This window comes from Camelus dromedarius, chromosome 12 (genome assembly GCF_036321535.1).
Source record: "Camelus dromedarius isolate mCamDro1 chromosome 12, mCamDro1.pat, whole genome shotgun sequence".
Lineage (NCBI taxonomy): Eukaryota > Metazoa > Chordata > Mammalia > Artiodactyla > Camelidae > Camelus > Camelus dromedarius.
This window is the reverse complement of record NC_087447.1, coordinates 64,975,585-65,086,814: the sequence shown is the minus strand read 5'-3', so window position 1 is coordinate 65,086,814 and position 111,230 is coordinate 64,975,585. Positions and strand designations below refer to the sequence as shown.

The 111,230-nt window shown below is 37.6% G+C and overlaps 1 protein-coding gene and 1 long non-coding RNA gene across 7 annotated transcripts; one reads left to right on the top strand and one right to left on the bottom strand.

Moving 5' to 3' along the window:
• The first annotated feature begins 18,866 nt into the window (after nt 1-18,866).
• Nucleotides 18,867-105,765, top strand: MTMR2 (myotubularin related protein 2). Of its 6 annotated transcripts, XM_031460610.2 has the most exons (17): nt 18,867-19,099; nt 27,934-28,004; nt 54,096-54,201; nt 57,539-57,724; nt 71,889-71,964; nt 77,509-77,603; nt 77,759-77,869; nt 79,872-79,973; nt 81,059-81,142; nt 85,499-85,648; nt 86,396-86,584; nt 91,088-91,273; nt 94,176-94,382; nt 98,451-98,543; nt 101,588-101,701; nt 103,515-103,691; nt 104,384-105,765. In XM_031460610.2, the coding sequence occupies exons 4-17, from the start codon at nt 57,668-57,670 to the stop codon at nt 104,543-104,545; spliced, it is 1,803 nt and encodes a 600-aa protein (XP_031316470.1). In that variant the 5' UTR covers nt 18,867-19,099; nt 27,934-28,004; nt 54,096-54,201; nt 57,539-57,667; the 3' UTR covers nt 104,546-105,765. The 6 variants fall into 6 exon arrangements, with proteins under 6 accessions (XP_031316470.1, XP_031316473.1, XP_010976110.1 ...); XM_031460613.2 differs by lacking the exon at nt 57,539-57,724; XM_064492834.1 differs by lacking the exon at nt 18,867-19,099 and having other exon boundaries at nt 27,922-28,004.
• On the bottom strand, nt 93,278-103,560 carry LOC135322694 (uncharacterized). The gene is made up of 2 exons (XR_010383482.1): nt 101,887-103,560; nt 93,278-95,443 (listed from the first exon to the last, which is right to left on the bottom strand). It is a non-coding gene; the product is annotated as an uncharacterized LOC135322694 (long non-coding RNA).
• Nucleotides 105,766-111,230: the final 5,465 nt, after the last annotated feature.

The following is a 111,230-nucleotide window of genomic DNA, read 5'->3' as shown; positions in this document are numbered from 1 at the left end:
TGTCATCAAATGAAATGCTAGGCTGCAGTAGAAGGGACTTGGCTAAACACATCACCATAATGTTGAGGGTAAGAGGCATGTCAGAAAAATACTTACAGTTCTATTCCATTGATTTAGTATCTTAAAAGGCAAAACTAAAAATATAATTTAAAGATACATACAGGGCAGCAAATTTGGAAAGAAAGGCCAGAGAATGATTATCGTGAGTCTAACAACTGCCTCTGGGATGTGGGACAGAAAGGGCTTTTAAAAAGGCACTGGTAATATTCTATTTCTTAACCTGCTTATGTTACACAAGTGATGGTGATATTCTTATTCCTTAGATTATACATATGTATTTTCTTTATGCTTTGTGTATTTGATATATTTTATAATGAACAATTTTCAAAAGCTGTCAAATTAGGTACGTGAAAGACGGAAGGAGGATTGCAATCAATCAACCAGTTGGTCACTAAGGACAAGGATTTTGCACTCGGAGCGCTTTGCAACTCTCTTAAGTTTTCGTTCCATTTTAATGAAATCAGAACTGGAAATCATAGAAGGTGCATTACGTATGAGATTCATGCAAGAAAGACTTTAGAGACCTCCCATTAGCAAAACCACACCAAAAAGAAAGGCCTTGGTCCTAACATCAAAAGATTTATATATAAAGGCACTTTATCAGCTGTACAGTAAAATATTTAAAATTTATGCTTCAAGTTAAAACATTTATGTATATGTGTATATATATATATAGTGTTTGTATACATATACATAATTCTTAAATCCAATTTTATTTTCTTTTTCAAATTAACTGACCAACTAGCAGTTCTGTTCCTGTCATATAAGAAGACATCTACTCTATTAAACATTAAAGAAATGAACTAAAAATTTTAATCTGTGTAGGGCTTTGTTTGAGAACTAATGAGAGGTGAGGATAGAATAGTACAGTTTATGTATGTTTGAAAAATAAGCTTGATCCTTAACATTTATTCCTAAGAAAATATGAAACTTAAATATTAAGAAAGATTATCTCCGATATGAATGAATGAATCTAACATAAATAATCTTCAAAGTAGCTTTTCCTCATTACTCATTCATATACTAACATGAAAGCAACATGTCACTTTTCAAAGCGCTGAATAAAAAGTTAAATATATCTAAAGAGAGATAAATATATAAACCTCATTTATATGTGTATTTCCATTTGTATCATTCTGCCTTTCAACACTTACTGGAAAAATAGAAGATTGTTCTACAACTGGTCTTTTGGTTAAAGTTAGCAGGGAATTTTTATTCATCTTTGGAGTGATCAGAAGTTTTGAAGGATGTCTTAATCCTGCTCTGAGTATGTCAAAGTCGATGTCTTTGTTCATTTCACAAAACCAAATAAGAGTGGTGGTGTGCGGATTAGATTTTGACAATTCAATCCAGATGACTTCTTTATTATGGAAAAATATTCTCCATCCTTTATCTAATCCAGAAAGTATATTCATAGAGAAGTCACTATAGCTGCATATAATACAGTTGCAAACATTAAAATTAAAGGTTATAAGAAGAAAACACAGCTGTTAAAGGGCAGTGACTGAATGAATTCATTTTAGTGTTGCATATATATGATGATGTGGATTATTCAAGATTTTCTCCAAAACTCATTTCGAAGGCTCTCACTTTAGCATTTCAAAGGTAGTGGATAACATCAGGGGGAAAAAAGTTTCACTTCTTTCAAATACAATAATAACAGAATTTGAAAGCTAAATATGCAAAGGCTTATAAAATAATGTGTACCAGGGAGATCTGAATGTCAATTGTGTGCACAGATGTCTCAGTTAGAGCATGAAATACTGGCATGTTTCATAGTAGTTTCTTTCTTGAGGAAGTCTTTTGCACTTGTGCAGTGACATGAGATCTCTTTATGACATAGAGAAAAGCTAATAATCTCACAAAAATGGGTAAAACTTGTGTCTCCCAATTTAACTGACCCTGGATGTGAATTATTAACAATGAAGTTTTGTTTAAACAAATAAAACATTGCATATGTGTATTTATTTGCTTTTATTTAAAAATTTTAAAACACGTTCAAGCATATTTCACCTTAGAGAAATATGTTCAAACTATTTTAAGTTTTAAAGTTAAAGCATGAAGTGCTCCATCCACAAAGTCAGAACTTTTTAGAAGTTCATTTAACTCTATCATTTTCCCAAAGATCTTGTGCTTCTTTTCCCACTGCAATATAGTCAGAAACGACTTTGTATTTCCTATTAGTCCTTTAATCATTCAATTGGCTTCAAAGATTGTAGAGCCTTGGTTAGAGAGCTCAATTTCCCACCTGTCTGTGTAGTTCTTTCTCTTGAAACCGTGCTTCCCCGAGTATATTTCATGAACTACTAGTTTGGGGTTTTGCGACAGACAAACACAGGGCTTCCACTGTCGAAATAGGTTGGAAAGGATGAGAATGCATTAGGTCTTTATAAGAGATACAGGTGTTTTCAGATTTTTTTTCTCTAACAAACAAAACTGTTTATCTTATTTTTAAAACCAGCATTTCCTAAATTTACTTGACCTTTTTCACATAACCCCAACTGATATCCTATGGTATGGTTAAGCAAATGCTGTCCTACATAATTTAACCTAAGAGTGTATTCTGGTAGGCCTTTAAAAGAATATTTCTACAAAATGCAAACATTGATATATTTTTAATTGCAATGAAAAAATACTTTGTTCATGTTAGTTAATAAAAAGCCTAGCATTTGGATAAACAGCAAGGTCCTACTGTGTTCAGAGGGAACTATAGTCAATATCTTGTAATAATCTATGATGAAAAAGATTATGAATAAGAATATAGATATATATGTATACACACACACATACATATAACTGAATCACTTTGCTGTACACCAGAAATGAACACAACATAGTAAATCAACTATACTTCAATTTTTTTAAAAAAGCCTAACATTTTACTGATTTCTCTTCAAGATCAGGACCAGTTTTTTTCAGAGATTATACTTGTTTGTTTGCTCTGAACAGGTACTATAGAAGTTTCAAGAGCACTGCCTCATACAACATGGGATACTTTCCAGATAATGATGATATCGAAAAACTAAAATTTTCAAATGAGAGAGAGCCAGAATGAGGGAAATCACCTGACTTTTATTGTTTTTGAAGGAAGAATTAGGAGCTGTATGCATTGATAACTGTAGTTTAAAAGGCAACAATTGCGGCTTAAGGCATGAAACAGTCAGGGAATACCGGTCTGTGTTCTGAGGGTATTAGCCTAAGGAATGTTTGAGGAAAACTTGAGAGGATAAGAGTAGGTGAGATTTTCTAGATCTACTTTCATTTGAAACCTCCTATTACTGAATGCATCTAGTTTCAGTAAAGGATGAATTTACTCAACATGAAATTATATTCCAAGGATTTAATTAAGTAGATTTTGGTCTCGCACAACTCCTCCTGAAAGCAATACTTCATAATTAACCTCCTTCCAAGTTGTTTGCACTCATCGCTTTTTCCCCTCAACCTCCCTATGCAAGTTTCCTTGTAAAACTTGCTGACCTGCGAACACATATATGGATTCTCCATATTTTGAAACTGAGGCCCTGAAATGCAGGGGGTGGGGCTGGGGATTTGCTGGTGTGTCTTCTCTGCCATTAAATTACTCCCAGGCATGTCACTGGTTTGGGGGGGATTTGTTTATTTTTTGCAATTTCCTATTAGTTTCTTCTCAATTAAAAAAATCAGTATTTAATTTGCTTTAAGTCCTTTAGAGTGTATGCATAACATTGATCAACATAGCAGGGTAATGACAGAATTCAAGCTTTGAAATTTGGAACCAGAGATCCAAAGATCTCTTTTATATACAGACCCAAAGATCTCCATTTTGGTAACACAAAGAATCGTTCTCATCCTTGTCGTACTGCCCAGATGTTATATCTTGAACTCTATAGATACTATAAATCCTGAGTAATGTGAAAGCATTACAAAGAAATGAGCTTGCCTTTTAGAACTAAACCTAATGAAGGACAGATTGCCTAGAAGGGGAAAGAATATAAACATATTCTGTCAAGAGAACATTTTCTTCAGGAAGTCATTGCTCACCCAAAACATTGTTGGCCATGGGTACCATTTTCTCTTGTGATTAGGTGGTGTTCTCATGAGAACTATCAAATCAGAGTAAGAATTCTGTTGGAAGCACCTATGAGACATATACATTCATTCATTCAAATATATATTTATTGAATGCCCACTTTTTACCAAACACTCTTCTAGATGCTTGGGACACATCAGTGGGCAAAATCAACAAGGAAGCTGGAAGCAACAGATAATAACAGTAGAATAATAAGTAAACATACGACTGGCAGGTGATAAATGGCATGAAAAAACTAGATGAGGCTAAGGGAGATATAAGTGCAGGGGCATATGTAAAATTTATGTGAAATGTCTTGAGAAGGAGACATCTGAGCAGAGATTTGAAGATGGTGTAAGAACATTAATATTAGGATGAAAAGTTGTTAGCAAAGATATGTCAAAATCATCAGGCGATGACAAGAGAGAAAGAAGCAAGAAATACCTCCAAGTCTTTCTGACTCAACTCATCTTCAACTCTGAATGCTTCAAAGTGATTGCAGCCCTAAGTGCAGACAAGTAGGTTTTTGATTAGTTTCCAGCCCCAAACGCTAACTTCATTTAAGGTCAAGGAAAGGTGGTTGTCTCATACACCTCCCTTAGTTATCATGAGCTAGAGCAAAGATGCAGTACATGACCTTGAAAGTATGAGCAACTCACACCACATAAATGTGACATACATTAGATATCCAACATTAGATGCTAAAAACAGGTACCAAAGCTTGACAGTTCATACAACACTTTCCAGGAGATTCAATAACAATACATCAAGATGTAATCTCCTCCAGGACAAATTCATCCTTCCCAAGATGCCAGAAATCTTTTATCTGCTTCCCAATGCCTGAAGTAATATATCAAAGAGTCATGAAAATGCCATGAATGTGAAAGTAATTTTAATGAATCAAAGAGGGAAGGCAACATGTCCACAGATGTGCAGTTTAGGAACTGTGATTAAGCCGAGACAATTTAACTTACTCAAGTGTAGAAATGACAGTTGACAGATTAATCACAATTATAGAAATCATATTATCTGAAAATATGAGATTAATGGATCCAAACACAGGTTTTTTTCAATGTATTTCAGGTAGTTCGATCTGTTGGTGGTGGTTAACATGTCCCCAAGGTCACTAGGACAAAGTGGATGCTGGGGTTTTTGATTACTGCCAACATTTCAGCAATGTTCAGTCGTCTGTTCTTCTTTGGTCTGATTGACACTGTATGTCTCTTTATGCTTTTAGTGAACTAGATACAGAGCTACCACTTGTGGAACATGGATAACGTGTCAGGCACCATACCAGATGCTTCTACACGTAGCATCTCGCTTGAGCCTCACATTCTGCTATTTAAGTGTGTGGTTACGTGAACATGATGTAGGAAGCTGCGGGGAGGAAGGACAGGAATCCTACATTTTTCAGGAGCTCGGAGAGGTCAGCTGACTGCTCTAAATTCACACATGTAGGAAGTATTAAAGCCAGGACTCCACTCAGGATTTCCAGCTCTCTTAAGCTGTCCGCTACTCCATAGAGATCATCATAATAATGACTGTTTCCATGGTATATTATTGTTTATAAAGTACATTCGTATTTTTGATAATATCATGATCCTAAGATCATTCTAGTTAATCTTGGTTTTCTTCAAAATTATGAAAATGCACTAAAGCCACATGCCTATCTTTTGAATATAAACTTTCATCAACTACAGTTAATAAGACAAACTCATTACATTCGCCTCCATCTCACGATGAGGAAAGAGACTGCATTTTCAGTAAGTACAATAATACAGAGTATGGCACATTACTTAACTTCTCCAAGAATGTTTCCTCAACTATAAAATGAGGATAATAATATCTACCTACCTACCTACCTCACAGAATTATTGTAAAGGCAAAGTGTGATAATGCTGTGTATATAAAAGAGCTTTGAAAATTATAATAATGTATTACATTATTTAGTGATTATTATTAAAGACCATTTCTAGGTACTTTTATAATAAATTTATTCATGATTTTCTTTGGTTTTCAACTTGAAAGCTTTTCAACTATTCTTGATACTAAAAGTTTGTAAGATATCAAAATATAGAGAGTAGAAAGTTAAAACTCCATTTTATACATCTTTCTGAATCCAATTAATTTCCTTTTCAAAAGGTGATAATGATTACTAGTGTGACACTTGTTTGGCACATTTAAAAATACTCATTTATATTCATTAATTTAAATGTATTAATTTTTTCTAAATACTTATCAATTAAATATATTTTACTTGACAATTTCTTGTTTATTTTTGTGAACATGTCCTGGAGCTCCTAAACTGTTATGTAGTAGAGTAGTACTTCATAATGGATAATTAAGCTATTTCTATTTCATATGTGTGTGTGTCTATAATTAACACCTTTTAACATATGTATATCTTCATGTACAAGTAAGCACATTTTACTAAGCTAAGCTATAGGTGAAATGTCTGAATCAAAGAGTACATTATTAATTTTAATAGTTACAACGCCCCCTCACCAAGTAATGCTGTGCCAAACGATACACGCTCTAACAGTATACGAGCATTTTCTTTGGACATTTGAAAACATTGCTTATCATCAGTAAGTCCATTTTGCCTATCTATGCATGAAAAATACGTCATTGCTATTTTCATTGTCATCGCTTCTATCACCAGTGAGGTGTGTATATTTTAATGTGTATATTATTGGCCAATTGCATTTTTTTCATGAGATATGTTTTTGTGTTCTCTGTCCATTTTCTTGCTGAATTGTTGCCTTTCCCATGATTTATAGACACTCTCTATATTACGGTCATATTTTTCTTTTTTATTATATATGTAGCAAAGATCTTCTTCCAGTCTGTCACGTTTATTTTTGTTTATGGTATCGCTCACCAGAAAGAAGTTTCATAGGCTTTTGTAGTTAAATCTGTTAGTCTTTCCCTTTTTGGTTTCTGGTTTTCTGTCTTGCTTTAAGAAGGGACAGCCTATCAAAGATTATCAACACAGTCTCCTGTATTTTCTTCTAGTACTATTGCTTTTACCATTCATTGAGAGAAATATAGTCAGTTTTCTACCTCAAGTCATATACTAAAAGACACTTCTGATTGATTAAAGATCTGTGTGTCTATCATCTATCTGGCATCTCTCTCTTTAATATTTCCCACAATGGATCACCAATTGCGTTAGCACCATTTTTTTTAGGAGTCCATGCTTTCTCCATTGATTTGAAATCACTTCTACCTTATAATTAATCTTCATCTGTATGTAAGTTTGTTTTTGGATGACTCTGTTCTTCATTTTGCCTTGTAATATTTTCTCATCTAGTTCTAATCCATATGACTGTACATATTATGTAATTTTAATAAATGGGTATTTATATTCTTTCATGCAATACCCTAGACATATTTTCACTTTTCTATATAGTTTTTCCTAATTATTATTTGAATAGATATCATCTGTCATTTAGATGTACTGTATATTTTCCCCCTATTCTTGAACATTTCTATTGTTTGTTTCTAAAAATAATGCTGCAGTTAACATCTTCATTCTCTCTCTCATTTTATGGCATTTCCTTAATAGCAGAAGTACTGCATAAATTGCTATGAATATCTTTATGGATTTTGCCATGTCTTGCCATATTACTAACAGGATTGCTTCAGTTTTCAGTGTTCTCAGTAATAAATTAATATACTTATTTCCCTGTAATCTTATCAGTATTCAGTGTTATTTCACAAAGATATTTAATAAGTTAGTAAAATATTACCTCATGGTTCCCTGATAATCCTATATGAAGCTGGTCATCTGTCCCATTGTTCTGAATGCATCTTGATTATTCTGTATCACAGCTATATAATAATTGCTTATTAAATAATTTTAAAGCATAATCTGTATTCCAAGTTTGAAAATGACACATAATCTTTGATAGCTTCATGCTTCTATCTGTTACATCTCCATAACAGACAACACATTGTGAACTACAGGATAATTGAGTGCCATTCCATTAAAGTCCAACTTTAGACATTTACTTTTCTGATTATCTGTGGCTGTGTAAAAAAAAAAAAATCTCCCCCCCCCCAATTTAATGACATAGAACAACCTTCTGTTATGCTCGCATATTTTCAACACGGCACAGAATGTAACTTTTCTCTGCTCCACTATAACTGGATACGTCAAAGGCTAAGGGTGACTCAAGGGCTGGGGGCTAGGATCATTTGAATGCTTATTCACTCATGTGTCTTGTGGTTGGAAGAGGTTGGCTAGAACCTTAGCTATCGATGTTGGCTGTCAGCTGGAACATCTCCATATGACTTCTCCAAGTGGCTGGGTTCCAAGGGCAAGTATCCTGAGAGAGAAAGTCAGGTGGAAACCATACCTTTTCAGGACCTAGCCTCAGAACTCACAAAATGTCACTTCTTTTGGTAGTCATAATCTCACCCAGTTTTAGAAGGATAACCTGTCATATTTTGTGCTGTATTTCAAATTTTTGCTCTTCTATTCTGGCTGATTTTGCAAAATATTTACATTCACAGATCCACTTGTCTTGAAATACAAAGATTCACATTCTACATTTGCCCTGCAGTTTTGTTTACCATTTATGGTGTTTTTCTAAGCTAGTCTTTTACTCTTTGCTCAAAATAACATTTAACAACATCCAGATGTTCCTGTAGTTCCTGCTCTGTTGTAGTAAGATCTCTTGGCATTCACTTAGCTTTTAAGGAGACACAGTTTTATTTCAACTATGGTTAGTGCCAAACTGGCCAAATGTTCAAGAAAGGGGAAGGAATCAGACTGGAGGATTGGTGACAAGGAAACTTAAGAAAGTAATTTCAGATTGACATCTTGGAATGGGCCCAGAGTGTGAACATTTTTATACCATATAAATGCATAACAAAAAGTATCCAGCAGGGAAGAGGCCCTAATAATCTGATGGAAAGATGACCTATTTTGTGGGTATCAGTGAGAGCTTCTTTTCCCAACAAACCCTAGTACTGGCTCAGTGAGCTTATAAACAAACATGGTAGGAATCTAAGCTAAAGATGGACTGAAACAATATGGACTTTTTTTGAACAAAGCTGATTTGGCGACTCCATTGCTGAATGCCTAATCTGCCAATAGCAAAGATCAATGCTGAATTTTCAATAAGGTATCATACCAGGGAAGGAAAAGCTGGTCACCTGGTATAAACTGATTACATTGATCACTGCCAATATGAAGTGGCAATGATTTTTCCTCAGAGGAATAGACATTTAGTTTGCTTAGTCTGGATGCATGAGCTCCATCATCCAGAAGAAGCTGGGTTATTATTGCAGAATAGTGAACATATATTGAAGACTCAGTTATGACACTGTCCAGGGGACCATATCTTATAAGGCTGATGTCCTTTCTTATAGAATACAACACATCCTCTGAGACAGCTTCCAGTGTATGGTGCGCTTTCCCTCACAGACGTACAGGGGTCCGTAACTCAAGGTGTAGAAGTGAGAGGGGTTTCACTCACTATTATACCTACCTATGTGAATCATGTTTGTTTCCATCTCTCATTTGTGCTTTGCTGGCCTACAGGTATTAACAGCCAAGGGATGAACAATTTCACTACGGGACAACTGTGGTCTCACCAAAGGGGAAGTCAAGACTGCCATCAGACAATTTTGAGGTCCTGGAGTTACTGAATTAACAGGTAAGAAGGTGAGTTACTGCCCCAATAGGTGATTGATCCTGTTTATCAAATGGAAATGGGAGTTGCTGCCACATTGCAAAGGCAAAGAAATATATTTAGAATCTAGGACACCTTCCAGAAGTGCCTTTTTAAATTGCTATATCTAATGAGAAAAGATAGTAAAGACCGTTAACAACACAATCCGGGTGGGAATTCCATGTATTCGTATCTCTCAGTAACTAAGATTTGAATCCCCTAAAAAGACAAAGAATGCCAACTAGCTGAAGTGCTGAATGAGGACAAAGGAAAAATGGAGGAAGTGCTGGAAGAAAGAATTTTAAATACTAATCAAAAGTTTTGCGGTAAATTGTGGAAATTAAGATTACGCTAGCTACACATATTTTCTTCCTTGCTCTGCCGTGTCTTTATTTTCATTACTCATTCATCTCCGTTTCCCCTACTACTTTATATAGTGTGAGTGGTTAATTTTATTGCTCCATCCTTGGATTACAGGATATTGCGTTGGGGGTGTGATTTAAGTAGAAAAGGAATAAACATCACTCAGAAATAGATACAGAGACTGACGAGACTGGGTTTCCTCTTTTGGGAGTAAGTGTGTTTTCTTCTGTATAAAGGCCAGTTTCATCATGGCTGGAAGCATGCTGTTGTTGTAATTGTTATTTGGGAGTTTGTCTCAACAGAGTGGTGTTTATGAAGGGAGACGAGTCAAAGGTATGAATTGTAGTGGATACAGTGGACCGAACACCCAGAGTGAGTACCTTCCGGGATGGCAGAAGCTGCAAAGTTACAAAATGCATTTTTCAGACTTCCTTGTATAAAGGATTCTGTAAATGAAATCAGTTCTGTCCATTAAATGCATTCACAAAAAAACTTGAAAAATGAAGGTGAGGGCAGAGGCCATTTATTTTCTGTTTTGGCTGATGGCTAGCCTTGAAGGTACCTGTCTCCTGATCTCTAGATTTTAGGTAGTAATCAGTTCCACTGGCGATGTCCCAGTTCCGCACTTTCCTCATTTCAGTACACTGCTAATGCCTGTTCTCTAGGCAAGCCTGTTCTCTAGGCAAGCCTGTTCAGCCACTTCATTTTGAGAATCATACCTGAAGGCCCTGCCTAGAGGCTACTCCGTTAACCCTGTCAGGATTGCATGGGCATCTAATTCTGTTTACGATGTTCTGCTGTTAAAATAGCCAGCAAAGCACAGAGACTAGTAACGAGAACACAAACTTCTCAGGTGTTAAACTGTTCTAGTAGAAATTTGGGGATGTGGTTTATATACAGAGAACTGACCACACACGTAAACTTGAAGCCTAAGTTTGAGGGAATTATATTGGCAAAGAAGTCCATGCCTCTTCTACAAGCCTATGATTATTTGACTGCAAAATCAGCCTGAAGGTCGCCCAACATGCATTGGGAAGATGGCTGCAAAAGTTGTGAAACACTCTTCGCTTTCACCCCAAGTTAAGTCTCTCCAATACCCACTTAGAATGTGTCATAGAGAATAATGGGCAAAGAAAAAACTTCCTAGAAGGCAAAGCTAAGGTCCATGGAGGTTAAAAAACAAAGATACTCTTCCAAGAATAGAGAAATATGGGATGTCAAATGTGCTCAGCTCTATTGCTAACATGGGAGTTCCTTATAATTTCTGCCCAGCAGGGTTTCATGAATTCTATAGCTCTGTGACCATTTCCCATCCTTTCCTTTTCTGAATGAATTTTTTTTATAGTTATCCTATTCCTGCTCCACCATCATATAATGCGGAGATGTATGTGTGAGTGGAGAGGAGCGTGTAATCTTTTTAAAAAAATGTTACAGGACCTAAGATCCCAGGAAGCAGTATCGGGAAATGTTGAAGAGGACTGCATTTCACCCACAAGTACAGGACCTGGAGCTGTACGGAGTTACTAAAGAGATTTGTGGTTTTTACCTTTGGGAAAATAAACATGTTCTGTGTGTTATTAAAAGAGGGTACAGAGGTTTTGGCGTTACCCGAAGGGGGGATTGTATTAGAGACTATTAGTTGTCCCCAGTATCCATTCCCTGCTTCTACAATAAAAAAAAAAAAATTGAGTTGGACAAATGGGCATTAAAGTAGACAGCATTCTAAGACTCCCCACAAGATTCTTTACACTGATGTACATACCCTCTGTAGCCTCTTCCCCAAGGATGGCAGGACCTGTGAATGTGATAGGATTTCACTCCTGTGATGAGACTGCATTACCTGGCAAAGGTGCCGGTGTTCTGCAACCACCTGAATTAGTCTGGAAGCAGATTGTTCCAGTTAAACCTCCAGGTGAGAAAAGAGCCTGGCCAATACCTTGATTTCCATCTGGTGAGATTCTGAGCAGAGGATCCAGTGAATTCTTGCCAGGACTCCTCATCCACAAAAACTGTGAGATAATAAACATGTGAAGGATTAGGCTACTAAATTTGTGTTTTTTTGTTTTTACACAACAGTAGAAGATGATTATAGGCGTATACCTAAACATTGTGTCTCTAAGCGTCTTGCAGTAGGTGTGGTCTGTGACTAAGTTCTGGCCCATGAGATAAGAGCTGAATTCAAGTGTACAACTTCTGCTCTATTATCACAAAGGTAATGGTCATACTTCTAATTCTTTTGGATATATACCCAGAAGTGGACTTGCTGAATCATGTGGTAGGTCTATTTTCATTTATCTTTTTGTGGTTAAAAAATACATAACATAAAATTTACTGTCTTAATCACTTTAAGTATACAGTACAGTAGTGTTAACTAACTGTATGCACCTTGTTGTGCAACAGATGTCTAGAAATTTTTTCATCTTACAAAACTGGAACTCAGTACCCATTGAACAATGACTCCCTCTTCTTTCGGTCCCAGCCCCTGGCAATCACCATTCTACTTCCTGCTTCTGACAGTTACCTCATATAAGTGGAATGATACAGTATTTGTCTTTTTATGGTTGGCTCATTTCATTTAGCACAGTGTCCTCAAGGGTCATCCATGTGGTAGCGTATGGCAGGCTTCTCTTTCTTTTTAAAATCTAAAATAATATTCCTTTGAATATATATATACATCACATTTGTTTATCCACTCATCTATTGATGGACATTTGGGTTGCTTCCACCTCTTGGCTATTGTGACTATTGCTGGTATGAACATAAGTGTACAAATATTTCTTTGAGACCCTGTTTTACATTCTTTTGCATACATAACTAGAAGTGGGATGCTGGATCATATGGTAGTTCTATATTTAATTTTTTGAAGAACCTCCAATACCATTTTCCACAGTGGTTGCACCACTTCACAACCCCACCAGCATTGCACAGGATTCCAATTTCTCCATATCCTCTCCAGTACTTGAAAGATATTTTTGTGATATATAGATATATATGTGATACATATATGCTATTTTGACTTTTTAAAAATATACTCTAAAGATGTTGCTGTAGGGTTTTCTATCATCCTATAATATTTCATGAGAAATCTGTGACCCTTAGAATTGTGGTTTCCTATATGTAATGTGTAATTTTTCTCTGCTGCTTTTAAGATTTTTTTGGTTTTTGGCAGTTTAATTATGATGTGTCTAGGCATGGTTTTCTTTGAATTTATCCTGCTTTGTGTTTTCTGAGCATCTTGAACCTATAAATTTATGTTGTCAGCCAAAATATGGTAAGTTTTTGGCTATAGTTTCCTTTTTTAAAAAAAAGTTTTTGTCGGGGAGGTAATTAGGTTTGTTTATTATTTATTTTTAGAGGCGGTCCTGGGGATTGAACCCAGGACCTTGTGTATGCTAAGCATGCGCTCTACCACTTGAGCTATACCTTCCCCTCACTGGCTATAGTTTCCTAAAATAGTTTTCTCTGTCTAATTTTTTTCTACTTCTGGGACTCCAATTATCTGTATATTAGACTTTTTGATATTGTCCCACATGTCTCTTGGGCTCTGTTATTTTTTTCAATCTTTTTCCTCTTGCTTTTTTATTGGATAATTTCTATTGATATAGTCAAGTTTCTGACATTTTTCTCTGTTAAATCTACTCTATTAGGCTGATCCAGTGAATCTTTTTATTTCAGGTATTCTATTTTTCCTAAAATTTCCATTTGAATCTTTTTTTTTTTTAATATATTTGATTCCTGTGCTGAGTTTTACTATCTTTTCCTTGATTGCAGTGTATTTTCACTGAACGTAGTTCAATCTTTGCTGCTTTAAAGTAATTGATAATTCCAACATCTTTGTTATCTGGAATTTAGCCCTATTTATTATCTTTTCCTTTGAAACTGGGTCTCATTTTCTTGGTACTTTTAACGTCAAGTAATTCTGAATTGTGTCTTTGGCATTTATGAACATTGTTTTGAAGTCCCAGGATTCTGTTCTATTCCTCTGCAAAGTATTGATGCTTTTGTTTAGCAAGAAATTAAGTTAGTTTCAAACAAACTGAAAATTGTCTTGCCTATAGTTGGTAAGGACTCAAATCTTGCTTCAGTTCTTTTAACTGAAGAGTAGTAGGATATTCTATTTTTGGTTCTTGTATCTGAGCTGCTTGCAGTTTGCCTTTATGGTATTCAAATTAAAATCAGGTTTTTGTTTTTTTAATTTTTTTTATTGAATGAGTCTTTAAATTCTATAGCACTCTACAATTTTCAAGCATATATTAATTTTATATAATCCCATAATAGCCCCCTTTTTACTGCCCCACCGCTATATTCCCCTTTTGCCATTCCCTCTCCCCACTGGTAACCAACCACTACTTTGTTCTCTGTATCTGTGAGTTGGCTTCCTTCGTTGTTTTATTCACTAGTTTGTTGTATTTTTTAGATTCCACATATCAGGGATATCATACAGTATTTGTCTTTTTCTGTCTGACTTATTTCACTTAGCATAATGCCCTCCAAATCCATCCATGTTGCTGCAAATGGCAAAATTTCTTTCTTTTTATGGCTGTGTAGTATTCCATTTCATATACATACTACGTCTTCTTTACCCATTCATATGTTGATATACACATACGTTGCTTCCATATTTTGGCAGTTTAAAAAATGCTGCTATAAACACTGGGGTGCATGTATCTTTTTGAATTAGTATTTTTGTTTCTTTTGGATACATATCCAGGAATGGAATTACATATATCTGAGTTTGTATACAGAGTTTATATAGTTTCCCTCTCTGGTTTTCTGTTTTAGAATTCCGGCTTCATTCTCTAGCTGCCCTGGGTTTCTCAGGCCAGAAAGTTAGTGGTCTGTCTTTGATAGTTTTTGCCATCCTGAACTGTACCAGAGATTTGGTCTATTCATAGCTCAAAGCCACCAAAAATGGAAACTCGCTCTGTGTTGGTCACTTCCTCCATGTTTTGCCTCTGCTTGCTTCTGTTTACTCTCTTGATCTCTCAGGTAGTTGTTTTGTTTTGTTTTTGATGTTTGTTTTGTTTTGTTGTTGTTTTATTTTGTCTAGTTCATAGCTGTTACCCATGGCAAGCTCAGTCTGTTAGGAGCTTACACCTCCATACCAGAAGTGGAACTCTCCAAGCCAAATTAATCAAAAAACTAAATTTTTAGATAAAAATAACTAATCATAAGGTTTATGCATACTCGATCTTTCCAAGGATTATGTTTTTAGCAAATGTGTTTTAAGAGAAGCAGAAGTATCCTTTACTTGTCCACTCATAACCTGCCATTTTACTATCTCAAGAGAAGTTTCTTCATTACGATTCAAGCTGATAGGCAACAAACCTACAGATCCAAATCAGTGCTATTCAGATTGTTGTCTGCCAGCTAGTGCCTGTACGTGAACTATTCATTGCTGGTCCACGATGGGGACAGAATTGAGCTGTATTTAGAAACTTTCAAACAACTTTTACAGAGTAATTTTTATACTTGTTAAAAAAACAAGCAAAAAAATCAGCCTTGTATTTTGCATACCTTTGGTTTTTCTTAAACTTCATTTTTATAATAATTAATTTTTCTTATATTTTATGAAAGTATTGTTGGTGATGGTTTGGAAATTAAAAGCGAAATACTCGTTATTCCCACAGATAATTTGAAAAACACTGTCCCAGATTTCAAATGAGAAAATAACCTTTGGGAAGTTCTCATATTAACCATGTAATAGGAAAGATGAGCTTAGACTGTAAAAGATTATAGTGATACAGTTCTTAAATGACCTGGGATAGGCTAAAACGTTCTTTTCAAAGACGAGAAAACTGAGGTGCAGAAAGTCCTAACTAAGTTGACTTTTTGAGGATATATGACATAGCAACTTACATGTCAGAAAAAGAACCCAGCACTAATTTTACTTTCAGTTGAGAATATAGTATCCTTTGCTTGTTTTTCACACTGAGAAAATACTGTTTTACTATTTAGGTTAGAAATAAAGCAGTAAGCTCAGAGGAAGAACAAATAATAATGACAGCAACAGACCCATTTAGTGAACCTACTGTGTAACCAGCTTTGTGTAAAGAAAAACAACCCATCATGTGAGTATTTTTATTCCCATTTTAGAAATGAGAAAACTGAGTCTCGGCGAGCCAACTTGATCAAAAATCATGGAGCAAGTAAGTGACAGAATCAAGATTCTAATTCACATTTGTCTGATTCCAAAGTCTCCATACTTAACACTACTGTTCTTTATTAATCACTAAATAGACGCATACACAAATTATTCCATCATCAGGCAGGTGGTTTCAAATGCTCTACTAACACTGCTAAAAATGAACTGGGGAGTAGACAGTACATGGTTCTCCCAATCAAGCATTCATCAGTTTTGACCAAACTTTGCTTGGAAAATCTATGTCAGTGTATCAGCTGACAGTGAGTCAGCATTTTGGAAAGCATTTAGGGAAGGAGAAGCAATAAGCAAGTTTTTTAATGAATCATTGTAGATGTTTATTCTTGTTAAGTGTTTCTGACTACCTGTTATTTTTGCCCATCAGAGGAATCAGTTGCCACCCTGCAACTGCCAAGCTGAAGGGAACAGGAAGGCCAAGACGTTTTGTGTAAACATACGTTCATTAATTGTAATAAGTACCCTAGCTTATGCTGAACACAAGGAGGCTAGTTGTTCTTCTGGGGAATGTCCTTGCAAGTTAGTATTTCACTGGCCCTATGCTTTTAAGATTTTCTTAAAAACATCACTTGTCTGTATAAATTAAATCTAGTTTAAATCGACATAATTCTATTTGTCCTATCAAGGAAGTGATTTTTTTTTAATTGTTCATTGTCTACTTTTTTACAGAAATAATCTTTGCATAGTTTTAAACCACATACATGAGGTGATGGGGATTCAGTCTCAATCAGAAAAATTCCTTTATGGTATCCTTTCTATGTCCTTCCTTTGTCCTCTGTAACAAAGTTGCCAGCAGAAGCATTTCCCCTTCACCCAGTTCCTGTTTTCTTATCACAATTCTATTCCTTTACCCTCCCTTCCTGCCCTGGCGGGGAATTTGAGAGGGCAGGGAAAGATTGCTAAAACTCTGCCCTCTATCCTACACCACTGCATCCAACAGTATATATGACTATTTTATTTTATTTTACTTTTTGCTTATTTATCAGTTCCCTCCCCATTTCCTCTTCCACACCTCTGTGTGGACAATGGATTAATGCCAAAATGTTTTTCCCCCACAGACACTTCCAGCACACACAGACTTCAATCCAAGTTACAGCAGGACTGAAAGTTTCAACTTCTTTTCTAGTGTCCTTTCTACAATGCGGGGCCAGGTGTGCAATGGAAACTGACAAGCATTAATTTTTTTCCTACCTGTCCTATACTTTCCCCCTTATCCTTCCCATACTCATCACTTCCTACTTCTCAGTGCCCTTCCTATCCCCTCCTACAGCTACCATTTATTGACGTTGTGTTTATATACATTAGCCCACTCCATCCTGTGACAACCCTTATGACGTCGGTAGTAATGTTAGGTAGTTTAGATAGAAATGAGCACTGGGCAGGGGGAAAGGAGCAACCAAGAAAATAACAGTATGTCTGCACTCAGAATAAGGGATTCCAGAAACTTTTACTTTCTCTAAATGAGGGCCAGCAAAAGAAGCCCGTTAAAATCAAAACGCTGCAGCTGCGCATAAGAGAAGGCCATGGGGTAACTTGACCCAATGAACCTGCCTAAAAGGGGTTGGGCATGCCAGAGCACAAGGAACCTGAGTTGTCAATCATCCTGAGCACAAGGAACCTGAGTTGTCAATCAGCATGATCACTCAAAGAACCTGAGCTGTTAATCAATCAATCAGTCAGTCAATCAATCAATCAATCTCACAAAAACGCCCCTAAGCCAGGGTGTAAGACACAAGAGCAAAGGAGCAGCACTATTTTTCATCTTTTGGACTGGCCAGCTCCCAATTCTTGGGAGTGTACTACCTTTTACTACTTTTTTACTTTACTAATAAAAATCTTGCTTATATCACGCTGTCTCTCATTAAAAATTCTTTTTTTTTCGGGTGACTAAGAACCGAGGTAATTCTTATTTCCGTTTTCCCAGTAACAGTAATACTGATAACATCTGAGCGCTTACTTTGTACTAAGCATTGTTCTCAGCATTTAACATGTACTAAGTCATCTAGTCTGTGAAGCTATTATTATTACTATTCCTATTCTTCAGTGGCAGGATTTGAATCCCTGTCGGACTGACTGTAAAGCAGCCTTTAATCATTATTTAATTAATCGTTATTTAATCATTTTGTCAGCCTCTGACCTGAACATTCTGCCATCTCATCTCCCACATCCTCATCCTTTCCTCGCCTCTACGTTCTCGTCCTCCCTTCCTGACCCCCACGTCCCTTCTGCCTCCTCAGCCAACTGCCCATTCCTTGATTCCTTTAGTCCCCTTTTCCCCCGACCGCCACATTCTGTCACAGTCTTCCCCGTCCTCCAGATCCTTGTCTCTTACTTCTCGTGAGACCCTGGGCCCTAGTATTCCTTTACTCCTCTTATTTTTAAAATGTCCATTCCTTCCGCAGGGCCTGGTCCCTCCAGCCGGCCGGGACCCTCACCCGCCGCGCGCGGCCGCCGCCGTCCCGGGAGAGGGACGCGGCGGGCGCGGGGCGGAGCAGCGGGCGGCCGCGGGGCGGCGCGGGGTCCTCCGGCTGCCCGGCAGCCCCCGCGCGCGGTGCAGACTGGGGGAACATGGCCGCTTCCGGTCTCCCTCCCGGGCCGGCGCGGGCCTGACCGCGGCCTCTGCCCGACGCACTCCGCCCTCTGCTCCTCCCGCCGGGCTGCCGCGGAGGTCGCTGCAGCCTTTCCCTCCCGCTGCCCGCGCCGCGCCATGGAGAAGAGCTCGAGCTGCGAGAGTCTTGGCTCCCAGCCGGCGGTAGCACGGCCGCCCAGCGTGGATTCCCTGTCCAGGTAACCGGGACGCCCGGGGCCCCGCCCAGCGTCCGAGGGGGATGGAGAGCGGCCGGGGACCCGTGGGTCTGCGCCCCAGCTCGCGGACTCCGCTTCCAGAAGGCTGAGCCGGAGTGCTTTCCCTAGGTCTGGGAAACACTTCTTCCTCACTCTCTGGGGTTTGGAGGCTGGGAAAGTGGAGGCTAAAACTCACTGCTTCTTTATTGGCCCCTCTACCTTTTGTAATCCCACATCGTTTTATCCGTGGTTGAGGTACCCCCAGTTCACTACTTTCTCTTGTCTCCTTACTCAATTCATTTTTTTGGACAGCCTTCCCCCCACTCTCCCCCTCCCCCCATTTCCTCCCCTCCTTTCCCTCTTGATCACTCATTCCAAAACCATCCTCCAGTTTTTCTTCCATCTGTCCTTAAGTCTTTGGTTTTTGGGTTCTTGCCCACCCTTTCGTCTTTTTTTCCTTCACTTCACTTAACCGCTTTTACTATTTTCCTTACACTCGGATCTCCACCTCTCCACCTTTGCTTAAAAATATAAGTAAAAATGCCCATCACCGTGCTTCGCTGGTCTAAATCTTCCAGCTGAAAGTCATTATTCCCGAGTGGGAATAACTAATGAGTGGTGCTTTTCTTCCTTGCTGGGCTCCCGGTTCTCCAGGTTATTTCTCTTGCATCATATGGGATTTCTTTCCCTAGAATTTTGAGGAGAACTTTAGTATGCAGCTTGGCAGAGGGCTGTTGTGAATGTTAACTACACATGTCTCAGATGCAGGTTTTTTCTTTGGTTTTAAATTAGTGATGTAAAATTTTACTCAGAAATAATAGAAGACCTGTATTTGTCATACAGCCACAGTGGAATCTGTTCTTTTTCATTGAAAAATAGTCAATTTATTACAGAGTTACTAGATGCTAAACTGCTGTGTAAAAACGCACAGAATTTTCATTTTTCCCGGTGAGTAAATTGAAGTTGTTCTGTCTCTTTTAATTCATTTTGGACTCTGCTAAATATGGGTGATACTGCCCCTCCCCTTTTCCTGTTGCTATTCAAGACTTCATTGGAGAATCATTAGCTAATTCTATCTTTCTAAATTAGATTCTCTTCCTATATGCATTCATACCAACCTGCCTGTCCTTTTTTCAAAGTCCTTAACAAGCACAGTGTAATTGTGGTCTTAATTGTCTTCTCTATTAGACTAGAGGCTACTTGAGGAACAGGATCATATCTTACTCATCTTCATATAACCAGCATTTAACAGAGACCTTGCCTGTCACAGGCGCTCAGTACTTTTTTTTTTTTTTAATTTGTAGATTGAATTATCTGAGAGAAGAATTTTTCTTTGTGTTTGATTATGCATATTGTACATTTGTTTCAAGTATTTTTTAATTCTCTGTTTATTACTCTAAGATTTAGAAAGTGGGGATTTATACTTAGCTGTGAAATCAGTTGGAAAACAGGTTGGGAAATGGTAATTTTACGGGAAAGTTACAAATGGCCACTATGGTTCAGAATGTAAAGAAAACAAATGAGGCAACTAGTAAGCTCATCCAAGTGAGAGGATTTGGAACCACAGGAGGCAGTATAGCCTTGTTAGAAAGAAAGTCCTGGAAGTCAGGAGGCTCCGGCTCATTTAAAGTCCTGGGCTCAGCTAGTGATGTGGCTTGAATCATTTAACCTTTCCGGCCTGCAGTCTTCTCATCTTTTAAAATAAGGGGGTTGACCTAGAAAATCTGGAAGGTCCCTCAGAGCTCTAAAATTCTATCATTCTGTATCTTAAGATAATACTTTATCTTAACGCTTAATGATAGTAACCTTTGTTTTGGGTTTTTGAAATTACTCTAAAACGTCTATTATAAACTAATGTACCTAATTGTGTCACTTAAGCATATTTTTATTTTCTCTAAAAAAAAGGCCCAGCAACTTTATACATATATTCTAACTTGTTAATGAAACATTATGTTACATATGAAGAAAATTAAGAACTCTTTGAATTTTGACTAGAGTGTGTTAGCGTCATCCTCTCTGGACAAAAATATAAACATATCTCTACTTTCACAGGAAAATGCCAGCTTTCATTCTTCCTCTCTGCAAGGAAGAAAAATAACATTTATTGAATGTCTACTGTATGGAATTCATTCTGCTAAATTCTTTCATGTCTTTTATTTCATGAATCATTACAGCTATTGGTGGCAACAGTATAGAATAGCTGCATTGTAGACACTTTTTAGCTTAATGTTAAACTTTATATAGGGTAACAATCAATCACAGGTAATTCTAATACACAGGGAGGGTGGATGACTATGTTACAATAGCTATGTTACGTGGCTACCCACATTATTATTTTTGCTAGCCTATGATAAAGCAAAATACTGATGTTTGAAATGTATTATCTCAGCCTTTTTCAGAAGTTTCACCCTTAAATTGTAGTTACACTTTTGTTTTATACGATTAGGAAATGTTCATTTTCAAATTTTGAATTAGGAAATTGCCTTTTGAAATTGTTTTGCTGTCTCTTGCAAAATAGTAATGAATAATACTATTCAGTGTGTTACAGATTGTCTTTTACACACTAGATTAATACATTTCTGCTCAGTTTAGCTCCAGGGAAAATTGTTCATGCAAACAATTATGTATACTTCCTATTTGTTTGAAAATAGAAACTGTGTAACTGCCTTTTCAGTTTGGCAAAAAGACTTCGATGAGATTTATAACTGAAGTTAGTAATATACTCACCTTTAATTTCTTCAGGTACTTCTGTTAGATAAATTCACTTTAAATATTATGTTTAATATTAATTATTAATAAACATATATTAATAACATAACATAATATATATTATATGTTATATATAATAATATACATTATAATATATAATTACTTACTAATTATTAATAAAAATAAAATATGTTTTAATTTGCTTAATTTGTAAAATGTTTTACGGTTTTCTGAGAAGTAGGGAGAATATAAATCTGAAAAATAATACATTAAACCATGTGGTTGCCCATTTTTTTTTGGAAAATGACACATTCCACTGAAGTTGGGTGACTGTCTCTTATGGGATCTGTAGTTCACATTAAGCAGATGTTGCAACTTTATATCTGTGTATCTGTAGTCTGTATATACCTATAAATCTGTAGTCAGCTCAGAATTGCTATTGCTTCTAGCTTTGCCTTCTAGGTTATCATAGGCCTGCTGTCTTTGTCACGAAAGAGCAGTTTCATTCTAAAGAGATTCAGATAGCAGCTAATTGGCTATAGTTATGTCGCCTTGCAGCCTTAAGAAAGGTAATTTTCGGGGGGAGGGTATAGCTCAAGCAGTAGAGTGCATGCTTAGCATGCATGAGGTCCTGGGTTCAATCCCCAGTATCTCCTCTAAAAATAAGTAAACCTAATTACCTCCTCCTGCCAAAAAATTAAATAAATAAATAAATAAAAACTACAATAAAAAATAACTTAAAAATTAAAAGAAAGCTAATTTTCTTTGAGTCTGCTTGGTGTTGCCCTGTTTCAGTGAGCTTTTCAGCAGCTCTTGTATATCCTGCTATTGTCCATTCATTACACATGTCCTGCCCCACAGAGTTGTAAAAAATTTCACGTCAGAACACTGATAATCTGGCTATATTCTGTAATTTTATTCTTGTTGGTCTTGCTCTGATTTTTATATAGGATGTAGATAAAACAATACTGTAGGCTGGATATGGTAGCTCGGGTAGGCCTGAGCCTCAGAGTTGTAGAAGTTAAACAGCAGAATTTGACACTGTATTGGTACTATTCTACCTTCTTTGTCTGGCTCTCCACTTTTCAGTTTGTACATTGTTAGAAAATGTGCTGCTTGCGTGTGTTTCTTGGATTACTTTTTACTGTGCATAATCAAATGCTAATGTATCTGGTGCCACATAGGTGCTCAGTGAACATTTATTACATTAAATACAGAAATGGTGACTGAATGTTCACCACTTGTTTTATTTATTGTTTCTACTCAAAGAGTTAAAAAGGGTTTTCTGATGTGGAATATAGCCTGTAAAATCACAACTTCAGGTTCAAGCTGAAGACACCCGTGCGTGAAACCTCATGACACCCGAGCTATTTTACTGGCTGCATTATCTTTTCTGTGCCCAGTCCTGTGTGTCTTCACAGTGTTATGTTCCCTCAGCCTACTGACTTTTCCATCTGCCACTCTTGATTACTTTGGTCTCTTTTTCTTTAACTTATTTTGTCAGTCATTTTATATAATGTGTATTTCTTCATTCTCTAGTTACTCTGGGCACCACTTGTTTGTCTCAGATTATTTTGGATTATCAGTTAGTTTCTAGGGTATAAATTTGTTAGCATTTATGAACATCCCATATTTAACTTAGATTAAATAAAGTCAAAGGGGAGAGGCACATAATATAATAAAAAAGGTAACTCCAACTAATTTCATTTTTTATTGCGTATCTGTTTTAAAATTATCATTTGAAAACAGCATGAATTTTAATAGTATTTATAGCCTTAACAGGTAGAACTTTTAAGATTTCTGGAGTACATTTTGTTGCAAGGTCTCACTTCTAGTTTCAGCCCCAAGGTCACTTAGAGGTGAGGTGTCAGTAGGAAATATCCTTTTGGGTGGTTTTTTCAGTCATGGTGATGGATTTGTATCCAATCACACAGTCTTACCATTTCTCCTCGTGACTCTTGGCATGTCTTCTGAGACGGCTGGCCAGGATTAGTGGTAGAGACTATAGCTACGGAACAAAGTGAAGCTAATAGATTGACTCTCCAACTTTGGCCTTATTATTAGCAATTTGCATCAGACATTGAACATACTGGTAGCTTAAAAATTACTTATTTTGGATTTCATTATAACAAGACGCTGAAAGAACTTTAAAGTTCTTAGATAAGATCCAATATTATTGTTAACTAATCAGTCATTTTGTATATATTTTTCCAGAAGAACATTTAAAGAGATTACTTATCAATCAAAAGTACTATATTCAAAACCTTATAGTAGCTTATGGTGAAAATATGAAAATGAATATATGTACATGTATTTCTGTACCATAAATAAATAATATTGTAAACTGACTATACTTCAATAAATATATATATATATACACACACACACACACACACACATACACACACACAAAAAAAGCATATAAGTTAATACTAAAGCTGAGATTGGGTCCTCATAATAGGTTGTATTTTGTCCTCCTTATCCTGTCATCAGTGGTCTTGATACGTAGGTCAGTAGTTCCAAGACCAGTGGCATCAGCATCCCTTGGGAGTTTGTTAAAATATGGATTTCCTGGCTGTACCTCACGTCTAGCTGAATCAGAAATTGGGAGTAGAGACCACAGTTCGTGCTTTATCAAGACCTCCAGGTGATCCAGGTGCATGTTGAAATTTGAAAACCACTGTCTTAGGTCTTCTACTGATTGTTGCCTAGTAACTCCATCAGTGTTAGTTGAAATGGACTAAGTTAAGGTCTATGTTAGAACTACTATAAGCCTGTTACTTGTGAGTACTTTTGTAAAGATATTGACTGAAATAGTGAAAGGTAAAATTCATCTGCTGTGGATTTATTTTATCTGGTTTTTAGGAAATTTCCTGAGGTCTTTTCTTTCTTAGCCACAAGAAAGAACACAAATCAAGAATATATGTTTTAGGCTTTTCTTAAAAATTGATCCTTGGTGAGAAGCATTAGTGGTAACATGCATTTAAAAAAGTATTATAAAGAATCACCTGAACCAATAAAGGATTAAGCCCACGGGAAGGAAATAACCCAGATACAGATGTTCAGAAAGCAGTGAGTTTATTTTGGAAAGTTGCCAGTTAATGCTATTGTATTCAAATTCACCAGGGACTAAAGTTGCATGTGATTCAGGACTTGACCAGTAGAAATTCTTGACATTTTAGTATAGAATATTTTTTCTTTTTAAGGAAGTTAATTTTGAGTGGGTAAAGCACTTGATATCTTTTGGCCTTTCTATGATTTAGGTAAATCAGTGGATAGGATTAAAAACTATTGAGAGGTGATAGTCATGGGTAGGGAGTGATTTTGTAAGCCTGCTTTCCACAGGAAGTCAGGTTAAAAATGGAACTATATAAAAAGAAAAGATTGGTACAAGGTTATTAAAATTAAAGGGACTAGAGAAGATGTTCTCTTAATGAAAATAATAATCTCAGTTCCCTTTTCTGTAGCTTTATTACACAGAACTAATTGTGCGTATGCCTCTTAATGTGTTTCTTTATATGTACCAATGTGGTCATCACTATAGACCACTAAAGAGCAAGCTTCAAAGTTCTTCCCCTGTTCAAGTACATAGTACCCAGGGCACTAATTGCTGATGATTTTTCTTCTTTCAATCACTCTTACTGTGATTAACTCTTGGGCTCTTTAAATACTTCTTAGTCTAGATTAAATAAGGGCAGATGCTGTGTTTTAAATATAATAAAAATTAACTTTTAAAAATGTTTTAACTATACACCTCAAGAAACCTAAGTAACACTTACTCGGAAAACTCTTCTTTCTTCTTCTTTATTTACTTTTCTTATTTTTAAGTTAGGGTTTAGATTTAGCAAAATATAACAGAAAATCCAAACTGTGGCTTAGAACAGAAATAATTTTTTTTCCCACGTGAAAGCCCAGAGATAGTATAGATTTGACAAAGCAGATATGATGTATCAAGGACACAGATTCTAACTTAATGTGCCTTACATTCCAGAGTTACCCCAGGAACCAAAATTGCTATCTCTAACCATTGAATCTCCATTCTATTTAAAAGGAAGGAGGAAGGGAAGAAGAAAGGCATGTGCCCTCTATTTAAAGGATATCTATTTTGAAGTCACAAGTTGCCTTTTAAGTTCACATCCAGTTGGTCAGATCATGGTCCCATGACCATACCTAGCCACAATGGATGCTAAGATACATAGTCTTTTCTGAGAGGTCTGTCTCTAAGGAATAGGAAAGAATAGGTGTTGGGAATAGTCAGAAACTTCTCCCATGTGTACAAATAAATCATCTTTAAAGCAAGGGAGATACTTTTCGTTTAAAGTGTATAACACTTGTGCCAGAGTCATTCTTAGATTTGCCTGCAATGACCGTAATAGAAAATGCACAGGAAGATGATGTGCTGTAGCAGACCAAAAGTGAGAACTGTGTCTTGGAACACTCTAAACGCTGAGTTTTTAGGCTTTTAACTTTTTTGTGTGTGTAGTATCTTTGGCTAGATTTTTATAATACTAATCTGGGACCATAAAATAAAAGGGATACACTTAATAATTGCCAGATCATTAGGTGAAAAGCAAATAGAAATCAAATGAAGAATAACCAGCTATGCTGTTTCATTTGAAGAGCTCAAGGAGTTGCCTGGTGAAGTAGTTGTGTTGTGAGGATGGTGGCCTGCACTGCTCACTCCTCTGTGGTTGGACACTCATTTCCAAGCCATGTGTCCAAGGGTGTTACCTCCCCCCAGAATATTCCATCAGGTTCTCCTTAGCTGTTTTCTCTCATTAGAGTTCAAAAGGTTTGGTTCATGAGGGAAATAAAGCAGGCAGTTTGGGCCATGTTAAGTTTATGAATGCTTTTTCCTAATATCTTGTGTTTCTTTTTGTATCTTTGACCTAAAAATTTGGAAATTCTGAGAAATTGATATTTTATGCCTTTTTGTGTCACCCAAGTTAAATATTAATATTTTAAGCATGTAATACCAAACAGAAGGGGTATAATCATATTGCAGTGAGTAGAGGATAGAGGAGTCTCTTCTGGATTGATACAGCATTGTTCATTGCATTCAGAGGGTTTAATAGTAACGAGTTACAAATATATCCATCTTCTTTCTTAACAGCATTGTCTTTACTGACAAGAGCAAGTGAGCAGTTGTTCAACTAGGACTTTCTTAGGAGGTCGTATATCAGCAAAAGGTGTACTAACTTTGGCTGACGATAGGCCTGTGATTATGAGCCTTGATTTTACTGAGTTGAACCAAGATGCCCAGCAAAGGTCAAAAATAAAATTTTGTATGATACAAATGTCCTCTGTTACTGGTGTTGGATAGTATTCTTCCATTATAACCAAAGGCAGTACCTAAAAATATGAACACCTGAGAAAAGCTTTGCTTTTTCAAGTGATAGAAAGTTGTTGAAATAGTAAATTAATAGTATTAATATAAACAGTCACAATAATAATATAAATAATAGCACTTAACATTTATTGAGTGCTTACTATATGCTGGGCATATATCATATATAAATCCCTTATATGCATTTTCTCATGTAATCCTCGTATCAGATAAACAGTATTAATGTCTCCATTTTACAGATGAGGAAACTGGAGATTAGGGAGAACAATTTGACATTTGAACCCAAGTCTGTTTAACTTCAGGGTGTCTGTTCTATAAGGAACTCATCACACCTGAAGGTCTGGTGCCTCAGGTCCAGGCCGAAACTTGGTAGGTAAAGGGCAGTCCCAGGGTAGGTCGACTGGATGGTCTTGACAAGGAAATGAGTTTCCTTGACCAGCTGCGCTATTGAGCAGGAGAAGGATAAGGTACACATACACAATATATTAGTGAGTTTAGACTGTCCGTCTTTAAAGAGAATTTTCTCTAGATTTGAATGTTTTTTAATTTCGACAGAAAATAAGATTTTTTTTCCCTTTGCCTGATGATTAAGAGGAAAGTTTTGTTTTTATTCAGAATAGTTTTACATTTTGAACAGCAGATCTATTATGAAGCAAGTAAAGATGTTGCCAGAGCCTCCTCCTGTCCTTCCCTCCCCTGTAGGCTTTACAGAATAATTTAGAATACTTTAGTTTTCCTTAAATATCTGAATTCCCCTAAGTTCCTTTGTGTTTATTTACAGTTAATGTGTTAAGAGCCATTGACATTTGAAGATCATCAGAAGTGAAGATAAAACATCTCAAAAATTATAATGTAAGTGAATGGGAAAATGGAAATAAAAAATGGACAAAGGTTAATATTGCCAACAGTATTTCTGCAACTTATGTATTATTCCAAGTGAAATTTATGCATATGAGTAACCAGTAACTTCAAACTTAAGTCCCAATTCCAAGTCCCAGTCCTTAAAATTCTGTGTTCTCTTCTACCTGGGGAAAGTAGTCACTAAGCTTTAGTCATCGGTAATTTTCCATTAGAATTCTTTTGGCTTCCATGTACTGTTTTTCTCCTCTTTTCTCCTTAGTACTTTGCATTTTGACAAGGGCTGATGTATTTAAAATTGCATGTGTCTGGAGACTGAGGTCTTCGCTTTTTAGCTGTTGAGGTATGTTTTATGCAGGTTTAATTTTACTACCGTTTTGTATGTTTCTTGGGCAAAAATATGACTAGTAAGCTAGCTAACCTCCTCCCTTCCTCACTTCCTTCCCTTCTATCTTTGCCCACTCCCTTCCTTCCTTTCTTATTCTCTGTAAATATTTGTTTAACATAAATCCTGCACATTAAACTAGATCTAGAATTCTTAAGACGGTGGTACTGAAACGAGTTATGTCATCTTTTTATACAGTTAGGGGCATTAGAGATCATAGTTAATTTCTCAAGCGTGGCTGAGGACCACCTGCTCTTCTCAGTCACTTGCGGTGCCTGGTGAACATTTAGCTTCCTGGGTTCCAGGCCAGACATTCTGAATCATTGTAACAGACCTGGAGAAGTTTAATAACTTAACTAACCAGAGGCACCCTGAGTGTTAAAAGGCCGAGAAAGGTTGGTGTTTTCTCCAAAGTCACAGAGGTATTTAGTGCCAGAAGTGACCTCCTGACTCCTAGTTCTAGACCTCAAGTCATGCCACGGTTTTTGTTGGGCAGGCAGCTTCACTCTGTGTGTGTGCATATATATACATGTATACACACAGATGTCAAATCATAAGCAGTTGATTATCACTGTTCCTGAAAAACAATCACTAAGAAAACAACTGAAGAACATGGACTGTTTGTTTTTCATCTTTAGTCAGACATGACTGATACTGATTTTGAAATCATTGGCTGGGAAAAGACCCCTGGTAGTCCAGGAAGAGGCAAAAAACTTTTTTCTTTTTCTTATGGCACTGTCCCTACTTGGTCTTGAAGTTTTATCATTCTGAAAGGGAGGGCTCTGATTCCATTTGTGAATGTTGGTAGCTAGCATCGTGCTTGCAAATAGTAGGTTCTTGATAAACATGGTATGAATAGGTTACTGTTAAAACTGTTTTTTTTTTTCTTTTGAATTTTATAAGATACTATTAAGAGTGGTTTTATTTGCTTTGTGCAGAAGCTGGTGCTTTACCAAGCCAGAGACCTTAAATAATTAAAGTCATTTATACTTACGACACTCATTGTTGTGGTTGATGTTCACAGTATCTCTGAGGGTCTGAAATATTCTAAATTATTTTCTGAACTATAAGTGTTTGAATTAATTTTTATATTATGTATATCTTATATTGTATCGTGTATAGTATACTGATAGTGACTGAATTGTAACCTTACACTAGTCATGTAGTTATCCAGTATTCTTTGAAATATTCTGTAATTCTCAAATTAACTAAGTTTAACTATAAATTGCTATTACCCAATATTCTGGAGATTTTTGGACATGTGACATTTTAAAAATCTCTTATTTGTTTCTAACAAGTTAATTGTATTTTTGTAATTTAAAATTTTCTTCCCATTAAATTTTTTTTGCTCTTTTTGTAACCACAGACTTAAAATTATAAATATGATAGCTCTAAAAAGAAGTTTTTTAAAAAGAATCTATTATGCAGTATAACTCCTTCATTTTTTATGTTTTTTATGTTTGGGTACTGAAGGGACTTGCCTAAGAGTGGAAGTTTTATGAATATTAAAATACCCCTGTGTACAGGGTAATATTTATTGTATTTCTATCATATGTGTGAAGTGCTATGAAAACTGTCAAGTGTCACACAAATATATTATTATGATTACTACTCTGATGATAATATGTCCACTTAGTTTCCCTTTGATTTCATTGAAGACATTTAGTATTGTTTAATTGAAAATCAGAAAGAAAAATACATAAATGCTTATCACATGATCTGTTCTCTTATTTCTTGTGCTCAGATTTTACTGTGTCCCCTTGAAGCACATGATACTAGAATAAATACTTTGTAGGTTGCCTAAATTTCTCTTTCACTGTGCTAATCCAATCCAGATTGTCACTTTATGCAATTACACAGAATACTCAGGATGGTACCTCTATATTGGAAGACTTCTTCAGCAGTTTTCTCTGTGGAAAAAATGGTGAATGAATGATGTAATCTAAGTATGCTGATGGGCTAGTAACCAATTTAGTAATAACTAGTGTTTCTCTGTCTTGGAAAAGCAAAAGTATCCAGATAGCCTGAAGAATGGATATGTGGTTTTATTAATGAATTTTATGGTTTTAATAACGAATTCGGATTTGCATGATGGAGTGAGAAAATTATGTGCAAGTTCATTTACCAATACACATGTTCCCCAAGTGTTTTCTGTATTTGTCCAGGTAAAAGTGTCTGCTGAGTGAGCATTTGCTGAATGGTCAGCTCTCCTCTTTTAGTGTTTCTGCCCTTGTACTTCAGTTTGGATGGAAGCGTTTGTGTCTGAATTCTAAAATTCAAAGTGTTCTTTGAACTCCAGTAATCTTACCAGCTTTCAGTTTCATATGACATTTTTCTCAGCTAATTGATTCATAAATAACTTCTCTCTAGGCTACTTATGACTCCACTGAGTTTTAACTTCAGCTCTCATCTGATTTTGGATCAGGATTTCTGAAGAAAATCTGAGAAACTCCTTTAAGGAGTTGCTGAGGGTGTTGGGATTGATGCTGGGATTCAGGGTCCCTCCTGTTCTCCAATTCTTACCCCATCCCCCAGGGACACACTCATTTTGGCTAGACTACCTTGGCTTTTACCTATTTCTATTTCCAGATAAGGTCTTTGAAGAAACATACTCTACAGAAAAAAAAAGACGTATGTAGACCATTTTCTATACAACCTTGTTTTTCACACTTTCTGCTGCAGCATTAAATACGTCCTAACTTTTAGTTAGGGAAATGTAGATGATAGACCTGAAAATAAAATAATTCAAGTTAAACTGTATCCGTGGTCATGTGTACCTCAGAACCTTGGGATTTTCCAGACTAAGTGTCAGTATGCACCAGCTGTCCCAGAGCTCAAACCCCCTTTGTTCCTCTGAAGAATACAAAATGTGGTCTCTCATCTCTGTCGGTCAGATGCCATGATGATAAAATCATTTATGGCCTCTCTTTTATACTATAGATTGGTTAAGTTAAAAAAAATTGAGATTCCTGGTATAGCATTTAAAAAATAATCACTATAAGCTCCAGTAATTTGGGGGAGTTGGTTTTCTGTTTTGGAGGCCCTGCAAGTATTCTGACAATAAGCCTTTTGTGTGCCAAGTGCATTACACACTCTGCAGTCCTTTTATTATTTTTTAAATAAAATTTTCAACAGAATGGCTAATAGAGCACGAACAGTGCTTATGACACTATAGTCCATTGTGTAAGTACTGACAGCAAAATTTGCATTCCTAGAAAAGCTTGCTCACAGTCAGAATATAGAGTACATTCTTTCATGTTCTTGGGCAAACATTCTATGTATGTGCTCAGCTCGTTACTTACAGGAGAATACTTTTTGGAAAGAACCTTTTCTTGCCATGGAATACTGAAGAAACATTAAATTGGCAGTAAGAGTGAAGCGATTTAAATAAGGCAAGTGATTTAAATCCTATTGTAATAACTATGGTCAACAATGATGGGAAGTAAAAGAAAGGCGAGCTCTCTCAAGTCCTCTGCAGACGCTTGTTTACTCGGATCTATGAAAAGATAGGTGACTTGTTTCCAGGCAGGTTTGAATTAAGAGTATAGAATGCTGGTGTGTTTACCTGCATCTCTAATTTTCAGAAACACTTTTTCACTTTTGCCTGAAATGCTTGTATTTGAAATACTAGGTGAGGAGAACTAAGAGGAGTATAAATATATTCATGGCATCCTTCAGTGCTGAAATTTTATTTTTCTGTTCATTATTGTGAAATACCACCAAGTATTAGTGTGACTGACAATGAAGTAATGGTAATTCCATTAACAGCCCAGCAAATTGGCAGAGCCAAAGGTCAGTACTTTGCTAACAGTTACGTTGAAAAGTATTGGTGATGGAATTGGTTTTGCGATTGAAGCTTTGGGCCAGTCTTATGCATGAATCTTTCAGAAGTTACACAGGATACATATATGCACATGTGTTTAGGGGAGTGTGTGTGTGTATTATATGTATATATTTATATATTAAAAATTTTTCCCCTTGATATTTGTTCTTTGTATAAAGTGATTCATCCATTAAGTAAAACTTTTTTTAATTTTTAAAGTTTATACATTTGATTACCTTAAACAGATGAGGACATTTTACAGTACACATCTGAGTAAAAAGTATTTTTACGGCCAAAGACTGATTCATTTTAATTTAATTAGTGGGTTCCTTTTTAGAAGGAGACCTTTATTTTTTATTTCATACTATTATCCCTTCTGAAAAAGATACTCTTGTATTTCCACAGTGTTACTCGTTGAACAGTTTCTACCAGTTAAGTATTTAGTACTAATTACTTTGTACAGATCATGTTTTTTGGTCCTTATTATGGTCTTATGTCAATATGGTATATTATAAAGGAAGAACTTAAATTAAGTAGCTGGCGTGAATTATTATTTGCTAAGTGGTAAAACCAAATCTTTGTGACCCTGCGGCTCCTGTTTTCAGCTGCTGAGCACTTCTGCATCTGTGTTCTGTGCTTTGTGTTCTGTTCTGTGATGCCGTTTCATCCTTTATATCCCTTTATTCCCACGCTGTACCATTATGAGATACTTAGATATCTGGCATCTGCCTTAGACTATGAGTTTCTTGAAGAAGATAAATCAGCTCTATTCCCAGTACATGATACATTGGTGATTTGTCAGTAAATGTCTGTGAAAGAGAGAGGAGAGTACGAAAAACGGTGATTAAGGAAGTTCCTGCTCCCCAAATAGAGGGGACAGTTGGCTAAGAGGCCTTTAGTGGAGGTAGAGGTTGTTAGTCTCCATCCTTGCAAAGAAGCCGATGGGTACTTTGAGGCGTGGGAATGTTTGGAGGTGATAAGTGACCCCAGCTAACTGGAGCAGATTTCCCCGCCTTTGCAGCATTGTCAAGGATGCTTGTAAGTTCAGTGGTATTGAGGCACGAAGTCCTTCGGTGGTAGGTACCAAAATTCATTTGTTTAGACATACTTTTCTTAGTTAGCAAGTTTTTAGCCTTATTAATTCTCATAAGTATAACAACAACAACAACAAATCTAACTGAAACAAACAAAAATAAATAGAAAAGTGGAATGTACTTTATCGTATTTAACGATACTATTTTGAGAAGCATATAGAGAGTCATTTCTATCCCCCTACCAATCATTAGTTTGTGTAACTGTTTGTCTAAATGCTGCCCTTTGAAATAGTAGAACTTTTGAGACCAAAAGGGTGGAACTTTGCTCTTAGGAATATTGTAGCAAAGGAAAAAGACATTCTCTTATAATAACAGCAGACCAGCAGATGTGTGGGAATGACTAAGAGTCAGATGATGGAATTTCTGTTTTGACCTTGTGGTGGAAAGAAAACTGTGTCACTGGCTGAGATAGTGGCAGGACTATTAAAAAACAGTATGACTAGTGCTGTCCTGTGTTAGCGTCTTACTCGCTATGGACCTAAGTTCTGGTCTTTCGTGGTGCGTGTGTATGTTCATCTGGTTATTTTGTGGAGCCAGAAGTTAACATTTAAATAATATTGACTTGATTCTTTTTAATTAGGGATAAAGAGAGTAATACAGTTCAGGGTGGAATGAGGAGTGGTTAGAGAGGGGAATTCTCGTGAGAGTGACTTCTTGTTTACAAGGACCGTGGCTCTGCAAATTTGGATAAGTGCATTTGTGAACCTAAATTGTTTGCATATTCATGTAATCTTTAACTGCTCGTCCTAAGGGTTGATACTGAATCAGAATTTAGAACATTAGAATATAATTGCAGTTTTATCCTAAAAGGTATTTTGAGAAAAGGAGCCTACGTATGGGTAAGTATAAAGAATAGCTAGTGTTGCTAACAGCGCTATTCCACAGTGCTGGTTATATTTTGATCAATTTTTGAGAAAATACTTTCTCTGTAACAACTTTAATGATTTCTAAAATGTGCGTTTTATTTATATTCTTTTCTGACATAGCACACTAATCTGAGTAAAGATATTGCTCTTGAGAGCAGAAATTGTTTTGCCTACCTTTGAGATATTATATGATTGTTTTTGTTCCAAAGCACACTTATCTCTTCATTATTCTGAACCTTATTAATTACTTGCAGGTTATCCAGGGCCTGAGAGTTTTCTATTCATTTATGGCTTAGCTGTTTGAACCCTGACAGTGGTTTTTTTGTACCTCCATCAAGGGATTTATAGGGACAGAAGGAAATCATGATTATAATTAATGTCATTTCTTAATAACTCTGATTAAAGGTTTGGGCAGCAAAGTGCCTACACTAATTGAAAATGAATATCATTTCCTGATGCTGCTGTGTGAAGGCCTTTTTGTGGGGAAAGCTCGTGCAGTATAGTTAAGATAAAAGGTTGATGGAGAAATCTTTGAATCACATTTTCATATGGGACAATGGTTGAGTTGTGTGCATGTGCAGAAGGGGAAAGTTGGGTTTTTTTTGATTATCAAGAGCTGAAAGGGACGTTAAAAATGGTAAAATCCAGTTTAGCAGATACTTCCAATACTTAGAATCATTGCTCTTTAATTCATTTGTAATCCTAGAATTTTATGTCTGGGATTTTTATGCCCTGAATCATAGAATCTTCGATTTGAACTGTGAGACCATGTTGTGTAGCAGTTCCACCCCTCAAGTCTTCCTTATGACTTGAATGTCATCATTCACAGAGCCCTCACTTCCTCAACACTTCCTGCTCCGTCTTGGAGATCACTCTCAGCATAAAAAGAAGCATTGGGTACAGGAAAAGACCCTTTCTGTAGCCTGTCAATTGAGTGGAATATGGATGATGGAGGATGATTGCTTAGTTTGGAAACACAGTTGTGTTTCTCATTTAAGCACACGTTGGGAAAAATCTTTTTTGGGGAGGGGCTTTTAGTGATTAAAGCAGATACTGTGGAATGGCTGTAATTTAATTCGAATAGTAATGCCACAATTCTTTTAATCTTGAATATTTGAAGTCACTCTGTGAAACTTATGAAACTCATGGCCATTTAAAATGTATTTGGACCGTGAACCTGTGACTCTTTATATGTGAGCTTTTCATTTGTGTGCCCAAATCTTATCTCGCTTGACCGGTCAAAAGTAAGATGACGTGGGTTGTTTTTTGGAGGGGGGCATTTCGTGACTTTTCCACAAGTCTTTTATTGTTTGTAATGGTAGATTTGATCATTTCAAATATTTATTTAATTCTTTCCCTATAAATCAGCTATCCCTTTAAATTATTTTAGTGTAAATAGATCTGGCTTAGGATTTTATTGCTGTCATTTAAAATATAATGGATATGTTGTAAATGCTAATCTCTAAAAAGCTCTGATTTTTATTTGGAAAGTTTTCTGGGTAAATAAGCATTTATTGAGTTTGTGCATTTTACCGAACTAGAAAATGTAAACTTGCTTGAAAACATTAGCAAAGAACCAGTAAGAAATAGCTATGAATCAGAGATGAATGTGATGAGGGGCATGTGTCCAAGTAGTCATCCAGGAGGAATGGTGTTAATCTAGAAAGTCTTTCTGAGAAGATGCTGTGTTTCTTAGATTTGCCATTCTTAAACATTTTAACAGTGACTTCATTTTTCGCATGTTAGTATATTATCAGTTGTAGGATTCAGTACCCCCCCCCCTTTTTTTTAAGCACTGGTGTTTATAGGTAAAAGAATCTTAATGCTTAGATAGCATTTTCACATTATTTTCTCTTGGTCTTTATAACTATCTAGTGAGATAAGAAGAGTGAGTATTTTTATTCTCAATTCGTAGTGTGAAATTGAGGCTCTGAGAGGCTAAATGACTTTCCATGATTTCTGAGACCTAATTTTCCTTTCTCTGCTCATAGCTTAAACTTACATGTCCTGGTTGAAGTGAGAGAGTAGTTTACGTGTTCCCATTTGCCATAGTGTCCCTTACTTTGTGTTGTGAAGATGCTTTTCAGTATGGTTATGTATAATAAATTAAACACTTAATGGTGGACATCCTTTTTTGGTCATGGAATGAAGTAGGACACAACATTTGTGATGAAAACAGAAAGGATGTATGTTTCCAACAATGATTTTATAATTGGAACTGGTTCTTAGAGGGAAAATATGAAATTTCTTTTCCCAAAAGTTATTTTTGCTTTCTTGTCTTATTTTAAATAAATTGTATTGAATTTTCTCTGGCAGAGACTGTCTTATTATGGATAATTTAGCTCCTTGTTTCTTTAAGGATCAGATTGTTGGAATCTGATTTGTTTTAGTCCTCCAATCCTGTGTTTAACCTCATTTTGTTAAACTGGAGTTCTCTGATGACAATAGGAGATACCCCGTTCCAGCCTCCATTAGATAAAAATAATATTTTACATAATTTTAGAGTTTCTATCTGTCAGGTAATATGCTAAACTCTTTGCATGCATTATTTTATTTAATCTTTGTAAGTATGAACTGTTCCTGGCATATGGTAAGTGCTCAGTAAGTATTAACTAAACAGAGGAGACGGCAAATAAGTAAAACAAAAAAAAATCATATAGCAATAAGCATTTTGGGAAAAGTAAAGCAAGAAAGACCAATAGAGAAAGACTGGGCGGGTTTGGAGTTGTTTGCAGTTTTATATAAAATTGCCTGGGAAGGTCTCATTATGAAGGCAACATTTGAGCAAAAAAGCTGAAGAAAGTAAAGGAAGAAATGGGGATATTTGGGAGAAGAGAGTTAGAGATGATAACCAAAGATATAAAGGTCCGGAAGTGGGAGCTTGCCTGGCGTGTTTGAGGAGTAGCAAGGAGTCCTGTGTTGTACAGGGCAGAGGAGTGAAAGGGAGCAGTAAAAGATGAGATCAGGGAGGGAAGGGTCTGGGCAGATTGTGAGAAGCATTTGGGGCCATTTTAAGGATTTTGGCTTTTACTCTGAGTGAAATGGGAAGGGAGTGGGAGGTTTTTTGCAGAGGAGTGACTGTATCAGGTGTTTCAAAAGGATCACTTTGGCTGCTGTATTAAGAACAGGCTAGGAAGCAGAAGCAGGGAGACTGGCTTAGAGGCGGTTGGAATCATCCAGGAGGGAGATGATAGTGGCAGCCAGAGAGGCAGACAGAAGTGATTGGATAGTGAACACATTTTTGAGGGTGCAGCCAGTGGATTTCCAGATTGACTGAACAGGTAGTGTAAGAATAGTCAAAGTTGACTCCAGAGTTTTTGGCTCAAGGAGGTAGAGAAGGATAGAATCTGCCATTTACTAAGATGTTAGAGCTGGCTTCAGGAGGAAGAGCAGGAGTTTGGTTTGGGGCACATTCACCTGTAGGAGTTAAATAAATAAGTTATTGGAATCTGAAATTCAAGAGAAGAGTGTGGGATAGGGCTATACATTTGAGTTCATCAACTCAGAGATGTTAAAGTTGTGAGAGTGTATGAGATTAGTAAGGAGGAGGTGCACATAGAGATGGTAGGAGGTGCAAGGACCGAGAGTTCAGGGGTGCCCCAGTGCTACGAGGTTAAGAAGTGAGAAGGAATCAGTACAGGAGGCCTGAGAGGAAGAGGGGCTAGTGAGAAGACTAACCCTGGAAGAGTACAGGGTTCTGGAAGCCAAAGATAGAAAGTGTTCCAAGGAGGAGAGATCAGCAGGGTCAAATGCTGCTTGTAGATGAGAACTAAGTACTGATGATTGAGTTCAGCGAAGCGGAGATTCTTGACAGCCTGACAAAAGCATTTTTATTGGCCCATTGGAAGGGGGTTCAGAGAGACTGAGAAGTATGGAACTGGAAGCAGTGAGTAGACACCGCTTTCAAGGAGTTCTGCTGTAAGGAAGCTCAGAGAAGTGAAGTGGTATCTGGAGGGGTTATGTTGAGAGAAATAATAGTGTGTTTCTATTCTGACTGGAATGGTTAAGGAGAGGGGGAACATTTTATGATGCAGGAACCAGAGGGAAAAATTGCTGGAGAGCTTTTCTTGGAAAGATGAGAGGAGATGCTTTAGCGGAGGAGCTGGCTTTAGATGGGAGTGCAGATGATTTCCCTGCAGTAAGAGAAAGGAAGGCAGAGGGCACATGCCCGGATGCAGTTAGGTTGTAGTTGGACGAGCCTGCTTGGTTACTTCTATATTTTTTAGTGAAATGGGAATCTAGATCACCTACTAAAATTCAAGACGGAGAGGATGGTAGAGGATGAGGAAAGAAAAGACAATATGAAATCATTGTCTGGAAGAGGGGGAGAACATATGGACTAGGAAAATGTAGTGTGTTTGCTGGTCAGTATTAGGGGTCTGGTCAAGGTGAGTGATCATAAATTCAAAGTGAGTCCAGGCCGTATGGTTGTGTGTTTTTGTCTATACTAACCCACCTGTATGGGTGTAGGTCTGGAGTAGGCAAAGTGTTGGGTTAACTAGCATTTGGGTGTTGCCATAAGTAACCATGAAGCAAACAAGGGCAAGAGAGCAATTGTAATTACAGGCTATGGAATTTGAAAAGTTGGGGAAAGAGAGAAGTAAGGTCATGAAATAGTGAGAGGCAATGAAAGGTAGTAGGAACAGGGGTGGTCTTGGTGGAACTGAACAATTAAAAGATGTTGGTTAGGGTCCTAGGGAGAATGAGCTGATGGTCAGATAGTAGAACATTTGAAATTTAAATTAAGGAGATCAGTTAATTGGTAATGCCAGTGTTCAGGGTATGGTCCTGGTCTGAGATTGAGTGGAGGACAAGATCACTGGTGGAGAGGAGGTATGGCACTGAGAGGCCAGGGTATTGGAATAGTCACTTGTATGGATAGTGAAATCAGTAAGAATTATGGCAGTTGTATTGCTATTAGAAAGAATGGTGGTGAGCCTGAAGCTAATTCTTCAAGGAGTGAGGTGGAGTCAGTTAGAGATAGGTCCCTGACTTCAGCAAGGAAGGGTGGAGGGTAGTATAGTCTGATCACAGAAGAGTGACTGATGGGGTCTTCAGACACAAAGAGGAAGAATAGCCTGAAAGTGGCAATTTGCTGGCCTAGTCCTGGGAGAGGGGTATAGTAAAGAAGATAAGAGGGCTGTTTTTCCATTTGGAAGGGCTGTAGGGAGAGCAGTGTCCTCAGGGGAAGACTGGACTTTAGCTAGAGTAAAAGGCAGAGATCATTTAAGAGAGAGAGATAATAGAGGATTTTTGCTGATGATTGACCTTGAAAATCAGGAGCCACAGGAGTTGGCGGGAACTAGAAGAGGGAATTAGTTTGGTGGTTTTGACTTCTTATGGGAACTCTTTAAACAAAGATAAAGGGTGTAATGAAGTTTGTCCTTACAGTTTTTAAGATGGAATGATGGGCTGTAGGAAGACGGAGTGGTGAGGGGGAGGGAAGGGTGAGTCCTGCAAGCATTGCTCACAGTTCTGGCATCTCCTCTTCACTAGCCAGTGGTGCTGGGAGGCTGGGGAGAGATGGAGGGATGGTCTTGCTCTTCCAGAGCACTTGGATTTCTGATGCCCTTTCATAACTCCTACTGGTGGAGGCTGAGGGTGGGGAGTGGAATGGGTGGTCTTACTTGGAACACAAGGAACTGAATAAGTGATCAGTTGTATGGGGCAGAGTTTATCAGCTCCATTTTATATGTGAAGGAACTGAGACTCAGAGAGGTAGAGCATCCTGCCCAAGGTCACATGGCTGCTGAGTAGTGGAGTGAAAGGAGACGAAGCAACCTGAGACAGTTAAGTGGACGAGGAGCCCAGGCTCAGCAACATTCTGAGATGAAACCAGATGGTCATCGGCGCCTTCATCTACTTTCAGATCCTACAATACACTTGGATTCGTACTGAATTCTAAATGGGAGATTGAATCCAGTCTTCTCATATTGACTGTGTTCCTTGAATAGTCCAAAATCTTAAAAAAAAAAAAATTATGGGAAACAAACCCAAAATACTGCTTTCTGATAGTCATATTCTTAACCTACTTCTAAATTCCGTTCAGCCTTATCTTCTCCAGGGATCATTCCTTGATTGGTCTCCATTGAACTTCATCCTCATACAGTGAGCTTATGTGTTAGAAATATTGATGTGTGTGTGTGTGCACGCGCACGTGGGTGCATTTGTCTTATGTTCCTAGTTAGATAATAAACACCCTGAGGTATTTGTCCTTTTGGTTCTGTACTCCTATCAGAAGCAATGTGATTTAGTCAGAATGGGACCTGGTACATCTGGCTCTGCCACGAATTTGATATCATACTTCAAATCATTCACTTCACTTCTCTGGCCTGAACTTTATCTGTAAATGAGGAGAGTTTCACAAAAATCTCAGTGTTCCTTGAAAGTTTTAGTATTCTGTAATTCAGTAGCCAGCTATCAGAACGGTTGGCTAACTGATAGCTATGCTTGCCTTTGAAAGGAACAATTGAAAAATATTATTTGGTGTAGTTCTGATTACTTACTGTGCAACTTAGTGTCATTGTAAGGTGTGGGCATTAGCCAAATAGGACCAGAGTGAGAAATAGAGCTGGAGAGAGGAAGGGTGGGGCCAGATGTTACTAGTAATATTTGTAATTGCGGGACTGAGAAGATTAAATATGTTTGAAAATCATTTGCATTGAGGTGGTAGTTGAAGCTGTGGGATTCCATGAAATTTCAGAGAGAGACTGGACACAGTGAACAGCGCCAAGGTCAGAACTTCCAAGAGAATCTATGTTTAGAGGGCATCTGGAAGAAAAGAACCTGGGGAAAGCCAGTAAATTTTAATGACAACAGAAGTTTAGAGAGAAAAGAATCCCGAGAGAGGCAGGGACAGTAGGATCAGATATCGCAGAGGAGTTGAGGAGGCAAGGACTAGGGAAATTGGACCCCTGGGTTTGTTCCTGAGGTCATTAATGACGTCCAGAAAGCAGTATCAGCAGAGCCGTTAGGATAGAGTTCAAAATGTGGTGTTAATGATTCTCACATAGATTCAGCAAATCACTGGAGTTTCTGCTGAATGGCCAGTGTTGTGTGAAGTCTATGCATGTGTACACACACACACACACACACACACACACACACACACACACACACACATACACACACCCCTCTCCCAAAGGAGACTGGACGGGGCAGGATGAAGGACACAGGAGGAGGGACTTGCCTTGAACCTGAGAAGGGACGTGTCATCATCTAAGATAGGAAGAGTGGGCTTGGATGCGAATAAGTTTATTCAGCGAGACACAAGCAGTTGAGGCAGTCTTTGCCTTATTACTTCAGTTTTTCAGTCATATTAGGCTATAATTTCTAAAACATAGATCATGTTGATACAGTAATTGATTTGATGTATCTTATTAATAAATTCTTTGGATTTTTCTCTTATTTTCCTCCACCTCTTTGTAGTGTTATTTTTTACTATGAGCTGCCAATTTGAAACGCTCTTCTAAGCTTTCACTGAACTTTCTTTCTTGATCCTTCCACCTCTCTGACCATTTTTTCTTAGACTTGTACCTCTAGTCTCTATTCTATGAAAATGAATGTAGTTCTGTTCACTGAATCTCAAATCTCTTAGCGCTTTAAATCCTTTCCCTGGGCTACATGATTCAGTTTCATGGACGTAGCTATCACCTAACTGTAACCTCTCCAAAGAATTTCAAAGCTGGAAAAGGTTTGTATTTCCACTCACTTGATGAACACATCCACCTGGATACTTTGCAAGAGCCTCAAATTCAACATCAGAATCTACTGCAAATTTCCACAGACCATTCAGACTTGCTCTTTTCTTCTGCATTTCCTCTCTGTCATTGTGTGCCCTGTTCCAGTTGTCTATTAATGGTTTCGTTCAATAGCCTGTTAACTAATCTGGCTTCTTCTAGAGGTTTTCCCCCAACTGGTGCTCCATCACTCAAGCAGAATCTCCCTTTGCACGCAGAACTGATTATATAACACTTCTGCTCAGAAATGCTTGATGGCTTCCCAATGCCTGCAGGATAGAATCCGAACTGTTATCGGGGTGTCCTTCTAGAACCTTCTTTCTGTGGTTTCTTCATAGAACACAGGTCAGCCTTTCTTGTCCCTACCCCTGCTGTGATCCACAAAGCCTACTCACATAGGTTTCCTGGATAATCTGTTTACTTACGCTGTTCTCTATCTGGAATGTTTTCGCTTTTCCACTCTACCATCAAGCACTATTCATGGGCCAATGTCCATAAAAAATGACACGTTTTTTCCAGGTCTGTGTCACCCTTTCCCAGTCATACTCAGTCCTTTCCTGTTCTACGCTGTGGTGTTTTGCAGACCACTCTTACATCACTTATCACAGTCAGTTTCATAGACAGGTAAATAGGAGTCGGCCTCTCCCCTGAGGATTTAATTTGGGGTTCACCTAATATTGCCGTATCACGTGTATCTTCACGGTGCACTCATCCAGCACAGAGTCAGCAGTAAATCAGACCTGCCTGAATGAATGAATGAACAAATGCACGATCAGGGAAAATCTAAAGCCCTTTGGCATACTGATACATAGAGTGCGTATGTTTCCCTTGGATGCCTTAGGGCCACCTCAGTCTTAAAAATTCCACGATGAAACTCATTAACTCCCCAAACAACCTACTTTTTTTTGTTCTCTAACTGGCACACTGGTTTCTCAGTCAGCAATACTTATGATCATATTTTGACCCTTTTCTTTCCCTTCTCATCTTGTCAAGTCAGTTGCTAAGTTCTGTTGACTCTGTCTCCATGCCCCTTGCATCCCCTCCTATTTCATTTTTACTGCTAGTTTAAGCCCTTAGTACCTCAGTCCTGAGGTCTCCTAATAGTTTTCCTAGCAGATTTTTCTGCTCTAATCATCCATTCTCGGACCTGTTGTTAGGATAATCTTCCTAAAGCATGGCAACTTTCCGTGGCTTCTCACTGCTTTCAGAACTAAATATGTAAATACCAACTTTTTTTTTTTTTTTAGGACTTTTATAGTCTAATCAAAGCCTGTCTTTTCAGGCATAGCTCTGATTAAGCCTTACAGGTATCTTGCACTTCAGCCAAAGTGGTCTGCCTCTTACAATAGCTTTAATATGCCCTGAACTTCCCAATTTTTTTTTCATATTTTCTTTTGTTTAGTAAAACTGTTGAGAAGGTGATGAACCTCTTCTGTATTCTGGCTGTCTCCAAATACCACCTCTTTCTTAAAACCTTTTTCAAGACCCTAAGTTAAAGCTGTATATGAGCATTCCAATTTCCAAACCCCCACGTGCTTTCTTTCTTGCTCATTCATTTTTCATGTCCTACGTTGTGTTTTTTGTATACCTGTATTAAGTACATTGGTGTGAAAGCTCACTAGGGGCAGCAGCCCTGTGTTACTTATCTCTGTATCAAGAAGTTCAGTAGTGTCTTGCATATAGTAGGTGCTCAAGGGTATTGATGAAATTAAACTGAGATATGAGATAGCCAAAAGAATATGCTAGTGAAGAGAAAGAAATTTGTAGTATAGGAACTAAGAAAAGACTTTTTTTAAAAAAAAAAAGTCAGGTCATTGGTAATTATAGAAAACCATTTTAGGGGCTTGATAGAGGCAGAAGCCAGATTGAAAGGAATTAGGGAGTGAATGGGTACTGAGAAAATGGAGCCATTGAGGATAGGCAATTTGCTATAATGTGGAAGGTAGCTAAAGTCTTAAGAAATGGAATATGGTCTGCAGATTTGGAAAGAGACTTGCGAAGGAAAACCACATGTGGTGTTTGAAAGAAAAATCAGTGTGCCGTCAGAAATGCAACTGCCAAGATCACTGCAAGTCATGCGTTTTCATTTTTCACCTTGGCAGAGGAGAAGCACTCCAGTGAGTCAGGCCACTGAAGCTAATAATGAGTTCCAGTGTGCTGGGGCCGCAAGGTTGGATTAAGTATGCGAATCACAGAATAAGAAGCCTTGTAAGCATAACCATGTTGGGCATTGGCAAGGCTGATGTTCCTGACTCACTTGAGTTTATATTCTTGTGTTCCAGTTCAGTCTGATGAAATTATTGATTGAGAGAGAAGAGTTACTGAGCCAGCCATATGTATTTTTTAGGAGGTGTCTCCCCTTAATTATTGCAAGTATGTTTTGAAATGTAGGACATTGAAATAGAATCATTAAGCTGAGAAACCCTAGTGGTGGAAGCTGTTGATGATGTGTGGTAGGGCCAAGGAGGCAGACAGCGAAGGTCTCTTCCCTGTGCTTGAAATGCCATTCTGGGGGAGACTTCTTTGGCCTATCTGTAGTTAGTTAAAAAAAAAAAAAAAAAAAAGGGAAGAGAGAATCATTACTTAGCTAAATTAGAATATTTTTCAAGTGTATTTTAAAAGGTAGATACCATTACAATCACTTAATATAAAACACTGGTAAAATCACTTAATGTAAAAAACAATTAAAATATTTAGAGAAATTGTGGCTATATTTCTTAATAGGATGTCATTTCTGCTTCTCCGTAAGCAGGGGTGTTGAGTTACACAGTGACAGCCCAGTGCTCTTGAGATAAGTACAGCTGTTGGATTTTGTTTCCCTTTGACTCTTTTATAAGAAATACAGTATTGGAATGTTTCTATTTAGTCTATGAGTCTTAGCTTCATATTCGAGAGTAAGGCTGTGGTTACCTAATTAGGAAATACATACATATATATACGCATACAAACACATGTACCTTTTGGACAATTTAATGTTTCAATATTTATCTAGATATTGTGTGAATATTTCAAAAGGTGAAATACTCATTTCTGAAACCCTGGACTGTGTTAGAACTAAAAAGGATATCTGAGCCATGGTTCTTAACCTTGAAGTCCCTGATAATTGTAAAAAAAATTCAGAGGATAGCTTTTATGAGATTTTCAAAGAGATAATATGTGATCATCCAAAGGCTAACCACTGAAATAGTCTAATTGGCACTTTTCATAGATAATGAAACTGTGTTAGGGAGTGAAGATTAAGTCAAGTGGCCATGGATACTGCTGTTAGCTGGATAAAACTAAAATCCTGGTTTCTCAAGTCCCAGCTACTTTTTCTGTAAGCATTCCAGTGTAAATAACAGTAAAAAACAATTCCCACCAGTTGTTTAAGGATTATTTGTCACTTACTTACAATAGAGACTCTTTAACAGAATGTTTGCTCCAGTGTCCTAAGAAATGGAAATGGAGTACTAGATATGGTTTATAAAATAATATGCACACAGTAACTCCTGAAGGAAAAGGGAACTGTGTTTACCTTTCCCTACCCTTGTTCTGCCCGCCACCGCCCCCCACCGCCAGGTTTCTTTCTCATTTTCTCTTCAACATTCTGGTCATGGCCTCTGATGAATTTGACTCGAATTATCCAAAGTTTTGATCATTGTCATTCACTTTTTCACTCATTAATTAGTTCAAGCAGTATTTCTTGAGTGCCTTTTCTATTCCAGGCACCGTACTAGGTCCTAGGAATAGCACTTCCTTCTTAAGGTTTGTAGTCCAAGGGGAGTTAGTCAGGGAGTTTTGCAGAGCCAGGCTCGCTGTAGAGGGGCTGGCATATTTAATGACCTTAAAGCAGCCCAGTGTGGTTGGACTGAGAAAAGCAAGGAGAGAGAGACACAAGAGGAAGCTGGAGAAGAAGGCAGGGCAGCTCATGGAGAAGAAGGCAGAGGCCATGGTAAGGAAAGAGCAGTGGGGAACCATTGAGGGACTTCAAGCAGGGGAGGGGGGGCTCGTTGCGACTTTTTGGCTATTATGAATAATGCTGCTGTGAGCATCTGTGTACATTTCTGTAGTTTTTTGGGTGGACATGTTTTCATTTGTTTCTGAGTGTATATTTAGGAGTGGAATTACTATGTTTGGTGACTCCATGTCACTTTTTGAGGAACTGCCAGACTGTTTTCCAAAGTAGCTATACCATCTTATGTTCTGCCAGCAATGTGTGAGAGTTACATTTTCTCCACAATGTTGGTAACATTTGTTATTGTGTCTTTTTGATTACAGCCACCCTGGAGTGTGTGGAGTGGTATCTCATTGTGAACTCCTCGCCTTTTCCTAGCAAGGCTTTTAATTTTTAAGCCTGGCATTTAGGATTCTCAGTGTTCTGAAATCAGGCTACCTTTTTTAAGCCTTTTATCTATTTAGTTTGAGTAAACTGCTTATTCACAAAATATGCCCTGTACTTTCCCAAGCTCTTTTTAAAAATTTCTTTGCATGTATGTGTTTGTGTGTGCTTGTGATCAGCAAAGCCTTGGTCTACGCCTTGCAATCCTTCCATAAAGGCTCAGCTGAATTTCTTTCTCCTTCATTTGAACACATTGAGCCATGTGGAATAGTAAATATTTGGCCATTTTACCTACAAAATAGCAACTTCAAATGGTTCAACTTAATGTTTTTCTTATTTTCTCTAATCCTCAAATTACTACTGTTGCCTCTGAGTTTTTCCTCCTGGCCCTGTTTATACCTCTCATGGTGTTACACTGACGTGCTTATGTGGTGTAATGTCTCCTGTGGGGCTGAAATCTCAAGAGCAGAGGCTCTGTAATCTGGTGTTTTGCACATAGTAAGGGTTTTGTAACTGTTAAAAATTTTTAAAGGCTTATGTGCAGTATATAAGGAATCAATATACACAAATGAATCAGTGTAAACAGTACATCAATAAATATAGCTAACGAATACAAATGCAAAGGTGTTGGAATGACTAGACTTATTGAAAGAAATTAGTAAGAATAATGTAGGACTGGTTTCTTGTGGAAAATGAACTTTCAAGATAAGTTTGAGGTGGTTAAAAACGATAGTTGTCAGAAGGGAAGATAGTTTGGAGGCTAAATTAAAAGATATTCAGAGCAGAAATGAGAAGAATCTGATTCTCATGACCAGTGGCAAGGAACAGGTTTGTTGTCTTCAGGAGTGATGTGTAAGCTTCGAGCTAGAATGAGGTGTGGTGGAGAGGTTTGGCACTCTGAAGGCTATTGTGAGATTTAACCTGATTTGGAGGCAGTTGGGTATCAGTGCATGCACTTTCATCATGATGAATACAAGTGCTAAAGAATTGTTGGAGTGATGCTTGACAAACATCATTATATTTGAGTGTAACGTATTAGAAAGTGATGAGACTAAAATCCCTGAGTGAATCCAGTTAGGCGCTGATTCCAGCTTTTTTCGGCCAAAGAGTATTGAGCTAGAGTGAGACACGAAAATGGGAAATAAAAATATTCAATGTGAAAGAACGGAAGGGAGGAAGGAAAGAAAATATGAACTGTTTCTTCATGGAAATTACTTCATGCAGTTGGAGTGTCTGTCAAGTTGGGGTAAACAGTTTTGGGAAGTGTAGTTCTGTGGAAAACGTAATAGGCAAAAATGACCATTAATTTTTACTCACATTTTTCTCGAAGAAAGGTTATTTTTGATGACATAATTCTGTCTCTTCTGGTAGGACTGCCATGTCCTTTTTAGTACTTTTTAGAACTTTTGAGCTTTTTTGTGTAGAAAAAGATGATTTTAAACTATCAATTCAAATTGAAAATCTTTCGCTTCTAAATCCAAGAGAAACTCCTTTGATGACTTTCATTCTCTATGACGGTATTAGTCAGCTCAATCCTGCAGACTTGTGGCTTCAACAGCACAACTTTATTTCTCCCAGTTTTGGAGGCTGAGAAGTCTAAGACCAAGGTGCTGGCTGACACTGTCCCTGGTGAGGACGCTCTTTGACGGGCTTGCACGTGGCTGCCTTCTGGCTGTTTTCTTACGTGGCTTTTCCCGCAGAGGTGAGGTGCGGGGAGCCACGGGCTTTCTCTCTTCCTCTTATAAGACCACTCATCCTATCAGTCCTAACATATACCCCACCCGCATGACTTCATTTAACTTTAACTGATGGCAGAGCTTTCTGGAGGTAATTATAATCACTTTGGGACACAGTGAGCATCAGTGTTGGAGTTTTTGAGGGGAGGGAGTGAGTGGGAGGCACCAGTCAGTCCATAGGAAAGACAGACTTCATTTCTAAACTGTGTTCACAGTGCCAGCACGTGTGCCCTTATAGTGGGAAAATACTAATTTTTCTAATACTTCTGACATAATATTATCCAAAAAACACAATTTCTTACTTTGTAGATATGAGGTCTTTAATTGTAGTTCTTGTTGTTTTTCTTCCCCAGTAAATCCATGGGTACAGTCACTGGGGGGACATTTGTATTCTGACTTGTAAAATGTCACAGCTGAAAGTAGTATTAATGAGAGGTGAAGCAGCAGCTTTGCCATGATGTATTTTTTAATTTATGCACCTAATCTGACTTGGGGTGGGGAAATTTGTGTGTAATAACAATCATCTGTCATAAATAGCAGCTAATACACGTGGTGCTACATTTTTTTAAAAGATGCTTTACATATTTTATTGCAAGCAAGCTGGGGAAACAGTCTGTGGTAAAGGATCTTGGAGTGGTAAACAATAACAGAAATGTCTGAGAAGAGGAGCTTGTAGTCGGGTAAATGCAATAGAGTGTTATGGGTATTGTGATGGGACTATGTACCGTGTACAGTGGAGGGAGAAGTAGCCGTGCCTGCAGGATGGATAGGGGCAAAGAGGGAGTGGGAGTGCACGCAGGGCATGGCAGGCAGAGAGAGCAGAGTTGGCAAAGGCACAGGTGCGTGAAATGGCTAAAGGACTCAGGAATCTGCAAGCCGTTCAGAGTGTGTTCAGACAAGTAAGGTCTACAGTGAGATACACAGAACAGAGGCCAGATCATGGGAGACTCAGGTGTTGTGTGCCAAGGAGTCTGGGCTGGAAGAATCTCTGGATCCTTAAGGGCATTCAGATTCCCACCATGACGGCAGTTTTGGAGAAGAAAGAAGCTTTAAAGAAGAAAGTGAGCCAGATTATAAAGTCCTTACTGAGCGAGGAGGGGTAATTGAAAGGTGAGTGGAGGGTAGTAACAGAAGCTGTCTACCCAAGTGTTATGAGCCTCAGAGGAGGAAGGCGTTTATGTATGAGACGGGAAAGTAGTATTAGTGTGGGAGCATGAGCGAGGAGCTGGGAGGTGCTGCCTTCCCCTTTGGGCTTTGTTAGACGCGGGAGAAGAAAACCTTCTCTAGAAAAGCCTGCAGAGAAGTGGATTCCTGGAAGGAGATCTCAGCTGAGGCAAAGAAGTGGAGGAGGGAATTTGGTTGAAGCTGTAAGAATTTATTCAGTATGGAATAAAAAGTCCAGTATTAGGTTAGGAAGAGTTAGTAGCTGAAGGAAGACTTGGGCAGGGAAAATGGATGGAGGAAACACATAGTCAGGCTAGAAGGGCTGGCAGTTTTGAAGAGGACAGGGGTGACTAGGATAACAGGAATGTCTGGATTGAAGTTTATGTAGTGAAGTTTATGGCCTCGGAGAACTGAGGACTCAGGTGGCCTTAGTTACTTAATGAGGTTAGCAGACTGCAGTCTTTGCTGAGAGTTCAAATGTCTTGCCAATGACAAGATTCTAGTTCTCTAGCCTTTTATAATTTTTAAAGGAGGTGGCTATGTAACCAAAGAGCTCTAGTCTCATGTGGAAAGTGTTAAGTGCCGGCACGAGTATAGGTAGAAGTGTAGATGGCTGCAAGTTGTTCCAGCTGGAAGGCCTGGGGAAGACTTCTTGGAAAAGGTAGCCTTTCAGCTGGATCTCAGAGAGTAAGTAGGATGTTAATAAACAGATTGGGACAAATGGGCATTCTGTTTCGGAATGGCATGGACAAAGGTGTGAATTCAGGGGCACACAGAGCTTGTTTGTGGAAGAGTTTATAGTAAACAGAGAGAGCTTGACCTCAAGATGAGCAGGGGAGAAATGGAAAAGAGCAGTGGAAATTAGATTGTATTTTCTCAGTAGCCATGATGATCAGAAGTTTGCATAGAGCCTGTATGACAGGAGAAAATGAACTACTGAAAATAAGAGTTCTGTATTCTGTGGCCACCTTCAGTTTGAGTAGCCACTTCATGTTTATACCAGAACTTTTAGTAGTTCCGTTGATGGTGGTGGTGGATGTGTATTTGTAAGTGTTGCTGTAATCACAAGAACAGTACTTTGATATATTCCCATCCTTGACCCCTCCAGCCCCTCCCTCATTGCTTGCCTGGAGTTTAAAACCTTTTAGTGCTTATTCAAATACAAGATTGTAGATCGTAATATTGGCCCATGTTTATGTATGTCTGGAAAGAGAAGTTAATATAATTAAAGGCTGTTTGCCACACTTTTGCTTGAAAGACTGGCTCTTTGAAACTGCAAAGTATTGGTTGCAAGACCTGGTTTTGTTTGTTATTTTATTTCTCTTGGATTTGTTTATTCCATCCTTTGGCTCTAAAGAGCTGTGTGGTGTCTTAGTGGTACATGCTATAATACTCTGTTGGTACTGTTTTTCTAGGTGCACGTTACCCATGATTCCAGATTGTGTTTTATTGCCTTCAGGTGTTTTTCCTGTTTTCCCAGGAGGTCACAGGCATACAGAGTAGTATTGCACATTTCAACTTGTTTAAAGTAGACTTTGTGGGGTGTTGATTGCTACATTGCACTTAGAATTGTATTTGGCTGTACAGAATATAAAACTCCATTACAGTGATTTTAAAAGTTGAACTTCGTTTATCTTACATAACAAAAGTTCCTGAAGTAGGGAGTTGGTGGGGATTCAGCTGCTCACCAGGAAAGGACTTTATGCTTTTCTGTGTCCTTAGCAGGCCAGCACATTGCTCATGTGTACAAGATGGCCACAGTATTTCCAAGCTTTATGTTTTTTGGTCCAGGCCAGAGAAAGTGGGAAAGTTTAAGGGCTACCTTGCTATTTCTGCTCTCCTGTATTAAAAAGATAAAAAGCTTCCATAACAATGAATGGACTTCCCTTAAATCTCATTGACCAAAATTGTGTCACATTGTTCTCCTAAACATGAGGGGGCTAAAAGCAAGCATGTCCTTGTCCTCTTGGGCTGGGCACAAACTACCCTCATCAAAGTCAGGAAAGAGGGGTGTGTATATATATGGAGTAGGCAGCAAACACTGTCAAAGTACTGTGCCTAAAGTTTAATTATTTCACTTGTTTTTTTAAAAAGTTAAAAAAATGTTTTTGGGAAAAGGGAGGTAATTAGGTTTGTTTGTTTGTTTGTTTATTTAAATAGAGATACTGGGGATTGAATCTGATACCTTGTGCATGCTAAGCACGTGCCCTATCACTGAGCTATACCCCCTCCCTACTTGTTATTTTAATGCAGATGGTATTTAATTTATCTCGCATTGGCTACAAAAAAAAAAAAAAAGGGAAGAAATCATTCTCAGCCTATCAGTTTCTCTTTCCTTACATTATAAAGCTAGATAATTGAATTTCTTAATGACTGTTCCTTTGTATAATATTATAGGTTCTTAGATATAAAAAAGTAGCCACAGTTATACTTTGAAATACTTAATAAAATAAACAGATGGTTGTAGTTGAAAAAAGATTCTGAAGTGTTCCCCCGGCATGCCATTTTGATCCATTTAAATGAAGTGACAGTTTATTTTGGGGGAGATGCTTTTCACATTGTATAAATATATAAAAACATATTTTGGATGGCATGATCTTATACATGGAAAACTGTTAAAACTAATAAACAAATTCAGGGAAGATGCAGGATACAAAATCAACATGCAGAAATCAGTTGTTCCTATACACTAACAACGAACTTTCTGGAAAAGACATTAAGAAAGCAAATTCACTACAGTAGCATCAAAAAGAGTAAAATACTAAAGAATAAAATTAACCAAGGAGGTTAAAGATCTGTATGAAGAAAACTATAAAACAGTGATGGAAGGGATTGAAGAAGACACAAATGGGTAGAAAGTTATCCTATGTTAATGGATTGGAAGAGTTAAATCTTGTTAAAATGTCATTGCTGCCCAAAGTGATCTGCAGATGAAATGCATTCTCTGTAAACATTTCAATGGCATTTTTCACAGATAGAAAAAACTATCTTAAAATCAGTGTGGAACCATAAAAGACCTGAAATAGCTAACACGATCTTGAGCACAAAGAACAAAGCTGAAGGCATCATACTTCCCAACTTCAGACTGTATTACAAAGCTATAGTTATCAAAACAATATGAACAAAGACACATAGACAGCAGAACACAATACAGAGCCCAGAAACAACACCACGCATGTGTACGGTCAACGTACCTTTGAAATGGGCACCAAGAGTGCACAATGGGGAAAGGATGGACTCTTTGGTAAATGGTGTTGGTGAACAATGGATATCCGTGTGCAAAAGGATGAAGTTGAACCCTTGTATCACATCACACACAGAAATCCACACAAAATGGATTAAACATTTAAAAGTAAAACCTGAGTCTGTAAAACTCCAAGAGAAAAACAGAGGAAAAGCTCCTTGGTCTTGAGAATAGTTTCTTGCATTTGACGCCAACAGCACAGGCAACAAAAGAAAAAAATACACGAGTGGGACTACATCAAATATGAAGTTTCCCTTTAACAAAGGAAACAGTCAGCAAAATGAAAAAGTGACCTACAGAGTTAGAGAAAATGTTCTCAAAAGTGGACATACTGATCAAAGGGGGCAAATTTTCATTTTAAAACAAAAATGTGGTTCTTGAATATTATCACAACCTCAAGATGGGTTTATTCCATCAAAAGCTAATGAAAAGTTTTGGCTTTTGCTGTGAGACAGACTTTTAATATGTTAGGAATGAAGCTTTAGAAAAATATATTTTTTAATCAGAACTTTTTCAGTTCAAAGTGTCTGAGATTTTTCTACTGTTGATTTTTCTTACCTTAAGTAATTTTAAATGTCTTTTACTGATAAAAGGAAATGATGTAAATCATTCAGTTTGTGGCGTAGGTATACTGTCATTGTGTTTTTGAATTTAACAAACACAATACGTTTAATATACACAGGCACTGAAATCAATTTTGTGGAAAACAAAGACACAATCCTCCCTCTTGGGATACTTAAATGTAAGTTGGTGAGACTAAATTTACATACCCAAGATCAATAGTGAAAGGTAGTATGTGATCAGGTATCAAAAGTTCTACAGGAACTTAAGAGAACGATAGTAACCGTAGAGTACGATTACTTAGTACAGAAGAAGTGGCTGTTTAAGACAGGCTTGTTAATAGTATAGAATTTGATTTGGTGGGAAGGTACCAGGTACAAAGACAGTCCATCTTTCCATCTTTATCGTCTGCTCTTTTGCTCATCCAACCCTGTTGAACTGTTTGTAGTTTTTCTCAAATGTTCTGTGCTCTTTGATGATTCTATGCCTTTGCAGTGTTTTTTGTTTAGTTTCGGGATTCCCTCACTTGTTTGTCAGCCTGGCAGTTTCCTGTCTTTCAAGACTCAGACTCCTCTGTAAAGTCTTCCCTGAACTTCTCTGGGGAGAGTTAGGTGCTTTCTTTTCTCCCAGTTTATAGTCCTCTCCCCTTGTCTCCTCACCCCCGTGTGTGTGTGTGTGTGTGTGTGTGTGTGTGTGTGTGTGTGTGTGTGTGTGTGTGTGAGATTAGAGTTGTTAGCACATTGCACCATTTACTTACTTGTCTGTCTCTTCTGCAAGTTTGTGAGCTTTATGAACATGAGGATTGTTCCGTGTTTATCTCCAAATCATGGTGCCTGGTGTAATGGTTTTGCGCATTGGCATGTTCATTGGATGAATGAATGGATGGTTGAATAAAAAGAAAGAATTAACTTGGGGTGTATTCAGGAGTCCTGGGGAAGGCTGTCCACAGGGAATGTGGACGGTAAGAATACTTAGCCTTGAAGGAATAGAGCTTGCAATTTATCAGTATTTGGAGATAAGATTGAATAGGCAAAGTAGGACTAGTTGGCACTGGAAGTTTTAATAAATAATGGAGTTACAATTAAAAAAATTTCTGAAATTGGTTTTTCAACACCTCCATTCTTCAAATGTACTGTGTGCTTTTGTATCTTGTAGTGCTTCCACTTCTCATTCAGAGAATTCAGTGCATACAAAATCAGCCTCGGTTGTATCATCGGATTCCATTTCGACTTCTGCAGAGAACTTTTCTCCTGACTTGAGGGTATGTATTCTAAGTTCTGATGAAGCATTTTCCATTAGCTGTTTGTGGCCACACTATCAATATAACTTTTAAGTAAGCAAGAGACGTTGATGAAGTATTCTCAAAGACCCGAGTCTTTATATAATATTCCAGAACTGGCCAGCAGATTTGGAATTCTTATTTACTTGTACAGGAAAAATGTGTAATTTATCTCTGAGTTTGAGATCTCTTAAGTTTTTTGCCAAACGATAATTAGTGAATTTCACTGCGGTATAAAAGATTTTCATGATTACTCCCCTAATGCTTTACTCCTGGTAACAGCTAGTATTTATTGAGTACTTACCGTGTGCCAAGTACTGTTCTAAGTGCTCTGGTGAAATATGTCTTGTAATACTACTGTCAGTTCTGTGAGGTGGAAATTATTATTATCACCATTCTACAGATGATGATAACTCAGAGAGAGGTTAAATAATATGTCCAGAGTCTCATAGCTAATAAATTTAATTGCCAGTATTCTGGCTCGTCTCGTCTAGTTCTGAAGCGAAGTCATTTAAATACTGCAGTTATCTCATTGTAGTTTGTAGGTGTTCATCTGTTTATTAAAGGTCTTGTTGCTGTGAGATTGACCACATCCGCTATATCCTGTAGCACTTCGCACATTTTTGGATTTGTCTGCTCTTCTACTGTTGCTTAACTATGAGTGCTGGGGAAAGTAAATTTCATATGTGGTACCGATTTTTAAATCTTACCTTAGAATCTTTTAGTTCTGATGAAGTGACTGCCTTCTCAGTGGTTACACTTACACAATCTTAACTAAAACGTTGTTTTCATTAATGAGGTCATTTGCTGTTGAGCATAATTTGAGAATATATCCTTTTCAAGTATTTTGTTTTAAAAACTTGAATCCAACAAATGTAAGAAGACAGGTTAGAAGTATCTGTAAAGGCTTCTGCATATTTGCCATTATGTTTTGTGAAATGTCATAAAATACTAAATTGGGTATAGCATAACTTTAAACATCTTTAAAAACAATAAAAATTTATCTCTGTAATCTGGATGTGTGTTATGCCGATTATAAGGGCTTCATAATATCATTAGCTGTTATTTTGAAGCATAACATACATTTAGGACAGGGTTCATCATTAATAATAGTGGATATAAACCCACCCTTGCCTTTCATTAATTTACTACTATTTGAATACATATTTTGTATACGTATCTAACTTTTGTTTATTCATTACATTAATACACATCCATTAAGGGCCTCTAGGCCTCTTGATAATTTTGTAATTTTTTTGGCCTACTTCTAGTCAGATTTAATTACTTAAAAACATCATTTTAAACCTCATATTGTAACCAATAAAGACTCATACTAGGCATGGGAGAAATGTCATTTTTACTTCTAGGCTGTGCTTATATTATTAATATTTACCAGCTCTTTCTTGCCTCAGATATGTTAAACCATTTGTGTGTTCTTGTGGGGGTTAGTTTAGCTGGGTGCACACGTGAATTGCAGTACACTGTAGGAGGCCTCCACCGCGGGCTTCCACCGTCAGCTTCTCTGCGTGCAGACCCTCTTTACTTCCTCAGTACACCATGTGTACCATAATAAGGGTGACTGGCTTACACTGGGACAAAATCAGGGTCATAATGTTAATGTATATATTAAATATTTTATTTATTTCTTATTTTTATCAGATAAATTTTAAATTTTAGAACGGTTTTAGGTTTACAGAAAACATGCAAAGATAGTACAGAGTTCCCATATAGCTGATATCCAGTTTCCTCTATTATTAATATCTTACATCTGTGGGGTGGGTACACCTGTCAAAATTAATGAACCGATGTGGATACATCACTGTTAACTGAAGTCAGTGCTTTTATTCAGATATCCTTCGTTTTTACCTGATGTGCTTCTCTTTGTTCCATGGTCCGTCCAGGATACCACATTGCATTCAGTGGTCCCTTAGGCACCTCTTGGCTGTGATAGCTTTTCAGACTTTGTTTTTGATGACCCTGACTGTTTTGGAGAGTACTGGTCAGATACTCTGCAGAATGTCTGATGTTTTACCCATTATTAGACTGGGGTTATGTGTTTTGGGGAAGAAGACCACAGAGATGATGAGCCATTTTCATCACATATCAAAGGCACATACTGTCAACACGATTTATCACTGTTGACGTTAACCGTAATTATTTGGTTGAGGTAGTGTTAGGTTCTTTCACTGAAAATACTCTTCTTTTTTTCCCTCCTTATCCTTATACTGTACTCTTTAGAAGGAAGTAACTATGCTTAAGGAGCCCACACTTATGTTCTACCTTGTTGAGAGTGGAATATCTATGTACTCTTTTTATTTCTTCTGCATGAGATATTTGTCTCTTCCCCCTCATTTATTGAATTCTGCAGTCTTTTATTCATATCAGTATTGACTCATGGATATTTATTTTATATATTACAATCCAGTACTACTTTCAGATTGTTCCAACTCCAAACTGGGAGTTCTTTTAGCCAGATCTTGTGTGTTGTGTTCTCTGTTGTTGTTTTTCTTGTTTGTTTTTTAGCTCTTCCTTACTTTCTGTCACTACAAGGTGCTCCAAGCTCATCTTGGTATTTCCTGCCCCATCCTGGAATCGTCACCTGTTTCTCAGGGAGCCAGATTTCTTTTATTGGAAAATGAAATTAGAAAAGATCTGGGTACTAGGTGTGCTCACTTTCTTTCTTTTTTCTCCCCCTCCCCTTCCCCTTCCTCCTCCTCTTGATAAAAATACCTTTATTTTCCTTCTGAAGCAAAAGATCATCTACGTGCATCCTATTTGGAGATAATATAATGAGTATGTTGATCATATATGCAAGTTTGTCTGGAATAGACTTATTTTATGTCTCTTGTCCCTTCAGGTTTAACATTAGACACAAAAATGTCCTGAATTATTTACTCAGTTAGCACTAGGATACCAAAGGAATCTGTTAAGTTTATACATCAGCTCCATGACTTCAGGAATTTTCCGTATTAGTGCCTTATTAATTCAGCATTTTTCATAACTTAGTGGGGCCTTCAGAGAATATTTATTAGATGAATGAAGAGACAGTTGTTAGATGTTATATTAAGGAGAAGATTATTTGGAGCAACCAAAAGTTAACTGTACTTTCCATAGTAGAGTGCCTGAAAGGGCAGAGACAAAAAGGAAACTAATATGTTTAGGCTACCTGTTATCCTGATTCCTCATTTTAAACGATATCTTTGATTATTAGGTATGTCTTTGCTTGAATCAGTCTTATGTTTCAGTTGTGGGAGGGAGATGAGTGAGTAACATTTAATATCACTTAAAAAATGCAGCCTGATTTCAAATGTATGTGTAGGGTGGAACGAAGGATGTGCTTCTAATAACTGGAAAACATCTAGCCTGCTACCTGGATAAATACTTGACATGCCTCAACTCATTTAACTTTCACAACAATCCTGTGAGATGCCATTACCCCTTTTGACGGATGAGAAACCTCTCGTTCAGAAGAGCTGAATTAAATCATGTGCTTAAGGGCACACAGGTAGGTGCTGCCCTTTTATTCAGTCTCCGGTCGGTCGTATTCCTGTGTGGCCTTTTCTCCCACAATTTTGCTGCTGCTTAGTGTTTTCAAACATGAAGTGAGATTTTCTTAATTAAAAGGAATATCTTTAACACATTTTTGAGATAAGAAATAGTTTTCAATATTACTTCCTTAATAAATGAGAATTGCTTTCTAACCAACCTTAAAAAGAGGGTTTTTGTGATAAAATCTCATCTCTCTTCTCAGTTTTGTTAGTTGATGACGTTTTGCTCTTAGTATGTGCACCTTTTGCATCTATAAATTGATAGTATTCTAGTTAATTATAGGGGAACTAACTGCAGGCAGCTATGTGTTGCTGACCGTGGTTTGGCTCTATGTGTGAGACGAGGTGCTTGGTATGGTAGTTCTGAAAGTCATCATTCACAGATGATTTGAAGTGGGTTAACCGCTAGGCTTCGAGTTCTCCACAGCCTCACTGTTTATCTCTGTCCTGAGCCTCAACATTTTATAAGCTCCATTAGTGCCAGCTTTTAAACAGAAGTGTAAAAAACACAGTGCATTGAAAAGCTAACCCAATTTCATTAAAACTATTAAATCAAATTATATAGGTTTTCTGCTACACATACCATGAAGTGACACTTTTCCTGAAAGGATAGTGTCATAGTAAATTAACGGCTGTGAAGGCTTCTGTTAAAGATTTCTTATTCAAGCCAGATTTTTTTTTTTGCTCCTGCATCAGTAAAGCAGAATGGAAAATCAGTGGGGGTATGGAACTATTTTAGATACCTTGAACTTGTGTTTACTCAGGTGAAATTCTGTTTTGTGTTACGTTTTCACCTTGTGGGCCTTATCTGTTGTGGAAAAAGTCATAAACAGATTTAAAAAGTTGTAAACAGATTTAACCCAGTAGATGTATTTCTGAAAAACTGAGCACAGACTCAGGCTTGGTGAATTGAATCATGGGTCCTCAGTGACGTTAATTATAGTATTTTCTCTTTTCTTCATTTGTTCTTCACTTGGCAGTGAAGCCTGTTTAATTTCATTTAAAAAACTTAAAGTACTTTCATACAGAATTTTTAATAATGCAAATTATTTTTTAATAAATTTGCAATTTATAAAATCAGGCTTTCTTTAATAAGATTGTATTTTTACAGTTTGACACTTAGTGGAATTAAGAATCGGAACCTGTGTTTGGTTTATTTGCTCACTGGAAACTAAATCCCATGAAATGCAGGATTTTAAAATTCAAATGCACAGCTCTTTATTTACAAAGTGTAATTTGTATAGCATTGGACTTTAAATGAAGTATGTTCCTTAAACGGTGATGATTTACAGATAACTTAAAGTCAAGCTATGCAGTATTTCCTTTCCTTTGTTGATGCCTGTGATATGGCACTTACACTGAAGTCTGTCTGCAATTCAGAGTCAAATATTAAAATGAAATTGTATTCTGTGTCTTTTATCTCTTTATTTTAGAAGGTCTGTTTGATCTCAGAATATATGTATATTTATATAATTTGTATATATAAAAATATGTAATACATGAGACAATAGTTATAATATAATTATAATGTAATTTGGGGTTTTGTTCTTAACGATCTACTCCTATCTTGAAATATTTAATGGGCTTAAATTAAGGAAGTGTGAATATCCCTTCAAAATTTGTGTTAAATTTTTTATATTTCTTCATGAACTAAAGGTCACAGATAATTGGGTTATTTTTTATCTAGAATATGTACAGGAATGTGATATTGATATGTTCAGTCGGAATGAGTTAAGTCTCATAGAGTGGATGTTAAGTAAACAGAACAGTGTCTATTATACATAATTATTTCCATAGCCAGAGCAAAAATTGATTGAAATTAGCACTCACTCATGATTAACACCACCCCTCATCCCAACATCCACTCTTAAGAACCTAGGCTTTGAAAAGAACAGCTTAGCCAGATAAAGGGTACCCACCAAAACTGCTAATAAGCCTCATACTTAACGGGAAAATGTTAGAAGCATTTCATTTGAACTTAGAAACATGATGACGATGATTTCCTTCACCACTTTTATTCAACATTTTGCTAGAAGTCTAGCCAGTAAAATAAGAAAAGAATAAATTACGTAAAAGAAAGAAACAAAACTTTTTATTATTTATAGATGACTGTCTATACAGAAAATTCAAGAAAAATCTGTATGTACACTACCAGCACTGATGCTGAATGCAAGATAACTTAAAAAAAAAAATGCTTCTGTACCTTAGCAAAAATGTTCAGATAGTGTGATTTTAAAAATGTTACATTCACAAGCACAATGAAATTACATCACTCAGCGATAAGTCTAACAAAAGATATGCAAGAACTTTATGGAAGTTATAAAACTTAATAAAGAACCTAAAACTATCTCAAATATGTGAGCAGGCACAAAAGCCTGGTAATGTCACATATTTTCAGTATGTCTGTTAATTCAGTATCATTTCAAACCAAATTTAAGTTTATCTTGCCGAACTTGGCAAGCTAATCCTAAAATTTATATGAAAAGATAAAAGGTCAAGATTACTTAAGAAGAAACATGAAGAGGTGGGGATCCATTTAATCAAACATAAAACTAAAGTAATTAGAACAGAAATAGATGAGTGAGACATGACAAAGTTCAGGAAGAGACTGATACGTATAGGAACTCTGTATATGACAGAGATGATGTAACAAATCAATGGGGAAAGAATCAGCACTAGGTTAGCCATATTGGAGAGAAAAAAGAAGTTGGGTCTTAATTCATATATACACAAAAATTGAATTCATTAGACTAAATATTTTAAGAGTGAAAAATCAAAATTTTAAAATTTTTAAAGAAAATGTACTACCGTCTTCGTGACTTCTGTCCGGAAGGAATTTTAAAATAAGACCCAAAAATATTAACCATAAAAGAAACGATTATTTTTGTTGTTATATATAAAAAAACCCCTCTAATTAAAAGTTTCATTTATAAAAAATAAAAACAAAAAATTTTATTGTGCTAAAGTGGTAAGGACCTTTTCTTGTTTGTTTGAATACTGTTCATCTGACCTCTCTCAAATTCAGCTCTACAAAGGCAGGAGCCTTGGGTGTTTCCTAGTGCATAGAATAGTGCCTGAATCAATGTGACTTAAAAGCTATTTTACACTTGTGGCCAGTTCTATCCTGAAGCTCCATAGGACACTGGGAACATTTATCCTCCCATTTGCTGTATTTAATTAGTGGAAAAGTTCAGGAATACTCCTAATTGACTGAAACTTGAAACTACTTGTCAGTTACATCTGGGAAACTAAAGAAGGAAAGTCTGTATTTTATTCATAGTTCAGATAAAATCTGGGCATTTATCCACTAACTCACTGCACTCTTTCAAAATTTCCTGCGTGTTCCGGGGAAAGTATCCAGTAAGACATGGCCTCTGCTGGCATGAAGCTTAGGGTCGTGTAGTGGAGAAGGAGGAAGCAGATCAGTGGTTATTGTATAGTAGGTACGAAGACGAATGTATACCTTGGGAGTGGAGAGGACACAGCGGTCTAAAGCAGTCTACATTGTAAGTAAATAAAGTGTTACTACATTTAAAATACTTACAAGAAAATACTGGAGGGCATTTATAAAAGAGAATTTAAGGAAAAATAAACTTTCTGGAGAGAAAAAGACAATACTATGAGATATACAGATAAGATGTGTCTGTTGTCACCTCTTGTACCCTTAGAGCTTAGTAGCTGGAATGTGGAAGATGCTCAGCAAGTGTTTTGACTGAATCAGTGGAAGAGAATGAGAAGTACTAAGTTACTTTCTCTTGTATCAAAATGTCATGTCTTTTGAAAAATGCTCATTTCCCTCTTTACTTTCCATTCTTACTAGTCCCCTAGTTCTTACGTTTGATGGACTTGTCTTTCTCTGATGCAGCTCATGCACTACTGTAAGGCTGGTCTTTCTCTGACATCATGATGTGACACCCTAGTTTAAAAATTATTCTTACAGTAGTAAGTGCAGACTTCTAAGCCTTGTGTTCAGGGTTTCTCATGTTTGGTCCTATCGCACTTATCACACTGTATCTTCAGCTCCTCCCAGATATAACCCCATGTCCGTAGACAGGGATTCTCCTCATAGTTCCTCATACATAACGTGCTCAGTCAGGGCATGGAAACTCCTCATAGCCTCATACCGCATACCTCGCCCTAGGCAGGTCTTCCTTCTGGCTGTTTCTGAGTCCTGCTCTTCCTAATAGACTGGTGAATGTAGGTACGGTGTTTTCCTGAGTTCTGTGAGCCATGTTAGCAAATTACTGAAACCAAGGAGGGGTTGCAGGAGCCCCTGATTTATAGACAATTGGTCAGATGTGCCGGTGACCACCTGGGACTTGAGTTTGGTGTTTGAAGTGGGGGGCAGTCTTGTGGGACTGAGCCCTTACAGTGTGAGGTCTGCACTGACTCTGGGTGATAGTGTAGTAACTCGTATCTGCTGAGAATTGGGAAATAGCTTGGTGTGGAAAAACCTACATACCTGGTGTCAGAAGTGTTGAGAGTAGAAGATAGAAAAATGGTGTTTTTTCTTTTAGGAGGCTAGTAATCTGAAATCAAAGTGTTGGGAGGGTTGGTTAGTTCTGAGGGCTTGGAGGGAGAATTTGTTCCGTACCAACTATCCTTGGCTTGTAGACCCATCACTCCAGTCTCTGCCTCCATCTTGACGTGGCATTGTCCCTGGATCTCTGCGTCTTCATAGGGATGTCTTCTTATATGGACAACAGTTATATTGGATTAGGGCCCCACCCTAGCCAGTATATTCTCATTTTAACTAATTACATCTACAATGACCTTATTGCCAAATAAGGTCATGTGCCAAGGTACTGTCAGTTCATACTTAAGCCTGTCTTATTGAGGGGCATAGTCAACCCCTAGCATGAAGTGGTGCTTTCCAGACTGTTCCTCTGTAGATACTCACCCTTTGTTGTTGTTGTTGTTGTTGTTGAAGCAGTGACGGTGATGTAATGTTATCCACCTCTTACTACTTGTGGTTTCAGCTGAAAACCAAATTGCCCTTGGCAGTGTTATAAAAAGAAAGGGCTTCCTTGTCCTTGAATTTGGATGTACTTTAAAATATATAACCAATAAGATCCATTCCAGATGCCAGTCTGTGGCTCTACCCTGTTGAGATTTTTGTTTGTGTGGTTCTTTTGCCTGCTCTGTGGTTTGTCAGTGAAGTATAAAAATAGAATAAAGTGAGGACTCATACAAAATAATTTTCTCTAGTAGAACTATCCAGTGAAGAATAAGTTCATTATTTTTACATAAAGAAACTGTGGAAGATAGTTTGTAACTTCTACAGACTTATTTTTCTCTTTCAGGTGATTATAATTTAGTGTTTTGCAGCTTTCAGAAAATTTCTTTCCTGTTTTTCTATTATCCGACATTCCATGTGAAGACTGACCCATAAACTTGCCAACTTTCAGATCATCATTAGAGACAAGGTTTCTGAATTTCCTTTGTAGTGATTTCCTGATCAGAGAAAGGGAGATAGGTTAGGGTCACATGGAAAGTTACTGAGCGCTGTGAAAACAGTTTGATAAAGAGGACATAGAAGAAAGTGGGGGGAGAGCATGGTTGGGGAGAGAACAAAACTGAATTATGTTTTAGGAATAAAAAAGAATTATAAATTTCAATCTGTATGATTTTTTTTTCCTGACCGGTAAGATTTTAATGTGATAATAGACTCTTCTTGATAGTTAAGAAAAGGATTCACTATTGTATTAAATGCTATTAAAGAACAGACTTTGAACAGTCTTATCTATTGATACAGCCAGAGCTCCGGAGGCAGGCTGGCATCTAACGCATCTGATGGGAAACGGAGTGGATACCCCTTTAGTAACATTACTTTGGGCCAGTATGGGAAAGTGTCTTATGTATTCCAGGGAGGTTCTCCTGGGGAGAGTTCTCTCTTCCTCGTGTATCTGAGGGTTTATAGCTTTTTCTCTGCTGAAGACACTTCCATGTGAACGCAGGCGAACCTGATGAATCAGCCTGGCTTCCGTGTCTTAGTTTCTCTACTCTTATTTTAGGAAGGTAGGCCCCTGCTGTTTTTGAGTCACCTCTTGTTTTGACCTTGACTCCTTTCTTCCTTTAGTCTGCAGTTCTTTTTCAACTGACACATCTGTTGAGTCAAGAATTCTTCTCAAGGGAGAATCATCAAGTATTACTCAATAGTTGCTTGTGTCTGTTTTATAAGCTTTGAGTCAAAGTTGATCACTTCTTCCCACAAGTTATCACATATACCTCTTTCTTCCTGCTACCACAGCCTATTCCAGGATTTTGATGTTTTTCTCCTAATCTGTTATCCTTTCATCTTTATCATATCCAGCTTTCGGCACCTTTTTGACCATGCCATTTACTCTTATCAGAGACCTGCAGGGATTTTCCTTCACATGACTGGTCAAGTTTAAAATCCTTACCCTCCTCTCCTTCCCTCATTTTGTTATGAAAATTTCCTAACACACTGTTGATTTTTATGAATTCTCTATATATTTTGGATATTAACCCCTTATCAGATATATGATTCGCAGATATTTCCTCCAGTTCGATACGTTGTCTTTTCATTTTGTTGCTGTGCAGAAGCTTTTTAGTTTGAAGTAGTCCAACTTGTTATTTATACTTTTGTTGCCTTTGCTTTTGGTGTCAAATCCAAAAAGTCATTGTCAAGACTGATATCAAGGAGCTTATCCACTATATTTTCTTCTAGGAGTTTTATGCTTGCAGAGCTTTACATTCAGTTCTTTAATTCCTTTTGAGTTGATTCTTGTGTATGGTGTAAGACAGGAGTCCAGTTTTACTCTTTTGCATTTGGCTCTCTGGTTTTCCCAGCACTATTTATTTATTAAGGAGACTTTCCTTTCCCCATTGTATATTCTTGGGCAACTTTGTTGTAAATTAATTGACCATAAATGAGTGGGTTTATTTCTGTGCTCTCTAGTCTGTTCTGTTGATGTATGTGTCATTTTAATGCCAGTACCATACTGTTTTGATTACTATAGCTTTGTAATATAGCTTGAAACCAGAACACATGATGCCTCCAGCTGTGTTCATTCTCATGATTACTTTTCCTATTCAGGATCTTTTTGTGGTTCCATACAAATTGTAGAATTTTTTTTCTATTTCTGTTGAAAAATGCCAGTGGAATTTTGATAGGGATTACATTGAACTTTTTATGTTTTTAATGTCAAAATTAACCTCTTTTTATATTGCATATTCATGAAGAAATTTTACTGGCTATAGTTATTTTTAATACTCTTTTCCTTTGAACTTTATGATATGTTTAATGTGGTTAATACACTATCCTATTACAGAATTAGAGTTTTCTGAGTCTCACTGTATATTTACCAGTGAGTTGTATATTTTCATATGTTTTCATGTTACTATTAGTGTCTTTTTATTTCATCTTGAAGAACTCCTTTCAGCATTTTTTGTAAGGCAGATCTAGTGGTGATGATTTTGTATAGTAGAGCTAGCTTTTATTCATCTGGGAAAATTTTCATTTCTTCTTCATTTCTGAAGTATACCTTTGTTGGATAGGGTGTTCTTAGTTGGCAATTTTTTCCTCTCAGCACTTTGAATATATCATTCCACTCTCTCCTGGCCTGTAGGTTTCTGCTGAGAAATCTACTGATGGCCTAATGGGGGTTCCCTTGTAGGTTACAGTCTTTGTCTTAATGGCTTTTAGGATTTTTCTCTTCCCTTTGATTTTTGACAGTTTTATTATACTGTGTCTTGGAGAAGATCACTTTGGATTGAAATAATGAGGTGATCTATTAGCTTCATGAAGTTGGATGTCCAACCTTCTCCCCAGGTTTGGGAAGTTCTCAGCCATTATTTTGTTTTAATAAGCTTTATTCCCCCCTTTCCTTTCTCTTCTCCTTCTGGGACGCCAATGATACTGCTGTTGATTCTTTTGATAGTGTCCCATAGGTCATGTAGGCCTTCTTTACTCTCTTGCATTCATTTTTCTTTGTTCTCTTCTGACTGGGTTATTTCAGAGTTCCTATCCTCTAATTCGTGGGTTCAGTCTTCTGTCTGTTCTGCTCTGCTGGTGGTGCTCTCGCTTACATTCTTTATTTCATTCACTGAATTCTTCAGCTTCAGAATTTCTGTTTGGTTCTTTTTAATGATTTCTGTCTCTGTTTATTTCTCATTATGGTCATGTATTGTTTTCTGAATTTTGCTGAATTGTCTATTTTCTTGTAGCTCATTGGGTTTCCCCAAGATGGCTATTTTGAATTCTTTATTGGGTAAGCCACAGATCTCTGTATCTTTGCCTTCAGTCACTGGGAGATGATCATGATCTTTTGGTAATGTCATGTTTCCTTTATTCTTCATGTTCCTTGTAGTTTTACATTGCTGTTTTGGCATTTGAAGTAACAGTTACCTCCTCCAATCTTTACTAGCTGAGAGATACTTTTTGTTGGTCCTGTTTGTGTTCTGGGGCTTTCTCCAACCTTGTCCATACACCTGCTCCACACTTTTTACTGCCTCTTGTGGCAGAATTCTTAAGCTTGTATGTCTTCTCTAGATCTTACAATGAACCAGCTAATATGTCTTTCATTATCCCAAAGGTGGTGCCACAGCTTGAAATTGTGGTTTCTCCCTTGTCCACAGACCCTGCCTTGGTTTCTTTGTGTACCCCTGTCTACCTGAGCTTACACTCACTGTTGTTGCCCTTAGAATTGTGAACAAGGAGCTGGCTGCAGGGTGAGGAGGATGTGGTTGTGCCATTTGGGGCATTGGGAGTTCTGGTGGGTGAGATTAGGGGATCCTTGGGTAAAGTTTTCCCAATGGCTCATAGGTAGGCGTCCTGCTGGAGTCTAGAATGCACATCCCTTTAATATTACTATCTGCCTCTTTCCGGAAGTCCTCCATTTTCCCAGTCATGGAGCTCTTGTTTTAATACTCTGGGGCTGTGGGAGAGAGATGGGTTTCTTTAGCAGTATCCGCACAGCTGGGGAGGCTGGGTATTCACTCACTGTTACCCCTTTTACCAGGGATCCCCACCCACCCCTTTTGGGGAGGGGTGATACTGGCAAAGGTCCTCTTAATAACCACTCTGATGCATCCAAACTTGTATTTTGTTGTTGTTATTGTTCAAATGGAGTGCTGGAACTTCTTTTGAAACCTAGACTTCCATAAAGGCTTTATCATCTGTGGGTGTCTTCCTTAGTCAGTGTTTTCCAGATACCGATGTCAACAGGGGTTAGAGTCAGTTCACAGGCTCCTGCTTGCTGGTTCCACAGCCTGTACCAGGTTCCACCTGCTTGTTACATGGTGCACAGGTGGGTGAGACTCCTTCTGGGTCCCTCTGCACGTGGTGCTGGATTCCATAGCTCCCATGGGGGCACTTTTGTTCATGGATAGATGTCAAATTTTAGACATTGAATAAAATAAAAATAAAGGATGTCTTATTTTACATGATGCTACATCAGTCCTTTGCTGCTTTCTTTAGAAAAGTAAGATGCTTGCTATTCTATAGCTAAATCTAGAAGTTAGTAGTTCAAGAGTTAGAGATTTATGGCTCCCTGTGTATTTATGACATGCTGTCTCAAATATTACTCCCTGTGTATTTTAGAGCAGAGGAATAAAGCACCATGTGAATGAGCCATTGAGAGAAGAGACAATGAAAATTTATGTTGATGCGCATTGTTAAGTGGATAATAAGTATTTCTTATATTTTAATAGCCCCTTGCAAATCTCTTTATGATGCAGCTGTCTCATCTACTCACAAGCCTGTAAGCTGGATATTAATATTATCTTAATAATATAAGTGATGAAGCTAAGACTCACACGGGTTAGTACAGTGGCAGTAAATGGGTTTTTTTTGGCTGGAGGATAGTTAGGATATAAAACATGTTTTTCCTGTACAGCACAGATTTCTTATATATGAGTTTTAATTTTAATTCCTCTTTTTCAGCTTAATTACTGCCACAGGTCATTTTTTTTTCTTTTTTTCAAGAATAGGACATGTGAGTTATATTTTTGTTGACTTGGCATATCTGAGAATGGTTTCCATGTTAGCAAGGTCAGAGCATTTTCCTTCAAGAATCTGATAACATTTTCCTATTGTCTTCTAGTAATATAGTTTTATAGCAAAATCTGAAGGTAGCCTCGATTTTGCCTTTGTACTCTCTCTCTCTTAAAAATTTTTGTCTATATTCTCAATTTATTTTTTAATTAGAATTCAAAAAATTTTTGCTAAGATGCACTGAGAGATGTCTGTTCATTGATTGTTATGTGGAACATGGTAAACTGTTTTGATCAACAGACTTAGAAGATCTTTATTGCAAAAGCATGTTCTTCAGTTACATATGGGATTATTGCTTCCATTCCTGTTTCATTTTTTTCCTTTAGGGAATGAAATTCTTTTATTGGTCATCATCTTCCCTCCTGATTTTTACGTCTGTTCTTTTTCTATAAATTCTTACAGGATTTCTCATATTTGTCTTCTACATAAGTGCTGTTTTCTAAGTAATCCACTCAGTTCTTTCTTAACTCCAACACAGATTTTATTTCTGCTATGACATTTACAATTTTTGCTGTCATTCCTTATTTTACTCATTTTTCTGAGTTTCAGCCACTCCTTTCTGTCCCTGGTTTTTCGGGTTTCCTTTTAGGCGTGTCAGATGGTTTATAAGTGGTCCTGCTCGTGCTCACAGGGAATTGCTTTCAGAGGATTGCTCGTCTGTTGAGCTCCAGGCTGATCCTTCCTTTTCCTCATCAAAGAGTCTATTTTTCTGGACCCCATTTTTTCCCTCTTCTGCTTTGTTAGGGATAGATTTGTTCAGGATCAGTGTTTGCTGGTAAACACAGGCTCCGGGTTGCCCTTGGCCCTGCTCCTCTCAGTTGTTGGAGTTCCTTTTTCTGTCTTCAGCTGTAAAGGGAGTTGTTCACGTGTACCCTCCCATGTACGCCTGTAATTAAAGTCTGTCGTCTCGGGCAGATTTCCCAAGCAGAGGTGTTTGTCTTGCTTCTCGTCATTGTCCTGCTGTCTGGTGGCCCAGTCCGGGAGGGTATAAGGGAGCTGTGGATCTCAGCATTCACTGCTTGCCTGTGGCTCCCTGTGCCTTTTCTCACTTTACGAAGCTTTACCGATGAAGGCTGCACCTCGTCATGCACCTGTGCCTCTGTCCGAACTGCCTTTCTCTCAGCTCCTGTCTGCAGCACACGGATTTTCTGGGGTTTGCAGTTTCCTTCTGAAAGTAGAAATATAGAAAGGGGGGAAGTTGTGGGGAACAACACTATAGCAACTACAAGGAGGTCTACCTGTGCGGTAGAGGGACTGCTGCCCAGCTTTGTAAGTGCCATAATCTTCGTCTTTTCAAGTCAAGTGGTTGACAGTGGGCAGAGGGTAAAGCAGCTTCCCTTTATATGACCTTTCGCATGTGTAGCCTTGTTTGACTTTTCCAGCATACTGTGTATTATTTATTTGTATCTTTTGGTCTAACTGTCTTCATAATTAGTAGAAAGTCTTACCAGATTCTGGCAATCTTGTTAGCTTAAATTGTTACTATCATTATTATTATTAATAGAAACACTTATTAAGTATTATTTTGTGTCAACACTGATATAAATGCTTTCAATGTATTAACTCATTTAATTTTTATAACAACCCTTTTGTGGGGTACTATAATTATTACAATTTTACAAGTGGAGAAAATGAGGCATAAAGAAGTTGAGCACCTTGTCTAAGAGTACGTAGCTAGTCAGGACTTGGACCCAGAAGTCTATGTATTTGCATCATGTAACTTTTTATGCTGTTTTTCTGCATCTTCATAGGCCTGCCCTTCCTCCCTCCCTCTTCTTTCCTTTTTTCTCAGGTTTCTTTTATGACTACATAAAAGACTATGTCAGGAACAGGCAATGACTTTTTTTCAGTTTCAGAATGTGGAATATTAAAACAATACATATGTGTGTATATTCTAGTTATTTAAGTATTGCACTAAGGTGATTTTGTGAAATAAATTAAATTTTTCAAAAATATGAATTTGTTTAGATTGCAAATTTGTTGAACAGAAGTAATTTGTTCTTTGTAGTTCTTCGTTTATTGTCCTTTGGTGAACATTGGGCTGTGACAATAACGTTAACCCTTTAGTCTAATTCCCCCTAAGCACCTAACTTAACCTAGGGAATGACTTGATTATCAGTAAAAATTAGATTCGTTAGATTAGTGCTGCCCAGTTTGGGCACCACTAGGCAGATGGCTGCAGAGCACTTGAAATGTGGTTGGGCTGGTCGAGACGTGCTAGAAGTATAAAACATACTCTGGATTTTGAAAGCTCAGTATGAATAAAAGAATATTAAATGTCTCATTCATACTTTAAAAATATTTATTGCATGTTGAAATGACAATATTTTTACTTACTGGGTTAAATAAGATATTAAAATCAAATTTTGCCTGTTTCTTTTTACTTTTTTAAGTGTGACTACAGGACAATTAAAAACTACACATGTGCCTCATTTTATATTTTTATTGAGAATTCGGAAATGTATGAGCTGCGGTGCCTCTTCTCTAGGAGCCTGGTGGGAAGAGGACAGACAGGCAGTCAGAGGGGCGTGAGGAGTGCGGGTGGGAGCTTGTGCGAGGAGACAGCCAACCCAGGTTTGACGGCCCACAGGAGGTGACCTTTTAGGCAGTGGTAGTACCTTGCTTTTTCTTCCTTTTTATCTTCTTTCGAGGACTCTGTCTGCTCTTTGGATTGAAGGAAATAAAAGTTGAAAACTATTTTTAAAAAAAATTGAGAATCTTCTTTCTATTGATAATGCTTCCCAGTCTGACGGAACAGATTAAGGTTGAAGGAGACGGCCTGAGTCTGCTCACAGAGACCACCACTCGGCCCTCCCCGCAGGCCAGCTTAGACAACCAAATGGATGGTAATGGCTCTTGCAGAGTCTGAAACACAGGTCAGTTTGAGATCTCTTGAGTTCAGAGTGTCTGTGGGACGTCTAGATGGAGAGGAACATTAAGCAATTGGGTGTATGGAACTAGAGTCCAAGCACAATCTCAGCTGGCCATGTAGATTGGAGTTGGGTGCAGTCATAGATAAAGGAATGAAGTCATCAGGAAGTGAGTAAAGTGAGAAGTGGGCACCTTTGAACAGGGAACAGGGTAGGTTGAGAAAAGGGAGTATAAAGGTCATTGAAAACGAGTGGCCCGAGAGGGAAGAGTTCAGACAGGAGAGTAAGCTTTCAGAAGCAGGCAAGTGCAGGTAGTGTCAAAGGAGGTAGAAGTGAAGGCTGAGAAGCGCCAGTGTCTTTAATGATGAGGAGGCTACTGAGAGGAAAGCAGGGCCCTTGGAAGGGGCCGGGTTAGGTGGCAAAGCCAGATTGTGGAAGGTTGAGGAATCATTGGGGGATACAGAACTGGAGGTGGTAAGTTTCTTGTCTGGCAGTGAAAGAAGAAGGTTTTGGTAGCAGTGGGATATACTTACCAGACGACAACTGTGTGTGTCGTCTCTGGGTTGTAAATCCACTGGAAAACTGTGATTCTGTACCTTTACATTCTTCCTTGTAGTCCCGTGTAACATTCTTCATAGAGTGACTACTCAATAAATGTTGTTAATCATGATTTTCATCTTTTTAATTAAATTAATCAAATCTCTCTCAACAAGAATATCAGCATGATTTCCAAATTCTCTACACCTTAAAACTACGTGAGAACTTGATTTTATCCAAGTGTAAAGGCACTAAGGCCCTTGGGCATGGCTTAAGGGAAAGAAAATGGACTTTGTAGTCCACCGTGACTGTAATTTAAGTCTAGGCTCTAACACTTTTTAGCTATGGGATCTTGAACTCAAGTTAAATGTCACTGCTGGCCTTTTTTCCCTCGTCTATGAAATTAGGATAATAACACCTACCTTAAAGGGCTTTTGTAGGATTCAGTGAGAAAATGTGCAGTGTTTTGTATAGTACCTTATACAGTTAGGCACTCAGTAAATGCTCTGTAGAAAAACAGCAACTTCATATGTTATACGTGCCAACATTACAGCCTTTTAATTTGATTTAAAGAAGTATATGTGATATGACGTTATAACTTTAAATAAGACCAATTGAAATTTGAGTAAAAAATTAGATTAGCCTTTGAATAAAAAATGTTTCTTTTCTTGCCCTCTCTTCCCCATTCCAATCCAGGTCCTGAGGGAGTCTAACAAATTAGCAGAAATGGAAGAACCGCCCTTGCTTCCAGGAGAAAATATTAAAGACATGGGTCTGTAATGGTATTTTTTGTCAAATGTCTTCTCCTTTCTGACTGTACAGACTGTTCAGCGCTCTCGGTGTGCAGAGGACAGCCTCACTGCCCAGACGCCTCCTGTCTGGTGGGCTCCTCACTGCCTGCCTTCCCGATACCCAGGGTGTTCTGAGAGCCTAGCTCTTGACCTGTTGGTTGTGTTTGTACTTGGACCTCTGGGAAACATGCAGATTGAACTACATTCTGCTGCTCCTCTGGTTTGCTTTACTTTCATTGAAAGTAGGTGACTCAAAAAAACAAACAAACTAGCTGAATTCCATCAAAGTAAATTTCACTATTTTGAATAAGAGAGTGGGTTGTGTAGATAAAAAAAACACTTAGTTTTCATTTTGTACAAGTCATTTTTCTTAAAACACATTCTCTCTTTTTGCGTCTTTATTTTTTTGCTACTCTGAATAAACTCAGGTCGATTTGGGGATAAATATATTTCATCTCCATTGTAAAGCAAGCCATTTGCATGTGGGTGCATTTCTTTGTCTAGCCCAGAGAACTCAGCATTAATTGATTGTATGGACTGGAAACTGGAAACAAGCTCTTAAGCAATTTTTTTGTCCTCATGCTTTCACTGTTTCATTTGTGTGGTAATCTACAAATACCCATAGCTTTTTAAATTTTAAAATTATTTATTTATTGAAATATAGTTGACTTAAAGTATTATATTGGTTTCAGGTGTACAATATGGTAATTTGGTATTTTTATAGATTACACACCATGCAAAGTTATTATAAAACATTGACTATATTCCTGTGTACATTACATTCTTGTAGGTTAATTACTTTACAGTTGGCAGTTTGTACCACTTAATCCCCTTTACCTGTTTTGCCCCTTTCCCCATCCCTCTCCCATCTAGTAACCACTAGGTTGCTCTCTGTATCTGTGAGTCTGTTTCTGTTTTGTTGTATTTGTTCCCTTGTTTTGTTTTTTCAATTCCACATGTAAGTGAAAACATATGGTGTTTGTCTTTCTCTGTCTGACTTACTAACTTAGTACCCTTCACGTCTATCCATGTTGTTGCAAGTGGCAAGATTTCATTCTTTTTTAGGTGTCCATTTACAGAGGAATGGAAAAGGAAGATGTGGTGTATGTATACTGTGGGTTACTACTCAGCCATAGGGAAAGGATGAAATTTTGCCATTTGCAGTAACACAGATGGACTTGGAGGGCACTGTGCTAAGGGAAATAAGTCAGACAAAGACAAATATTTTACGATATCACTTATATGTGGAGTTTAAAAAGTACAGCAAACTAGTGAATATAACAAGGAAGCAGACTCACTGACGCAGAGAACTAGTGCTCACCAGTGGGGAGAGGGGAGGAGGAGGGGCCAGTTAGAGGCAGGAGATTAGGAGGTACAAACTATTAGGTATAAAATAAGCTGCAAGGTTGTATTGTACACCACCAGGAATAGAGCCAATACTTATAGTAACTACAAACGGACTATATAGCTTTTAAAAATTGTGGATCATTAACATTATACACCTGTAACTTATATAATATTGTACAGCCTCTATACTTCAATTAAAAACAAAGATTGCATGCTTGTGTTCATAAAAGAACTCTATAAGTAACGTTGGATGATCATTTTATTATCAATCATAATTTTAAAAAGAACTTAATAAATGCCTAATTTCCCTTGGCCAGGTGTCATTTCCTAATGTCAAAATAAGCGAGCCAGAGGGGCATCTCCTCCCAGAATGTGTTGCTCTTGCCCACAGGACATTCAGTCCCTTCACACTTAGCATGCTGTTTACCTCTTCTTGCTCTTAACTCTCGGTTGAATACCTCCCCACTTCCTTTTTTCCCATACTCACTTCTACCCTAAGCTTTTGTTCTGCTGAACTACTTACTAAGCTAGACATCACACATTGTCAGCGCTGGATATTATATAATCACAGCTGTTACTATATTGAGTGCTTCCTGTCCAGCTTAGTCATCGTCACAGTGACCTTATGAGAAAGATGTTAATCCCATTTTGTAGATGAAGAAACTAAGGCACAGGGAGACTACCTAGCTGGTAGAGTGACAGCTAGTGTTGTGACAGGTTTTTTTCCTCTTCTGAACCTATAGCATTTGCTATTTCTGCTATGATAAATGATCTTATAAAAGACTTTCAAGTTACCACTCAGTATCGTTGTTGTCTCCTCTTCCTTTAAATAGAACACTCCCATTAGGACCTCACCCTTGACTCATCTCCCTCTTCGTTCCCTGCTCTTTTTGGTTGACCATATCAAAATTAGTAGCTTTACCTACCATCTTTTTACTGATGACGCCAAAATTAGTTACTTCTAGTGTGAACCTCTGTCCTAATACATAGAAACAGTTGTGTCTTAGACACATGCCCTTGGGTGTTCTGTAGATACCCCTTATACCCAGCATCTCCAAGCCTGAAGTCATCACCTTTATCTCTAAATTTACTCCTTTCCTTTTATTCTCTCCCTCAGTTAGTATCCACACTGGTTGTTGTTGACTCAAGGCAGAAATCTGGGATTCATCCTAGGCTGTTCTTTTTTTCTGAACTCTGACATCAAGTCAGTTCACCAAATGCAGAGGAGTAATCTCTAAGGATTTCTTGAATTTATGTTTTCCTCTCAATTTTCAAGAGCCCTTGATATAATATTTATGTACATTGAGCTTCAGGTACATATGGGAAACTGCTAGGAGCTTAGGAGAGAGATCAGGGCTGGAAGTCCATATTTTGGAATCATCAGAACGTGGATAGTAGTTGAAAATCAAAGGAGGAAAATAACCCAGAGCAGGTATGGAGTGAGAAGAGGGCCAAGAACATAGCTTTGGTGAACATTTTACAATTATACGGTAGAAGAGACCAGAGAGATTGAGAAGGAATGAAAAGAATGCGATACAACATAAACGAGAGAGATCCAGACACTATACTTACCTTTGCCCAAGTGGTTACTGTAGTTTCCCAAGATGAGCTTCTTCCCTGCGTTGAGCGCTGTATCAGCATCTCTACACACCTCAAGGGTGCCTGCCACTGGGGCACGGCTCACCTGCCTGTGTTCCCTGAACGTCCTCCGATCCCGTAGCTGAATGGACTGCCCTTTGCATTACTTAAAGTATGTTTTTGTGCTGCTCTTTCTGCACAGATTGCATGCTCTCACGTATTACCTTTATTTGTGTATATTTTACATCCTTGTAAATAGGTATTCTCAAAGTCGTTTTGGTCTACCTCATACAAACTATTATGGATTCTTTTTTCACAGTGAGCTCAGGAAAAATTTGAGAGGATTAGTAATCTCAGCTCTTTTAGTAACACTAGGCAGCATTAGTAGTGCAAAATTTAGAGGAATACCTAATAAATAAAATATTTGAATCAAAAACCATCTGTATAGACTTGATCATTGTACAGAAAATTAAATGTAAGATATAAGGCTAGAGTAACCTGGAATGTATTAATTCGTGTAGAAAAGACATTTGATTCTTAGTTGGTCTGAGCAGTTTAGATGTTTTTAAAAGTCCGAGTGGTGTTGGAACATCAACAGAATGCTTTAACAGCAGCAGCAGCAGTGTCAGACCGTCGTGGCCTGGGCGCATCGGCAGGAGGGGTGGTCCTGGCCTGCAGTATTCCACCTTCTAACACGGGGGACAGACTGTGTACCTGATGGCTTGGCTTTGTGTGATGTGGTGGAAAGGGATTGGGACTTGCAGTCAGAGGAGCTGCATTCAAGTCCTCACCTTAGTAGTTACCGCTTCTGAAACAGTAAGCAATTTGTTTTACTTGTCTGAGCCTGCTAAAAATCGTAGGTAACTAGGAATCTTATACTTAAGGGTTGTTTTGACGGCTAAAGAGGTACTCAGGTCAAAATTACTCTATAAATTCTGAAGTGCCTGGTGTCAGTGCTGGTTGGCACTGTCGTCATTTGCTCCGGTCACAGTCTTCCTTCTACTTGGTACAAACCCTGCTAGGTTGGCATCAGTTCTCTCTTGAGAGTGGCTTAGCTGCCACCAGCCTGGAGAAAAGGATAAACAGGACAGAACGAAGCAGAGCCTGGTGATGGGAACAGTAACTTAGGCGTGACCCCTTGTATTTGGTGCAGTACTTTTATTTTGAAAGCACTTTCATGCATATTATTTCACGACTTCAGAATAAAGGGGAAGGTGTAACGAAAACTCTGGCCTAGGGGGGACATACTATTCTATAGTAAAATATAGAATAATAAGATTGGTTTTCTTGTGTGAGTTAAGAAAACTGGCTCTGGAAAGAATCCAGAAATGTTTTTAGTAACACTGACTAAAGTTTTCCCAGTTGAGGTAAAAATTCATAAGAGCAAGGAGATGTATGCAAGGCAAGTTTACGTATCTTTCTATAATGATGAGCTTATTTAATTTTAAAAGCTTCCCTCTAAATGAAACACTGGAAATGCATTGGAAACAATGATTTAAAAAATGTAGCTCAGACTCGCACATTCCCAAGGGAGCTGTTTCAGACGTTAGAAATGTTTGTTAGAAGATCAGTCTCATTTCAGATTCCATACGAAGCAATCAGTCCTTCAAAGTGATGAACAGAAAGCAAAGTCAGGAGGTTGCAATACATCATTAAACATACTTCATGCTCCTCAGTTTTCCCGGAAGCCCCTTGAAAGGTTCTTAGAAAGTTTTTGCTCCTAATTGTGCCTTACTTCCTTGGAACAATGAAAATACTCCTTTATCTGCTTATTTACTGCAGTAATGACATAGCAGGGATTTATGAATATTTTAAGATTTTAAAAAACTTTGTATCAGGCTTTATAAACTCTACCGTAGTAAATATTATTTTGAGCTAGTGGCAGCAGAGTTACCCTGCTTATTTAAAATAATTAACACATGTTTTGAAAAGCAGTCGTACTGTATAGATTCATTATTTATCATTTAATTAAATAATGCTTTGTTTATTTCTCTGCAAAGTTTGACATCAATTGTTTGGTTAGGAATATAATACCCTCATATCATACTATTATTTTTCTAAGAAATTACATTTCACGTACATTTCATTTCCCCCACAGCATTTTCCCCACAAATATAACCAGCTCAGCAGCTTCTGGTGTTACATGTTTATGGGACTGTGTATTTAGAGGAATGTTGACACACTAGACTGGCCAGAAGACGACCAGCAGATTGAGGAGGTGATCTAGGAGGTCTGATTAGCTGGCTGGTGGCCGTGACTTGAGACACTGTCACCACCATTGCTACCACGCCTCCGTGCACTACTCCAACCACTGCACCTGCTGTGTCACCAGGGAGAGTGGCCGCCTTGGCTTCCCTGTGTTCTGTCTCCCTCTGCCTCTTCAGTCCTCCCCATTCATTCTGCATTCCTTCCCCAGGTTAGTGTGTGATTGGAAGCTTGCTTTGGCTTCCCAGGTCGCTTTGAATCATCGGCTCTGTGATTTTCAAGCATTATGTAGACTAGCAGTCAGATTTCTATTAAATTTTACCTGTGAAAAGATGAGAATGCAGTTTTTAATAGTGTGCAATATACAGTAAATTGTGGACTCTTCTCCTTTTCAGCCAAAGATGTAACTTACATATGTCCATTCACTGGTGCTGTCCGAGGAACTCTGACTGTTACGAATTACAGATTATATTTCAAAAGCATGGAACGGGTAAGACTTGTCAGATTAGATTTTTATATGTACATCTATGTGTTGATTGTTCATCTTTGATCATTTTTATTTAAAGCATTTCTAATTAAGATTTTTTTCAGCTATAATTGTACAGTATCAGTTGCTCAGCTTTATTTATTTTTTCTTTCCTTTAGGATCCCCCATTTGTTCTAGATGCTTCTCTTGGTGTTATAAGCAGAGTAGAAAAAATTGGTGGTGCTTCTAGTCGAGGTGAAAATTCTTACGGACTAGAAACTGTATGCAAGGTAAATGTTGTAATACGTATGCAATTTTATTTGGTTTGCAAATCTTTGTATTAAATAGAGCCCGTGTTTAGAAATCGGTTTCCAAAATGTCAAATGGATTTTGTAATAAAAACATCATTCTAGTAGAAGAAAACAACATTTAGTTGTAATAAAAAGATGACTTAAATTTTTTGAACCCAACACAAAGTGCTCTCACATTCATTATTTTATGTTGGGCCTCATAAAAATCTTGAAGTAGGCACAATGGACAGTACTACCTTTAATTTACAAATTAGAAGCATTAGGCTCTGAGCAGTTGGCTCATAGTACTTTGTAGTGGAAGAACTGGTAACGACACATTCACCTGTCTTTCCTATTTCTCGTTCTCATAATTTGTCTGCTTCTGAAACAATAGTGGGGACAATTTCGTATCACAGACCTTCCCTATTTTCTTATCTAACTCGTGTTCTTTAAATGCATGGATACTTGAATGAAACTTACATTGTTATAATTTTATATCCAGTCGTAGGCATTTAGTACCGTGTGCCGCTTCTGCAGGTCCTGGTTCTCCTTATTGAGGCCTAATGAACACCTCTCGATTCAGGCTCACCTCCGTCCTTCCTTTGCTGTTCTGCCAGTGCCGGGAAAGTAGGAGCAGCAGCACGTGCATGACTCCCAGGGTCCTTTCTTAGGCCGATCTTAGGAGTCTCATGAATCTAGCGTTAAAGCTAATGACTTAGTAATTATCTGTATGCTTTTCCCTCATAGTCGGAAGGGCTCTGAGAGCGTCGTAGCTGTCAACCATGTGACAAGACGTTGTCTCCTGGTCACTCTTCTGTGGTCTAATAATAACAGAGCGTAGAATATGAGAGGATGTGAAAAAGGGTGACTTTGAACTTTTGATCATTTTAAATGTGATTTTTTTCCCATGAACAAGACCCTCATCAACAAACCAGCCATTCGTAGGGCCCCTGCTGTGGTGCTTTTGGAGACTCTGTGTTTAACAGAGTGATTATGCATGTCCCTGCTAGTTGTAAAGATATTTACTGAGGAAAAACAAGGGATCAATTTAGGTTCCTGCACATGTTTGTTTTAAAAGATAGTAGAGCTATCGTTTCTAGTTTTGGATCAGATGTGTAATCAAATCTTGTTCATGTTCTGTTGGTGCATTGTAGTGGGGTGTGTCTGTGTTCAGTTTTACAGCATGTGGTGTAATAAAGCTATTCTGAATTCTGTCTAGATGAAAACACTTGAATAAAATGGATAGTCTTGACATTATTCTTCATCTCAACTTTTTTCTCAGTGCTGTTAAGATGTCAGGAAACTGGAACATGAATATGTATCTACATCTAACCTGAGCATAGACAACTGCTTGAGGGCAAATAAGGGAAGGGAACCTGGGGTCTTTAGATCTGACTGTAGAGCCTGGACGATATCAGCCAGACTATCCAGAGTTCCTGCTGGTGGATGGGTGAAGAACTGGGCCATGGAGTGGATGAAGACCTTTAGGCCGACTTTGGCTCTGTCATTCTAGTAGCGGGAGACTTATGGAGAGAAGATCCAATGGAAGGGATTACAAATAGGAAAATGGTCACAAAGCTTAATGGAAATGAAGACATTTATGAAATACAACAACAGCTAATCAGGTTTTTAATAGGGAAATTCATGACAGAAAATGGGCCTTCACTGGGAAAGGACATATGTTGATAGTGTGTATCAGTCATGTGATAGCAGTGCCTACGTCAGACGCTGCCTCCTTCACTGGCCTGCCTTGAGTTCACAAGCAGAGGTTAATTTTCTTTCCTCTGAATTCTGCCTTGTGTCAGAGTGCCTTGTGTTTGTTTTTCTCTCTATCAATAAGGTGTTGTTTCCCTGCTTCCAGGAGCTGTTGTCTGATTTATTTTTGTATCCTATATTCACAGATGTTAACATTTTATAAGATAGTTTTAAGTTGCCTTGTTTATTCATTAAATAAAAAGTGAACTAACAATGATAGATGACTTGGATCCTAACTCTTTCCCAGGATATTCGGAATTTACGGTTTGCTCATAAACCTGAGGGGCGAACAAGAAGATCTATATTTGAGAATCTAATGAAATATGCATTCCCTGTCTCTAATAACCTGGTAAGATTTTCTTATCTTTGAAAAATCTGTATTGTAATTATTGGCGTGGTTTTAAGAAATGTCTAGGCTATCTAGAATCTCCACATTTTCAATCCTACTTTACTGTTTAACCAGATGTATAATTTAGGTTTAATCTAATCTCTAGGACCAAGTTTTTCGGTATAAAATGAGGAAGCTGGACTGGCTGATTTCTGAGGTCCGTTCCTGCAGACTGATACTCTGTCATTATAGAATTTTTTTATCTAGGGTATTTCCATAATGAAAAGCTGTGTGTAGTTTCCATTAGGATGTGAAAGCCCCTTTTTAATTGGGAGCGGAGAATTAAGCCTAGCAATTTTAGTAGGGAAGGGAGGACAAATTCTTAGTTGAGTTCCTACTGTGTGCTATTAACAGTGTTAGGCTTCCGCATTTATTTTATATAATCTAATGTCCACAGTAGCCTGTGGCGGTAAATATTATTTATCCATATTTTAAAGTTGAAGCCAGGAGCAGGTAGGCAGTTAACTCAATGGCTCAGTTAGTAGGGAGTAAAATTTGGAATCAATCCTGGTCTTCTGACTCTAGTTTGAGTGTTTTTCATCATAGTTGTTCCTGCCACTTTGTCTCCATTACTGATAAATAAAGTTTTCTTTTTTGATACACAGATTGCATGCCAAAAAAGAAACAGTTCATTCAGTATGTTTTATAAAATGTAGCACAATCTTTAAAGCTGCCTAACTGCTGAAACTGTGACGTCAGACTAGTTCATTGCATTAGAAGATGTCTTTTCTATGTCATATGTCTTTAACTATTTAGAAGTAAACCTAAAACAGCTACCAAAGATAAATTCTGAATGAAATATGGTGATACGTTAGCATTTGATAAATATTGGTGGTGGCCTTTGTGCTTTTTTTAATGTTTGAAAAATATACAGTTAAGTTCTCAAAATTATAAAGCAAAAGATAAAACAATAATATAAAACGATGCCAATACAAAATACCTTTGCAGATAAGTAAATGAAAACTCTAGATATGATAAGATTACATTTATGATTCATTACCTCCATAATTGTCTTTTTTAGCTTTAACTCCTTTTACTTTTTGTAGCCTCTTTTTGCTTTTGAGTACAAAGAAGTATTCCCTGAAAACGGATGGAAGCTCTATGACTCTCTTTCAGAGCACAGAAGGCAGGTATGTATGTTTTTTCTTTTAATTTTAACATTCTGTATTCTTTCCATTTCAACAGAGACTTCATGGGTAGAAGTAAACAGCTTTATATAGTTCTGTGGGTTTTTTTTTTTTTTTTAAATGAAGGCTAATCTTGATATTTTTGGGAGCCTTTCAATTTCTTTAAACTGCTTTTCAAACTATGTCAGTGATCTTTTATGAATCCTAAGTGTTTACAAGTGAATCAGTTTATTTAAAAAATGTTTAATAATTAAAAAAATAAAATTATAAATATATTTATGTTTTAACATTCTTATATGTCATTTGACATTTTTCACTCAGATTTTTCTTTTGGGGTGTCCTATAATTTAATTCTGAAAAAATTTCCTTAAGTTCTACTGCTTATAACTTAGCTCTACATAAAATTTTGGAAGTTCTACATCTTCACAGAGGACACACTTGTACATGCAGTGTTAACAAATCAAATCTGATAGTGTATGAAAGAGATAATACATCATGACCAAGGTGAGTTGGCTTAATGTTAGAAAACCTAATAATGTGATTCACCACAATAAGAGATGAAGGCAGAATTCAGTCTTGAAATCTGTGTTGTAGTGTATCCTTCCCCCATCCTCCTCAGTACACCACTTCCCACAGAGTTCTTACACTGCACTACTTAAACTCTACCTAAAATAGTCCTTATTTTTTTACTTTGTTCACTGTGCTTTCTTGCGAATTTAAGTTCAGACACATTGTGCTGAACTTAAGAATTCACTATGCTGTTCATTGTTCACTGTGCTTTCTTGAGAATTTAAGTTCAGACACATTGTTTCTTAGTAGTCATTAGATTTGATATCCAAATTATTATAAAATTCAAATATGAAAACCATTAAGCTGTGATTTTTGTATTTAGATTTTAAACGTTGCATTTTAATTACTATAAAGCTTCTGGTTTGTTCCACAAAGCTAGGAAGAATAAAAACCCATCACTAGAGAACTAAAGGTATCCAGATGGTTTGAAACTGAGTTTGTTGCTCAGCCACATGTGGCAAGTGAAATTTTAAAATTCCTCATTCAGTCATAAAACCAAGCGCTAGCAAACTATGAAGCAGAATACAAAATAAATGGATCAACTAAAAGCCAAGAGTCTACAAGTAACATTGTAAAAGTTTTGCTAATCCAAAAATCCAGTGTCAGAAATAGGTGGCAGAGCAATCAGGAAATCTAACAAATGTCTGTAAAATTGTAAAAATGAAGAATATTCTTTGGGAATCTGGGTAAAAATTGCTGTCAGTTCTAGTAGCATTCAACATAGAGCTTTGGAAAAGAGATGAGTTAACTGTGTCCAAAAAAAATAAATAAGTTATGAAAAAGAATAAGAGTAAGTGCAAAACAAGCAGAGAACCTAGTCACAAAGTGGACAGAAGCCCTAAACAGACATCTCTCCAAAGAAGACACAGAGATGGTCAACAGGCACAGGAAAAGATGCTCAACATTGCTAATTATTAGAGAAACGCAAATCAAAACTGCACTGAGGTATCACCTTACACTGGTCAGAATGGCCATCATCAAAAGTCCACAAATTATAAATGCTGGAGAGAGTGTGAAGAAAAGGGAACCCTCCTATCAAAAAGCTGATTAGCTGATAACCTTATGGACGTTCTCTTGTGTGTTATTTGTGGGAATTCTCTTGTCGCATTTAATATTTTTTCCTTATCTTTAAGTTTTGTCAGTTTGATTACTGTGTGCCTCCACATGCTTCTCTTTGGGTTAATCCTGTATGAAACTCTCTGTGTTTCCTGGACTTGGATGACTGTTTCCTTTCCCAAGTTAGGGAAGTTTACAGCTATTATCTCTTCAAATATTTTCTTAGGTCCTCCTTCGTCTCTTTCTGGGACCCCTGTAATGCAGATATTAGTGTACTTCATGGGGTCCCAGAGGTCTGTTAAACTGTTCTCATTTCTTTTCATTCTTTTTCTTTTTTTCGTTCTGTGGGAGTGATTTCCACTACTCTGTCTTCAGGTTTTTTATTTTTTTTTTAATTTAAGTTTATTATAGAAGAAAATGAAGACATTCTGTTTGTTTCTGTCTTTCCTTGTTTTCATTGAGGCTTAATTGGCATATGACATATTAGTTTCAGGTGTACAACATAATGATTTGATATTTGTATTGCAAAATGATCAACACAATAAGTCTAGTTAACATCTGTCATTGTACAGTTACACAATTTTATTTTCTTGTGACCAGAACTTTCAAGATTGATTCTCTTTGCAACTTACAAATATAAAATACAGTATTATTAACTATAGTTGCCATGCTGTACATCATATCCCCGTGACTGACATTTACTTTATGATTGGAAGCCTGTACCTTTTGTCCCCTTCACCATTTTCCCCACTCCTGACTCCCTCCTTCCAACAACCAACCGTCAGTCTGCTCTCTCTGTCTATGAGCTTGGGTATTTTGTTTTTTGTTTTATTTTTTTAGATTTCACATGTAGGTGAGGTCATACAGTATTTGCTTTTCTCTATTTCACTTAACATAATGCCTTCAAAGTCCACCCATGTTTGCCAAGTCCCATAAAGGATTGAACACTTTTTGTGAAAAGGAATAGGTAGCCCCTTATAGTTTTTAGGCAGAAGAATGAAATGATAACTTTGCATCTTAAAAGATTATTGTGGAGGCAGTGTGGGGAATGGATTGCAGAGGGACAGAAGAGAAGTGATAATGGCCTGAATTGGGGAAGTGCGAGTGAGGATTGAGAGAAGTGAGCAAACTTTTTCCTGACCCTTTTGGAAGAAAAAATCATAGAAATTGATCATTGATTGAAAGTATAGTGTGAGGGAGAGGGGTGAGTTAAAAGATGGTGTCCAAGTTTCTTGCTTGAGTACCACCTCTAGAAACTCACTGAACCTCTTACCAATTCACTGAACATTTTTTATTACGGCAAGTAAATACACTTTTAAAATCTCTAAGTAAATCTTTTTTTATTTCTGGAAATAAGTAAAGATCTCACTTAAAAGCTGTCTAGTATATATAAAGTTGAGGAAAGCAAGAGGGAAGGAGAGATGTAGATCATAGGAAGCAAGTTAGGACCCAGCTAATTGAATGGAGTAAACAGGATGGAAAGCACTAATGAATACAGACCATGGCGAGGGATAGATGGAAACCCTACTGATAGCATTTACCGCGTGATTATTGGGAGGGAATTTTCCCTTCTTTCTTAATTTTAATATTCTTCTGGGTGTTTGGCAACAGCTTGAGAACTGTCCCCTTAAAGGAGAGTCCTTCTGCTCTTTGAATTGAGATTTTTGTAACAGTTTTGTGACCCAGGATGGTAAATTTTTCTTGAGGAACAATGTACTTTTATTGTAAAAAGGATAGATTCAGAATGTACTTGTAATTCTTTATTACTTCCTTTGGTTAAGTTACAGTCTGTGCCACAATTTCTTCATCTAGAAAATGACGTTAATGAAACCTGAATACAGTAAAGTGTGTGTGTGTGTGTGTGTGTGTGTATGAGAGAGAGAGAGAAAGAGGGTGCTGGCATAGTGCCCACACATAGTAGGTGTTCAATAAATGTATGTTTTTCTAAAATACGGTTTCTTTCAATTCTTTCTTTTTCTGTTTGATGACATGAGTTGTCAAGGGTGATAAAATTTAAAAACATTTAATACAATGGCTTTATTTTCTATAGTATGGAGGATGGAAATTTTTAAGTGCGTTATTAGGTAATCCTTTATGTGAAGTTGTATACTAGTTGTAAATATAGCAAATCTTGAAGGACCAAATGAGTTTATCAATTGATACGTTTTTTAAAAATTGTTTTCCTCTTGCCTTTTTTTTTTTTTTTTGGCTTTGCCTTCTATTACTTCCTTGTTTTTCTAGTATGTTTTAGATTGGCAACATTTTATCAATACTATAGAGGTCACTTTATGTATGTAAGTGATAAACATGTGCAGAGCGTTCCGTGGACACTTGGTGCCCGTCCTCTGACATTTCTTTGTATAGCTGGATGGCAGCAGAATCACTCATCCAGTCAGACTGTATGAGCCTGTGTTCTTTTTAAAGACAAGCACATTTTCAGTCTTACTGTTTCCTTCTTTTTCATTTAGTGCTTAGGACAGACCCAGCACTCAATCAGTATTTAATGACATAATAAATCTATTGACATAAAATCGGGTGTCTAAATGAATACAGATCCCCGTGTTAGAATGTCTCATCTTAAAATCCTCGTCACCACAGGCAGGCAGTAACTATTTCAGCAACTTAGGAGATGGGTAGTGGAGGTGAGAGAAGATGAGTAGTAGGGTTCTATTCTGATGTTTTTTTAATATTCGTGTAAGGTAGTCATTTGTCTATATTTTATTTCACATATAGGGAATTCCAAATGAAAGCTGGAGGATAACAAAGATAAATGAACGATATGAGCTTTGTGATACGTACCCTGCCCTCTTGGTTGTGCCGGCCAATATTCCTGATGAAGAATTAAAGAGAGTGGCATCCTTCAGATCGAGGGGCCGTATCCCAGTAAGTGCCGCTGAGATGGACCTTTGCACGTGCTTTTGTACTACACATAATGCTGAGAGTAGCGGATGGGAGCATGGAAATAGGATAAAAATAGCTACAGAGGCAGGTCTTTTCAGGGATATTAGAGAAGGAGTTACTTAGTAAAATTTAAAACTAGGGGAAAGACTTAGATTAAAGAGGTTTCTGAAGTGTTTGAAATGGACATTAGCTGCACAGAGTTGCATGGTTAACTCAAAACCAAAGTTGGCTCTGTATTATTCACTATTTCTTTATCTTACTATATTTCTTTAGTCATGTGATAAGTGTTCTTTTTAAATTCTAGAAAGAAGAAAACTTCACAAATTTAGGTGAATTACTGTGTTCTAGAAAGATCAGCTCAGGTAATTTTAGGTACAAAAATGTGTGGATTCTGAAGACTTTACAGTTGTGCAGTTTTGCTAATACAGTGCTACAGCTTTAAAAGTGGAGTTGACTTAGCCCCCTTTTAACATGTTTTCTAGAGACAATATTCCCAAATAGTGACTTTCATAAATATCTGGTTAAAAAATTAGATCAAGTTTTCCACATGCCAGAGTTGTCTTGAAAGAAAGGTGATGATTTTTCATAGCAGCTTCATACATCTTTTCATGGCTAGGCTTTGGATCCAGTAAGAAAGCAGTGTTGAGAAAACACAGAGTAATGTTTTTGAGAAAAATTATAAACAGAGAGGTATGTAAAGGGTGTGTTGCCATTTCTACCCCCATTAAGGTTTTATCATGGATTCATCCTGAAAGTCAAGCCACAATCACGCGGTGTAGCCAGCCCATGGTAGGGGTGAGTGGGAAGAGAAGCAAAGAAGATGAAAAATACCTTCAAGCTATTATGGACTCCAATGCCCAATCTCATAAAATCCTTATATTCGACGCCCGGCCAAGTGTTAATGCTGTTGCCAATAAGGTAAGATCGTCTTTCAGAAATTAGAGTTTCATGAATCGGCATTTCATAGATCGGCTGAGTTTGGTGGGCGCCACAGTGGAGTAAAAAGAGTTCAGGCTTTTCAGTGATAAAGATGTAGATTCTAATCCTGGCTCTCCTGCTTGACAGTATGACTTTGGGTCAGTTATTTAATCTTTTCAGACCTTAATTTACTTATTTGTAAAATGAGAATCATAATAACTAACAAAACTGTTTTAAGATCGAAGTCACCTGATAAAAAGTAGTGCATAACCCTGCGTACTTACACAGGAAACAGGTGTCAGCACTTAATAATTCCCCTCTCCCTTCTGCATGCCGGACAGCCAGCGGAGCCCCTGCCTGGCTGAATTCTGCGTGGCTCTGGTGTGGGAGCCCCGCAGCGGTGTTCTCAGGGCCCAGTGCTGCCCCCTTCTGACAGCTCTCCACCTGCACAAGCTGTTCAGCTGCACTTGGAGCAGTAGTCCCGATTTCTGTTACAGAATAAACACTAGCATTGTGGAAATAGAAATTCTGGTCCAGTTGACAAAATGTACCATTGGAGGAGAGAAAATGGACACAACTTAGCCTTAAAAAATTACTTCTTTTTTCACCCCAGAATATATTATGGAAGAATTAGATAACGCACATAAACCAAAATGAAAAAATACTAAAACATCCCAAATCCTGTAACTAAGAGAGGAAGAACCATTAAACCTTGGTTATAATTCTCGACCTATGTGTATATATCTACACACACGTATTTGAGACAGAATGGTATAATTTTTAAAAATTGACACTGTCTTTCTATGCCAGTAAATATAACATTAATGGTATAATAACCAATAATACCAGCTGTTGTTGGATATTTAGGTTATTTCTGCCTTTTCTGCTCTTAAAACAATGCTGGGATGATCATAATTATGGGGCATGTACCTAATTATTTCCATTCTCTTTAGTGTTTTGAGGACATTGTGAATTCCAGGCATTCTCTTAAACTGTAAATATTTCCCCTTAAAGGAGAAATGAAATAGTGTGTACGTGACGCCAGTACCCCAGGGACGGGCACATATTTTTCCAGTAATTACTTGTTCCTCTCCCTAAACTTCATACCGTTATTAGCAGGAATGAGACTTACGATGTTTTCTAGAACAAGACAAGGGGGAGAGGGGAATATAAGGCAGCGAAGGTGGGAGGACAAAATGTTATATTCCTCACGTTATTTTTTTAAATCATTCCCACACATATTTCACTATGGAAATCTCTCTTTTTAAGACTGATATGTTTTATCTATTTATATATTGGGACATTTTTCTGATTATAAAATATGTAATAGACAATTTAAAAAAACTAGGAAGGCATAGACAAAGTAAAGAACGGAAATAAAAATCACCTATAATCGTTAATCTTTGATATATTTTCCGCCACTATTTTTTCTGTGCATTTATGCCTTGATTATTTTGATTCGTTGTTTTTCCTTTTAACAGGAGAAGAATTATTTCTTTGTATGACATACTCTTAAAAATACCTCAGTGGTACTTATAAAGCTACGTCATTTTTCCACTTAGTAGAGCATCTAATATCGGGTGTTTAAGTATTTAGAATTTTAAATATAGCTAAAATAAGTAACTTTTGTTGGCATCTTTGATTATTTCCTTAAAATAGTTTCCTAGATATACAGTTACTATATTAAAATCTAAAATATACATATTTTTGAAAGTTTTGTTACAGATTGCTAATCTTCAGAAAGGTTGATTCAGTTTAGCAACTTCACGTCTTTTCCCCTTCAGTTTTATTGAGATGTTACTGACACAGACCAGTGCATACATTTAAGGTGTACAACGTAATGATCTGAGGTACATATACAGTGAAATGGTCACAATTAGTTAACATCCGTCGTTACAAATTTTCTTTCCTTGTGATGAGAACTTTTATTTAAAGTCTACTCCCTTAGCAACTTTCACATGTACAACACAGTGTTATTAACTGCAGTCACCACGTTGTGTGTTAGATCCCCACGGCTTATTTATCTTGGACGTTTGTACCTTTTGATCACCTTTGCCCAAATCCCTCTTCTACTGCCCTTTTTGAATTTGCAAAAGTATACATCTTTATTGCAAATATGTTTTTCCCTTCACTGTAAGAACGTTTTTTTAACTTCGTCAATATGAGTATGACAACTGCTCTTGCAACCACAAGTCGTATCAAGAATCAAAAGTTTTCCAGCCACTGCATCTTCTATGTGTGTCCTACCCCAGTCAGTCTCACCTTCTACCCCTGCTAAAAGTATCCCCTATTTTTTATAGAAATCATCTTCTTTCATCCTCTGTACTGTATTACTGAAGTGTACATCCCAAGACTCTATAGTTTAAATATTATTTGATATATCTTTTAAGTCTCTCTTCATCTGTAGACTTCCCCTTACTCATCTCTTTCTTTTTTTAAAAAATGTATTTTATCTGTAGTTTCTCATAGTCTAGATTTTGCTGATTGTGGGGTGGTATGGTTCAACTTTCTTCTGTTCTCTGAATTTCCTTCACATGAATTCTGAGCTTTATTCAGGTTCAGTTCCCTTGGCAAGGCTACAGGGGATATATCAGGAGGCACATGACGTGGCTGATTCTTTCGGGGATGTTAGCAGCTGTTCATGCTTAGTGCCGATATACACTAATTTGCTGGGGTTGCAAAATGGTGATATTCTAATTTCATGATTTCCTTTTCAGCTGTGAACTCTTTCTCTTATTTAAATTTTGCTTAATCGACAATTCAATTAATATAAAAAAGCAGGAAATGCTTGATTCTTTCTCTTTATTTACCAGATTTCCAAATAATGAACCTACTCCTTGTTATTCCATGAAGGTGACTAATTTTTTTAAGTGTCATTATGAATTCATGTATTTATACATAGTCAGTAGTTTTAATCCATTACAGATAATATTTTTTCAAAATTAAAATTTGCCCCCTTTGGAATGAACAGAACCCTTCCTGGCCTTGGCTGCACTCAGATTGATCTGTTGTGCTTTTCCTGTGGTGCTAAAACAAGGAAGTAGAAGAAACACTAGAAACCCCCCCATAAGGCTCTCTCACGGCTCTCTTGTACTCCAGTCCGTCTTGTATCCATACTTCCTCCTGCTGCTTCCCCGCACTCACTGACAGCATCCCAGTCTTGTGGCTCTTGGTAACCATCTTGGGGTTTGATGGGATGCTCTGTCCCCTAGTTCTGTCCTAAAAGATTTTTGTGTGTTTTTGGTTTTACTGTCTAGTTGCTCTGTTTTTTTAAAAATACCAGTTGTATTGAAATATAGTTCACTTGCCCTGAAGCGCACTCTTTTAAGATCTGTATTTCAGTGTTTTTAGTATATTCACGAAGTTGTACAGCTTTCTGATCCCAGAGCATTTTCATTCAGTGTTTTTGTGGCAGGTTGTGTGCAGTTGCCACCACTGGTGTGTTTCTAGGATTTGTTGAGGCAAATTTGAATTGAAAGCCCCTCTACCCCGACCTGCTTTTTCCCGCTTTCCAGAAGTAGTGCTTCTTAACAGGTACTTAATGGAACACTGTAAATTTTGCCCCCATGCCAGTCTTGGATCCAAACTGTTTCCCAGACTGTCAAGTGTCAGAAAGGAAGCTTGAACTTCTGTTCTTTCTGTAATTGGTTGTTGGTTAAGAGGTGAGTTTTGTTTTGTTTTCAAAGGTGCGAGTCATATGATCTCTTAATTTTATTTAACTACAGTGGCTATTCCAGTATTTTCTTAATTTTTTTTTTCCATTGGTGCTCTGAGATGAGTGATTTTATAAGTAAGATAGGAGCCATATTTTATACATAAGATAGGAGAATATTTTATTCATAAAACAGAGAAAACGTCAATCCAGGAAAGTTCAGTCCTCCTTTCCAGCCATAGCTTATTTTGAACACCAAGTATTTCTTATTCTGCTCCGTGGTGTGGGTTTGTATCTCTGAGAGTGCAGTATTCTGTGCTGTAACACTTGTTCTTTTTATTTAATACTAATTGTGTGGTTAAAATAGGAGCCAGTCGTTATGACTGCAAAGCACTTTGCAGAGACTCAGAAGACAGTGCAGGAGGAGGGAGGGAGGTGAGGAAGCGTGGGCAGGGCTGAGCGGGGCAGACGTCTCTGCGCGTGGAGCTGCTGGTCTGGTGGTTTCCGTCCTCCGTAAGAAACTAGGTAGGACTTAAAATATGGACAGAGGAATTTTAGTGCTTTAAACTGTTCAAGTACTTTCATATATGTTACCACATTTAATTTTAAAAACAGCAACACTCGGAAGTGAGGGTGAGAGTGTGTAGTCTTGTTCTATAAGGAACATGTGGTAGAGCGAGGTTGTGTTCAGTGGCCCTGAGCAGACACTTTTTCCCGTGGAGGTTCCCTGTTCATCAGTGACGTGTATCGTCTGTTGGGTGTTTTATGGCCTCCTTTCAGGGATGCCAGCACACAAAGCATGTGCATTCTTTTATGATTTCCTGTGATGTTTGCTTTTTTTTCCCCCCCAGGCAAAAGGGGGAGGTTATGAAAGTGAAGATGCCTATCAAAATGCAGAACTAGTTTTTCTAGATATCCACAATATTCATGTTATGAGAGAGTCACTACGAAAGCTTAAGGAGATCGTGTACCCCAACATCGAGGAGGCCCACTGGCTGTCCAACTTGGAATCTACTCACTGGCTAGAACATATTAAGGTGAGCAGATGTTACTGTTTCTTTAAACTTACAGATTATCAAACAAAGGCTTTCTCTGCCCTTCTGTCTATGTTGGCTCTTGACATTTGAAATTGAGAAGAAAGTGCCCTTTTAAATAGTGCAAAATTGGTAACTGCTTTGGTAATTAGAACCACTTTTCTTTTTTTTTTTAACATTTTTTATTGATTTATAATCATTTTACAATGTTGTGTCAAATTCCAGTGTTCAGCACAATTTTTCAGTCATTCATGGACATATACACACTCATTGGCACATTTTTTTCTCTGTTAGTTACCATAACGTTTTGTGTATATTTCCCTGTGCTATACAGTGTAATCTTGTGTATCTATTCTACAATTTTGAAATCCCAGTCTATCCCTTCCCACCCTCCACCCCCCTGGCAACCACAAGTCTGTATTCTCTGTGAGTCTATTTCTGTCCTGTATTTATGCTTTGTTTTTGTTTGTTTTTGTTTCTGTTTTTTAGATTCCACATATGAGCGATCTCATATGGTATTTTTCTTTCTCTTTCTGGCTTACTTCAGAACCACTTTTCAGTTTTAGTGCTTGAATGAATTAGTTTCCTATGTTCTGTGTTTGGTTCTCCTGTACTTCTTTCCCTCTTTCCCATCCTTCAGATCCCAGCTCATATTTCACTTCTTCCATGAAGTCCTCCCAGGTTGCATCCATTTTCATTTTCTCTAAACTTTTCACTTTACTTTTTCTTTCCATTTAATCAGGTGCTCCCTTGCACTTGCTTTAATTACTTTTGTGTGAAAAGCAACATATATTTCTAATTCATGCAGACTAGGAAAGGATAAATCATATTTTTTTATCTCCTCAAGAGCTAGGGCAGCACTGAATGATGTGAATAAAACACCCAGTAAGTAATTGTTGTGTGGCTTGCGAAAACCATTTTGGTCAGGCAATTGAGGTGAAGTTAAATGAAGGATACCATTTCAGTGCCGATTACCATATGAACACTCGTTTGCCTCACGTGTTAATACAATGTTTGAAGCACCAAATGTTATTTCAGTTAATATAGCTGTAAGTATTTTCAGATGTGATCTAAATTTCAGTAACATAGCTTACCAAGGTAACACACTTCTGTAGTATATATGACCATATATATATATATATATATATATATATAGTGAAGTAATTGGAAGTGAGATTTTTTGTTATTAAGGGGCAGCTAGTACCCACATTAAAACCTCTAAAATTAAGACAGAATTGAAGGCCAAATTGACCTAATGAGAATTACAGACCACTTTGATTATTATTTCTCTTCTAGAAACATAGAAGCTTGAATGTAACAAAGCGTATAAGCACTCTGCAGTTAGAGAGCATGGTCTCTATTACATCGTACGATGTATAAACAGAAAACCAGAAGATTTGGTTTCGAACTAGCATAAATTGCAGCATTCTGTAAACTCCAGGTCATTTCTAACAGGTATAAATAACATTCTCTCCAAGAAGCTGGCTATAGCAGAAACAAATTTCCTTAGAGGTACAGGAGGTACAGCTGTGCCTGGAGCCCCCTCTCCCCCAGTCCTCAAACCTGCAGGGCTTCCCCACTCACTGTCTTCAGACCTCTGCTCAGATACCGCCTCTCAGAGGTGCCTTTCCCAGCCCCTCCACACAAAAGAGCAGTTCTGCCAGCCCGCCGGGCCTGTGTGGCGCTTCTGCACTTACTGCCTCTGACACGCTCTACGTTTTTCTTTGCATCTGGCTGGCCTCACCTAAATGGAATGTAAACTTCATTAAGCCAGTGCTTTGTTCTGTTAGCTGCTCTGTCTCCAACACCTATAGCTGTAGGGGACGCCATAAATGTTTATCTTTTAAATGAGTGAATAAATGACAGTGACCACTTGGTATAAGTCTTCCGGGTCGGTCTTAACTTCCCAACTGTTTTAATATTTTGGGTCAGTGATGTGTTAGTTTGGATATACATTTGAATTATAGGTGGAAGTTATTTAAAACAGTGAGTTAAGATTAGTGGAGAATGGGGACCAGGCTTTTTTTTTTTAATGCCCACAGATGACTCTGATGCCCAGTCAGGATTGAGATTGCTTCAGCGAACCCCATTTCCAGAATATGCCTGCAGTTATGATAAAAAAGAAGGTCATCATTAGATTCTCCAAGCCTAGTGTATCTTTCCTTTCATTCTGATACACATTTGTGGAATCATGCTGTTCTTTAAGTGTGACATGGCCACTGCAGAGAAGAATGGGGATATATTGTTCATTTTAAAGGATATTACAGTTCTGTGTTTCTTTTTGCTTACATCTAATCCTGTCTAGTTTTAACTCAAAATTAACTTTGCAAAGAATATCTACATCTTAAAAGAAAATAAACTATTTTAGATACCAGCTAAATTGACATGGTAATATATCTGATACAAAAAAGCAGTTGTACTTGTTGTATGCTGTGTGACATATATAAAAACAGCAAAATAAATGCTATAGAAGTTACAGAATATTTTAGAATATCCAGTTTTACTGCTTTCATATCTATTCTAATTTGATTGAGTATTGTTTAAATAACAGATGCCTTCAGTTGGTGTATTATTTTTATTTAAACGGATGATGTTGGAATAGTTGAAACAGATCTCTTTAGAAGTTAATCCTTTGTCCTCGTACTCATAGTCTTGATTTGTTTAGAATCCAAAGGTACCTTTCATTGTGCAGACTAATAGGAGTCTGCATTTATGAGATTTTTATAGTTTTAAAAGTAGAATTTATGTATCTTCTACCATTTACAAAAATTCTTTTTAGGAAGGGACTGATATTTTTTTCCTCCACAAGTTATTGAGACAGTCATCTCTAACAAAACCCTGTTAGTAAATTTTGAAGAAGGAAGTTACTTTATTAAAAATTTCATTTAAAAAATCTGTTTTGCAGCTTATTCTTGCAGGGGCTCTTCGGATTGCTGACAAGGTGGAGTCAGGAAAGACGTCAGTGGTCGTACACTGCAGCGATGGCTGGGACCGCACGGCTCAGCTCACCTCCCTGGCCATGCTCATGCTGGATGGGTACTATCGAACCATCCGGGGCTTTGAAGTCCTTGTGGAAAAAGAATGGCTCAGCTTTGGACATCGGTTTCAGCTTGTGAGTAAAGAACCTGGACTCGGTGTATCACATATGCATCTCGTGTGAAAATGATGCCTTTTATTCACTATTCATCTGAAACTGATCATTTATTTTAAAGGGTTAAACTTCTCGAGAGAACATTTGGGCTGTTTTGGAAAATGCTAGGATATCCTACCATGGCCCTGCAGTCTGGAGCCAGGGGTTAGCAATTTGTCAGGTGTCTGCCCCAGTCTCTGTGTGATCTGTGCCAGGAAACGTGAACTGTCATCCTGTGATTTTCACCTTCAGATGACAGTTCAGATTAGCACGAATGGTTATGGAGTTACACACAGGGCACGTCTAGCTTTTCCTGTAGACTTAAGATGAAAATGGCTTAATTATTCTTAATTTAAAGTAGCCCTGCAAAGCTGCACTGCTCACACAGGACCAGGGTCTTAAAAAAAAACAGGCTGGAACTAAAAGAAATGACAGAGAAAAATGAGTAATTCAACTTAGACTGGGGAATAAAATGGCTTTTCTGTTTTCCTTTTTAAGGAACTAACACTCTTATGACCATGGGTTTGGAAAGTGTTGTAGTTAGTTTTACGGAAATGACAATTTTCTGTGCCTTCTGTCTGTCTCAGAATTTATTTTGTTGTTGTCATTGGTATCAAATCTAAAGGTTGGAAGGGCCTCACAGTCCAGGCATTAATTGCTGAATGTCTTCTATGGTGTCCCCATGAAGTCGTTAGTTTCTTCTTTAACCCCTTCAGAAATAAGCAGCAGGTCCCTTCCTGAGGCTGTCCAGTCTCAAAGTACCTCCTCGAACCTTCTTCCTCACAGTGACTAAAATCTCCTTCTCATTTTCTTACATCCCCCTTTGGAGACAAGGAGAACAAGTATGATTACTAACCAAATGAGATAGCCCTTCAGATACTTGAAAGTAGCCGTCTTCACGTGTCGTTCATAATCTTCAGCTCTTCTGGCTAAAGATCCTTCTCCTTCCGTCTTTTCTCATCCTAACCCCCTCACCAGCCCCGTCGTCCGCTGGACCTTGGTCATGGCTTTCTGCCAGCGTGGTACCCGAACTATCACAGTTCCTGAAATAGAGGAGTGCGGTTATGTCGTCCCTTTTAGAGGATTCTGTGCTTTCATTTGCTTTTTTTATTACTTACATCATAGTTTGGATTCATGTAGCCTTTGATCAAATGAACATTCATGTGATTTTTAGCTGTGTTCCTGCTACACACTCAATTTGAAATCAGAAAGCTGGGGACCTTGGTTCTTATGTATTGCCCATCCATGTTACATGTTAGTTGTACTCATAGAATTTAGAAGGTGAGGGGCAGGAATATTTTCCCAGGAAGGAGTAACAGAGCGAGAAAAATGTCTAGATGGGACTGAGCATGGCTGGAGTGGAGTTGATGATCACCGAGGGGAGAGTTAAGACTGTCAGAGGCCTTGCCGCCACTGAGTGTGATTCCTGGCAGCATTTCCCTAGATTAGCTGGGAGACGTCCTGAAATACGTTTTGCATAGATGCTGTCTCTAATGTTAACCATTAGTATCCAGCAGTTACCAGAGTATAGAAGCAGTGTTTATAAATAACTTGAAAGAAACGGACATTTAAAGGTAGTCTTCTCTTTCGCTCTTGAACTGTTAAATAAAATGGGTTATTAAAAAAAAAAAAAGAATGAAATTTAAGTCAGCCAAAGCTGCACATGTTCCTATAAATGTAACCAAAATCATAAATGTTTCAGACTGTTTGAAGTCGTTATGGATTCCTAAATTGCTAACTCTGGTTACCTACTCCTGAAAGCAGAATTTGACAATGAAAGGACACCTGGTCAAGAGAGTAGGCCCACATGGTTGATGTAGGCTAATGATTCTCAAACTTTGATTTCAGATTTTGATTTCTCAAACTTTTTGATTTTTCTCTTTCCATTTTTAACAAGTATTGATGACTCCAAAGAACTTTATGCCCATCAATATTTACCATATTGGAAATTAAATTTTAAAAATTTAAATATTATTTAAAGGAGTAAGTCCATTTGTCTTAGTTCCTTTGGGCTGCTGTTTCTCAGTTTTGATGGCTGGAAGTCCGTGTTCCAAGTGCCAGCATGCTGGGGTTCTGGTGGAAGGCCCTTCTGGGTGTAGACTGCCAACTTTTCACTGTTCCTGAGTGGTAGAAAGGGCTGGGGAACTCTGTGGGGTCTCTTTTGATAAGAGCACTAATCCCATTCCTGAGGGGGATCTTCTCCACCCTCCTCACCTCGGGAGCCCCTAATACCATCACGTTGGGCATCAGGATTTCAACATGTGAATTTTGGGGGGACACAAACATTCACACCATGGTACTGTTATATATTAACATAAATAACATTTTAAACAACTATTTTCCAAAACAAAAAGGTTTAATGAGAAGATTGGCATTGTTCTACACTTTTGGCAAATTTCTTTAATGTCTGGCTTAATAGAAGATAGCTGAATTTCATGCCTATTTCTGCATTCAGTCTGTTACAATATGTTCTATTGGTATGAAGAAATGAGGAAAACCTGACCACAGATATGTAGCTTGAAAAACAGCATTTTAATTTTTTTTAGGGAATTGTGGATATTTTTCTTTGATACTGTGTCAAAACTTGACAAATGGTAGTTTCTTAGAGGTTAATTATAGTGTGGAATCCAAAACTAACTCAGTGAGTTTTTTGTTGCTTTTTCCATTAAAGGCCATGGGTCTGTCTTGTACTTTGAAGAGATCTTTCCCCCATGCATGATTTTGTGACATCATGTGTTGGTTATTTGGAAAATACTGGCTGAGTTAACAGCTTTTCCAATGTCAGTGCATTTCATTATGTAATGTCATAAGATCACATGTTAACATCACTACTGATTTTTATCAGAAGTCTTTAAGTATTATCAAACTCATTGTGGCAGATGAGATTTTCCCCCAAATCTAATTTTCGCTCAAAAGCTTGAATTTTATCATCGGTAACAAGTACTGTCCATTGTTTTCCTTGAAGTGACACATTCACTTCTGTACATTTTCAAAAAAATCTCTGCAAGATATTCAGGTCTTAATAACCAAAGCTGGTAGCAGAAGCATGTTATGCGTATTTCCCATTTTGTTACATAGGATATTAAAGAAAACTGTACTCAAAGGGAGAGGTTTAATAAAGTTAATAATTTTTACTGCTTCATCAGGGAAGCTGGCTTGAGAGAGACTGGCTCTTTCCCTCTTTCATTTAACTGCAAGTGCGTGGCAGGCCGGAGTACGCAGCCACTAGTGTAGATTTCTTTCAGTACCTTGCTTCCTGATTCCTCCTAAGGTACCCAAGTTTCATCCTTCATCACTTTTGCACCATTAGTGCAAATGTCAACCCATTGAAAAAGGCAAATAATGCCTTAGTAATATTATGAAATTTGTTTTGAGCTCACAGGCCTCCCCTCCCCCCTTGCTGGAAGTCCACGGACCATACTTTGAGAATCACTGCTTTAGGGTACAGAGTAGGGGTCTGTCTCAGTCATCTGGGGCAAAGATCCTCAGCGGAGGAAAAAGCTGAGAATACGGGTGAATGCATGCTTGAGGGCAGATGTCAAGCATTTTTTAAAAGTTTTCAAAGGGTTGTGCTTGTGTGATTCTTTCTGATAAAGACTGGAGCTCAGATGCAGCAGGTCTCCCATGGCATGCGCAGGCCAGTGTGTTAAAGGAGCAGGGTGTTTCCCGAGGCTAGTGTAACTGTTAATGCTCAGGGCAAATTAAATCTCCAGGACAAAACTCTGGGCTCTGAGGCCTGACATCTGCTGTCTTCCATTATCAGCCTTTCAGGATCTGAGTTTCATTTATTAAACAGAATTGTTAGTCCTGTCATAAGCATCTCATGTCAGAAAATCATCTGGTAGTTTGCACAGAAAAATGTTGAACAGAGATTTCTGCTTGGTAGGATGATGGGTGATTTGTTTTCCTTGAAGTGCGCTTTTAAAAAGATTTTCTGAAGTTTTAAAAATACTGAGCAAATGTTACTTTTCTTAGAAAATAAAATTACTTCCATTAACAATTGAAAAAATCCTACAAAGCTCTTAAGGTATTTCACTCTCTTTGTTTCAGAGACTTGGCCATGGAGATAAGAACCATGCAGATGCAGACAGGTCGCCTGTTTTTCTTCAGTTTATTGACTGTGTCTGGCAAATGACAAGACAGGTAACTTATCTGGCATATCCGTTCGTATATCTCTTTTTAAGCTGTCCAGTCAGAGCTGGATTTGGTCACTGATTGTTCCTACATTTCATGTAAAATGGAAATTCTTGTAAGTTTTCTAGGTACTGTTGTTACCTATGATCACATTATAAATTAAGTTAAAGGATATTATTTGGAGGTGGTATTAAACCCGTAACAATTTGATTCCATATTTCAATGAATGGCATTGATAATAATCCTTAAGAAGTTTCCTTCTTTGTTTTGGACAAGTAGTGTTAAATAATGGCAATATATTGCCAGAAACCATAAATTCACCTATACGTAGAAACTCATCTATACGTTGCTAAAGAAATGAAGAAATGGGCTAGGTAACTCAAGCAAAAGGAAACCCTATTTTAAGCAATTTTGATGGAAAAATGTGTTTAGGTAGAAATTATGGCAAGGTATGTATGTAACAGATTCAGTGCTTTTTGTTCAAGATGATGTTTTTTAGACTTAATATTTCTAGAAATATTAATGTAAATGGATTTTAGTCTTTTAGAAAGATACCAGAGACTGAAAAATAGCTGGTTTATTATGGCATCACTTCACTAGTGAGCATGGAGTTGGTGTCTTAAAAATATTTAACTCAAGAAAAATTACCTCAAAACCCAAAAGTTAGATACAGCTCATTGGTGATCATGTTTTAGCTTTAATGAAATACTATTTATGGTGATCCTCAAGTCAGGTACATTCATTATATACTGAGTAGTTTATTTTTCCCCCGTAAAGCATTTCAGTTTGGGTGGATTATTTGGAAACATACTGGCTTAAATGAAGTGTTACAGCTGAAGTGACTACAATGTGATGAGGCTAGTATGTTAATACCTATACTGCAATGTGTTTACAGGTCAGTTTTGTTCTGTAAATTAGGCCCTTGGTGTGTTGTGGGGGAGGGGAGACACTACATGCTTATTAGTTTAATAATATTTACTACTTCTTGGAGTAGGTTTGAATTTTTCCTTTGGAATTGCTATGCAAATCCGCACCAAAAAAAAAATTTTTTTTTTTTGGTATTTGACCAAAAACAATGGGACCTACTTTTGACAATTACCATATTCAATTTTTAAACATTCACTGTTTGCAAAACTCAAATATGCCATATCAAAGGACTGCAAAAGCTGTCTGAAACCGTGGCATCATTAGTGGTTCATTCAGTGTATTTCCAGGGAGAACGCCCTGAAAGGAGCAATGTGTGTGAATTATTAGTTCTGGTATATTTGTTGGAAAAACAAAATCAATCACATTTACCAGTTGTTTGCACATGGTACATGACACACATTTCTTCCTTAGTAATTGTGTTAACTTCTTACAGGTTGTATATCTAAAAGCAATTTGACTCTAATTTTGAGCTTAAGTTTTACTAAGTAATAGAATGTCAGTTTATTCTTGTGTTTCATTGTTAGAACTTAAAATACCCCGTAGTTACGTCTTTGCTTTATTTATATTTTTCTTTGATACTTTCTTCCCGAACATTGAACGTGTTAGTTATGTTTGTTGGCAGTCATCAGTTTTAGAAACAACTGAATGTTTGTGCAGAGACTTAAGCAGCACATTTGTCAAAATGGGGCTAATTATGCTGTAATTAGCCAGATTCTGTGTGTCCTCCTACCCTCACTGTCATCCCCTTGCTCCTGGGATCAGGAAGCAGATGAAGGGCTCTTCAGATTTTAAACATGTAAGGAGAACAAAGTATTCCTCCCCTGCTCAGGATTTTAAAAGCAATAGCAGCAGTTAATGCTGTATTGCTATTTTTAGTTTTGTTGTGAGGAAATGCCCACTGATTAAGCTGTCTTCTCATAACTGAGCTAACAGTTTTCCCAGGAAGATGAAGCCTAACCATAGGCCATGCTCCTCTGGACTGCTGTGCAATGGGTCAGGGCGCAGCACAGCTGGCTAATGAACAAGGCTGTTAAGAGTGTGTAACAGTCCAGGAGATAGGATTTATTCTGTAAATGAATGAATGGAATTTGACAAAGTTTCTTAAAATTAATTGGCTTTGTTGGCATGTGCTTCATCACCTGCTTCATTCACTTCACAGCCACAAAAATTACTTAAGAATAAATTGAGAAGATAAATTTGCCACATCACCCACTTATAAATTTAGCAAATTCCAAGGCAAAGCTGTTTTCGTTCCTGTTCCTTTTGCATGCAGTTCATGCTGTGATCCTTCTAAGAAAAACTTGGCACCAGTATTTATTTCCCAAATCAGCAATCCAAATATTCATGGACTCCCTCTTCACAGGCCTGTAATTGGCATAACCCTACATAGAAGCTTTCGAATAATTTTTGAAATATTAGATGGATAGGATGGATTATACTAAATCCTTTACCGTCCTGGGATCTGTAATTTTATTGATATATTCACCCAAAATTATGTTGTTTGGGTAATATTAAGACATTCAATCAAGCCCTTGTCCTAGGTTAAAGAGAAAGGAAACTTTCTTTTTGTTAGCGGCTGCCAGAGTCCTAGATTACAAGATGTTCTGGTTTGAGTGGATGCTCCTTAAAATGTAAGTTGACTTTAAACAACCTGCACATCTGCCTTGGATATTAATTTTTGCATACTGCTGACGTTTTCCAGAGACATTGATATTTTTTGTGTAATTCCTAAAAACAAAACTACATTGTTGAAAATTTAAGTTAAAATCTTACTATGTTGTTTATGGTCATTTTTGGCAGAGAAAGACAAGGCAAAGTGTCATCAGCTTTAAGATGAGGGTTAACAGGTAGAAAGGGATACCGAAGCGATACCGAAGCGTCAGGGTCAGACCATTCAAACTCTTGGTGCACAAGAAGACGAGATTTTAGGAGAAATTGTCCCAGAAGAGTGATCAAGTGGGTTTTGAACAGAAGACCAAGCAGATAATACCCTAATGGCTTAGAAGTATATAGTTTTGAATACCGGTAGCTTCATTTTAAGAAGTATTAAAAAGGATCTACCAATATACAGGGATGAATGTGCTTGGAAAAATGTAATAATTTTGTGTGTGGTGTTTGCTTTGCAGTTTCCTACAGCATTTGAATTCAATGAATACTTTCTCATTACCATTTTGGACCATCTATATAGCTGTTTATTTGGAACGTTCCTCTGTAACAGTGAGCAGCAGAGAGGAAAAGAGGTAAAATGCAAGGCCTGACCCTCCCCTCTCCCCCAGATATGGGCTCTCTTCACTAGAGTGCATTCTGAGATGGATTTCAACTGAAGACGTGTTCTTCTGGATGGTTTCTTTGGCCATATTTTATTTTACATCCCTTAATATGCTATTTCTTTCTGTACATCTGAACCTGATCTGTTTTAAAGTACCTCCGTCACAAGATGGAACATGCCAGCCAGCTGTCAGTCAGCTGAGTTTCTGGGTAGGGAGCAGTGCCTGCTGGGGAGCTGAAGTCCGTGGGGTCCTGGGAGCACCACGGTGCCTGTTACTCTCTGCAGGATGGAAACCCATCAGGACAGCTGGAGAACAATATAATCAGCAAAAAGAATATACATCTGAATGAATGGACGGCTCAAATCCCCAAATATATTTTGCATACGTATGAGCCATTTTAGTTTTTTAAAGTGTAAAATGATACTGTAAAACATTCAAATACTGAAAAGATTATTATGTAGAAAGTTAAAATTTGTTAATCCCCTTCCCTAGAGATCTCACTCTTAAGTGGTTGGTATTATTTAGAAGAAACCACGTAAGGAGTACATTTCAGGTTTTACTTCGTCTTCCTCTGTACGATTCTAAATGATCTTGATTAGTGTCTCCCTCTGCATCAGTCTTCATTCTAAAACGTGGCTGTAAAATAGTTTCTTCATGCTTTTCTGTGAAGCATAATGACAGAGTGCTTGCTCAGGAACCAGGCTGCCTGGGTTCGAATCTTGCATCTTTCACTTACTTGTGTGACCTGGGGCAAAGCTTCTGTATAAAGTAGGGATAACAGCACATACTTAAGTTCTTAATAGGACTTACTATTGCGACGATTAAATAAAATACAAAACACTACAACAGCTGCCACATAGTACGTGCTTCCTAGACTCTAAGTTCCTTGAAGATAGAAATAATTTAATTCACCACTGTATCTTCAGTATCTAGCATGCAGTAAATATTTCCATGCACAGCAGGCACTCAAGAATTTACTGAATGTTTGTTAGATAATTAAGAATGTAGGTAACTTCCAAAGATACTTCTATCTTTTGAGAGACTTAAAAATAGGATTTACTATATCCTTAAAAAAAGAAACATTTTTTAAACTGAGCTATAGTTTGCATTCCATAAAATTGTTTTAAAGTGTATAATTTAGTGGTTTTAGCATATCTAGAGTTGTATAACCATCACCACTATTAATTTAAGAACATTGACAAGAAACCCTGTACCGATTAGTAGTTACTCCCCATTCTCCTCTCCTCTCAGACCCTGGCAAACACTCATCTGTCTCGTTTGCCTCTTCTGGACGTTTCGTTCAAGGTGTGGCCTTTGTGTCTAGCTTCATTAACTTAGCATGTTTTCAAGGCTCAATTTGTAGCATGTATGAGTACTTCATTCCTTTTTATGACTACATAATATTTCATTGTATGGATATACCACATTGTATCCATTTATCAGTTGATGGACTTTTGAGTGGTTTCTACTTTTTGGCTATTATGAATGGTGCTACTTTGAACATTTGTGTACCAGTTTCTGTGTGCATGTGTTTTCACTTCTCTTAGGTTTATACTTAAGAGTGGAACTGCTGGTATGGTAACTGTTTAACTTTTTGAGGAACTGCACGGTTTTTCACTATCCCTCGATTTTAGTCTATGTGGGGCTATCGCTGAAATGTCTTCTAAGTTCTCTCCCTCTAAAAAGATTATAATGATCAGTTTACCTTTTTACAAATTTCATCTAAAGTATTATGTAAAGCTTATGTAATGGAGAATCTTAACCTATTTTTTCCTTCTTATAGAATCTTCCTAAAAGGACTGTATCACTGTGGTCTTACATAAATAGCCAGCTGGAAGACTTCACTAATCCACTCTATGGGAGCTATTCCAATCATGTCCTTTACCCAGTAGCCAGCATGCGCCACCTAGAGCTCTGGGTGGGGTATTATGTAAGGTGGAACCCACGGATGAAGCCACAGGTATGTGCCCTACAATACAGTGAAAGTGTTCATCCATGCAATTACATGAATCAGGTTTGTCCCCTGCAACTACAAAATTGTATGTGCATATTTAAAACTTTCACTTTTTCCTGTTAACAGTTAGTTGAGTAAAAAAAGCACTATATAGGGATGATGGTGTACTTGGTTCATGCTAGTATGGCCTTGGACAAATCACTTCTGTCTCATCTGTCTTTCCCTCCTCTGTAAAATGAGACTGCTGGACTAGATAACTCTAAAGGTCCTGTTTTAATAGGTTGGAGAAATTAGCTTTAGGAAAGTGAAAAGCCTAACAAAATCCTGTTTTTTAAAATGTTATGGAATATTTATTGCTTAAAACTGTTTAAGACTCAAAAGCCTGTAACAAAATGACAGGAAATCTTATTGGCTCTTAGATTACCTTGTTAGATTATACTTAAGTATTTTAAGTAACTTACCAGTTTTAGGGTAGTTTGTGGACGTACTGGGGCACTAGGAAAGCCAGTGAGAGAGCAGTGGTGTCAGTCGAGTCCCTGGAATGACACTTCACTGAGGTGCTGGGAAGATGGGCGAGGTCCCCATAGCTGAAAACACACACACTGCAACATTTAGAGAAGGAACTCTACCAGAATGATTTGACTTCAGGTTTGTTTAGGTTTGCCTAGTTGAATAACTATGGTGTTTTGCTCTTGTAGGAGCCCATTCACAACAGATATAAAGAACTTCTTGCTAAACGAGCAGAGCTTCAGAAAAAGGTAGAGGAACTACAGAGAGAGATTTCCAACCGATCAACCTCATCCTCAGAGAGAGCCAGTTCTCCTGCACAGTGCGTCACTCCTGTACAAACTGTCGTGTGAAAGGTCTGCTAGATGGGGGCCGCCAGTCATCGCCGCGAACTCCTGATTACAATGGCAGCTTTATGAGTGGAAGGTCTTCTGAATATAGAACCCATCTGTGAGAGAAATTCAGTCACTTTATTTATTTTAAATAAGTCTCTCTAGGATGAGTTTAGAACTGTAGCAGTGCCGGTGGCTTAAGTGAAATAACCCCACATGTAATTACATGATTATGACACTAATCTTTTAAGTCACCCAAAGAATATTAAAATGCTTCAATCCTGGATCCACAGGGGGAACCAGTTGCTGATTTTTAAGAGGAAAATGGTGTCCAGTAAAATCAAAACACAGGTGATTTCAGAAATAAACCTGATGGAAGAGCACTCACCGTGGCACAGAGGGAGGAGCCCAAACCAATCCTGAAGTTCCGTGCCATTACCCATACCGGGCCTCAGCGCGATGATCGATGAGAATCCTCTGATGCTCCTTCCCCCATCATGGGTTTTTCTTTCTGGTAGTAATTTACTTTGATCACCATTAAAAACCCACATTCTTCATATGTAGTAGGGCAAAGTCTTGAGGATATTATGGTGTAGTAGTAGTTGAAAATTATTGCTGTCATTATTTATGGACTTAATTTAAGATGTATTACATAGCTGTTCTAAAATGACGCCTCAGATGTGCTTGGGAGCGGGATGGAGGAGGAGGTGGTCGCCGTCCAGGATTTCAAAGAAGTCCACGTCCTTCAGATTAGTTTCCATTTGCACAATTACTAGAAACATCATGAAACATATTTAAAGAACTCACTATCTGCCCTACTTCACGTACTTTTTTTGGGGTGTGTTTTGAACACAGAGAAGTCAGCTGGTGAGTTTTGAGGCAGTATTTAAAAGTTTATAGGACTGACTTTTTTCCTGAAGTCTGTATAGTGAGACGTACTATGCTCAGATTTGACACGAAATATCTTACTACTACTTTCCTTTGCAAATTCTGTAATTCCACTGAATGATTAAGCCTACCAAAGAACTTACTGCATGTAAACATGTATTACAGTCTCGATGCCAGTAAGGGAAATCCTGCTTCGCTTTCTGCCTGCTACAGTAAGAACTCAGTGCTGGTGTAAACACTTGACTCCCTGTCTGTTTTCTCTGTGTGAGAGCCATACGTTATGTACTGTAACACAAAGGAGCTTCTTGTCCCTTGGGTCTTTAATTAAAAGAAAATTTCAGCTGACTTTTAAACCCTGTCCTTGTTCTAAGTTGTCTGTCTTAATTATCTTTTGCAGAAATATTTGGAAACTTTTTGAGGAAAAGGAGTGTTTCATACCACCTGCTGCAGGTGAAATGTTCAACTTGAAACCACAAACCAAATAATACTCAAAAATACAGGATTTTTTTCACTCGTTAATTCACTGGTCTGAACCTTAGCTCTGCTCTTGGTCTTGCAATTAGTAACTATAATTTGTTAGTACATCCAGTATTAGCAAAATTGGTACCAAAATGATTTGGTCATTGTGAAATTTGTTATACTTTGTAACAGTTAAGTGGCCAGTCTAAGTTTTCTATTTCAAATATTTTACAAATCCATTCTCTCCTGTCCTTTCTACCACTTCCCTCACTTAAGCCTTTATCATCTTATACCATCTGATACCACATAAAAGAATGAAGATAACTGAAGCGGTTCAAGAATTTAAAACTCCTAGTCTTACTACCCTCACATCTACTTTACATTCCATTCAAAGCAGTCAAATTCCATTCAGAGCAATCTAAGTGCACATCTACCACTTCTATTTTTAGAACTATCCAGGGGTTTCCTTTCAGCTGCAGGAGTTTCCCAAGTGTAGCACCTTTAAGATAATCCTTTAATGGGATTTCTGGTCAAGACAGCAGAGCAGTAGGACCAAGAGCTTGGCACCTCTCACGAACAACAAAACCACAACAGGTTGCTGAACAACCATCGATAAAAAAAGATCTACAACTGGAGACGTAAAGAGGGAACCACAGCAGGAAGGTAGGAGGGATGCACTCGTGATATATTTGGGTCCCATACCCCTGAGGTGGGCAAACCACAACGAGAATAATTATGAGAATATTACATTGCAGAAGTTTACCCACAGGAGCGAGAGATCAGAGCCCCATGTCAAGCTCCCCAGTCCGGAGGTCCAGCATCAGAAGGAGCCCCCAGAGCATTTGGCTTTGAAGGCCAGTGGGGCTTAACTGCAGGAGCACCAAAGGCCTGGGGGAAACAGGCTTCACTCTTACAGAGCGCACACACAATCCCACGTGCACTGGGACCACCAAGGGCAGAAGTAGTGATTTCAAAGGAGTCTGGGTTAGACCTGCCTGCTGGTCTTGGGAGGTCTCCTGGGGAGGTTGGGGGTGGCTGTGGCTTACCCAGGGGACATAAAAGCTGGTGGCAGATGTTCAGGGAGTCTTCAGCCACATGAACTTTCCTAGAGGCTGACATTGCTTGGGTCATTAGCACCAAGACCTGGCTCTGCCCAACATCCTGTAGGCTGAAGTGCTGAGATGCTTCAGGCCAAACAGCTAACTGGGTGGGAACACAGCCCCATCAGCAGACAGGCTTCAAAAAGTCCGCCTGAGCCCACAGCCACCTCTATAGGTGGCCAGGGACTGGCCAGGACCTAGCTCCACTCACCAGTGGGCAGGCACTGGCCCCTTCCTCCAGGAAACCTGTACAAGCCTCTAGACCAGCCTCACCCTCCAGGGGGCAGACACCAAAGTAAGAAAAGAACAATCCCACAGCCCGTGGAAGGAGTCTACAAATGCAGGCCAGACTCTGGGACCAGCTGGCCCCTGACCTCTTGGGTGGCAAGAAGGGAGTGCACTGCTGGAACATATAGGCTGTCTCACACAGAGGACCACTTCTCCAAGGTTGAGAAATGTAACTAACCTACCACACACATAAAACTGCAAATAGAAATGTAGACACAATGAGGTGGCAAAGGAATATGTTATGTTTAAGAAAAAGGAACAAAATAAAACCCCACAAGAACTAAGTGATGAGGAGACAGGCAATCCACTCAAGAAGGAGTTCAGGGAATGACCATGAAGATGATCAGAGACCTCAGGAGGAGATTGGATGCAGCACTGATTGAGAAGCCAGACGTTTTCAGCAAAGATACAGAAGATATAAAGAGCAGCCAAACACTGCTGAAGAACACAGTAACTGAAATGAATGAAGTGAATTCCCTGACTTGGGAAAGGAAGGTCACCCAAGTCCAGGAAGCACAGAGAGTTCCACACAGAGGAGCATGCGGAGGCACATAGTAATTAAACTGACAAAAATTAAAGATAAAATATTAAAAGCAGCAAGAGGAAAGCAACAAATAGCATGTAACGGAACTCCCATAAGGTTATCAGCTGTTTTTTCAGCAGAAACTCTACAGGCCAGAAGCGAGTGGCATGATATATTTAAAGGGATGAAAGAGAAAAACCTAAAGCCAAGAATACTCTACCCAGCAAGGCTCTCATTCAGATTTGATGGAGAAATCAAAAGCTTTATAGATAAGCAAAATCTAAAAGAATTCAGCACCACCAAAACAACTTTACAACAAATGCTAAAGGAACTGCTCTGGGTAGAAAAGAAAAGGCCACAACTAGAAAAAAGAAAATTATAGAATGGAAAAGCTTACCACTAAAGGCAAACATACAGTAAAGGTAGGAAATCATCCACACACAAACTAAGAGGGAAGTTAAAAGTAAAATCATCTATATGCACAACAAGCAGTTAAAGGATACACAAAACAATTACATGTAAAATATGACATCAAAACAAGTAATTGTGAGAGGAGGAGAGGACGAATGCAGGGTTTCTAAAGTGCATTTGAAATTAAGGGATCAGCAACTTAAAAAAATCATGGATAAATATATATATATAGACTTCTATACCAAAACCTCATGGTAACTGCAAACAAAAATCTATACTAGATATACACACAAAAAAGAAGAATCCAAACATAATGCTAAAGATAGTCATCAAATCACAAGAAAAAAAAATGAAGAAAGGGGAAAAAAAGACCCACAAAAACATGCAAAATGATTAACAAAATGGCAATAAGAACTTATGTATCGATAATTACCTTAAATGTAAATGGATTAAATGCTCCAACCAAAAGAGACAGACAGGCTGAATGGATACAAAAACAAGACCATATATATACTATCTACAAGAGACCCACTTCAGAGCTAGAGACACATACAGGCTGAAACTGAGGGAATGGAAAAAGGTATTCCATGCAAATGGAAACCAAAAGAAAGCTGGAGTAGCAGTACTTACATCAGACAAAATATATTAAAAAAAAAAAAAAAGACACGAGACAAAGAAGGAACTACATAATACTCAAGAGACCAACCCAAGAAGATGTAACAACTGTAAATATATATGTACCCAACACAGGAGTACCTCAATATATAAGGCAACTGTTAACAGATATAAAAGGAGATACTGACACACAATGAGGGGGGAACTTAACACCCCACTCACATCAATGGACAGATCATCCAGATAGAAAGTCAATAAGGAAATACAGGCCTTAAATGACATACTAAACCAGATGGATTTTTTTGCTATCTATAGAGCACTCCACCCGAAACCAACAGAATTAATATTATTCTCAAGCACATAAGGAATTTTCTCTAGGATCACAAAGCAAACCTCAGGAAACTTAAGAAAACTGAAATCATACCAAGCATCTTCTGACATTATGAAATTAGAAATCAACTATAAGAAAAAACTTGCAAACATCCAGAAGAAACCCTACTTCAAAAAGACACCTGCACCCCAATGTTCATAGCAGCACTATCTTCAATAGCTAAGACATGGAAACAACCTAAATGTCCATCAGCAGATGACTGGATAAAGAAGATGTGGTATATTTATACAATGGAATACTATTCAGCCATAAAAAACAACATAACGCCATTTGCAGCAACATGGATGTCCCTGGAGAATGTCATTCTAAGTGAAGTAAGCCAAAAAGAGAAAGAAAAATACCATATGAGATCGCTCATATGTGGAATCTAAAAAAAAAAAACAAAACAAAAAAACCCCCATAAATACAAAAAAGAAATAGACTCATAGACATAGAATACAAACTTGTGGTTGCCAAGGGGCCAGGGGGTGGGAAGGGACAGACTGGGATTTCAAAATTTGTAGATACTGACAGGCATATGCAGAATAGATAAACAAGATTATACTGTATACCACAGGGAAATATATACAAGATCTTGTAGCTCAGTGAAAAAAAATGTGACAATGAATATATGTATGTTCATGTATAAATGAAAAATTGTGCTGTATACTAGAATCTGATACAACATTGTAAAATGACTGTAACTCAAAAAAAAACAAGAACAAAAAACCCAAAAAAACCCAAACATGTGGAGTCTAAACAATATGCTACTACACAACCAATTGATCACTGAAGAAATCAAAGAGGAAATAAATTAATACCTAGAGACAAGTGGAAACAAAAACATGACAATCCAAAACCTGTGGGACTTAGCAAAAGCACTTCTAAGAGGGAAGTTTATAGATACACAAGATTATTTTAGGAAACAAGAACAATGTCAAATAAACAACCTAACCTTACACTTAAAGCAACTAGAGAAAGAACAGACAAAACCCAAAGTTAGTAGAAGGAAAAGAATCATAAAGGATCAGAGCAGAAACAAATGGAGACTAAAAAAGCAATAGAAAAGATCAATGAAACTAAATACTGATTCTTTGAAAAGAAAAATAAAATGGATAAACCTTTAGCTAGACTCATCAAGAAAAAATGGGAGAGGGCCTAAATCAATAAAATTCTTAATGAAAAAGAAGTTATAACTGACACCACAGAAATACAAAGGACCATAAGACCATAAGAGACTATTATGAGCAACTATACACCAATAAAATGAACAAACTAGAAGAAACGGACAAATTCTTAGAAAGCTACAATCTCCTGAGACTGAAACAGGAGGAAACAGAAATTATGAACAGACCAATTACGAGTACTGAAATTGTATCAGTAATTTAAAAAACTCCCAACAAACAGTAATTTAACAAACTCCCCAAAAGTCCAGGACCAGACAGATAGCTTCACAGGTGAATTCTACCAAACATTTAGAGAATAGTTAACTCCTATCCTGAAACATTTCCAAAAAGTTGCAGAGGAAGGAGCACTTCCAAACTCATTTTATGAGGCCACCATCACTGATACCAAAACCAAAGATACCACAAAAAAAGAAAATTACAGGCCAATATCACTGATAAACATAGATGCAAAAATCCTCAACAAAACACTAGCTAACTGACTCCAAAAATACATTTAAATGATCATACACCATAATCAAGTGGGATTTATTCAGGGATTCAAGCATTTTTCAATATCTGCAAATCAGTCATGCAATACAACAACCACATTAACAAATTAAAGAACAAAAACCGTATGATCATCTCAATAGATGCAGAAAATGCTTCTGACAAAGTTCAACATCCATTTATGATAAAAACTCTCCAGAAAGTGGGGACAGAGGTAACATACTTCAACATAATAAAGATAACAAACCCACAGCTAACATCATACTCAACGGTGAAAAACTGAAAGCATTTCCTCTAAGATCAGGAACAAGACAAGGATGCCCTTTTTCCTCACTTCTATTCAACATAATTTTGGAAGTCCTAGCCACAGCAATCAGAG

Excerpts from the sequence above, each read along its gene's own strand:
- MTMR2 (XM_010977808.3), top strand. The coding sequence starts at position 19,020 with ATGGAGAAGAGCTCGAGCTGCGAGAGTCTTGGCTCCCAGCCGGCGGTA. Across the intron at positions 19,100-54,095 it reads AGCGTGGATTCCCTGTCCAG|TGCTTCCACTTCTCATTCAG; the intron begins GTAACCGGGACG and ends TGTATCTTGTAG. Across the intron at positions 79,974-81,058 it reads TCCCTGTCTCTAATAACCTG|CCTCTTTTTGCTTTTGAGTA; the intron begins GTAAGATTTTCT and ends TACTTTTTGTAG.